The 144179-nt window shown below is 39.9% G+C and overlaps 4 protein-coding genes and 1 pseudogene across 10 annotated transcripts; 2 read left to right on the forward strand and 3 right to left on the reverse strand.

Moving 5' to 3' along the window:
* Positions 1 to 11370: 11370 nt before the first annotated feature.
* On the reverse strand, positions 11371 to 23569 carry tspy (testis specific protein Y-linked). Its single transcript, XM_060932051.1, has 7 exons — positions 22451 to 23569; positions 15500 to 15577; positions 15267 to 15378; positions 15017 to 15171; positions 14594 to 14670; positions 14226 to 14398; positions 11371 to 14015 (listed from the first exon to the last, which is right to left on the reverse strand). The coding sequence occupies exons 1-7, from the start codon at positions 23240 to 23242 to the stop codon at positions 13837 to 13839; spliced, it is 1566 nt and encodes a 521-aa protein (XP_060788034.1). The 5' UTR covers positions 23243 to 23569; the 3' UTR covers positions 11371 to 13836.
* A 183-nt stretch (positions 23570 to 23752) lies between these two features.
* On the reverse strand, positions 23753 to 45145 carry foxp3a (forkhead box P3a). Of its 3 annotated transcripts, XM_060932054.1 has the most exons (12): positions 45094 to 45145; positions 33314 to 33486; positions 32667 to 32757; positions 32390 to 32558; positions 27625 to 27720; positions 27342 to 27429; positions 27209 to 27259; positions 26927 to 27074; positions 25326 to 25402; positions 25116 to 25217; positions 24718 to 24839; positions 23753 to 24538 (listed from the first exon to the last, which is right to left on the reverse strand). In XM_060932054.1, the coding sequence occupies exons 2-12, from the start codon at positions 33482 to 33484 to the stop codon at positions 24490 to 24492; spliced, it is 1164 nt and encodes a 387-aa protein (XP_060788037.1). In that variant the 5' UTR covers positions 33485 to 33486; positions 45094 to 45145; the 3' UTR covers positions 23753 to 24489. The 3 variants fall into 3 exon arrangements, with proteins under 3 accessions (XP_060788037.1, XP_060788035.1, XP_060788036.1); XM_060932052.1 differs by lacking the exon at positions 23753 to 24538 and having other exon boundaries at positions 24570 to 24839; XM_060932053.1 differs by lacking the exons at positions 23753 to 24538; positions 45094 to 45145 and adding an exon at positions 44961 to 45062 and having other exon boundaries at positions 24570 to 24839.
* A 5916-nt stretch (positions 45146 to 51061) lies between these two features.
* si:ch211-167b20.8 (protein phosphatase 1 regulatory subunit 3A) lies at positions 51062 to 103605 on the forward strand. Of its 4 annotated transcripts, none has more exons than XR_009655532.1 (6): positions 51062 to 52208; positions 72118 to 72158; positions 72708 to 72749; positions 74044 to 74132; positions 89832 to 90585; positions 92711 to 93187. XR_009655532.1 is itself a non-coding variant. In XM_060932059.1 (6 exons), exons 1-5 carry the CDS (start codon positions 51364 to 51366, stop codon positions 92735 to 92737), a joined length of 1044 nt encoding a protein of 347 aa, XP_060788042.1. In that variant the 5' UTR covers positions 51063 to 51363; the 3' UTR covers positions 97686 to 97764. The 4 variants fall into 4 exon arrangements, 3 of the variants coding, with proteins under 3 accessions (XP_060788042.1, XP_060788040.1, XP_060788041.1); XM_060932059.1 differs by lacking the exon at positions 89832 to 90585 and adding an exon at positions 97686 to 97764 and having other exon boundaries at positions 51063 to 52208; positions 92711 to 92737; XM_060932057.1 differs by lacking the exons at positions 89832 to 90585; positions 92711 to 93187 and adding an exon at positions 97686 to 103605 and having other exon boundaries at positions 51064 to 52208.
* An 8870-nt stretch (positions 103606 to 112475) lies between these two features.
* suv39h1b (SUV39H1 histone lysine methyltransferase b) lies at positions 112476 to 127946 on the reverse strand. 2 transcript variants are annotated; one of them, XM_060932055.1, is made up of 7 exons: positions 127878 to 127946; positions 121651 to 121826; positions 119824 to 120477; positions 118272 to 118418; positions 117589 to 117718; positions 117118 to 117150; positions 112476 to 114312 (listed from the first exon to the last, which is right to left on the reverse strand). In XM_060932055.1, exons 1-7 carry the CDS (start codon positions 127894 to 127896, stop codon positions 114179 to 114181), a joined length of 1293 nt encoding a protein of 430 aa, XP_060788038.1. In that variant the 5' UTR covers positions 127897 to 127946; the 3' UTR covers positions 112476 to 114178. The 2 variants fall into 2 exon arrangements, with proteins under 2 accessions (XP_060788038.1, XP_060788039.1); XM_060932056.1 differs by lacking the exon at positions 117118 to 117150.
* A 2540-nt stretch (positions 127947 to 130486) lies between these two features.
* LOC132893540 (2-amino-3-carboxymuconate-6-semialdehyde decarboxylase-like) lies at positions 130487 to 135898 on the forward strand (annotated as a pseudogene).
* The last annotated feature ends 8281 nt before the right edge of the window (positions 135899 to 144179 follow it).

Genomic DNA, 144179 nt, shown 5'->3' on the forward strand with positions numbered 1-144179 from the left:
AATATGTTATTTCAGTGGTGTCTTTTATGTTTATCACTTGTCATTTGGATCATCTTGGCTAATTACTGTAACATAATTGTTCATTTGACTTTAACATACATTAACATGTTTCTCCTTAAAATGACATCTTATAAACAGTTTGGCTGCTCTTGAAAGAGCTCTTGTTTGACTGACAAATGTCTGACACCCATCACATTTCAAACAAAAGGCCCCTGTAGAGGAAACAGTTTGAAAAGGGCACCAAAGGGCAATAAAGTGTTAGAAAATTCCCCAGATTCTTCACATGGCATTTGTGCGGCTAACGACAACGGAGACAAAAAAAATCACCGGGGGGAAAGGGGTGCTGTTGAAAAGACATTTCTCCCGCACGGAAATTTGTCTCGGTGAAGTCATGTAGGCCTCAAAGAGTGCTTTAGTGTGTGTGTATGTGTGTGTGTGTGTTCACTTCAAGAATGGCTGAGACAGACCAGTGTATTAACATCTCCACTGTGTCAAAGTCAAAAGAACACAGAACAAAAACCACAGCGTTTTTCTTAAGTTATGTTCATACAGTACTACATATCAAAATAGTATGCCATGCATACACAGACTACTATTTAGTGCAGCAGTTTGTGAAGTTGGATGTAGCTTAGCCTTGTCGGTCCATGTGAATATAATCATAGGTAGTGTACAGCTTTGAGAAAACTTACTATTTAAGAAGGTAGTATGTAATTATGGCCACAGCCCTGTTGTGACTTATATGAAGGCCACGGGATAGTTTAGGTGTTAATTCACCACTTGAGAATTAGGTCTACTTCATCTTTATATCCTTCAAACAGTGTATTTTACTTGTTCATTTGATAGCAACCTTCATCATTTGTTCAGCTGACTATTTTCGTTTGCTTTCTTTTCTTCGTTTTGTCCTTAAAGCTGACCTTCAATGACTGTTTGAACAGTGAAGTCTTCTTTTCCACCGCCTGCTTTGAGGTGTGCCTCTTAACTGTCTTCTTTCTTTCTTTCTTTCTTCCCTTTGTAGTGCAGTGCGGATGTGGAGGTGGTTTCTTGTCTTTCTCTCTCCTTGTGGGAGGCATCCTTTATTTCCCTCTCTGAGGAAGTGACTAAAATGTGAGCTTTATGTTGTTTCCGTGCCCCATTCACCCACAGCGGCCCTGAGCTCCAGGACTGAGCTCCTCTCCCATTCACTCCCTACAGCATTCAGCTTATGTCAAAGGCCAAACACTATGATTGATCCATCATGTGGTCTATGAACAAAAAAGTAGAGGGTTTATGTGTTCATACATGGTCAGGCCTTATTATAAAGGACTGAATTTTGTCTCTGAAATGACATGTGGCCCGACACAAAAGCAAATGATTTTATTATAACCACAGTTGTTGAATTGTGATTCCTGGAAATGTGCAGACATCAAATCTAAGACACTGTCTAGACCAGGGACTATAGTGACAAATATTTGTGTTTTCTCACTTCCAACACATCATGTTCAACTTTTCATGGTGTTGGGAATTATTAATTCATTCTTGTTCATTAACCACTTTATCCTGTTTGGGTCATGGTGGATCTAGAGCCAGATCCAGAGTGGATCTCTGGAAAATGAGTTGGGAATACACCCTGAATAGGACGCCAGTCCACTCAAAGGAACAATGAACACACACTCAGCCATACCTAGGGATAATTTTGGGTAGCCATTCTACTACTAGCACATTTTTAGTAGGCAGGAGGAAACCAGAGAACAAGGATGAAACCCACCCAGACACCGAGAGAACATACAAACCAGATACCAGACAGTACCCAAGCTCATGATGGAACTGAGGGCAGTGGAGCTGTTTTGCTGTGCTGCCCTGCTGGGAATTATCTGGTGGTAAATAATGTAGCAGCTGGCCTAGTAGTTAGCATGTCTGCCTTTCGACCGGGAGAGCACGAGTTCTACTTGCGGTTGGGTCATACCAAAGACGCTCCAATACAGATGGAAGTCAACCTCCCGTGGTTACCAGAGGACTGACACCCCCACACACACCCACACCCACACACACACACACTAACCCGAGTTATATAACAGGCAAGAGGCCAAGGGCTATAGAAACGGAGATCGGTGCTACCCAGTGTGCCTTAAGGGCCTGGTTTGTACTGGGACGGGAGACTGCCTGGAAAGACCAGGTCCTGGCATGGGAGGGACTTTAAAATAATGTAGTGCTGTGCTGTGGTCCTTTTTAATGAACACTCCTTCGGTTAAATGGTAAATTGCTCACAGTGTACTCAAGGGAATAGGTTTACACATTATACTTGTATCTGGATTCAATCTTGCTTGGTTGGAGAAAGTCCTGGATTATCATTGTGTGAGGTGTCTCAGGGGTAGTAGCTCAATGGTTAAGGTTTTGAGCTTGTAAGATTGTGAGTTCAGGATTGACAAAGAACCACTGTTAGGCCCTTACACAACACTCCTAACCTTCAAATGCTCAAGTATGTGTGTGGATTTTTATCCTCTCTCTTATAAGCATTGGTGGGAAAGGTACAAAACACACTGACTTGAGTAAATGTACCGCTACTGTAGTAGTAATTCACTTGAGTAAAAATTGTGATCAGAAATTACTTGAGAGTAAATGCCATCTAATGAAAAGCTACTTGAGTAATTACTTCATATACAGTATGTGTACATTTGACTCAACTAACCTGAAAATGTTCCATATCTGAGGAACACTGTTTTTTTTGTTGTTGTTGTTTTTTTTGCTCACTAACCAAGTGAGCTATGCTAAAATGAACACCGCCTCGATTATCAACAGTATATAAAGAAAGGTAACATTAGTTAAATTACCCAAACACTGTTGAGGTTTCAACAGATAACTCATGTTAATTCATACATGTTTCTGGCTAGTTAGACATCTAAGATGCCCCTTTAAAGTGCACATTATCCTGAGCATTATCAATAAGTTCTAGAAGAACTGAGATAGGGCGGCACGGTGGTGTAGTGGTTAGCACTGTCGCCTCACAGCAAGAAAGTCCTGGGTTCGAGCCCCGGGGCCGGCGAGGGCCTTTCTGTGTGGAGTTTGCATGTTCTCCCCGTGTCCGCGTGGGTTTCCTCCGGGTGCTCCGGTTTCCCCACAGTCCAAAGACATGCAGGTTAGGTTAACTGGTGACTCTAAATTGACCGTAGGTGTGAATGTGAGTGTGAATGGTTGTCTGTGTCTATGTGTCAGCCCTGTGATGACCTGGCGACTTGTCCAGGGTGTCAGCTGGGATAGGCTCCAGCTTGCCTGCGACCCTGTAGAAGGATAAAGCGGCTAGAGATAATGAGATGAGAACTGAGATATGCAGTATTACCATAATAAGTAACTGATACTGAACATTGAAGTGACATCTTAAGTTTAATACCGAGCTTTTGTGTTGTAAAACATAAAAAAAAAAAAAATCTGGCTAGCTAGTCTAGCTCACTTGAACTAGCTGATGGCATAGCTGTACAAGTTTTTGCAGGTTTGGATGCCTGAAGTATGCACTTTTGTCGGAAACTTTTACTGTGGTAAAATACAGTCTTATTTATTACCTCTGTCAGCTTTGTTGGAGGAGGTTATGTCTTCGTCTCCGTTTGTTTGACTGCCTGTTCCCGATGTAACTCAAAAAGTAGTGAACGGATTTTGATGAAATTTCGAAGAAAGGTGAGCCATGGGCCAAGGAACAGTTGATTAAATTTTGTGATACAAATCCAGATATGTATGTGGATCCAGGATTTTTTTTGTCTATTCCCGACGTAACTCAAAAAGTAGTGAATGGATTTTGATTAAATTTGGTGTACAGCTTTAGTATTACCCTAGGTTCAAGTGATTTGATTTTGATGTTGATAATATGTGGCTTGGTGGAGGTATGCACTCTTCTGTATGCCCGTCTAGTTTACTTTGTAATGATGATCAAAATCAGTGTAATTACATTCAATATTTTTTCATACTATTTTTAGTACAGTGCTTTAATTATACTCAAATATAGTACTATAGTTTGATTATAAAAAAAAGTACAGTTACAGTTAACCATGAACGTCAGTATTGTAACAAGTACATCTAGTTTACTTTCCACAGTGTTTGTAAGTTCCATTGGATAAAAGCATCCACCAGAATGTAAATGTAAACACGTAAAATTTCAAAACCACTTGCTGCAAAAGCGTACACTTATCTCTACAGTATTTGTTCAAGTAGCTGCTCTGTAAAGTGCATAGGTGTGTTGGTTTCCTCAAGGGATTAAGAACGTCAGATATAGGCATACATCCAAGTCAAAAGATCTTTTGAAATGTGTTGTGAACATACAGTTGTCATTGGAAATGACAGTGCAGACCCTAAAGATGAAGACTATACCATACCTCAAGCTTGATAAAAGATCAAAGGAACAAGAGGCATGAAAACACACTCCTGTCACATGACTTCGATGTGCGCAGTCAAGGCATTGTATAGATCTGCACAAGAATGTGTGTGTCTTCATGCATGTAAGAGCGCGTGCTTGTGTGTCCTGGCTCACCTTAAAGCAGTACACACAGTGTAACCACATTCTTTCCTCATGGTCCTTCAGTCTCATCAGTTTTGATCAACAATAAGCAATAAGGCAACTGCTTTTTAACTTATATGCTAACTTGGAAAAATCAGAACAAAAGTGAAGGGTCGACGTGAGTGGGAAAATGCTTGGCGTGTGGGAGCATCCTGTACGTTTGTCTGCGGGGATGGATAAATCTGTCAGCACGATAGAATTAGGCTAGAGGGGGCCAGAATGGAGTAGTGTGATAATGTCCTGTCTCATTAAAGATGGATGCACTGCTGGGTGATTTGAGGCTGTAAAAAGTTCCACTGAGGTGTATGTGTGTGTGCTGTTCTGTTTAGCATGATTTAAAGAGTCTGTTTTGTCTTTTCAGCTGTGTGATGTTTTCTCTCTTCAGGAGGCCCAGTGGAAATGGAACACACTAATATGCTTGTTTTACTCCTCTTGCCTCTTATAAGGACCTTCCAGCGACATTATTATTAATGCATCTAATTAGTGCCCTGGCTGCAACTATATCCCACAGTAACCAACACAACTCTCTCTCTCTCTCTCTCTCTCTCTCTCTCTCTCTCTGTTATTCTTAAATGACACATTAAAGTATGCTCAGATGATTGTGTTAACGATTAACACTGAAGTACCGAGCTCCATTCTTTAAAGTCCTTCCTGTTTTTGTACACTCACTGAACAGTACAGAAAAATGGAAGAAGAGAGGAAGCCCCTGAGTAACTGTGTATTCTTTTCATCTGTGATCACAATCATTTATCTGTTCAACAATACATTCCCATACAGGGAGGCCCAGCTAATAAGTTTCACTTTTAATCTCACCTGCTCTTTTATCACTGTTCTTTCACCCCTACTCTTGCTATCATATTTCATTCTTTGTTTCCTTTCTCTTTACCCATGTGTTTTCACTTTCTACTCTACTGAAGAAAAAAAAAAAAACCCCGAACTTTAGTAATATTTGAAATCACTTCTTGGGCTCTTGTATATACAGTATGATTGACCGAGCATTCATTTCTAATGATCCTTAGATACAAATCCCCTAAAGGAACACATAAGTATAGTAATAATTAATATTACTAATATAGTACAATTCAGCACAGTCCACCTTTGAAACAGCATTTCAGCATGCACGTCAATGCTTTTACTTTCTGTTGTACAAAATATGAAGCAAAAAAAGCTTCTTAATAAATCTAAGCTCCAAGGGCTCTGTCATCTTTATATTACGTACAATTAATAAAATTAATAACCTTTATGATTAATGTGTACTCTCTGGGAAAACAAATTTTACTACTGATGGCCCTTACAAAAAATAAGTTTATTCGAGTGTGCTTCTAGTATACTTATTTTAAACTAAAAATAAGAGAGTATGCTTTCAGTTTACATTTTATTTACTTATCAGAGAGATACTTAGGGTGGCACGGTGGTGTAGTGGTTAGCGCTGTCGCCTCACAGCAAGAAGGTCCTGGGTTCGAGTCCCGGGGCCGGCGAGGGCCTTTCTGTGTGGAGTTTGCATGTTCTCCCCGTGTCCGCGTGGGTTTCCTCCGGGTGCTCCGGTTTCCCCCACAGTCCAAAGACATGCAGGTTAGGTTAACTGGTGGCTCTAAATTGACCGTAGGTGTGAATGTGAGTGTGAATGGTTGTCTGTGTCTATGTGTCAGCCCTGTGATGACCTGGTGACTTGTCCAGGGTGTACCCCGCCTTTCACCTGTAGTCAGCTGGGATAGGCTCCAGCTTGCCTGCAACCCTGTAGAAGGATAAAGCGGCTAGAGATAATGAGATGAGATGAGAGATACTTAATAAAGGTATACATAAGTATACTTGGCTTATACCGAAAAGTATATAGAAAAGTCTAAGTATATTAAGCTTATACTTACACTTTTGATCAAGATATACTTAACAAAAAGTGTAATAAAGTATTAAAATATTTGTGCCTTATGTTTAAGTGTACTTGCCCTGTAGTTGTGCTTCAGCATTGTTGACTCTTAGGTATGTCTGAGATTTCATAAGGTTTTTGTTTGTTTGTTTGTTTGTTTGTTTGTTTTATTTCTCCTGAGTGGGATAATTAATTTTTATTTATTTATTTATTTATTTATTTTTCTTTAGAGCTTGGATGTCAATTTCAGTTGTCACTGCCATGGTTTTATACTTTGGCATTTAATACAACGTTGCTTCAATTTTTAATTTTTAAAGAAAATGAATCTGTTCTTAATCCTGAGTATCTGTTGTTATTTTGTGAATTCTTACCTTTATAACTTCATTGTAACTTAAGGTACAAAACACTTAAGTTATCTACTGGTAGTGTGCATGAGGTAAGGGTTAGGGCTAGAAAACTAATAGTATACCTAGAAGGGTAATTGCAGTATACTTCAAAACTAAAAAGTGGACTAGATGTATATAACCAGTAACTAATAGTATATTTCCAATATGCTATAAAGTATACTTTTATAAACTAAAAAGTGGACTAGAAGTATAAAACAAGTAAACCAATAGCATATTTCCAGTATACTATGAAGTATGCTTTTGTAAACTAAAGAGTGGACTACAAGTATAGAACTAGTAAACTATTAGTATATAAGTTTACTTGTGGTATACTTGCAGTACAAAATAAAAAATACTAGTCATATATTCAAAGTTTACTTCTCTTAGACTTTTATAAACTAAAAGTGGGCCAATTTAGTCCCAAGAAGTATTAGATTAGTTTACTTACAAGTATAATGTAAGTACATTGATATCAGTATACTTGGTACACAAAAGTATACTTAAGGAAATATACTTTAACTATACTTAAGTATACTTAATAAAATGAACTTGAAGTATACTTCTTTTTGATAAGGGGGTGCAAATATGCAAAGTAAATATAAAAGGATTTATGTTTATAAGAGAATTAATTGAAAGCCTGACTTCAATCTGCTACATTAAAATCTAAGGAGCTAAGAACAAAAATAAACATACGATGAATGAAAAAGCATGGACCATGAACAGCACAAACAGATTTAGTCCCCAAGTTGGAGAATGATATCACAAGTTAGCTACTCAAAAGGATTGCGTATTTGCTAGTGGTGATAGCAAGAGACAATCTTGTGTGCTTAACATCCATGTCCTATAATAACAGGAAGGCCTGATTCTTAGCTGCAGGCCTGACTGCATCCTTTTTTTTTTTTTTAAATCTGGGCAGGTCTTTGCTGGTGGAATATTTATAGTATTGCATTAAGAAAGGAATCAACTGTGGTTAAGTGTTCCATTGCAACATTGACTCTTCTCTGTTGAGGCCTGCTCAGAAATATCTGGCTCAAGGCAGTTTGTAAAGTCGCAATGTCGAGACTGTGTACTTAATAGTAATTTTATAGCAACCTCGTTTGTTTCAGTACTAGAGTTGGAGGTTCTTCTTCTTCTGATTGAAGTAACAAGCTTACAAGAACTGTATATGTTGGAAATTTGTAAAACTTTGTAAAAGAAAGGGTTTATTTGTATTTGTGCACAGAAAGTGACAGATTTTGTAATAGTCTGTTATTATTATTATTATTATTATTATTATTATTATTTTACAGTGGTATGTATGCAGAAGGTCAAACTACCGTACATGTAATATTTGGTACTACAAGCTGATTCAGTGACTGAATGTCATTTGTATGACTCACTTGTATGAATGAATGAATTAATTAATTTATTTATTTTTTATTTCGAACAATAAAAAAATTAATTCATTCATTCATTCACTTGTGTTACATGAAAGAAATTACACACATTCCCACACCTATCAATGTTTTAGAGCAGGGGTTCTCAATATTTTCTATAGCCAGGTGATGCGTTTAACTGTCAAATAAATCCCTTGGATCCCTTCTGAACAAAATCCATCTATTGTACACTTTGATTCATTATTTAAATCTGTGCAATCATCTGTCTATTTCTTAGAGCAGAAGCTTTCTGTTGCTGAACTTTTTCTTAGACAGAACAAATTAGGCCTAATTTGACATTCTGTATGGGCTTATTTTTGAGGTATTGAGGTTTGGATTGCATCCATTAAGTTAAAGTGAACAGTCAAACACTTTACGCTTTATAGATCCCTGGACTCCATTTTGAGAACCACTGTTATAGAAGCTGCAGTAGAATAAAGGTAGAGCATTGTGGACATTCATTTTCTATCCTGCTTATCCATTGCAGGGGCGGCGCTGGTGTAGTGGTTAGCACTGTTGCCTCACAGCAAGAATAATAATAATAATAACCTACAAATCCAGTACTGAAACAATTGAGGTTACTATAAAATTACTATTAAATACACAATCTCGACATTGCGACTTTACAAACAGCCTTGAGCCAAATATTTCTGGGCAGGCCTCAACAGAGAAGGTTCTCGGTTCGAGCCCAGTGGCCGATGGGGGTCTTTCCGTGTCTGCATGGGTTTCCTCCGGGTGCTCCAGTTTCCTCCACAGTCCAAAGGCATGCGGTTAGGTTAACTGGCTACTCTAAATTGTCCACAGGTGTGAATGGTTGTTTGCCAAGCCCAGAAATGGGAGGGTTGTGGCAGGAAGGACATCCAGCATAAAACTATGCTCCAGATAATATGACATGTGGATCAATAGGGTCCACATGGACCCCGGCCTAGCAACAGTGCTAGACAAGGGAGAAAACAAAGATGATGTCGTCCGCTTATCCATTGCGGATCACGGGTGAAATAGTGGGGAGAGGCAGCAATCTATCACAGGGCTTATACAGACAGCTATTCACACTCACATTCATATCTATGGACAATTTGGAGTAGCCAGTTGACCTAATCTGCATGTCTTTGGACTGTGGGAGGAAATCGGAGTACCTAGGCCAAGTTTACATTAGACCGTATCTGTCTCGTTTTCTTCACGGATGCACTGTCCGTTTACATTAAACCACCTGGAAACGCCGGGAAACGGGAATCCGCCAGGGATTAGATCGTGTCTGATCTGGTGCTGTGTAAACATTGAGATATGCGGATACGCTGTGCTGAGCTCTAGCTGGCGTCGTCATTGGACAACGTCACTGTGACATCCACCTTCCTGATTCGCTGGCGTTGGTCATGTGACGCGACCGCTGAAAAACGGCGCGGACTTCTGCCTTGTATCACCTTTCATTAAAGAGTATAAAAGTATGAAAATACTGCAAATACTGATGCAAATACTCCCCATTGTGTAGTTATGATTGTCTTTAGGCTTGCCATCCTTCCACTTGCAAGTGGTAAGTGATGTGCACTGGGATCACACACACAGCGGCTCAGTCCCGAATCACAGCTTGTGCACTTCACTCGCGCGCTGTGTGAGCTGCGCAGGGCCGGAGTGCGCACCCTCCAGAGGGCACTCGCTGTTCAGGGCGGAGTGATTTGGAGCACAGGATGCCTGCGGAGCCGAGCGTATCCGTGTATTGGTGTTGCTGTGTGCACGCAAATCGTGTATTGGTGTTGCTGTGTGCACACTAATCGTTTTAAAAACGTTAATCTGATGATCCGCTGATACGGTCTAATGTAAACATGGGCCTAGAGGAAACCCGAGCAGGCATGGGGAGAACATGCTAACTCCACACATAACAGAAAGGGCCCCGATTGACCGGCAGGTTCAAACCCAGAACCTGCTGAGGTGAGGTGACAGTTCCACTGCACCACCATACTACCTGTTCTGGGCATATAAAGAATTTATTTTAAAGTAACTGTGTTTTGGGGAAACAAGCAACCATCTAAACAGATCTAAAGGGATTTCTGAGAGGAAAATTAGCTTTACAATGTTTGGATATCTAACTGTTCTGCTATATTTGTCAAAGCACACTCAGACCTACAGCTCACAGCCAGAAAACTACTCCTTGCAAATTCCCAAATATCATTTTGGCTATACTGCCCCCTAACGGAAACAAAGAACAAATTCAAGCCTGTAAAAGACAGACTTGAGGCACTCTGGGGGTGTTGGGTTAATAAAATATATGAAATTCTAGTCTCTGTGGTTGGACCCTTATCTTTTATACCCTTTAATAGGTATTTTGTGCTTATGGTGTACCTTTAAAAAACATTTAAGGTATAAAATTTGACCGTAATTACCTTTAAAGACAGACACATTATATGTACATTTCCAGGGAAAAGATGGGAACTAAACTCCAAGCGGTGTACACTTAAAAGGAGCTACCACTCCAGCTAAGACATGGTGCAGTTTAGCATCTTTTTTTTTCCTGAAACTGTGGGACTACCTTTAATTGTCACTTGTAACATGGTGTTGTTCACGTGCTCTCTACATTTCCTCCAGTGGCCCAGTTTCACACTTTACAATTCAAGTTAAGTTCATTGCATAAGTCAATACCTCAGGATCACAACTTGCTAAAATGGCATAGCATATTTACTAAACTTTTTCAAATCAGTAAAAAAATGAAAATATATTAACAATTCAAAGTTATACCAGTTAATCCATTCCAAATGATTGTTACAAGAGTATTGCCAGTGAGATCTTCTTATCTGTACGACAGCCTGCAATAACACTTTCTGGAAGCTTCTTATCGATAAGCTGTGGCTTGTGTGAAAAAGGTGATAAGCACTCTGAAGTAATGTTGTTGAGGGAATGTTGAAAACAATAAGAAAACGGGTAGAATTTGCGCTTGTGTGCCTGTGTACATATTGTACCATCTACTCAAATTACAATAGAAACCATTGTGAGGAAAAACTGCAAACATTGTCATTTCTCAAAAATAAATATGACTTTTTTTTGTTGAGCAAAAAATAATGGCAACAGCTATTAGCAATAGCAGTAACAGCAAGCTAGGTGCTCTACTGAGCAAAAAAGCTTTTGTATAGTATACTGACTACACAAAATACACAAAACCTTTTATTGCAAAAAAGAACATTTATTTAAAGACAAATCATACCATATATGTGAATCTTTTAAGCTATAAACTTTAGCACACAAAAATAGCTCTCTCTTCTGGTGCTTTAGGTCGAATACACTTTAAAGTTACAAAACTAACAAATTATAAACCCTTCATTAAGGGTTAGAAATTACACTTACAATAAACATCTTGGATGTTAAACTTAGTATTCTAGGATTTCAATCAAAAATTAAGCTGTATGTGTGGATAAGGCATGATCATTTCAAGTGGCAGTAGATTCATTACAGGTCCCAATAAATAATAATTAAAAACAAAATATGAGGGCTACAGCAGAAAACAGCGCTGCCTCCGAGGACAATACAGGAAAAAAAATTACAAATGCCCTACACACGCATATAAATGCATAATTAATGTTTTATAAATGTATCATAAGAGTCTACAGATGACGCTAGAGATCACACCATCGGGTCTAATGAGTTCCTTATTTTCATGGCAAAAAATTGGATATGATTCATTATAGCTCGTGACTGCTTATAGCATGCATGTGTATCAACAGTCATCTATTTGAATGCCATTATTATAAACAGAGCTGCCAGATCATCATACAAACTAGTGATTAAGTTTCCTTCCATACACAGAAAAAAGTAGTTCCTTGTGGCAGAAGGGTTTCTATCTGCTTATTCTTACAAAAAAAATCAATCTGATTAACAAATTTACTTAAAAGTTTCACACCAAAAGTAATAAATCTTATTATACCCAATAAAAACACATCAAACAAACAAATCCACTGTAATAAACATCCCTGAGTGGTCCAGTTTTGGTTCAGAACTAGGTGCATCTATTTCAAATTGATTGAGAACACACCCTTGAAGCATGATTACCACAGTCTTAAAAAATATCAAACTCAACCAACAAATCTGGTTAAAGGGTTTTGATTTTGTTGTACTGGTTATAAAAATCCTTATGCATAGAAGAAAATTAAAAAGTGGCTATCCAGACTTCTGACTCTGCTGCAGAAGCACATTATGGAGAAAACAAACAAACAAGCAATGCTGTAGGCCAACAAGAACATTTTAACTGGGCTCCATCACTGAGTTACAGTAGTTGCCCATCTAGCTGAAACTAGACCATGCCATATATACAGGGTGTTTCAAAAAATTTGATATCATTTCACAGTCTAATAACTTTGCCAATTCTCATTCAACTGACCTCAAATTTTAACAGCATGTGTGGAAACAAGTCAAAATTTTATGTTTTTTGTTTTTATCTTTTTAGCTATAGAAATGCCATTCACTGGAAAAGAAAAGGCGTTTTGAGTGTTAGAGTACGCTCGAATACAGTCGAATAAGACTGTGCAGTGTGCATTTATGAGAGGGTTCTCTAAAAACGCACCAACTGCAATGCAGATTTGGACACGGCACAAAAAGTTCAAAGATGAAGGCTGTCTGTGTCTCAGGCAGCGCACATATTGAAAATTCGTGAAATCGCTCATGGAACCCACATACCTTTGAATTTCTCATTCAGATTTTGAGGAATGACTCTTACATTGCTCAACATTAAGCCTGTTCAATTTCATTTGCCAAGACTATGTAGCTTCTGGGATATTTACATCTCAAATAATATCAAATTTTTTTAAACACCCTGTGGATGTGTGTATAAATAGTTATTCCATGAAATCGAGTCATGCATGAGCCGATAGTCGACGAGGCGCGTATCCCTGAGTTGGCTATAAGCCACGTATGACGAGATTGAGTGGAATAACCGTTTTATTCTATCCACATTCACTGGATTTTGAGAAACAGAGCATTTTCATCTTTAGCAAATTCAATAAATAAAAACTTTATACAAAATGTCCAACAAAACCATTTCTGCTTAGAATGTAAACTGGTGAAATGATTGTAGCAATTTGTGGAAAATGCGATAATAATTCTTGAAAAATTAAAGTTCTTACCATCAAATACTTTTATTCCATATTTTGTTTGTATTTTATTTTCAAGTAGAGCTTTTATTCCGTCCTCAGTTGGTTCAGCAACACGCGCCACCATTTTGTTATTCTCTACTATATGAGCCTAGCAGTAGTCAGAGCATGTGAATGCTCATATCCAATGAACGTGGATAGAATAATTAGTGTATGTGAGTTCTATACACACACACTTTTTTTTTTTTTAACATTAACCACCATAAATTTGCTTGGAAAAAATTGTGAAAGTCTGGATTAGGAATGGGAACAACACAAAGACTGTACATATGAATTACACCACCATGTAACAGCTCATATTAAACCTTTCCAGTTTTTTTAATGTACATCCTGTATTTTGTAGCAAAATATTAATGACGTCATCTTGCATTAGCTTGTATTACAACCAGCAATTTTTTGCAGTTTCTTTAAAAGCTGACACGATGCTATACTTAGACATGATACAGATATTTGCAATAACAATGCCCTAAAGAGTCCAAAATTTGCTTGAAGAATAACCATCTTTAACTGCATACTTTTGCTAGTTTTCCTCTTCCTCCTTATTAACGTCATTATCTTCGTCTTCCTCCTCCTGGCCCAGCTCTCTGACCTCACTGCTGGCTGAGTGATGCACCTCATCTACTTCCTCTATATCTACTTCCTCTTCCTGCCTCTCCTCGGTGAAAGATTCCACACCTTCTTGGTCACTGTCACCAGCACCTGAAACAAATGTGTAATGAACAGAATAATGTAGATTACTTTACTGTACACCTGTCTTTTATTCGCGATTAAAAGGCCAAAAAAAAAAAAAGTTATATAATTACTTTGAAGCATATTGTACCATTTAGTTTATACATTCTATAAACTAAAAGGGACGTTTTAGAGTATAGCTTGTGCATTCTTGCCTGTTATATCGTGCAAGTTCATTACCTGGGACTCGACCTTCATCTTCATTGTCCTCATCATCCTGATCTTCCTGTTCTTGTTGTCGATTTTCGCTGACCAGTTCCTGATCATCATCATCATCATCATCATCGTCGTCATCTGAATCTGAGATGATCACACATTCATCTCTATTACTGTTTTGGGGTCCTTTGGATGTGCTAGAAAAAATATTAAGACAGCAGGTTTAATGGTGAAGAGAGAACTGTCCTACTTCCCTCAACTTCTTAATAAGTCACAGTAATACAAGGCATATACAATTGCAATTAAAAAAAAAAAAAACACACACGAGGCAAAAGACTGCGAGATAAAATCCTGAAGAGCCAAGTAAAGTTTCGAATTCTTGATTTTATTACCTGCCATTTTCCCGTGGCTCCCACAGTGGTGTCAGGTAGTACCTAAGAGGGTCTTTGTACAGGTCATCCTTCAGGATCTGCATCAGAAGCACAGAACGGCCTCATTACTGAACCTTAACCTACATGATCAACCAACCAAAGCGAAAAACAAACTGCGTGGATGCACTTACATTACTTTGTTTGTGCATATATTGTAGGTCAATTTCATAGCACACTGTCAGTCATATACTCAAGCAATATGATTCTTAATAATTCAAACAGTGTTTCTTTGTCTGTGTTGGAATATAGTACGTTTTTTCCTTCTCTGGTTATTGCCTACTGAGACCACTTGCTTGCCAGACAAATACGAATAAAACACTAATTGATCTGGATGCCCTGACTACTGATTTGTCCACCTCTGTTCACTATCCAGTTATAATGTACCTGTGCTATTTCATCCATCCCAGGACTACTATGGTCATCAAACCAGTGGAAGAAACTCTCGTAAACTCCTCGTGAATTCCGCCTTGGTTCTCCATTTCTTGTCAAGGACTGTCCAGGATGCCAAACAATTGGGTTTGAGAAAGAAACTGGCGACCCTGAGGAGAAACCAAAACAATGACCAATCTTAAATAAAAGATATGCAAGACGAAACCAACACTTAAAAAAATGACCCACAGCTCAGTGATCTTACCTCCCAATCCAAGATGAAGCTCTTTTACTATGACTTTATTCTGAAAGAATGGGTTCCGACGGAAATGAAAGCAAATCCGGTAGCCAAGTTTGTTGTTTTTGAAAGTCTCGATCTGTGCAGAACGCAGTATGGGAAAGAGGTTTTAATGAAATTCGTATTTCATTAACAGGGTAGACCTAATCATGTTTGTTGAAAGGTCATTAGACACAAATAGACAGGACTAGCTACTTCACCTCCAAATTGATCATGTAGCTGAGAGCATCTTCATCATTTTCATCAATCTGTGCTGACAGGTGAGGGTGGTTGAGAAGCTGAAATACTCTTGGTTAAGTGTAAAGTGGGTTCAAATCAATAAAAATTATGGTGTGGAACAAAAATGTTATTAGTCAAGTCCCACTTCTGCTTCGTTATGTCAAGAATTGCATTTTGGTGTGCATGGGAGATAAAATAGGACATGACTGTTGTGTTGAGTTTTAAAATTTAGAGTTTCAGTCAGCTGTAGTGTTATAGTGAATCTGGACACCTCACAACATTAGTAAGCCAAGTGAGCAGAAAAGGGGCGCATAATTAGAGATGCAGTGTATTGGACACAGTAGTTACGCTACAATGACCTGCATAGCGCTTGTATTGTTTCTGCCTACCGCTAGCAGCCTGCAGTGGCTACTCATGCGTCACGTTTTGGTCTTTGCTTTCTACGTTATTGATTTCCGTGCGGATTTCCCCAGTAGACAAATACTAATGATGTAGTCAGTATTCTCAGTAACCTGGTGGTTCTTGAATTTTCGCGATGTGACAACAGGAAGTGGAAAAAAATTATGAAGTAGACCCTCATCTTCTGACTTCTGCTACCATCAACAGTGAATAGGCTGTATTTTCTAAACATATAGAAGTGATAGCTTAAGTATTTTTCTTGATTACTGCCAAGTTTCGTTGTAAATCAAAAGACTAGCACATAGTTTTCTAACGTTAGCAAAACCAACGTGTCCAAGTGCTGCCGGCGGACGGACAAAAATTAAGCAAGTTATGGTCATTTACGGGCGGCACGTTGGTGTAGTGGTTAGCGCTGTCGCCTCACAGCAAGAAGGTCCAGGTTCGAGCCCTGTGGCCGGCGAGGGCCTTTCCGTGCGGCGTTTGCATGTTCTCCCCGTGTCCGCGTGGGTTTCCTCCGGGTGCTCCGGTTTCCCCCACAGTCCAAAGACATGCAGGTTAGGTTAACTGGTGACTCTAAATTGACCGTAGGTGTGAATGTGAGCGTGAATGGTTGTCTGTGTCTATGTGTCAGCCCTGTGATGACCTGGCGACTTGTCCAGGGTGTACCCCGCCTTTCGCCCGTAGTCAGCTGGGATAGGCTCCAGCTCGCCTGCGACCCTGTAGAACAGGATAAAGTGGCTAGAGATAATGAGATGAGAGATGGTCATTTACAGGTGGAAGTTGTTATCGGTCACAGTTCTTCTACTGTTTTAGTGCGTAAGGGCTGAAAATCCCCTTGATTTTTCGAAATAAAAAAAAAATTCATAACTTTCTTAATATTTGTCATAGTTAGTTGGTTCATGCATCATTTTAAAAGGTCTTTTCTAGTGTAGTAGAAATATTCTTAATTTAATAACTTTGTCACATGCTTTCATGTGACTTTAACAGGACCTTTTGTGAATGGGGTTTGTGAAACCTCTTTTTCTAGGTTTTTTTTTTTTTAAACTTTCCATAGATTATATGCTCAGATTTCTTAAAACAAACAGAGATGTCCAACCTTATCCGTGAAGGGCCACTAGGACTGCAGGCTTTCATTCCAACCAAACACCTGAACGTTATTTAAAGTCCAAGACCATCTGATTATACAGATGAAATCTGGTGAAGCTCCTGCTTGGTTGGAAACCTGTAGCCCTTTGTAGATTGGATGGGACACATGCGTGTCTTAGAGAGTAGTACCTGTATAATGAAAAGTTAAAACAGGAAGTGTTCTATACATGAAAAATGATGCATCAGTGCAGAAAATAAAAAAGGTTTTCTCAAGGCAATGAATTTCAAGCCTAAGTGGGATGAGTTAGGACAGACACACACACACACACACACACACACACACACACACACACACACCTTTTCTTTCCCCCAACCAGTTTCCTTAATCCCATGCTTTTCCATACACACATCCTCATGAACCCAGCAAGAGAAGAGGATAACATTATAAAGATGATGTCAGGACCATGCTGCTCACAATGACCCGACATCACTGATAGTCGTAGAACAACGCGGGGAATTGGCACATCTCTGCTGAGGCACAAGACAGAGGACAATCTACAGAAGGACAACAAAAGAACCATCTATGGACTCTTTAAAGATCTAAACTCTTTTTGATGTGCAGGTATCTTGTACATATACGGATGTGTGTATAAAAGGCGTATACTTTTGTGTCTTGTCCGACTCGTGTGTGCATTTCTGCAACCCCAATTCCAAAAAAGTTGGGACGCTGTGTAAACTGTAAATAAAAACAGAATGCAATGATTTGCAAAATCATGGAAACCCTACATTTCGTTGAAAATAGTACAAAGACAACATATCAAATGTTGAAACAGAATTTTAAAAAAAAAATATATGCTCATTTTGAATTTGCCGTCAGCAAGACATTTCAAAAGAGTTGGGACAGAGGCATGTTTACCACTGTGTTGCATCACCTCTACTATTTTTCAGCCTTGTCTCTTGCATACAGAGATTTCTCCAGATTCTCTCAATCATTTAATGATATTATGTACCATAGATGATGTGATCCCCAAATTCTTTGCAATTTTACAATGTTATTCTTAAACTGTTGTACCGTTTGCCCACGCAGTCTTTCACAGATGATGATAATAATGATAATAAAAGTTCAATTTATATAACGCCTTTCTCAAAACCCAAGGTCACTTTACAATTCTGGGGGGGGGGGAGGGCCACCAAATAGAGGTCAAGCTGTCACTCCAACAGTGTAGCAACCACAGTCCCACCAAAAGGCGCACAAAAACAAGTCCCAACACTGCCAGCACAGCCGCGGCAACACCGTCAGGCAACATTACTCAGAACACCATGCCATGGATCCACAAAGCAAGCACAGACGCACTGCCATGCAGAGCGCTGGTATGTCCCAAACCGCCTGCACAGCTGCCACGACGCCACCAAGCAACATCGCTCGGAACATCATGCCAAGCACTAAAGCGCTGCTGCAAAGAGCGCTGGACAACCACGATGTTAAAATGAGCAACAAGCTCACTGCAGTCCATAGCGAGGAGCACAGGCATCACCCACAGCAAACCAAGGCCTGGAGGGAACCGACACCCAAAACTGGGTCCGGAGCTACACCACAACCAGCAGACAAAAACACTCAAACAAAACATCAAATTACACAAACACAAGAAAAAAAAAAAGGAGAAAATAAAATAAAACGCTCCGGTGAGAAGCGGCAGCCAGAATACACACGACGTACTCTCAACCAGAAACGGAAATGGAATGGGCTGTCTATAGACCCTTTTCACATGACGTCACGACAAACGCGGCTGCCATTTTGGACATGTACTACCAGTAGTTTACCACAGCCAGCATTGAGGAACGTCAGCAAAGAAAGTGTTTATTTTCAGCAAGACTTCCATCATGCCACTATATTGTTGTGCACCTGGATGTAGTAACCATCAACAAACAAGGCAAGGGTTATCATTTTATCGGATCACGGTAGATGCTGACCGATGGAGAAGATGGATAGCGTCCATAAACAGGAAAGATTGGCAGCCCTCGGCATACCAGCGCTTGTGCAGTGACCACTTTGTTGGAGGTAAGACGAATAAAATTAGCCAGAAAAGGCATTACATTGCTGTTAACATTCTGTGGCGGCAAGTGTGTAACCAAATAGGCTAAAATAACCCATTGTAACCTCTTTGTTCTTCTGTAGTAGCTATTAGCTAACGACATTAGCTAGCGTTGTGTTCCTTTGCTGTTGGTAGACTGTAGGACAGATCAGAGGCAGTGTCCTACAAACAGTGCTTAATTTGAGGGGGAGCAAGCCGGAGCGCGCTCCGGAACCTCGGGCGTTGGCTCCGGCAGCTATTTACACTGGATCCGGTGATCCGACACCTCTTTTGACTATGTAACCAAAAAAAACAACAAATAATTAAATACAAAAATGCAAGTTTATTTAGTGTTAATGTCTGATTTTGATATCTGTCTTGTTGGTGATTTCTCTCATGAAACGACATCCACAAAATATCTCCAGATGAACTTAATTTGCAGTGTTATTACAAAACATGCCCAGAAGCACAGCGCCGCGTCCCCCTCCCCCCCTCTTTTTTTTCCCACACCGGAGCTGCTCATCCTCTGCGCTCCAGGACCTCCCACTTTACAAATTAAGCACTGCCTACAAATAAAAAAGTGTTCAAAACAAGAGGAACATGTATTTGTCTCTTAAATCCAGGCCGTTCCCTGTAATCTCTAACAACGGTTGGAGAAAGTAATGGCAAATAGTGAGTGCACAAACCATAGAAGGTAAACTGTACACAGCGCCAGGGCAGTGTGATGGTATGTCTACTTTTAGATTGTGTTAGCTTATCAATGAACACACTCGTCACTCGACGAGTTTCACGTCTTTACGACGGATACTTAAATGTGTGTTAGGTATTATTGTTGCAGTCTAAGCAGTCATTGTAGCAGCTAGATGAGCAAAAACCGAAAGGGTCTGTGCAAAAACCGTTATTTCTGTACGTCTGTAAACAATCCAGGCGGAAGCAGATAAACGTCGCTCTCTAAGCCTGCTAACCTCAATTTTTGAAAATACCTCTCCCTCTGCTCGCCCTGTAAATGCCCTACGTCGCTGGATAGCGAAGGTGTTTTCTGCATCTCGCTCCTTTTTCTTGTATGTTCTCCGTTTGTCGCCTACCTCGCATTCAAACCAATTCGAGCCGAAGTCCGCTACATGTCCAAAATGGTGGTCGCGTTTACGAAGGTCACGTGACTGAAAAGGGTCTATAGATGCTAGAAGAAGCGCGGCATGCTGAACCCCTCCCCATCTTTACTTCTGAGAGACTCAGCCTCTCTGGGATGCTCTTTTTATACCCAATCATGTTACTGACCTGTTGCCAATTAACCGAATAATTTTTGTTTTTCTTAGCATTACACCACTTTTTCAATCTTTTGTTGCCCCCGTCCCAACTATTCTGAAACGTGTTGCTGACATCAAATTCAAAATGAGCATAGATTTTTCAAAAAGCAATAAAAAGTCTCCGTTTCAACATCTGATACGTTGCGTTTGTACTATTTTCAATGAAATACATGGTTTCCGGCAGCACGGTGGTGTCGTGGTTAGCACTGTCGCCTCACGGCAAGAAGGTCCTGGGTTCGAGCCCAGCAGCCGACAAGTGCCTTTGCATGTAGAGTTTGCATGTTCTCGCCATGTCTGCGTGGGTTTCCTCCAGGTGCTCCAGTTTCCCCTACAGTCCAAAGGCATGCAGGTTAGGCTAACTGGTGGCTCGAAATTGACCGTAGGTGTGAATGTGAGTGCAATGGTGTACCCCGCCTCTCGCCCATAGTCAGCTGGGATAAGCTCCAGCTTGCAGGATAAGCAGCTACAGAGAATGGATGTAGGGTTTTACACAGTGTCCTAACTTTTTTGGAGTTGTCATACATGTCAACCTATATGGATTGTCCGGAAATTATACGGATTTTAGCTCATTTCAAGGGCGTACGGGCGTATAAACAAAGTCTTACGGATTTTCAGTATTTTCTGACCTAAATTTATTTTGTGCATCTTACTTGAACATCGTCAGCTGATCGTCGCAAAAACGTACAAAAGCTTGATTTATAGACAAAGAACAGCGTGTATGCAGGGGCAGATAACCCAGACTATGTGAAACCGGATGTTTATTCCTCAAACCTTGTGCAGTATCGCGACTGCGAGACTTCGCTCGTTCCGGTCATGCGCAGATTTGCGGACAGGAGAGATTTCCAAACCTGAGAAAAACTATGGAGGCATTGCTGTGTCTACCTCGCAGAGGGTATTCTCACAGGTCAGGAAAAACCACACTGACTGCAGAAAAAACCTGGGCACAGACACCCTTACTGCACTACTGCAATGCAAACTAAACACAGTCTTCTGTTGTGACATCACTCCCACAGAAAGGCAGTTCCAGCTTGCAAAGAAGGCTGCCAGTGATTATAATCAAGATCATATGTAAACATGGCTGACTGTGGACAAAAATGGTGAAGTTTGAGTGCTTTCTCTGGCTATATGAAAAGTTGACTGTAGACAAAAACGGTCTCTGTGAAAAGTATCCCATTGAAATGGGAGCAGCCTACACTTTGACTGACAGTGCACAGACAGTGGAGTTTGAGTGTTTTCCCTGAGTCTGTAAAAAGTATTTTCCTTTGGAGTGGGAGCAGCCTACCCTATGAACAATAGGATAGCAGTAAATGTATATTGTACAAATGTACATCAAAATAAAAGTTTGGTGCGATTCGAAGGCTATAAGGCAGGGGTCTTCAATCCTATCCGCAAAGGGCCGGTGTAGCTGCAGGCTTTCATTACAGCCAAATTGGAGGCTCACTTGATTGTTGATTGGAGACGAGGGTGAAATGACTAAACAAGTGAAATCAGGTGTAGCTCCTGCTTGGTTGGAATGAAAGCCTGCAGCCACACTGGCCCTTTGTGGATAGGATTGAAGACCCCTGCTATAAGGATTTTATGGATTTCTTCCTCAGATACTACAGGTGGACGCCCAAAGGGGTTGACATGTATGAGTTGTATGCGGGGCGGCACGGTGGTGTAGTGGTTAGTGCTGTCGCCTCACAGCAAGAAGGTCCGGGTTCGAGCCCCGTGGCCGGTAAGGGCCTTTCTGTGCGGAGTTTGCATGTTCTCCCCGTGTCCGTTTCCTCCGGGTGCTCCGGTTTCCCCCACAGTCCAAAGACATGCAGGTTAGGTTAACTGGTGACTCTAAATTGACCGTAGGTGCGAATGTGAGTGTGAATGGTTGTCTGTGTCTATGTGTCAGCCCTGTGATGACCTGGCGACTTGTCCAGGGTGTACCCCGCCTTTCGCCCGTAGTCAGCTGGGATAGGCTCCAGCTCGCCTGCGACCCTGTTGAACAGGATAAAGCGGCTACAGATAATGAGATGAGTTGTATGCGATCGATGTAAAAGGAAAGCCCTGGTGGTGGGCTCTGGAGAAAGGATACGGCGGTGAGCCAGAAGCCCGGGATGCTCTGCGCGATGGCGGCGCGCTGCTCGAGGTGAGGACGCCGCTGACGGACCAGTCTGAGCTCGAGCCGCCGGTGGAGGCGCGCGCCCTTCTTCTCCAGGGCATCCAGCCGGGTCTGCACGTGCGCCAAGAGCGCGACGGAGCGCCGCAGCTCGGGGGCCATCTGCACCGATATGATGGCGCACTCCTCGCGCTCCTGATCATCCTCCTCCTCGTCATCATCAGACGAGCTGGCTGTCAAGGAGGACCCGGGGAGAGAGTCATCCTCCTCCTCCTCCTCATCTGAGCAGCGCGCGCGCCCCCGCGTCTCTCCACCGACACTTCTCAGCACGGATACCGAGCAGCTGTCCTCCGCGCGCGCACTCCGCTCCAGCTCGCCGCGGCTCGGTTTACTGGCCGGCTTTTCACCGAGGGCTTGTCTGGATGAACATGGCGTTTCAGTACCGCGGTCCATGCCACCCGTGAGGCTCGCGAGCGCTTCAGCCGCGATTATCGCCGTGTACCGATCTGAGCGCTGCACCTTCTGGCCTTCAAACGCATCTCCAGCCTTCTCTTCAGACCCGCTGGCGTTTCCTGTCCCGTTTGCGTTTTGCACCGTCTTTTCAGAGCGCTCAGAAGCATTACTACTTTCAGATGCGCCATTTTTGTGCTTTACCCGAACCGCGTCTAAATCGCTCTCTCCGTCCACTCTGGCTTGTTTGGACAGCAGGGGCTCCTGTAGCCGCGGGCTCGCACTTCTCTTTCTGCTACATTCGGACGGCTTATTCATGTTATATTGATCAGCAAGCACTTGTTTCTGTGTTTAAAATTATTGCTTGGTAACTTACTGATCTGATTTTCCCCTGATTAGCTAGGTAGCTAGCTAACCCGTTTGCATAGCACTTCTCTGTCGAGATGCCTCGAGTTTAGAGGCCTAGCTCGGCTGTATGCTAACTATTAAAATTGTTTACTTCCCTGGCCTAGCAATACTGCTGTCCTCGTCCGTAATAAAGGATAAAATTCTCTTACTTATATTTGTAACAAGGCCTCCTGTTTTCCAGTTCCGCGTACTTGTTTATAATTTGTCCTTCTCCGAACGAGAAAAACAATGCTCTGATTGGCTGAGCCGCGTCGCGCAAAAATCGTGTCAGCCAATAGTAAAGCAGATCAGCTGGACATCACTGCGTCAACGGAACTGCGTCCTTTTCACTCTTGTTTTCAAGCCATGATTAATGATGGAGCTGATTTGGGGAATTTTACCTTTCAAAAATGACATGCAGAAGGACTCTGGTTACTCTCCGTTATTTTTATTTTGTAACACTGGACAGTTAAGACCATTTTAAATACAATGAAACATCACAAGAATGTATGTATGTATGCACGCATTTTAGTATTTTAGGCATCAGCCTCTGTAGAACATTTCTTTCTGCAGCTAAGAAAAAAAAAGCTATTAAGTTAAAAATCATCCCATCAGTATAGGGATCCACTAAATCCCTAAAGTTTTTTTTTTTAATCTTCTACGCACAAGCTTAAGAAAAAAAAATCACTTTTCAGGACTTTAGGGGCTCCTTACATCAGAAATGTCATACAAAATGAAAAAAAAAACTGTCACACCTGAATTTATCAATTTTAATTTGCATTTTTCCATCTGAAATTGAATTCGGAACTCAACTTGAACTTCATGGTTTGCAAAATCTGGAACTGAATTTCATACTTAAAAGTGTGACTGAACTTTTTGACATTTTAAATTAATTATTCACATAAAAAAACTGCTTTAAAAATAACTTGCAGGTAAAAGTAGGTGAATACCAAACCTGGCAATTCTGAGTGTGTGTGTGTTTAAATTCAAAAGTCTAATGAAATAAATCAAACTCCATAAACGCTCACAGACAGTTTAGCCATATTGGCGAGTCAAAGAGAATAAAGCTGAATGAAAATCAGAAATTACTCCGAGATCTACTAAAAGAGACACTTTGAGGTATTGATGACATTCCATAGAATGTCTGCAGATGTGACTTAACACTGAAGAATGTCATTTCAAGAATAAAACATGGAATAGTGTGCCAGCCAGCTCATGTCTTGGTCCCTGGAGAAAATAAGGGGAAAATTGGTCATTAATAGTTCAAGAGAATCTATATTGCAATTCATATGAATCACTTCCAGACACCCCATCCAGTAACTAATGTTAAAGAGCTGCATTTTGTATTTATTTATGTACTTATGACCTGAATGTTCAGTGGACTTAACCGTTTTGGGATAGTGCACCTGTGTAATTTCTGCCCTCTCCTTCTCAGAAATTCTGCCTCATCCACTGTCCAAACAGAGCCTTTCCCTCCATCAGCTCGTACAAAGCACTTATGGAGGCTTAGGTTGTGCCGGACTGCATTCTGCATGTGTGGGATTTAAAAAATAAAATAAAATAGTGAGATATATGATAATCTGTTTACTTTAACAGGTTTCTGCATAGGACACTCCTTTAGCGCACTGAAGTAAACAACTTCAAGAAGCTACAAAAAATGACAACTGTCACAGTGTGTTACTGTCAGCAATTCTCATGTTTAAATATGTTAGGTTAGATAACTGTGATAGCTGTGGTTTAAAACTTCTGCTTGTGACCACAGAGTCACAGAGCAAAAAAACGTACAAAGCATGTTTTACGGTACCTTCCATGTGGCTGTGTTATGACGGAAGTAGAAGAACTTGCTTGTGAACCAGTGATAGATTTCATTCAGTGTTAGCTGTTTTTCAGGAGATTCAAGAATTGCCTAAAGAGCAAGATACAAAGTAAATGTAATTGATTAATCCTAGAAAATTCAAGAGGAATGTCTTTGTTTGTAGGTTTGTTCATAAAAACATTAACAGTGCTCACCCACCCATCTTATCATGGAGGCATAAGTAAATGGTGGCCTCATGTTCATGTATTTGTAGCACTCGATACTGGGGACGATTCCTGCACAATAATTGTCACATATTTAACAAAAAAAAAAATCCAATTAAAGACAGTCACATTGCATGCTGATGTACTTTCTAGTATAATAAAATGTTGGACATAATCACAGATCTAAGTCCAAATAACACAGAATCCAAATGTCTGAGTCCCCTATATGTTTTTACTATCCACTGGTTGCAGTGGGTCTGGAGCCAGTCCCAGGAACACTGGGCACAAGGGAGATAAAAATATCAAATTGCATCATATGATCACACTTTACATATGGTGTCATGTCATACTACCCCTACTGAAAATGCCTCTGCATAATACTGTATTGCTGATACTGATATTGACACAATTGGTATAATCCTTACATCACCACTGCTTTTAGTGAAATGTAAGCCTTGACCTTTGAGTCAAAGTTAGCAGTTTTACTTAACTGCTCAATTGAAACATTTCTTGGCAGCAGGCTTTTGTACATGGCATTTGATGTGATTATATTACACTAAAATAAAATACTTTTTATTCACATATCCAAGCTTGTCAGAACACAGGGTCAGCCATGACACATGATACAGCAGCCTTGGAGCTGATAAGGTTGAGGGCCTCACTCAAGGAACTCCTGACCATCTGATCATCAACACTGAGTCTTAACCACAGACCCAGCACTGCCCTAATACAGGAAAAGTAATTTTTCCGTTCACGTTCACTGAATATGAGAAATCACACACTCTGATTGGCTACTCTACTACTAGGCTATCAGCTCATATACCGTGAGTAGAGAAAAACAAAATGGCGGAGCGTGTTGCTGAACCAACCGAGGATGAAACAAAAACTCTACTCGAAAACAAAACCCCAAAAAGTACAAAAAAGGCAACAAAATATGGAATAAAAGTATTTGATGGGAAGAACATATGTTTTTTATTTTTCAAGAATTATTACTATAGCATTTTTCACAAATTGCTACTGTCATTTCACCAGTTTGTTTACGTTCTAAGTGGAAATGATTTTGTCGGATGTTTTGTACAAAGTTTTTATTTATCAAATTTGCAAAAAATAAAAATGCTCTGTTTCTGAAAATCCAGTGAATGTGGATAGAATAAAACGGTCATTCCACTCAATCTCATCGTACATGGCTGATAGCCAACTCGGCGCTACGCACCTCGTTGGCTATCAGCTCATGTACGACTCGATTTTGTGGAAAAACTGTTAAATATTAAGGCCACAAGTTAGGCATCTATTTCATGGCCAAAAAATACTAAATTGTCATGTTTTAAAATGAATCAGACTGTTGTGGCCACAGGAACCCAAGCACTGAGACTGATAATATTACACTTCAAACTTTGAATGATGCAAAAAGACATACTGGTTTCAGTGGTGTTGCAACATTAGTGAATGCCATTAGTGTGGGTTCAGGTTACAAAATTTGTGACCTCAGTATATTAATTCCTGGCTCCACTTTATTAAATAATAACCACCATGTCACCTCAGAGATGCTGTACTTTTTTGCTTTTATTGTGTGTGTGTGTGTGTGTGTGTTCTAACCTGGTATGAATGGCGTTGCTGGCATCTGCCAATATCCTGGAGGTAGCATGTCAGATGTGGTTGTGTTTTGTGCATGTAAAATGCTCAAATTCTGACAGGACTGCAGGCTTCCTGAAGGAGTACTAGACTGCTTCGGTCTTGGGTTAGCCTGGAGTAGAAGAATATGTTGGTCAATTATTGTTTGGGGACAGCAGACAATGTATGAAGACTGCTTATCCATTTTAAAAATGTTTCAGCATGAATACTGCATTATGTAAGTGTTACTTCAGCAAAAGTGCTTACATCAAACAGATGCAGGTGCATGGACTGTAGCCTCTGTCTTTCCACAGCCAACTGCAATAAGTACACAGGTTATCTACGTCATCAGTGACAAAGCTTGAAATCAATATGCTTTATGAATGTGTTGTGTGTGTACCTGACGCTCCATGCTTTCGACCATATTTTTCTGCATTCTCCATTGGTTAATGGTTTTGTCCCCAGGGACATGCTCCGAATAGAGATGTCTTTATAGTATACAATAAATAAGAAGATTCTTTGCATTAATTCAAGAAGCCAGCATGCTAGAAAGTTGCAACACAAGTTGTTGGCAATAAACATTTTAGCCATGGCAGATAAAGATGAAAATAATGTAAGGAAATAATGTAAGAAATTGGTAGCATCAGGTCCATCACAAAATAAATGTTAATGTCATGACTTACTTCAGGAAGTGATTATAGTCCTTGAACACTTCCTTGCAGCCTGGCCAGGTGCACACCCCATTGTTAAATAAAAGGTTTTCAGAGATCTCTGGAGGACTTCAAAAAAGAAAATAGTTTTAGAAGAGAAAAATAAAAGAAAATATGGACTGGGGTCTAATTGTTTACTTGCTGTAGTACTGAAGAATGATCCTGGATAGAAAAATGTTTTATAGGTATTGTTTGATGGAACTTCTCAGAGGAATACTGAAAAAAAAACCTGTAAAATTCCAGTTGTGGGTCTTGACATGCTTGATGTTGCGCTTAGTATAAAAAAGGAATTTTAAGAACAGAGCAGTATGATTGTCAAATGCGTGATTGCCAGTATGGCAAGTGGTTGAAAAGTTCTAAGCAGTCAATATTGTGACACTCATTGTTGGCGAAATGTCATGGTCAAGTGAAAGTACCACACCAACCTGCCAAGTTTGGTGTCTGTATACCCAAGTGTTACTAACATACAGGCAACCAACAAATTGAAGTTAAAAGAACAAAACAAGCAATCAAGCTCCTTCAGATTATTTTGGACCACACCAAACTGCTAGAACAGCTTCAATACACATTGGCACTGATTCTAGAACTGGAGGGATGAACACAGTTCTTCCAAAGGGTATTCCCTCGGTTGGTGTTTAGGTGATGGTGTTCGAGTGCACTGTCTAACATATCAGTCCAAAACCTATTGGTGCTTAAATGGGTTGGAATCGGGGATGGCACGGTGGTGTAGTGGTGGTTAGCACTGTTGCCTCACAGCAGGAAGGTTCTGGGTTCAAGCCCAGTGGCCGACAGGGGCCTTTCTGTGTGGAGCTTGCACGTTCTCCCTGTGTCTGCCTGGGTTTAATCCAGGTGCTCCGGTTTCCCCCACAGTCCAAAGACATGCAGGTTAGGCTAATTGGTGGGTGTTAAATTGACCGTGAGTGTGAATGGTTGTTTGTCTCGTTGTTTGTACACCCTGCGATAACCTGGCAACTTGTCCAGGGTGTACCCCGCCTCTCACCCATAGTCAGCTGAGATAGGCTCCAGCTTGCCTGCAACCCTGTAGAACGGGATAAGCGGCTACAGATAATGGATGGATGGAATCAGGAGGGTGTGAAGGCCAGAGAATATGATTAACAACATTTCATACTCATAGTTATCCTGGAAAAGACTACTCCCATCAGAATAGAAGTGTTTCATAATAAGATTAAGGTGATCAGTCAGAACTTTGTATCAATCTGAAGTGACCTTCCCTCGAAGTGGATAAGTGGACCCAAACCTCATCTCATCTCATCTCATTATCTCTAGCCACTTTATCCTGTTCTACAGGGTCGCAGCCAAGCTGGAGCCTATCCCAGCTGACTACGGGCAAAAGGCGGGGTACACCCTGGCCAAGTCGCCAGGACCCAAACCTTGCTAGCAAAATGCTTCCTGTAGCATAAAAGAGCAACCATTATCCCCTTTAATTTGTCATCTATTGTATACACTTGCTCCCTGTTTTGTATCTTGGATTTGTTATAGCATCACAGGCAAATCAATTTGATAACTTTCATCTGGCTATCATATGAATTAACTACAGACTGGACAAACTCAGTAGTAGCAGTACTGAAAAGACGGTTTCACATAGTATGCAAATAAGCATATGTTTAACTGGAGGAGTTAAATAGTACAAACAGTACTGAGGTTATGAAATGATTTTGAATGTGCGTCTTGTTTTCAAGAGAAACTGTGTATTTGTTTCTGAATGAGAAAGCACAGATAGTGCTCAGTTCACGTAAGCTTTAAGATTGGCCAATGATAAGCTTTTTAAGTGCTGATTCTTTGTCAAGCTATCAAGTCATCATTAAACCACATCTACAGACTGATAAAGATATTTAGTTCTAAACTTTGAGAAACGATTATTGTCGTGATCAAATACATTTAAAAAGCGATCTATAAATCAAAGCAGGATACAACAAATTTCTAAATATGGCAATGACTAACTATCATCCCAGTCTAAGAAATGATTGGTAAAAACTTGCAGGCAGAGTATCAAAAGCCAGCTCGATATGTTATGCATATTGTATTATTTAAAATCTAAATCAGCAGGGGGTGAATGGTAAAAAAAATTAACTCTGCAAGTCTTCCAAAATAAGGAAAAAGGAAAAAAAATAGAAAAGAACGGGTTTTAAATTATAATAATAATAATTATTATTATTATTTAAATAGAAATGATCATGGGGTGGCACGGTGGTGTAGTGGTTTGCGCTGTCGCCTCACAGCAAGAAGGTCCGGGTTCAAGCCCCGTGGCCAACGAGGGCCTTTCTGTACGGAGTTTGCATGTTCTCCCCGTGTCCGCATGGGTTTCCTCCGGGTGCTCCGGTTTCCCCCACAGTCCAAAGACATGCAGGTTAGGTTAACTGGCGACTCTAAATTGACCGTAGGTGTGAATGTGAGTGTGAATGGTTGTCTGTGTCTATGTGTCAGCCCTGTGATGACCTGGCAACTTGTCCAGGGTGTACCCCGCCTTTCACCCGTAGTCAGCTGGGATAGGCTCCAGCTTGCCTGCGACCCTGTAGAAGGATAAAGCGGCTAGAGATAATGTGATGTGATGTGATGTGATAATAATTATTATTATTTAAATAGAAATGATCATGGGGTGGCACGGTGGTGTAGTGGTTTGCGCTGTCGCCTCACAGCAAGAAGGTCCGGGTTCAAGCCCCGTGGCCAACGAGGGCCTTTCTGTACGGAGTTTGCATGTTCTCCCCGTGTCCGCATGGGTTTCCTCCGGGTGCTCCGGTTTCCCCCACAGTCCAAAGACATGCAGGTTAGGTTAACTGGCGACTCTAAATTGACCGTAGGTGTGAATGTGAGTGTGAATGGTTGTCTGTGTCTATGTGTCAGCCCTGTGATGGCCTGGCAACTTGTCCAGGGTGTACCCCGCCTTTCACCCGTAGTCAGCTGGGATAGGCTCCAGCTTGCCTGCGATCCTGTAGAACAGGATAAAGCGGCTAGAGATAATGAAATGAGAATGAGATGAGAAATTATCATTCTAGGAATTTGGGCAAGCTGGAGCAGCTGACTATGGGCGAGAGGTGGGGTACATCCTGGACAACTCACCAGATCATTACAGAGCTGACACATAGAGATAAACAACCATTCACACTCACATTCACACCTACAGTCAATTTAGAGCCACCAATTAGCCTAACCTGCATGTCTTTGGACTGTGGGGGAAACCGGAGCACCCAGAGGAAACCCACGTAGACACAACTCCCCACAGAAAGGCCCCTGTTGGCTGCTGGGCTCAAACCCAGGACCTTCTTGCTGTGAGATGACAGTACTAACCACTACACCACTGTGCCGCCTTTGTACTGTATATTGATTACACAATATATTGCTACATTACACTATATGGCCAAAAGTATGTGGATACCTGACCATCACACTCATATATGGGCCTTCCCCAAACTTGGAAACACAAAATTGTCTAGAGTGTCTTAGTATGCTGGAGCATTATGATTTCCAGCATGACAATGCCCCTTTTCACAAAGTGAGATCTATAAAAGACATGGTTTGCCAATATTGGTGTGGAAGAAATACGTGACCTGCACAGAGCCTTGACCTCAGCCCCACTGACCACCTTTCAGGTGAATTGGAATGCTGAACTGTCCAACATTAGTGCCCAAACTCATTAATGTACTTATGGCTGAATGGGCACAAGATACATTCCAAAACCCAGTGTAAAACCTTCCCAGACCAACTCCATATTAATGCCAATGGCGTTGGAAAGGGATATTCAGCAAGCATATCTGGCTGTGATGGTCAGGTGTCACCAAACTTTTGACCATGTAGTGTATGCTCACTGACCACTTTAATAGGAACTTGTTCTTGATTCTAAGGTTCCTGTTCTTGGCTGGCAGGAGCGGAACCCAATGTGGTCTTCTGCTGTTGCATGCTGAGATGCTTTTCTGCTCACCACAGTTGTAAAGAGTTGCTATGAGTTGTTATATCCTTCCTGGCAGCTCGAAACAATCTGGCCATTTTCCTCTGACCTCTCTTATCAACAAGACGTTTCCACCGACAGAGCTGTCACTCATTCAGTGTTTTTTTGTACCATTCTGTGTAAACTCTAGAGACTGCTGTGTGTGAAAACCCCAGAAGATCTGCAGTTTCTGAAATGCTCAACCCAGTCCATCTGGCACCTACAACCATGCCACAGTGAAAATCACAGAAATCACATTTTTTCCCATTCTGATGTTTGAAGTGTACATTAAGTGAAGTTCTTGGTTTGTATCTGCATGATTTTCTGCACTGTGCTGCTGTCAAGGGATTGACTGATTAGAGAACTGCATAAAACAGCAGGTGGATGGGTGTTCCTAAAAAAGTGGCCAGTGAGTGTATATTGTCATTTACAACCAAATTCTTGACACTGTGTATTGACCTTGATGCTGCTTTCATAGTCTGGTATTGCAGAAAAGTCCTGACTTCACTAGATATTAAAGGTAGATGTCCTATTATAATCACTAGGTTAATCATTGATGAGGTTCTACTTCTCGGCTGAAAGCCAAACAGGAATTCATTTTCTTTTGTTCCACAGCAGGGTGTGGAACAAAGCATAAACAACTTGATGTAGATGCTTTCACAAACCTGTTATAAAAGCAAATAACAGCTTAAAAAAAAAGCTAAGATAAAAATTTTGGAACTCATACGAGTTGTAGCCAAAAGCAACAATCCAGACGTCAAGTTGGTGTAAGAATTAGTGAGTTTCTGTACTTACTCTGTATGGTGCTCTGTTGTGCTCTGGACAGGACTTGGTTCAGAAGCACTGACTCTTCTGGGATAGTCTGTTTCATAAGTTAACAAGCTGACTGGCAGTTTATTGTCCATTTCTTCTTTGAATATGAGTTCAGTGGAACAGTCACTCACACCAGTCTGGTTGGACAAAGCTGTGGAATTGTTAGGCTTTCTATTAGAAGCTTTATTTTATTAAAACAGAGTTTATGGAGGTAAAATGTAAAATAATTTTTATTATTTTATTTTTCTGATGAGTGTACCATGTGACAGAGTCTGGTTGCCCTTGCGGAGAACTGATGGTCTCTGTAGGATAGACTGCTGATGTTGCTTGTTGGGTTTTTCGTTGGTGCCCTGCATGGACACAGTAAACAAGTGGTGTGAAGTTCTGCAGGTAATATGTTTAAGGAATAATACACAACAGCATATGCTGTTATACTCAACAATGGTGTGGTGCAATGCCTGAAGTTCATTACATTACATTACAGGCATTTAGCAGGCGCTCTTATCCAGAGCGACATGCAATATACCCAGAGCAGCCTAGGGAGCAGTTGGGTCCCCAACTTAGATGCCTTGCTCAAGGGCACTTCAGCCATTCCTGCTGGTCCAGGGAATCGAACTGGTGACCTTTTGGTCCCAATGCTGTTTCTCTAACCATTAGGCCATGACTTCCCCACATTATTTTTCTATAAACAGCATATTCCAAGTGTTCTATTCCTGTTATACCGCATCAATTTGTTAGAGCTTACAATTCTTATGTATAATATCATGGCTTGACACATCATACTTTTTTATTTGTTTGAGGTTACAGTTAATAGTGCTGTTCCTGTTGTTGTCAATTTTTTTTCACTGCAAAGTATTTTGCGCTGCAACCAAAATGTATAAATGATAATACCTTAAATCGTATTACCTTTGTGATGATGCACTGAGTGACTCTTGAAGATGAATTGCCTGCTGTGGACTTTATCTGTGATCTGGAAAACTCAGGAGGCTCTTCAGCCTGTCGACGAAGTTGCTTCTGGTCTTTTGTACTACTACCGCTCTCTTGTCCTCCACTTGTCCCAACTCCATTATGAAGCATAGCTGGAATTTATATACACTCTTAGTTATTATTTATGCCCATTTTATTACTGGTAAACTTCAAATCTGTAAGAACTGCATAAGGCTATTCATCTTAAAGTGTGTACAGTAATGTATATTTATATTTTATTCTGTCCACATTCACTGGATATGAGCAATCACACACTCTGATTGGCTACTCTACTACTAGGCTATCAGCTCATATACCATGAGTAGAGAAAAACAAAATGGCAGAGCGCATCAAGTCAGATATATCACTTTATCACATATTTAAAAGAAACAGAAATAGCTAAAAGAATATAGTTGTTCCCCCCCCCCAATATCTCCTGTTCCACACAGCAGCCCAGTCAGTGGTGGTAATGCACCTTTAAGTTGGTTTGCCAACCGCCAAAAAACCCTAAAGAAGAAAAACAAAATGGTGGACCGTGTTACTGAACCAACCGAGGACGAAATAAAAACTCTACTCAAAAACAAACCCCCCCAAAATTAAAAAAAAAGCAACAAAATATGGAATGAAAGTATTTCATGGTATCTTTTTTTATTTTTCAAGAATTATTATTATAGCATTTTTCACAAATTGCTACTGTCATTTCGCTGGTTTGTTTACATTCTAAGTGGAAATGATTTTGTTGGACGTTTTGTATAAAGTGTTTATTTATTGAATTTGAAAAACTAAAACTAAAAATACTCTGTTTCTCAAACTCCAGTGACTGTGGATAGAATAAAACAGTTATTCCAATCAATCTCGTCGTACATGGCTTATAGCCAACTCGGTGTGCCGTGCCTAGTTGGCTATCAGCTCAGGTATGACTGGATTTCATGGAATAACTCTAAAATATTTAGAAGCTAACATGAATTATTCAGTAACTACAGTTAAACTAATAAGAAAGTTATGTGGCTACTGATAGACTGTGGGGGTTTAGGGGTTTTGTGGATTAATTTATTATTATTATTATTATTATTATTAAAACATCTGGTGACCTAAAATATAAACAGGCTCATGCAAATACAATACCTCTGATATCAAATACATTTCATATATCTGGGCTTCTGTTATTGACCGGACATGGAAAATATAATTTTAAAACTGAATATTAAGAAGAGCAGTGTTTTTTATTATTAGCTTAATTTTTAATAAGATCTCATAGATTATATAAGTTTACAGATTATATTATACATGTATATGTGCTCTATGCTTATAGAATTAGGAAACCTACATGAATGATTGTCTTGGTGTTTTCATATTGTTCTGAGAAAATATGACTACATGTTTCATGTTACCACTGTAAACCACTGAAAAGGCCTTGAAACGTAAAATATGAAAACCTGTGTGCTAGAGTACTTGTGTAGTCTGTACATTTACACATGGCCTGTTAAAAAGGATGAAATGTAAAAAAAAGAAAGAAAAAACAAACAAATAAACAAACAAAACATAGAAAAAAACCTATTTCTGAGAGATCCAGTGCATAACTGACAAGGTCAATATCAAGTATTTTAATGAATCACACTATTGTGTGTGCATGTAAAGTAATAATCCCAAAACACAAATGTCAACATTGCCATCATAGCATCAACCAAAACTGAATTAGAAATATCCAGTGGTTTGCTGATGTTTGCTTATGATGCTGATGGTTGCCGATACCAAACTGTTTCCAGATGTATCGTGTGTCAGAAAGACAAAACAAAAAAACATGCATACGTTCTCTGCTGTTGTGGTGTTGCACAGGTGTGCGCTGAGCTGAAGATGAGGGAAGCAACCTGTGGACCACAGGAAAGCTTGCAGATGGAAACAATGCGTGCGCGCGCGCACACACACACACACACACACACACACACACACACACACACACACACACACACACGCACGTTTCCGCCTGAGTAGGGCCCCCCATGTTAAGGAAAAGGAACCAAAAGTGACTCTATTCACTTGTAACAACTGTGTTTTTATTGTACCAAATTATTTAAATTAATTTTAATGTGCTGCATTTGATATCAGCACTCAGTAAAAATCTTATTCTCAACAAGTAAATCTATTTTAAGGTATGAAAACTACAAAAATACTAATGTAATTCAGAAACAGTATATATATATATATATATATATATATATATATATATATAACCTCGATTCCAAAAAAGTTGTGACAAAGTACAAATTGTAAATAAAAACAGAATGCAATAATTTACAAATCTCAAAAACTGATATTGTATTCACAATAGAACATAGACAACATATCAAATGTCGAAAGTGAGACATTTTGAAATTTCATGCCAAATATTGGCTCATTTGAAATTTCATGACAGCAACACATCTCAAAAAAGTTGGGACAGGGGCAATAACAGGCTGGAAAAGTTAAAGGTACAAAAAAGGAACAGCTGGAGGACCAAATTGCAACTCATTAGGTCAATTGGCAATAGGTCATTAACATGACTGGGTATAAAAAGAGCATCTTGGAGTGGCAGCGGCTCTCGGAAGTAAAGATGGGAAGAGGATCACCAATCCCCCTAATTCTGCACCGACAAATAGTGGAGCAATATCAGAAAGGAGTTCGACAGTGTAAAATTGCAAAGAGTTTGAACATATCATCATTTACAGTGCATAATATCATCAAAAGATTCAGAGAATCTGGAAGTATCTCTGTGTGTAAAGGTCAAGGCCAGAAAACCATACTGGGTGCCCGTGATCTTCAGGCCCTTAGACGGCACTGCATCACATACAGGCATGCTTCTGTATTGGAAATCACAAACTGGGCTCAGGAATATTTCCAGAGAACATTATCTGTGAACACAATTCACCGTGCCATCTGCCGTTGCCAGGTAAAACTCTGTAGTTCAAAGAAGAAGCCGTATCTAAACATGATCCAGAAGCGCAGACGTCTTCTCTGGGCCAAGGCTCATTTAAAATGGACTGTGGCAAAGTGGAAAACTGTTCTGTGGTCAGACGAATCAAAATTTGAAGTTCCTTATGGAAATCAGGGACGCCGTGTCATTTGGACTAAAGAGGAGAAGGACGACCCAAGTTGTTATCAGCGCTCAGTTCAGAAGCCTGCATCTCTGATGGCATGGGGTTGCATTAGTGTGTGTGGCATGGGCAGCTTACACATCTGGAAAGACACCATCAATGTTGAAAGGTATATCCAGGTTCTAGAGCAACATATGCTCCCATCCAGACGACGTCTCTTTCAGGGAAGACCTTGCATTTTCCAACATGACAATGCCAAACCACATACTGCATCAATTACAGCATCATGGCTGTGTAGAAGAAGGGTCCGGGTACTGAACTGGCCAGCCTGCAGTCCAGATCTTTCACCCATAGAAAACATTTGGCGCATCATAAAACGGAAGATACGACAAAAAAGACCTAAGACAGTTGAGCAACTAGAATCCTACATTAGACAAGAATGGGTTAACATTCCTATCCCTAAACTTGAGCAACTTGTCTCCTCAGTCCCCAGATGTTTACAGACTGTTGTAAAGAGAAAAGGGGATGTCTCACAGTGGTAAACATGGCCTTGTCCCAACTTTTCTGAGATGTGTTGTAATCATGAAATTTAAAATCACCTAATTTTTCTCTTTAAATGATACATTTTCTCAGTTTAAACATTTGATATGTCATCTATGTTCCATTCTGAATAAAATATGGAATTTTGAAACTTCCACATCATTGCATTCCGTTTTTATTTACAATTTGTACTTTGTCCCAACTTTTTTGGAATCGGGGTTGTATTACAGTGGGGCAAAAAAGTATTTAGTCAGTCACCAACTATGTCCTCAACTATGAGAGACAAAATGAGAAAAAAAAAATCCAGAAACTCACATTGTCTGATTTTTAAAGAATTTATTTGCTAATTATGGTGGAAAATAAGTATTTGGTCAATAACAAAAGTTCATCTCAATACTTTGTTATATACCCTTTGTTGGCAATGACAGAGGTCAAACATTTCTGTAAGTCTTCACAAGGTTTTCACACACTGTTGCTGGTATTTTGGCCCATTCCTCCATGCAGATCTCCTCTAGAGCAGTGATGTTTTGGGGCTGTCGCTGGGCAACACGGACTTTCAACTCCCTCCAAAGATTTTCTATGGGGTTGAGATCTGGAGACTGGCTAGGCCACTCCAGGACCTTGAAATGCTTCTTACGAAGCCACTCCTTCATTGCCCGGGCAGTGTGTTTGGGATCATTGTCATGCTGAAAGACCCAGCCACGTTTCATCTTCAATGCCCTTGCTGATGGAAGGAGGTTTTCACTCAAAATCTCATGATACATGGCCCCATTCATTCTTTCCTTTACACAGATCAGTCGTCCTGGTCCCTTTGCAGAAAAACAGCCCCAAAGCATGATATTTCCACCCCCATGCTTCACAGTAGGTATGGTGTTCTTTGGATGCAACTCAGCATTCTTTCTCCTCCAAACACAAGAAGTTGAGTTTTTACCAAAAAGTTCTATTTTGGTTTCATCTGACCATATGACATTCTCCCAATCCTCTTCTGGATCATCCAAATGCTCTCTAGCAAACTTCAGACGGGCCTGGACATGTACTGGCTTAAGCAGGGGGGCACGTCTGGCACTGCAGGATTTGAGTCCCTGGTGGCGTAGTGTGTTACTGATGGTAGCCTTTGTTACTTTGGTCCCAGCTCTCTGCAGGTCATTCACTAGGCCCCCCTCCCCCCGTGTGGTTCTGGGATTTTTGCTCACCGTTCTTGTGATCATTTTGACCCCACGGGGTGAGATCTTGCGTGGAGCCCCAGATCGAGGGAGATTATCAGTGGTCTTGTATGTCTTTCATTTTCTAATAATTGCTCCCACAGTTGATTTCTTCACACCAAGCTGCTTACCTATTGCAGATTCAGTCTTCCCAGCCTGGTGCAGGTCTACAATTTTGTTTCTGGTGTCCTTTGACAGCTCTTTGGTCTTGGCCATAGTGGAGTTTGGAGTGTGACTGTTTGAGGTTGTGGACAGGTGTCTTTTATACTGATAACGAGTTCAAACAGGTGCCATTAATACAGGTAACGAGTGGAGGACAGAGGAGCCTCTTAAAGAAGAAGTTACAGGTCTGTGAGAGCCAGAAATCTTGCTTGTTTGTAGGTGACCAAATACTTATTTTACTGAGGAATTTACCAATTAATTCATTAAAAATCCTACAATGTGATTTCCTGGATTCTTTCCTCCCATTCTGTCTCTCATAGTTGAGGTATACCTATGATGAAAATTACAGACCTCTCTCATCTTTTTAAGTGGGAGAACTTGCACAATTGGTGGCTGACTAAATACTTTTTTGCCCCACTGTAAAACACCTCTGCAGTTTAAACTGCAGTTTATTTATATTCCTTCAAAATAGGTGTTCAAAAGGTTAATTTCCATTGTGTAACATTTTGCACAAATACCTGTAGTTTTGAACAAATCATTAAAAAAAAATTCAACAAAGAACATGAAAAGTACTTTCACCTTTGGATTTTTGAATGCTGTTACGTTTGTGGTTTATATCATGTTTAGTCCCGAACTGCATATGTCTGCTTTCCATAACAGGTGACATTTACAGGCATGTAACCACATAAATGTCAATTTTTTTTTTCACCTTGGGGGTTTTTCTCAAAAGTCAAAACTTTGCCAGAATCAGAGAATAATCAGAGGAAGTAATTTGTTTTGCAGGGGTTTTGAGGTGAATGGGTTCACAAACACATTTTTTTTATATCTTTTATATATTTTCCAAATTAATAATGTTAGTGCACTTGTAAATGTAGAGACAGAAAATATAATGGTGTTGCTCACACTACAACAACTACACAAAATTTATATATATAAAAGGACACTTTGTGACATGCTCTTAGAGGAAAATAATCAACAACAGAGCAATGTTACCACCCTGAAGTCCTGAATGTTTTGAAATGTTTGTGATACAGGTTAGTTCCTGTTATCACTTACATTATAAACAGACATTCCCTCACCAGACTCTCTTTTTCTCTTGAAACTTAGACAAAAAAAACAATGTAGTTTGTCATCTTACCAAGAAACCAGAACGTGAAAAAAAAAACGTATGTCCCCGACAACCTTATTAACTGTTACAAAGTGATGAAACTGGAGAGTCCTTACATAAAGGTTTAATAAAGTCTCTTTACAAAATGTTTCATCATATCAACAATTACACGCGTTGCTTTATTAAATAACAAAATAACAAACACGTTCTAAAAGCTGTTTATTATAAATCATATATTATGTGGCGTGTCTGCCCTTAAAGTCCCTGTGAATCAGTTGTGACTAGAAATGATGAGAGAAACAGTGCATTAATATAAACCTGTGATTTGAATTATAGTTGACCCTAATATCAAAGCTACTCACACTTTCTGACCAATCATATTAGAGAATTTATGCACAGTGGTATAAAAAAAAAGACAATTTACGAGTAAGAAAAATTATATTTATTCGTCCTTATGCTTATGCTATCCTCATGCAGCCTTCCAATGGATAATGTTTATGTCAAAAATTGTTTTGACTTTTAGAACCAATAAAGTCAGATACAAAGGTAAACCATGGAATTTCTAGTCCTTTCCCATAATTCCTCTGAAAATTTACAGTAGTAAGACTTAAAATGGCCCACAAATGAACAGAAATGGATCTGATGACCTTAGCTACCAGTTTTCCAGATTTCACAACTAAAAAGACAATGTGAAAAAATGTCATTCATAGCTATGCAGCAAAGCAGAAACCACTGCTTGCTAAAAACAGCATGAATGTTTAGTATTTCAGGGTTGCCACAAAGCACCTGCATGATCCTCAAAATAGTTGACATGTTTGAAACAGAGACAGGAAAGTGAAACTTTATGACAGATAGGACTATGTTATGGCTAATCATTCTGCAAGACCATGAATGAAATGAGCAGACTGTGCTCAAGAATCCAGTCATTTACGTTTACTCATTTGGCTAAAGTTTTTATCCAGTTTTTACAAGTGAAACAGGATACAACCGATCAATTGTGGGTTACGAGACTTGTTCAAGAACCCAACCATTTAATATAACATAATGTAGAAATGTATGAAATGTATAGTATAGTGTATCAATATATGATTGGTACACTCACCAACCACTTTACTAGGAACATGTACACCTGCACGTAGTGGTTAGCGCTGTCGCCTCACAACAAGAAGGTCCTGCCTGGTTCGAGCCCAGTGGCCGACGAGGGCCTTTCTGTGCGGAGTTTGCATGTTCTCCCCGTGTCCGCATGGGTTTCCTCCGGGTGCTCCGGTTTCCCCCACAGTCCAAAGACATGCAGGTTAGGTTAACTGGTGACTCTAAATTGACCGTAGGTGTGAATGTGAGTGTGAATGGTTGTCTGTGTCTATGTGTCAGCCCTGCAATGACCTGGCAACTTGTCCAGGGTGTACCCCACCTCTCGCCCATAGTCAGCTGGGATAGGATCCAGCTTGCCCGCGACCCTGTAGAACAGGATAAGCGGCTGCAGATAATGGATGGATGGATGGACACCTGCACATTCATGCTGTTAGGGATAGTGGTGGCTCAATGGTTAAGGCTCTGGGTTACTGATGAGGAGGTTGGGGGTTGAGCAAGACCTTTAACCCTCTCTGCTCAAAAAGCATCATATCATAACCATATATAATGTATATGTGACAAATAAAGGCTTCTTCTTCTTCTAATCAGCTAATCATGTGGCAGCAGTGCAATGCAAAAAGTTGCATCATGCAGATGCAAGTCAAGAGTTTCAGTTAATGCTCACATCAAACATTAGAGAACATTGTAGGGGAAAAAAACGTGATCTCTGTGACTTTTACTGTGGCATAGTTGTTGGTGCCAGATGGACTGGTTTGAGTATTTCAGAAACTGCTGACCTCCTGGGGTTTTCACACAAAATAGTCTCTCGAGTTTACACAGAATGGTGCGAGAAACAAAAAACATCCTGTAAGCAGAGGGTCTGCAGGCTGAAACACCTTGTTGATGATAGAGCTCAGAGGAGAATAGCCAGACTGGTTTAAGCTGACAGGAAGTCTGTAATAACTCAAATAAACACTCTTTACAACCGTGTTTGTATTTGTCCACTAATTGTTCAATTTCAATGAGTCTGTGCCCATGATAGCTTCAGATTCTTGTTCTTGGCTGACAGAAGTGGAATCTGTTGTGATTTTCTGCTGTTGTAGCCCATCCAACTCAAGGTTTGATGTGTTGTGCATTCAGAGATGCTTTTCTGGTCACCACGCTTGTAAAAAAGTGATTATTTGACTTACTATATCCTTCGTGGTAACTATATCTTCCTGAACCAATCTGGCCTCTGACCTCTCTTATCAACAAGGCGTTTCCACTCACAGAACTGTTGCTCATTCAATGTTTTTTTTTTTTTTGCACCATTCTGTGTAAACTCTAGAGACTGTTGTGTGTGAAAATCACAGAAGATCAGCAGTTTACGAAATGCTCAAACCTGCCCTTCTGGTACCAACAACCACGCCATGATCAAAATCACAGAGATCACAATTTCCCCCATTTTCTAATGTTTGATGTGAACATTAAAGATTAACAAAACCCCAAAATAAACTCCTTTATACTCACCCATACAAGACATGTTTGAGTGTTCACTTGTTCATATTTGTATCGGTGTACTGTGTACAAATTTTATTTTAAAAGAGAAACAATGTCCCTGGGCACTGCCATCTTACTCTCTCTGAGGTTCAAATATCACGCTTGGAGTACAAATCATGACGTCACCTACATGCTACATGACTTACCAAGGCTAGTGGAGCTCGTGGATACGTCGCTTCTAAATTGTTGTAAAGAGCCCTAAAGCTGGCCGAGTGTCAAGTGTTTGGTTGTAAAAATAAGCCTGATCATTGATAATTTTATGTGACATGTTTTGTTTGTTTTTATTCACCAAGGAAAGGAATATTTTTAGACAGCAAGAATCGCATTGCTATGGCAATGGGATTGTTTACTAGTATCTCTATCGGTACTGCGTATGCGTTATCTAGCCGAGTGAGATTTAAACTTCATAAAAGTGAAGTCGGCCAATTCGTCGATTTTGTTGCCAGTAAAAATTGTATGGTTACAGAAAACTTCTGATTAGATTTTTAGAATTAGAAGTCTTTATTCGTCACATGTACATTACAGCACAGTGAAGTTCTTTCTCTGTGTTCAACCCATCTGAAGTAGTGAAAGTGTACGCACACACACTCACAGAGAGAGAGAGAGAGAGAGAGAGAGAGCAGTGGCGCCTGGCGATTTTTTTTTAGAATTAAAAGACTTTATTTGATTGCTCTGTGTAATGAAGGTAAACAGTGTACTAGTGTGCCATAATGTCACAGGCAGATATCTGGTTTCAGTACAAATGGTTGTGTCCAGGTAAGCCTATTTTTAGCAATATCATAACTTTTAAAATGGATAAATTATTGTCGTAAAGTTTTATTTTTAATTTAAACATGCTCAGGGTACTAGGCATATCAGGGTACTTGCCATGATCTGTAAACGGCATTTATTTTTGGGTTTAGTTTGATTTTAACTGAAATTCTTGACCTGGATCTGGATGATTTGCATTTGCATTGTGCTGCTGCCACATGATTGGCCGATTAGATAACAGAATGAGTGTACAGGTGTACAGGTGTTCCTAATAAACTGGATGGTGAGTATATATTGTGATGTTACCCCAGCATATGCCACATTTCAGATTGAAAGACTTTATATTCCAGCACTGATATAGTTGCTTTTTGTCATAATCATCTACTTAGCAGCAAAATATTTCTATTTTACATTCATACCTAATCACACTAATATGAACTGTACTCTAGATTCACCTTCCACTGAATACATGTAAAGCTAGAGTTTAATACAATTTTCTCAGTCTGAATACATCTCTTTCTCAGTCCATTCATTATGTTACCCCATCTGAAACTAAAGACAGGTTGTTTAAAATATTCTAAGATTTAAATCATATAAAGAACAAACTTTCAAGAAGCAGAACTAAAGAAAGCAAATAGCGCATGGAAATGGAATCAAATATTCTATCAGCCTCAGTAGACGTCAGTAGTTGAGAAATTTTTGGCTCAACAATTAAGTTTATTTGGGCCGCCAGCAAATCTGTTATATATTTACTTATTGCATGTACAAAAGACATTGCACTATGCACAGGCATGAGGCAAAGTTTAAGCCTCCAAAACTCCAAAACTTTCCATCAAATGGCCACAAATAAGTACTAGATAATTGTTGGAAGAACAAAGAGCTAAACAGCTACTCATACTCTGAATGATAAAACGTTCAAGTCATGGAAGACTTGATATAAGTCAAGCAAGATTACACTGAAACACCTTTTGTCTAGATGGCTTTAGATCCAGACATTGGGCAGTGTACCACATCTGGTGATTTGGCTGATAATTTTGATACCTATATGAAAACGTTTTACAATGTTCTTGTCAGTGATTAGTGTGTGAATGTTTCAGGATGAATAAGTCAGTGTATTAGTAGTGTCCATAAGTCTGATTATGCACTTATATGTTATGCCTGCATTGTGTAATTATAAAGCAACCAAATTGGAAAATAAGCATCATTAGCACTGTCGGGTAATTTCACTATTACGCTCATCATATCTATAAATAGAAGGCTAATATTACAGATATTGTTCTATTGTTCTGTTCATGACTACATAACCCATGTATGGAGCTTTTTATATATCACTAGAGATACATTCTGACTCAACAGTCTAGCTTACAGTATTTATTTTTCCATCTTTTTTTTAACCCCCCCCCTTCACCTGCATACTACAATGGATGTAGCAAATACTAATGCAGACTGAATTTGATAGCAGTGAGTCATTTGGAATATAACAATGTACACTTGTAGATCACCAGTGTGATGCAGGTGGTTCTTCTTGGTAAATGCATAGTTTATGAAGTTGACAAATTTCGCTCGAAGCAGCAGGGCACGGCACAGCTAGCCCTAGACTGGATTTTATATTTCCTGTTAACGCAAGATTTTTTCTTTTTACTATGTTTTTTTCAACTTCATGACCAGCTATTATTCTGTACAACTGTATAAATTTCCATCTACAAAGCTCATCGTTTCAGAGGCTCATTTTGTGCTTTAGTCACTGGAATATGCACACGTCTGAAACTTAAGCAGGAGTTCATTTGTACTGTCAAATAGTCCATGACTACATTGTGCGAGTATGTTTCTATGCGAAAGCAAGTCTGTTTGTTATACCACAACACTTCCCGTGACAAAGGTACACACCTTTATAATGAACTGTACTAGATACTAACACACATTGAGGGTGCAACGTACCTAATAAGTCATTTCACCAGTCACATATAACTAACAATAAGAATAGCAAATGTTGTCCATCTTAAATAGAATATATAAACAACATATAAGCTATATATCACTGTTTACTCCATGGTTTTTTGGTTGAGAATTCAAAGAACAACTGTTACATACATCATATAAATTTTCAGGTGATGTTTCTTTCATTTTCAGAATTTGTAACTTACCCTGTCATGTCAAGTGATCTTCCGGCACTAAAGAAAACTCATTTAAAATCTACCGTTCATGGTGATGGAAATATTTTATACTCTTCACTACTATTATTCTGTAGAACTGCAAGAAGTGTCAGTGTTACTGTACCTCTCACTGGCTTTGTCTCTCTGGCTTTCCCACTCAGTTATGATTTCACTGCTGTGCAGGAAAAAAAAAAAACCATACACTGAGTTCTCTAGTAAGTGGAGAAAAAAAAGTACTATTCTCCATTGTGGCATCCTTTGTGACTGTAATTGAGGAAATGAGCAATTTCTTAACCTCTTTTAGTAGGTTTTTCATAGCATGATCTAATACCAGGTCCACAGCAATTCTATAATGCAAGTTATACATGAATGTATTCATAAAATGTTTACTTTAGTCAAGCTGTGTTAACCTTGCCTCCAAGATAATTTTTCCCCTTAGCTCTAATATCATACTGTTGATTGATCTACATTCCTTTAAGCAATCCAAGAAGTTGTTGTTGTAACAAAAGACACATATTTTTTTTAAAAAAGTTGATATGATTATGTTTCTCAAGAAATTAACCTGCATTTATGTTTTTAGTAACAGAACTTCAAACTAGAGGCCTTGACAGATTTTTTTTTTTTTACATTTACAAGTGCCCATTACAAAAAGCTTTTATAGTGGTATCAGATTAAGGTTTCAGAGCTGCCCTATCAATCCTTCTACATGTTGCATATAGATCTGTTGTCAGGAAATATGAATTGTAAATGGAAAGCAAGAAGTGTAAACCACTTAACAAATAGTATGAATGCTATAAAAAGAGTCTTTGATGGAAGACTTACCGTTATCTGCAGATAAACCTGTAGTTGAAAAAGTACTGGTCGATGGTCGGGTCATCCCTTTTATAGGTTCCTCTCTTAGTATCACTCTGTGTGTGTGTGTGTGTGTGTGTGTGTGTGTGTGTGTGTGTGTGTGTGTGTGTGTGTGTGTGTGTGTGCGCGCTTTAATATTTTGTGTAGGTGTGTACAAAATAAGCACATACTTTTGACAATTTTTTTACACTTTTTGCTTCCTTATGAAACTTCAATTTCAGATAAATTTCAATCTAACAAAACTGCATTCACATAAAACCAGCTTATATGTACAAAGTGAATTCTAGCACATTTGGAGTGACATTTGGATGAATTCAAAAGTGTGACTAAACAACACACTGAATCTGTATTCATTTTTATTGACACTTTATTAACCCACTGTTTTTATGGATATCTTATAATGCAAATGGTGTTGGATGCTGATGAATTTCAAATTTGTGATGAAAATGTCTTGTAGCTTTACTAATCTTTAATAGGTCTTTGTTAACCTGCTATTTTCCAAGTATATTCTGTGTATTTTAAGTAATGACAACTAAATATAACCCTTTAATGGAAAAGAACATGGGGAAGGCCATTCCGGAAGACAAAAATGCGCAAAAAAACAACCTGTTACGTATTTGGAAAGTCCATTTACGGGGTATGGCGTACATGACGTGACATTAATTGGGGGGGGGGGACGACACCTATGTTCACATGTATGCACCATGTCAGATTAGTCTTTAATGGGGGGGGGGGGGGGGGGACAAGTTCATCCTGTTGTTGGTTTTTGAACAATTTGTTCTCAAGCTTCGTGTTTACTAATGAAGTTCTCAAGCTCAGACAACAAAATATGCCAAACCTCTCTCTCCACTGAAGTAAACACTGTTCATTATTATTATTATTATTATTATTATTATTATTATTATTATTAATAATAATAATAATAATAATAATAAATAGGACTATTAGCAATCAGAAGTCTACTGTACAAACAAAATTAAATAATTTAGAGTGATTAAATAAATAAATAAATAAATAAATAAAGCCCACACTGATTTTGACAAACAGTTTAAAAGAAAAAGTACAGTGTATATGTACAGTATATATCATAGTCAAGTATACCCAAATTTGTCACATCATAAAAGTGTACAAATGCTGAGAAAATAAACAATTCACTACTAAACACTAGGTTCTTAACCTGTATCAGGTATATGCGCACATCTCAAACAGATCTACTTATTTTAAGCTCAGTACAACATGCAAGCTAACAGACAGGGATCAGTATATAATGTCAGTAAAAGCAAACATCCGAAAAATCCTCTTTAGTCAAAAATAAGCAGTTGGGGTGGTACCGATGATGCTTATTTTTTCTTCTTATTCTTAATCAAACCTGCATATGGACATGGCTTTTTCTTCCCAATGCAACAATTCCTTTTTAAAAGAGTATTAATATTTTTAATAATGGTGCCCACAGGATGTGGTGACACTTTCTTTTGCGATTGTTTCCACTTAAAGCTTTTGTGAGACAACATATCAAAATAAGTTTCATGTACTGTAATGTACGGTATGTCATTTAAAAAAAAAAGCTCAAAATTTAAAAAAGTCAATGTACTACTGAACTAGTTTTTCAACTGGGAATTTTAACTAGCTGTTTCAAAGAATTTAGGTTGTTGATACTGAAAACAGTCATCAAAATGGTAAAAATGCAAAAGTCAATCAGTAGTATTTTTACAATCCGACTCAAGCAGTTTCTGAAAGAATTTTACTTGTACTAAAGTAAACTTACACTAACTTTGTTATCCTGCTTTTCTCACCATGTAGCCTTCTATGTTTAGGCTTTTTACGTATGGAATGATTACTGTCTGTATGTCGATGTTTCTTATATAACGACCTGTTGATTACACAAGTCACATTTTCCCTAACATCCAACACTCTCAGAAAATAAAGCACATTATTGTCCCTTTAGGGGTACAATGGCTTATGGGGTAGTGCCCTCTAAGGTATTTTTGTACTCTTTATGTACTGCTTGGGGACATATATGTACATTTTTGGCCGTAAAAAGGTACACATAGTTACCTTGAGGTCCAATAATGAGCCCTAGGAGGTACATTAGTGTAGACTGTACCTTGGGGGCCAGAAATGAACTACTGTACCCCTATTTCTGACAGCAAATGTAAACCATCAAAGCTGCATTTGTCTAATGGTACTAGCAGAAAGATTAAAGAAAACATTAATCTCTTTTCCTCCAAATTAAGAATATGCAATTAATTTAAATAAAACCTAAATGAACTAGTTGTAAATCTTGTTCTCTATCAGATTGTATAAAATTAATGTTAAAATAATGTCCAGTAAATGATACCCAACGTAAATCATAATTATCAAATCCATAACTACTCTGTGCTAATTAAGTGTGCAGCCTTCGCACTTAGTTTAGACAGCATCTGTTTATTACAGTTCCTGGATTATTCATTTGACTGTCTGCTTGAGATCGAATTCACAACTAAAAACTTCAAGTCTCCGTGTTTATTTTTTAGTTATTTATTCAAGAGTATTTTGTGAGATGCTTATCGTTACCTGAATGAGAATGTAAGGGTCTACCTAATATTAGCCACAATAACATGTGACATGACAGTAATTCTGAAGTATCTTTGACAGGAAACTGGTAATAGTCGTAAGTAAGTAAGTAAGTAAGTAAGTAAGTAAGTAAGTAAGTAAGTAAGTAAGTAAGTAAATAGCTATGTATATCTACCAGTGATTTAAATCAATGATATTTTGGGAAATGTTTACTTCTGAAAAAAAAAATCAAATATAATTATGGCCAAAAAGGTTATATTCCATTGTCTTACACAGGACATAAACGGCATCAAATGTTAGATTCAAACTGGTTTCCGAATATAAGCATAGAAATAATCTATTGAAATTACATCTGCTGATTATTGAGTGAATGCTGAATAATGCATTCTTGCTAAACTAGAGTAAGGTTTATGATTTGCTTGATTACCCTAACTCCAGCTTAATATCTAGTGTATCTTTAGTTACCTGCATTTCCGGGTAGTTCCAGAGGACTGGATTCGAAAGTGTGTTGTACATGTCCAGAGCTTTACTAAAGATATGTGATGCACTTCCTGGAAATAAGAATTTGAGCAGCGCTTCATTGTGCGCTTTGATATTCTACTTACAGGCCTAAACAAAGTACCTTCAAGAATTTAACTCAAGCTTATCTTACCTGGAGCTCCATTTCAACAAATGGGAGTGACTGATATCTGTAAGGGACAAGGTTCCCCTGTTATTTTCTATATGGACAAAACAAAAAGACTGAATAGAACTAATCACTACTAACACATGATCCCAAAGGCAATAATGTGAAAATTGTTTTGTTTATATCTCTTCATAAAAGCATAACTCAACCTCTTTAAAACATCTTAAGATAACTCTTAGAACAATCTTTGACTTTTTTTCTTTTCTTTTTTGTTTTTGCATGTCAGCTATTCTGGATAAAATGAAGCAGTTAGACTTGTTAGCTGGATAGTCACTCAAGTTTTAACTTAACATTTTCCAACAACAAGTTTTCATTTAAAAAAATCATAAATAAGTTACTTGGTCACCATTTTAATGTTGTGCCATAACCCAAAGACATATCTAATAGCCTAATAACTAATAAACTTAATCATCAACAGAGATTATTTTGGAGTTGCACACTAACAAGATTATACAGGAAAGTGTAGATGAAATATCACATCACACGATTTTAAAATTAGTATAGGCATATTTAATGTTTTATTCTGAATCACAAAATATTACCAAGTAAATTTAATCATTTTTCCACGAGCTAGACTTGTTTGATTCTGTACATATTTATGTTCTCCGATAACAATATAAAGACTGTTTTTCTGTCATAAGGAACACAAAACTAATGAACACAACGAATTTTCAAACTGTTTTACAACCAGAAAAGATCAATAAAGTTATCAAACTTTCCAAAATCTCTCCAAAATACAGTACTGTGCAAGCCTTTGACACTTTTTTTAGTGCAAACTTTGTTATAGATTTTTTATTTTATGACTTCTACATTATCGAGTCAGTACAAAAACATTTCAGTTAGTTTTCCAGCACAAAACTGTTACAAGACTGTCAAAGTGTCCAGAAGAACTGTGGCTGGTTCTGTAAGATGCTCAGTAAAACCTACAGCTCATTTCCTTATCAAACTGCACTCACTGTACCTCAGACTATGATTGTTATTATTCTCGTATTATTTACTGTTCTTTGTAGTATTTTTTGAAACGTAGGAACATTTAATTTCCTAACTTTTTGAGGGCATCTTTGCTCTGCAGCATTTCTTTGTATGTGCCTCAGACTTTTGTACTGTACGTCTCTGGAACAAGAATGTTGTTTGTTGTTATTATTAATATTAATATAATGTGTGTGTGTGTGTGTGTGTGTGTGAGAGAGAGAGAGAGAGAGAGAGAGAGAGCTATTATTTATTGTCGTTTGTAGTATTTTTTGAAACGTAGGAACATTTAATTTCATAACTTTTTGAGGGCATCTTTGCTCTGCAGCATTTCTCTGTATGTGCCTCAGACTTTTGCACTGTCTCTGGAACAAGAATGTTGTTTATTGTTATTATTAATATAGTGTGTGTGTGTGTGAGAGAGAGAGAGAGAGAGAGAGAGAGAGAGAGAGAGAGAGCTATTATTTATTGTTGTTTGTAGTATTTTTTGAAACGTAGGAACATTTAATTTCATAACTTTTTGAGGGCATCTTTGCTCTGCAACATTTCTCTGTATGTGCCTCAGACTTTTGCACTGTCTCTGGAACAAGAATGTTGTTTATTGTTATTATTATTATTATTAATATAGTGTGTGTGTGTGTGTGTGTGTGAGAGAGAGAGAGAGAGAGAGAGAGAGCTATTATTTATTGTTGTTTGTAGTATTTTTTGAAACGTAGGAACATTTTATCTCAACTTTTTGAGGGCATCTTTGCTCTGCAACATTTCTCTGTATGTGCCTCAGACTTTTGCACTGTCTCTGGAACAAGAATGTTGTTTGTTGTTATTATTATTATTATTATTAAGAATATAGTGTGTGTGTGGTTAAAAATAGAGTTAATAGAGAGTGTGATTCCTGACCAAATAGACTAACTGGAGATTATCCAGAAAATTATCCAGCCACCTGTTAAAAAGAATTGGAATATGGATAGCGAAGATACCACCACCAAACACCACCACCACATTATTTTATTTCTCCTACTCGGATAAAAGCTCTGAACACTGTTAGCTTGGCAGCTAATGGCTCAGGGGGCGTGTAGGCTGCGCTGCCCTGTGGCAAAACTACAAACACTTAATCTGTGTTTTGACCCCTGGAAACCGACGGACGCGCCACTTCCTTCTAAATTTAGCCGCATTCTGGTCGATTCTCAGTCGGGCTCATGTGACCAGAATAAGCCGCTGGTCCCTTGAGGCTGGCTGAAGCCCCGCCGCTCTCCATTGCAGCTTGACGGTTCGGCACGTCCTGGCGGCGCGCGACACACAACGCCATCCTCATCCGGGTGAAAGCCCGCAGCAGCCATGGCGCAGGGCAACCATTTTCTCACCATCCCCAAACAGGAGGGTCTTTTCACGACCATTAAGAGCGGCCGAGCCGGGGAGACCCGCGATGATTCGGCTGATGAGGATGAGGAAGAAACCGAGGAAGACGTGCGGTTCATACCGCGGTGCTCTCCTGTACCGAGAAAGCGCGGCCCGTCCATTGCAGACGAGACGGCCGAGTACATGCGGATTCGCTTCGCGTTGCCGCAGAGAAGGGTGTCTTTCGCGGACGCCTCTGGAGGAGAGCTGGTGGACACGCGAGAGTTCGCAGCGTTCGACTCGGACGACGAAGACAACGACGCCAACTGGGAGGAAGAAGAGGCGAGGTGTCGCCGAGCTTACCTGCAGCCCGCGTACCGCGTGTGGCCCGAGTTCCAGACTCGTGCGGGAAACGAACTGAGCCTCGCGGTGCGCGCGAATAAAGTCGAGGTGGAGAAAGTGAGCGCTGTGCAGGACGAGCCGCTCGCCTTCGACGCGCTGATCTGCGTGCTTAACGTTTCTTATCACAAACGCGTCGATGTCCGGTCCACCATGGACGGCTGGATCACCTACTCTGACTCCGCCGCCGAGTACGTGCAGGGCTCTAACGACGGCGACATGGACCGGTTTTCGGTCAGGCTGTCCTTCGCCGAGCCCTACCTCTTCAACGGAGCGCGGATCGACTTTGTCGTGCGTTATGAAGTGTCCGATCGAGAGTTCTGGGCAAACAATTCTGGCAGGAATTATTCAGTGGTCCTTGTCGTGTCCTATGAGGAAGACACGGGTCCGGTTTCTAAGGTAGACGATCGAGAAATTAAAGGCATCCTGAAGCCTCCAAGACCCAGGTAAATGCCCTGCAACGCGTGCGTTATAAATAGGCGTCTAACAGTCGTCGCTTAGCAACGCTTTTGTTTGGGGCTGCAGCAATCCCTGATCCACTGCACATCTGTTTAGACAGTGTCATTTTAATTTGCTGCATCTGTGTATGTTGATTGTTCAGGAGTTTAAAGCAGATACGCAGAACCTTTATTTTTAAATACATTTCTGAGTGGATAGTATTTCCATCCTTGACTCTTGTATGCTGCATAATTGGGGAAAAATATATATTTTTGCAGCGGTAATGGTTGGCACTGTCGCCTCACAGCAAGAAGGTCCTGGGTTCGAACCCGGCTGCCGGCAAGGGCCTTTCTGTGCGGAGTTTACATGTTCTCCCCGTGTCTGCCTGGGTTTCCTCCGGGTGCTCTGGTTTCCCCCACAGTCCAAAGACATGCAGGTTAGGTTAACTGGTGACTCTAAATTGACCGTAGGTGTGAATGTGAGTGTGAATGGTTGTCTGTGTCTATGTGTCAGGCCTGCGATGACCTGGTGACTTGTCCAGGGTGTACCCCCCCTTTCGCCCGTAGTCAGCTGGGATAGGCTCCAGCTTGCCTGCGACCCTGTAGGACAGGATAAGCGGCTACAGATAATGGATGGATGGAGATGTATATATTATTTTGGGGTGCAGCATGGTGGTGTAGCGGTTGGCACTGTCACCTCACAGCAAGAAAGTCCTGGGTTCAAGCCCAGCAGCCGGCGAGGGCCTTTCTGTGTGGAGTTTGCACGTTCTCCCCGTGTCTGCATGGGTTTCCTTCGGGTGCTCCGGTTTCCCCCACGGTCCAAAGACATGCAGGTTAGGGCTAATTGGTGACTCTAAATTGACCGTAGGTGTGAATGTGAGTGTGAATGGTTGTCTGTGTCTATGTGTCGGCCCTGCGATGACCTGGCAACTTGTCCAGGGTGTACCCCGCTTCTCACCCATAGTCAGCTGGGATAGGCTCCAACTTGCCTGCGACCCTGTAGAACAGGATAAGCGGCTACAGATAATGGATGGATGGATATATATTTTTGAGAGTTAAAATCAACCGCAAAGTTGGCATTCAAGCTGCGCCGCTGAGCCAGCCAGCCCTGAGTCCGTGACGTCACAGCGGGACCCGGTGCTATAGACTAAAGCCAGACTCAGCAGGCGAGAGTGGTTGCAATGGCCTCTTCATTTGGATTTATTGGAGATTCTTCAGATTCCTCAGATAGTAATACACCTGACTGTGATCGTCCTGAAATTGGAGTGTGTGTACATGCTAGAACCTTATCAGTTCGAACCATCGGAAAGTGAATCCGATAGTAACATGTCGGCCACGGAGGCCCCCATCTTACGAAACGAAGCCGTCTAGAGAATTGGATGGAATTGAACTGACAGTCTCATGTGACTCTGATTAAAACAGGCTAGGTGTTATAACTTATGCAACATACATGTACATGTATGCATTTTCACTGATAAAACATAAAAGGCTAATTAAATAATCAGATGAACTGAGACAATCACATGCTGAAGCAAATTAAATAATCTTATACCGGTAACTTAAACGCACAATACAAGTTACATGTCTTAATCTAAATGCAGGTAAACAACGAGTGTTGTTGTTTTTGTTGTGATGTAACCAAATGAGAGTCGCATCTTACCCGTCTGTGTTCTCGCTTCTTGAAAGCCGATCTTGTGGCCGATTGTTTTGAAATAATCTGACTTTCAGTTCTTCGTTCGTTCGCTTCTTCCATGTAAGGGCGAGATATTGCTCCTGAGGCAAGCATATCCAGCGGGGGGGAAAAGCATATCCAGCGGAGAAATCTGACGACTGGTCCACTCATTCTCCATTTTCTCCATACTGAGTACTCCGCCATTACTGCTCAGCTCACACTGCGGGAGAACTGGTGCAACTGAACTTTCTTTCCTTTTCTTGTAGTTTTCTTTTTCTTTAATTGTTGGTACTGCACCCTCTTTCAATACGGACTTATAGCCAACACTCCTCAACAGATCAGAGGTTTCGTACGAGTCATCAGTAAAATGTGCAGAGGAGAGACCACTTCGTAGGTGCCCAATCCGTGAATTTCTCACAAAACACGTCCAAATTTTTGCAGTTTGAACATTCTTGGGCCATGAATACAACATAAATCCACCTTCTGTCGTGTTGCTGCATCCACCAGCAACACATCTACGTGGCATGGCGATAAATTAGCTCAAAATAGAGGATCGAAGTTGCAGTCAGCTCTGTATTTTAGTATAGCAGAAATGGCGATGAGATCGATAGCCTTCCCGCTGTGACATCACAGATGTCAAGGTCATTCACTCAGACCGCTACCTATATAAATCACTTTTATCGTAAAAATTACTGTATTAGATTTATTGTTAACGCTTAAAACTATTCCTGTGCCATTCTTGAGGTCTCAAGGCATTTATAAACAAAAAGTGAGGCCATGGTTCTGCGTATCTGCTTTAAACTCACATACACTCACTGGTCACATTAATAAGAACACATTCACCTTAAGACATCCACTGTAACCTCAGATTCCTGTTCTGTACTGACAGGAGTGCAGCCTGAAACACTCTTTTGCTCCTGTAGTCCATCCACCTCGAAGTTTGACATATAATGCATTTCTGTTGTTTACCATCTACTAAAGTTCTGCTATGGCATATGATTGCCTCCCTTGTTTGTATGAACTCAACATCATGCATGGGATACATTTTGAGAGTAGCAGCATGTGCATGCACACATGCACGCACACACGCAGCTATCCTAGAGGGCAGGAGGGACATGAAAATAGGACAAGGGAGGATTCACTTTCAGGATTGGTACTTGCAAACCTTCCACTTGACCTTTTCCTAGAGGCTGCTGGATAGAAATATGACAGACTGCATTTGAACAGAGGGTGCACGCTAAATGTTTTACACCTGCAACCTCCCGTATCTCTTTTGATGTTAGGAAAAATGCATTCATATAAAATCACGGAGTGTAGCAGTATTACATTCCGTACTCCAGCAACTTTCGACCTTTAACCCAAATGTCAAATGGCACTGCTCCCCACAAGCTGCTGAAAAAGCTAAAGGTCATCCTCTGTTTTCTCAGAGGAGCAACTTTCATTCCAGAACAGCTACTTAAGTGGAAAACGATTGTACTGCTTCTGCTGGGATATTATTGCACATCCAGTTGCAGCTGAACATGAACACTATTTAAGGGCAAGTTACAAACAATACTCAGTGCTTGGCACAACCACTGATCGGCAGACCACAGAGCATAAACAAGCACTTGTATAATATATTATATCCTTCATCAAAAAAATTCCCTTGCAGGGACTGGCCAAGGATGGGTCACATGACATTAAAAATAGTTCCACCATTGATTAAGCAATATATCTTGTGACACCAAAAAAAAAAAAATAGGATATGGTGTGAGTAAGTAAGTCATGGTATATCCTGGATTTATTCTATCTACATTCACTGGATAGGAGCAGTCGCGTGCTCTGATTGGCTACTCTACTACTATCAGCTCATATACGATGAGTAGAGAAAAACAAAATGGCGGAACATGTTGTTGAACCAACCGAGGACGAAATAAAAATTCTACTCGAAAACAAAACCCCAAAAATTACAAAAAAAGCACAACAAAATATGGAATAAAAGTATTTGATGGTAGGAACGTATCTTTATTTTTCAAGAATTATTATGATGTCATTTTTCACAAATTGCTACTGTCATTTCGCTGGTTTGTTTACATTTTAAGCAGAAATTATTTTGTCAGATGTTTTTGTCTAAAGTTTTTATTTATCGAATTTCCCCAAAATGAAAATGCTCTGTTTCTCAAAATCCAGTGAATGTGGATAGAATAAAAGTTATTCCACTCAGTCTTGTCGTACATGGGTTATAGTCAGCTGTCAGCTCATGTATGACTCGATTTTGTGAAATAACTGTTAAATACCATGAACTGACCTCACGATTCCAAGCTATACAGCCGACTCGAGTCACAGCTGTGAGTTAGACCTCTTATTTTTTTCAGGTTTATTTCTAATTCTTTGTAGTTAACGCTTTTAGTTTGGACTTTTTTGATTAGGGATATAAATCAAATATACCATGCACTGAGAGGCACCGGTAATTATGGATTCTCTTTGGTGACTAGCATAGTACTATTTTCTTCGAGGCTGCGCCCCTCACAAAATAGTACTATACCAGTCACCTCAGAGAATCCATCATTTCAACCGGAGCCTCTCAGTGCATGGTATATTTGATTACTAGTCAAAAGTTTGGACACACCTTCTAATTCAGTGGTTTATTTTTATTAATTAAGACACTTCATGTCTTAAAGTAATGATGGATGTCGTTTCTCTTTACTTAGTTGAGCGGCTCTTGACATAATATGGATTACTATAGTTGTGGAATAGGACTATTTATTTATTATTATAGGACTATTTATTATTATTACAGTGCTCAGCGTAAATGAGTACACCCCCTTTGAAAAGTAACATTTTAAATAATATCTCAGTGAACACAAACAATTTCCAAAATGTTGACAAGACAAAGTTTAATATAACATCTGTTTAACTTATAACATGAAAGTCTTCTTCTTTTGGCTGCTCCCAATTAGGGGTCGCCACAGCGGACCTTTCATCTCCATTGCTTACTGTCTTCAGCATCCTTCTCTACCACACCTGCCACTTTCATGTCCTCCATCACCACATCCATGTATCTCCTCTTTGGCCTTCCTCGTTTTCGTTTGCCTGGCAGCTCCATCCTCAACATTCTCCTTCCCACATGCTCTGCATCTCCTCTCAGGATGTGCCCATATCATCTCAGTCTCCTCTCTCTTAGCTTAATTCCCAAGCTCTCCACATGCGCTGTCCCTCTGATGTGCTCATTCCTTATCCTGCCCAACCTTGTCACTCCCATCGCAAACCTTAACATCCGCAACTCCGCCACCTCCAACTTTGCCTCCTGCCTCTTCGTTAAGGGTACGGTCTCCAATCCGTACATCACAGCTGGTCTCATTACTGTCTTATACAGCTTACCTTTCACTTTTGCTGGGACTTTCCTATCACAAATGATTCCTGAAATCCTTCTCCAACTGCTCCACCCTGCCTGCGCTCTCTTTCTCACCTCACTATCGCAGCCCCCATTTTCCTGCACAGTTGACCCCAGGTACTTGAATTCACCAACTTTCTTTACGTCTACTCCTTGCATCTTCACTACACTCTCATCTCCATTCTCATTGATGCGCATGTATTCTGTTTTGCTCCTGCTCACCTTCATTCCTCTTTGTTCCAATGCATACTGCCATCTCTCCAAACTCAACTCAACCAAAGTAAGGTTAATAATATAATTTGATTACACATTTTTCAGTTTTACTTAAATTAGCGTGGTGCAAAAATGAGTACACCCCACAACAAAAACTACTGCATCTAGTACTTTGTATGGCCTGCATGATTTTTAATGACAGCACCAAGTCTTCTAGGCATGGAATGAACAAGTTGGCGATATTTTGCAACATCAATCTTTTTCCATTCTTCAACAATGACCTCTTTTAGTGACTGGATGCTGGATGGAGAGTGATGCTCAACTTGTCTCTTCAGAATTCCCCATAGGTGTTTGATTGGGTTCAGATCAGGAGACATACTTGGCCACTGAATCACTTTCACCCTGTTCTTCAGAAATCCAACAGTGGCCTTAGATGTGTGTTTAGGATCATTATCATGTTGGGAAAAGTGCACGATGACCAAGGGCACGGAGTGATGGTAGCATCTTCTCTTTCAGTATAGAGCAATACATCTGTGAATTCATGATGCCATCAATGAAATGCAGCTCCCCGACACCAGCAGCACTCATGCAGCCCCACATAAGGACACTGCCACCACCATGTTTCACTGTAGGCACCATGCATTTTTCTTTGTATTCCTCACCTTTGCGACACCATACAGTTTTGAAGCCATCAGTTCCAAAAACATTTATCTTGGTCTCATCACTCTAGAGTATAGAGTCCCAGTAGTCTTCATCTTTGTCAGCATGGGCCCTGGCAAACTCTAGGCGGGCTTTTTTGTGCCTGGGCTTTAGGAGAGGCTTCTTTCATGGACGGCATCCATGCATGCCATTCCTCTGCAGTGTACGCCGTATTATGTCACAGGAAATAGCCAGCCCAGTTTGGCTTTCTACTTCTTTAGATAACTGCAGTGAACTCGCATGCCGATTTTCTTCAACCCTTCTCATCAGAAGACGCTCCTGTCGAGGTGTTAACTTCCGTGGACGACCTGGACGTCTCTGTGAGATGGTTGCAGTTCCATCTTTCTTAAATATTTGTACCACTTTTGCTACAGTATTCTGACTGATAAATAAAGCTTTGCTGATTTTGTAGCCTTCACCTTTGTGGTGGAAAGAAATTATTTTCTTTCTCAGGTCTTGTGTCATTTCTCTTTCATGTGGTGCCATTGCTGACAGCATGAAATGGGAAGGGGTTTTCTTTAAGTAACACCCTTCTATAGTCAACTGTCTGCTGGACACCTGTGTAATGACTAATTAGACTCGCCTGTGATTGTATTCTTGTTAAATTAGACATTTGTAGTCTACAATTTAGCTTTGCTCCAGAGACTTTCAGTGGGCGTGTACTCATTTTTGCACCACCCTAATTTGAGTAAAACTGAAAAATGTGTAATCTAAGTTTATATTATTAACCTTACTTTCACGTTATAAGTTAAACAGATGTTATATTAAACTTTGTCTTGTCAACATTTTGGAAATTGTTTGTGTTCATTGAGATATTGTTTAAAATGTTACTTTTCAAAGGGGGTGCACTCATTTACGCCGAGCACTGTATTTACTGTTTGATTTCAAACGCATTAAGAAGGCAAGAAATTGCACTAATTAACTTTTGATGAGACACCTGTTAATTGAAAAGCATTCCAGGTGACTACCTCATGAAGCTGGTTAAGAGAATGCTAATAGTGTACAAAGTGTCATCAAATTGGCTACTTTGAAGAATCTAAATTCTGAAACTTTTTTTTGGTTGTTTACCACACAATTCTATGTAATGTTTCATTATTTCATAGTTTTGATGTCTTCAGTATTGTTCTACAATGTAGAAAAGTCAAAATACAGAAAACTTAGGAATGAGTAGGTGTGTCTAAATTTTTGACTATGTTTTGTGAGAGCAAGAATAAATAAATTATAATGTATAGTGGTGCTTGAAAGTTTGTGAACCCTTTAGAATTTTCTACATTTCTGCATAAATATGACCTAAAACAACATCAGATTTTCACACAAGTCCTAAAAGTAGATAAAGAGAACCCAGTTAAACAAATGAGACAAAAATATTATACTTGGTCATTTATTTATTGAGGAAAATGATCCAATATTACATATCTGTGAGTGGCAAAAGTATGTGAACCTCTAGGATTAGCAGTTAATTTGAAGGTGAAATTAGAGTCAGGTGTTTTCAATCAATGGGATGACAATCAGGTGTGAGTGGGCACCCTGTTTTATTTAAAGAACAGGGATCTATCAATGTCTGATCTTCACAACTCATGTTTGTGGAAGTGTATCATGGCACGAACAAAGGAGATTTCTGAGGACCTCAGAAAAAGTGTTGCTGATGCTCATCAGACTGGAAAAGGTTACAAAACCATCTCTAAAGAGTTTGGACTCCACCAATCCACAGTCAGACAGATTGTGTAGAAATGGAGGAAATTCAAGACCATTGTTACCCTCCCCAGGAGCGGTCGACCAACAAAGATCACTCCAAGAGCAAGGCGTGTAATGGTTGGCGAGGTCACAAAGGACCCCAGGGTAACTTCTAAGCAACTGAAGGCCTCTCTCACATTGGCTAATGTTAATGTTCATGAGTCCACCATCAGGAGAACACTGAACAACAATGGTGTGCATGGCAGGGTTGCAAGGAGAAAGCCACTGCTCTCCAAAAAGAACATTGTTGCTCATCTGCAGTTTGCTAAAGATCATGTGGACAAGCCAGAAGGCTATTGGAAAAATGTTTTGTGGACGGATGAGACCAAACTAGAACTTTGTGGTTTAAATGAGAAGCGTTATGTTTGGAGAAAGGAAAACACTGCATTCCAGCATAAGAACCTTATCCCATCTGTGAAACATGGTGGTGGTAGTATCATGGTTTGGGCCTGTTTTGCTGCATCTGGGCCAGGACGGCTTGCCATCATTGATGGAACAATGAATTTTGAATTATACCAGCAAATTCTAAAGGAAAATGTCAGGACATCTGTCCATGAACTGAATCTCAAGAGAAGGTGGGTTATGCAGCAACACGACCCTAAGCACACAAGTCGTTCTACCAAAGAATGGTTAAAGAAGAATAAAGTTAATGTTTTAGAATGGCCAAGTCAAAGTCCTGACCTTAATCCAATTGAAATGTTGTGGAAGGACCTGAAGCGAGCAGTTCATGTGAGGAAACCCACCAACATCCCAGAGTTGAAGCTGTTCTGTACAGAGGAACGGGCTAAAATTCCTCCAAGCCGGTGTGCAGGACTGATCAACAGTTACCAGAAACGTTTAGTTGCAGTTATTGCTGCACAAGGGGGTCACACCAGATACTGAAAGCAAAGGTTCACATACTTTTGCCACTCACAGGTATGTAATATTGGATCATTTTCCTTAATAAATAAATTACCAAGTATAATATTTTTGTCTCATTTGTTTAACTGGGTTCTCTTTATCTACTTTTAGGACTTGTGTGAAAATCTGATGTTTTAGGTCATATTTATGCAGAAATATAGAAAATTCTAAAGGGTTCACAAACTTTCAAGCACCACTGTATATGCAGTGTCACAACATTTATTACCATCCAGAGCTGCAGTTATCATTATTTTTGCAGTCTTGATGACGGGATAGTTGAACCACTCTAACTTCTCCAGCACATCCCAAAGACTTTCAGTGGGGTTAAGGTCAAGTCTCTGTGTTGGCCAATTCATGTGCTAAAGTGATTCCTCATGCTCCCTGAACCACTCTTTCTCTATTTGAGCCCCGATTTTATGTCTGTGCCATCAGGGAAGAAAAAGTCTATTAATGTGATACCTGGTCATTTAGTACATTCAAGGAGTCAGTTGACTTCCTTTTATTGCTAAATAATGTTGCTGAGCCTTGACCTGACCAGTTGAAGCAGCTACAAGTCATAACACTGTCTCCAGAGGCTTATACAGTGGCCACTACGCATGATGGGTGCATCATGACATGAGTTTTCCTTCTTACCCTGACATGCCCATCGCTCTGGAATAGGGTGAATCTCATTAGACTACGTGACCTTTTTCCATTGCTCCAGAGTCCAAGCTTCACGCTCCCAAAAAATTTGAACACTTTTTTCCGATTATCATGACTAACAAGTGGCTTTCTTATGGCCACACAGCCGTTTAGTCCCAATCCTGTGAGTTCTCATTGCATAGTCTATGGAAATGTTCTTACTTTCACTATTAAACATAGCCGAGTTCTTTGGTCTTTGTTTATTTATTTATTTTTAATGATTTGACTTCACCAAGTGTTTGTGATCTCCACTCACGATCTGTCAAGTTTTTTTTCCGACCACATTTCTTCTGTGAAGTTGATGGTTCACCACTATCCTTGTAGGTTTGAATAATGCGCAGTTCTTAACCCAATTCCAGTAACTTCAACAGTCTCCTTATTTATGTTCTTTGCTTGATGCAGGCCAATAATTTGACCTTTCTAGAACACAATAACATCTTTTCTATGACCACAGGATACATCTTCTGACATGGTTCTTAAAGAAATGAGAAGCTACTCACTGCATCAGTTAGGGATAGAAGAACTGTTGCCAGCTGAAATGTATTTATGCAGTAATTATCCAAACCTTAAGTATTTGCTTATTTAAATCCAAATGGTGACTCATATAATATATATTGTGTATGTATACACATATATACAGGGTGTCCCAGAAGTTAGGGGGCAACTGTGTATGGTCTATTGAGGTATTTCACCTGACGTCACAGGGTCACGTGACGCCCCAGTGTCCGCCATTTTGAACGTCAAGCTACATACTAACGCTGCAGACAGAGAGGGAGAACCAGCTTGAAAAAAAACGTGTTACAGACACCTAGAATAGATTAATTTGTCAGTAAGCACTCTATAAATAACCATGGTGTTTGCTTGTTGTGCTGTGGGCTGCCACAACAGACAGGGACAGCGTGCAGGACGCTCCTTTTACTGGTTTCTAGTGATGGGAATTTCGGCTCTTTTTCGGGAGCCGGCTCTTTTGGCTCTTCTTACTATAAGGAGTATAACTCTTTTGGCTCCCAAATGGCTCCTGAGATTTTATTTTTGATTTAATTGCTGCAATTAACTAGTTAATTAATTACATTATTATTTATATTTTATCAATAGGATGTTTTCCATTTTATTTTTTAGTTTTTGTAGCCATTGTAAAGCTTTGTAAAGTATAGCAGTGTAACAATGTTCTAGCTATAGAAATAAAACTTACTTACCAATTAATAAATTATTTTCTCACAAACATAATGCAAAACTGTGTTATATTACCAATATAAAATACACAGCTGATTTTCCCCTCCTCAGGTGCCTCACAGACTCCTCTCCCCTGCGCTCCACAGCTTTAAGCATTACACCAATTTTCGTATTTTCGCAGCTGTGAATGACATCAACCCCCCAACCAAAAAAAGTAGGCGTACACTATGCTACTTTTTTTCCTTTGAATGGTAATAGACAACACAAAGACGCAATCGGACAGCAACTTTTTTTGTGAAAGTCTCTCTCTCTGAGGCACCTAAGGACAAAAAACTAATTCGGCTCCCCAACTCAGCTCCCACCGAAGAGCCGGCTCCCGTCGTTCACTTCAAAGAGCCGGCTCTTTGAACCGGATCGTTCGCGACTGACACATCACTACCGGTTTCCTACTGAGCCAGACAAGAGGGATTGCAGCTGTGAAGAGACAGGATTGGGAGCCAACAGAGTACTCCAGACTTTGCAGTGATCATTTCATTTCAGGTTAGTTTATCAGTTAACGCAATTTTGATAAAATATATAGCAAAAAGTAAATGGGTCAGTGTTTGTTAACCCATCTGAGCAGTGAAACAAGGCAGTATTAATTTGTCTAGGGTTGCATGTAGCAGACATCAGACATAAAACGCAATAACAGAGGCTAGAAAGAAACGGGACACAGAAATAAATAAACAGGGCTCCATACCAAGGCTGGGTACAGTGTTTGTGATAAAAGACAGATCCAATTTAACACGAATCACAGCTTACTTTCTTGTTAAAATGTGCAAAAGTCTCCACCATCTCATACCGCCTTGCACTGAAGGACTTAAGCGTGCCGTCCAAAATGGCTGCGTCACGTGACTTGGTCACGTGGGTGAAATACCTCAATTGATCCTCATTTTGCCCCTCATTTTGCCCCCTAACTTCTGGGATATTGTGTGTTTGTGTGTGTATATATGGTCTGTCTCAGAAACTGGGTACTGTGGGGGTACCCCATGAAATATACTCACAGTCAATAAACTATACGGTTTTGAATGGTGATGTTGGTTTTAATTTGAAATAAAATGATGAAAGAAATAATACAGATAAAACTAAATCTTTGATGTGAATACTCTATTTAGAATTTGGCAAAAATTCTGCAAATTTGTGGAAAAATGGCGGCTTGAACTTGGACATGATAAATGGTTGACTACATCGCATTCCCTTAAAAAGGTTGTAGTCCACTGAAAAGTCTACAGTTATCACTAATTGTATTTTAAGTTGTAACTTTATACACCTAAGGATTGGTGTGCTCACAGAATAATCATAACCATAATGAAACATCATGCAAAATATTTGATCACCATTGTAACTCCATTTTCCGCATACCCAAAACCAATACGATCAAAGCCTCAGGGTCAAGGTCACTACCTCACCAAAAGTAGAAACTTAAAATCACTACGCCATATAAAAATTTAGTTATAAATCTGCGATTTTGTTTTTTAAAACGAAAGCTGAAAGTTAGGTATAGTATATGTTTCTTACAGAATATGTCACAATGGTAGCTGGTCTTGTATGAATTTCTGAGCTACAGTGGTGCTTGAAAGTTTGTGAACCCTTTAGAATTTTCTATATTTCTGCATAAATATGACCTAAAACATCAGATTTTCACACAAGTCCTAAAAGTAGATAAAGAGAACCCAGTTAAACAAATGAGACAAAAATATTATACTTGGTCATTTATTTATTAAGGAAAATGATCCAATATTACATATCTGTGAGTGGCAAAAGTATGTGAACCTCTAGGATTAGCAGTTAATTTGAAGGTGAAATTCGAGTCAGGTGTTTTCAATCAAAGGGATGACAATCAGGTGTGAGTGGGCACCCTGTTTTATTTAAAGAACAGGGATCTATCAAAGTCTGACCTTCACAACACACGTTTGTGGAAGTGAATCATGGCACGAACAAAGGAGATTTCTGAGGACCTCGGAAAAAGCGTTGTTGATGCTCATCAGACTGGAAAAGGTTACAAAACCATCTCTAAAGAGTTTGGACTCCACCAATCCACAGTCAGACAGATTGTGTAGAAATGGAGGAAATTCAAGACCATTGTTACCCTCCCCAGGAGTGGTCGACCAACAAAGATCACTCCAAGAGCAAGGCGTGTAATAGTCAGCGAGGTCACAAAAGACCCCAGCATAAATTGTAAGCAACTGAAGGCCTCTCTCACACTGGCTAATGTTAATGTTCATGAGTCCATCATCAGGAGAACACTGAACAACAATGGTGTGCATGGCAGGGTTGTAAGGAGAAAGCCACTGCTCTCCAAAAAGAACATTGCTGCTCATCTGCAGTTTGCTAAAGATCACGTGGACAAGCCAGAAGGCTATTGGAAAAAGGTTTTGTGGACGATGAGACCAAAATAGAATTTTTTTGTTTAAATAAAAAGCATTATGTTTGGAGAAAGGAAAACACTGCATTCCAGCATAAGAACCTTATCCCATCTGCGAAACATGGTGGCAGTAGTATCATGGTTTGGGCCTGTTTTGCTGCATCTGGGCCAGGACGGCTTGCCATCATTGATGGAACAATGAATTCTGAATTATACTAGCAAATTCTAAAGGAAAATGTCAGGACATCTGTCCATGAACTGAATCTCAAGAGAAGGTGGGTCATGCAGCAAGACAACGACCCTAAGCACACAAATCGTTCTACCAAAGAATGGTTAAAGAAGAATAAAGTTAATGTTTTAGAATGGCCAAGTCAAAGTCCTGACCTTAATCCAATTGAAATGTTGTGGAAGGACCTGAAGCGAGCAGTTCATGTGATAAAACCCACCAACATCCCAGAGTTGAAGCTGTTCTGTACGGAGGAATGGACTCAGGACTGATCAACAGTTACCGGAAACGTTTAGTTGCAGATATTTCTGCACAAGGGGGTCACACCAGATACTGAAAGCAAAGGTTCACATACTTTTGCCACTCACGGATATGTAATATTGGATCATTTTCCTCAATAAATAAATGACCAAGTACAATATTTTTGTCTCATTTGTTTAACTGGGTTCTCTTGATCTACTTTTAGGCCTTGTGTGAAAATCTAAAGATGCTTTAGGTCATATTTATGCAGAAATCTAGAAAATTCTAAAGGGTTCACAAACTTTCAAGCACCACTGTATAAAATGAGTTGTGGTCTATTTTTTACCGTAGCGTGTTATTTGTGTGTGGGGAAGGACACACATTAACAATTTGCATGTGTAGAATGGAATTTTCCACTCCAACAGTTAGAAGTTGATCGTGCTTCCATTTGCGGTCTTTCTGTTACGCGGGTGATCTGTTCGGACGTTATCACTGAAAAGGTGAGTTTTGACAGTTTTATTTTGTTTTAGTCTTGCAGTATAAGGCAATAGAATGTTTGTTTCTTTTTCATCTTACTTTCATATTTTGTAGTGTTTGCGTATTTTTGGCCAATATTTTGCAACCATGGTCAATTTAGATCGAACTTTTGGTAGAATTTATGGCCAGTCATTTTGCCCCGCCCCCGCCTCGCGCTCCGTCCAGTGCGGTAGTGATGTCCCGTTGCTCGCGCGCCGCAGCAGAGACCCACACGACCTTCAGCCAGTACAGTCGCTGTTCTTTTACCACCGCCGTTATTCTCATCTTTCCGGTGTGTTCTTGATTTTTCCATTGTGCCCTATTTCGCCATATCGAATACCCAAAATGTATCATATTATTCATATTTAAGTGAATAATCAATTCAGTCATCATAAGTTGGCATTTTTAACCCAAGCAATCAAAAAGAGGAAATTTATTCAATATTTTCACTCATCTGTGAAGGAGAGGCTTTAATTCTTCATGATGTAGTTATTTTATATGTAAATCAATTTTACAAAAGCATTTGAATTGTAATCAAAAAGAATTTCCACAGTGGAGGCCAGATAAAGCAAGATACTATCTTTATTTTTATTAAACATGACAAAAGAAACATTGAGTGTTAGGTAAATGCAAAAAAAAATAGTAAAATTAGAAAATTTATTTTTTGACCATAATGTCCCAAATGAGAGACCAGTTTCTGAGACAGACCCATATATATATATTAGTGCTGTCAAGCGATTAAAATATTTAATCGCGATTAATGTCGCGACTGTCATAGTTAACTCGCAATTAATCGCAATTTAATCGCACATTTTTGTCACATGAAAAACTATTGTAATTCTCTTATCAGCATAAAAAAGTGAATGGGCTTGCTTTGTACCAATGTTTTTTGTTTTTTTTTATTGCAGAACATAACACGTCTTGTCACAGCCACTGACATCCATAACTTCCATATTAGATGAGAAAACCAAGGGATGAAAAATAAAGTGCATATCACTGTGAAAATAAAAAAAGTTTTATTTTACTCTTCATTAGTTTCTTTTGAAGAGAAGTATTTGCCATAAAAGAAGAAAAAAACAGATAACAAAAATAAAAATTATTCATCATACGTTCAAAAACGTTCATCATAGTGTGGCACTGTATTATCTAATGCTCACTGCTTATAACTATACACCTACCCGGTGGAGATGAGCTGGGAAACTGAAGACTGAAGGAAAAGTATTGAAAAGTATTTTTCCAGTCTCACTTGTGAAAGGTAATCCCATGTGATCTCGTTTGGACGGTAAACCTGTTGGTACAGTTAAACGCACCGCGCGACAAGCCTCAGCAGGAACTACGGGTGACTCGCAGGGCCAAATTAGAATTTGCATTAACGGCACTATTTTTTTAATCGCGTTAAACACGGATGTGAAATCTCCGCGTTTCCGCGGAAATCCGCGTTTTTCAAATTGCCTTTCCGCGTAAAAAATCGTTTTCCGCGTTTTCTAAAATTTAAAAAAAAAAATAAAAAAATATTCGGTAAAGTCTGGCGTGAAACTTTTCCGGATTTTACTAAGCGGAAGTGACGAAAGCTCCTTACAGCGATCTGATCATTATCGCTGTGTGGAGAGGAGTCGCTATTGTACATGCACTGCTACGGCCGAATCCCATTTCACCCCTTGGCCCTTCCCCTCCATTTTGCACGTTCACGTGAAGGGGTAGGGGTATCCCAATCCCAGTTAACGCGGAGGGGTAGGGGAAGGGGTAGGGCTTCTGTACCCCTCCAAACGGAGATTTTCCTGGAGCTGACTCCGAACGAAGGGGTTTGAGTGATTTCCCACAATGCCATGCGGATTTCAGAAAGATGGCGGTTCCCGCGGCGAAAGATTTTGTCATAAATGTATTTTCTCCATTATTTACGTGTTTTAAGTTGTTATCCAGAGGAAACACGCCGCTTGATTCGCTTTCGAGCTGAGAATGAGCAGCGATTTCTGAAATCCAAGCTGCTGCTAAAAAGCTTTGGGAGTGAGTATTGTTTTCGGTTGCTTGACTGCGTACGTTTTGTTCTGTTATTCTCGCTTTTATTGTTTACATGAGTGTTCTGACACCTCATTCTGTCGGATGTGGTGCACGAAGCGCCAAAGATATCCCATTCAGTGGTGTTAGTTAACAAATCACACCCTGCCAGCAGAGATTTCTGGTTCTGCCTCTGGCTCTGACTGTAGCGGCTGGTCGCAGCCAATGACGCATTTGGTCGCGTTTTGCTAACGTAAACGCTGACGGAGGTACGCGATGACGTATGCGATCGTTGAAGGGCTATCCCAATACGTAGGGGTTGAATTTCAAGCCCTATCCCTTGTAGCTCAGTTTCGAGGGGAAGGGGTAGAAATTAGAATTGGGATTGGGCCTAAGTACATGTACTATGAACTGGTGGCAGGGTTTAAATTTTATTGCTAGTTATGTAAGGCCACATAAAATTATATTCTTGTTCCTCATAATCATTACAGCCCGAACCAAAAAAAAAATTGACCCACCATAAACTTTTTTTTTTTTACACTGGTAATTTAGCGTCATGCCTCTGAAACCAGAGTCTGCTCCAACCATTCCAATTTTTCGTGTTTTATCCCCCACATAGCAGAAAAATAAAACAAAATAAAATAAAAATAAAATAAGCCCGTCCTACCCATTTTGAGGAAAAATAGTGATGAGAAACAAGAAATTATTTTCATATGGCCTAACATGACATTTGTAGTGGTGGTAGTTTGGTATCAATGGTAACATTTTTCAGACTTAAGGCCAGACACGGCACCCCAAACCTGAAACATGACACTTTTTTCTAATTTTCAAAATTTTTTTGTAAAGTTCTGAAACATGTATCACTAAAGCACCATGAAATTTGACCAAAACATTTTTTAAACTGAAATGTGCTAATTTAGAAATTTTACATTTTATGTGCTTAAAATGTCACCATTTTAAGTCCTTTTTACAAAAATTTTCGTGGGGGAGACCCCCCAGACCCCCACCAATGGGAGGGCGCACCCTCCCATACCCTCCCCACGACAACTTCGGGGTCGTCTGTTGAGCCTAAAAATTTTCCTCTTTTTTTTTAAATTTGTCACTCACATCCCTGGTTAAATTGAGATCGCGTTAACGCGTTATTATCGCGTTAACTTTGACAGCACTAATATATATATATATATATATATATATATATATATATATATATACACACACACACACACGAGGGTAAGTCAAAAAGTTCTAAGACAGATGTTATAATTTCAAAAGGTGTGAAAGACATCCCCCAGAATTCTACAAAGAAGGAATTCTCCGATGGAAACACCGCTTGCAGAAGTGCTTAGACTTAAATGGAGGATATGTAGAGAAATAGCTTTGTTATTTTCATAAATAAAGACTTTTTTCAATTTGTCTTAGAACTTTTTGGCTTACCATCATGTATATAATGTGTGTGTGTGTGTGTGTGTGTGATGAAAGTAAACAAAATGTATTTCTGAAACCTCTTTAGGGTAATATGACAGAATTAAAGGGTGGAGAATAGATGCAGGTTAGGAATGTGCATTTTGGCTAGTTTTAATTTTCAAATATCTGTAAGTTAATAAGGGGATATTCAGTTAGTCACAAGTTGAAGGAAAATGGTGTAGGGTTATCAAGTGGTATTTTTAAAGAACACTGTACATAATGTTTGTGTATGTCAAGTTCTGTTGGCCTCAACAGTCTCATTGAATTAATGAATTTAGTGAGTCACAATGTGTGTCTGACAGTCAATAGAGATACTATTGTTTTTACTAAACCAGTGAATGATGACACAAAAATGATACACGCACTGTCTGCAACCTGACATGCATGCAGCATCACTTCTTGTGTAAAATTATCTTATTATATATGTATATAGGAATCATTGTATGTAAAATCACTTCATTTTGCTTTTACTTAAGTTATTGAACTTATTTAAATTTATTTTATTTTTATTTGTTCTTTTTTAAGGACTATTTTCTCTTCTATTTTTAGACATATTTACTTCTTCCTTGATTCAGGAGCTTGGTTGCAATTTTGAATTTCCCTCCGGGGATTAATAAAGTAATTCTGATTCTGATTTATCTGTGAATTGAGTACCTAATGCCCCCCCCCCCCCCCCCCCCCCCCCCCCCCCGCAAAAAAAAGCTACTTTGAACATAAAGATATATCTGTTTCCTGCCAAATATTCCCAGACATGTTTTTTTTTGTTTGTTTGTTGTTGTTTTTTTTAATGTTTCCATTTCATGTTCATATGTGGATGCAGGGCATAATGAATAGCAGACGTAACAATATATCGTGTGACAATAAATCACAATACCAATGCGATTATGCTAACTCAAATTGATGAAATATTTTTAAAAAAGAATCACGAATATTAAGTAACTGCATTAAGTAAGTATGTGCAAGTAACTTCACCCTAGGTGGAAGTAACACAGCTCTAATGTCACAAAAGCACATCTAAAATGGGAACGCACTCTTGTGCGATTGAATGTACAAATAGATTCAACAAGAAATCAGAGCTGTTTTTACGGACTGCTGAAACTAAAGAAAAGAGAAGCAGATGTTCATAAAAGTTTATTAAGAAAAGCTGTGTTTGTTCTGAACTTTCTTCATTTTTAATAAAATGAATATTTGAGTTAATAGGCTATTATATTTTACTCTAATCTCTCCAAATGTGGGTTTTATTGTTGGTTATTAAGAAAATATTCCTTTTTTTGACAAAAGGAATTTCTAAGTTGATAGATAAATGTTGCATTTTTCTTGGTGGGGGGGCATTAATGTTCATTTTTGTTTTTCAGAAATATGTTAAAATCAAATTGTGAATTGGGCAAATCATTACATGCCTAACACACAGTCATTTCTGTATTCAAATACTGGCACCTCAAAAGATGAACAGCGTATTCTATTACCTGCATCCACTCCTAATAGAAGTAACAACCTAAAGCTTGCTTTATTTTCTGCTTCTTCTGTAAGGCACCAGTTTGAACTGATGTCTGCCACACTACATGCAAAGAATGACCAGATCATGTTTTAGTCTAAATATGGAGGTGATTATAGGAAATCGCGTGCTGATTGGTCAAGAGAATCGGACTACAGGGTGTTTAAAAAAAATTGTTATTTCACAATCTAATAACTTTGCCAATTCTTGGTCAGTTGACCTCAAATTTTAACAGCATGTGTGGAAACAGGTCGAAATTTTATGTTTAATGTTTTTTGTTTTTATCTTTTTAGGTATAGAAATGGCATTCACTGGAAAAGAAAAGGCGTTTTGTGTGTTAGAGTGCCGTGTCTCAGGCAGCGCACATATTGAAAATTTGTGAAATCATTCATGGAATCCAAATGCCTTTTGAATTTCTCATTCAAATTTTGAGGAATAAATCTTATATTGCTCAACATTAAGCCTGTTCAGTTTCATTTGCCTAGACTATATAGCTTCTGGGATATTTACATCTCAAATAATATCAAATTTTTTGAAACACCCTGTATTTCTCAATCGCCTTGAGTGACTCAGCAAAATGGCAGCCAATTGCTTCATCACTGTAAGTGAGGAAGAATTAGAAATTATGAAAGACAATGCTGTTCCTAAAAGCACTAAAGATGCTACGAAGTTTGGTGTAAAACTATTCAAAGGTAAGGAGGAAATTGTGATTTTATTTTATTGATTTCAAAACAGTATTTTATGTGACTTGGCATAGATAAGTGACAAGTCTGTGCTGCACTTTTATCACATTTGCTTTTGAAGTTTGAAATAAATTATTTCTTTTACTATGATTTTTAATCACCTGTATATTTATACTAAAACAATTATCTGCCTCCAGCTCAGTGAATATCGGTGAATAATAACCTCAAATTTGTCTCGGTTATTATTCACCAATGTTCACTTCGCCTTCAGCGAATAATTGTTAAATATGCTGTCAGTATATACATCTACAAACTGAATTCTGTGTTTTTAGAACAATCATTTGAACCCTCTACTTTTTCAGATTTCATTAACATGCTATGATGTGCTCAAGTAGCTAAATTTTACACGTGGACTTTGAACAGCATAATTCTCTTTTGATTCCATTCCAGAGCAGAGGATGACTCCGACTTCTATCTGGACACAGAAGACGGTATGGAATTATAAAGAAACAATTTTTTTTGGACCATATAAAGAACAACACATGATTCCTTAAAAAGAAAATGTAAAATACATACATGTCAACCTATACGGAATGTCCGTATTTTATACGGATTTGATTCAATAAACGTAGTATACGGGCGTATAAATAAAGTTATACGGATTCTTTAAAAAAACTTCAATATTTATTTAGAGCTATAATCAATTCCCACGATGATAAAAGGGCACATAACATTTACAAACGTACTGTACACCACAGACAGCCAGTAAAGAGTCTTATGAAATTGCGCGTTATCTTGTGGTAGCGAGACTTCGTTCCACTTTTGATCATGCGCACACCGCATTGCGAGAATCCCGCCAACCGGGAAGTCATAGACATATAAACATAGACACCGCCTTCTGCGTAGAATCATACATCATCCTCGCCGCCATATTGGATGTGGCAAAGTGGAGATTCTTCAGCCGTCTCTGGTATAGCGTCTAGACAGTAGCCGAGAATAAAGATGCCTCATTCATGTGCTGCGTTTAACTGTACCAACAGGTTTACCGTCCAAACGAGATCACATGGGATTACCTTTCACAGGTGAGACTGGAAAAATACTTTTCATTGTATTTGGTCATTATAACGTAATTTTATGAACAGATTTTCCTGACTTTGTGGCTAATATGAAGTCTCGCGCATAATAGCCGCTCGGTGAAACCTGTCTCCAAACAACGAAGTATTTCCTTCGTAACTACGCTGATAACACTTTGTGTTTTTGTCAAACATTGGAGCTTTGTATTCATTCTGAAGGTTTATTGTTATTAATATTGAATAAAAAGTAACTGGGATATGTTAATTATCATTCAAATTTTAGGTAAATTATTTTAATTTGCATCTTATACGGATTTTATAAGGGAAATACGGATTTTGGAGGTTGGTTATACAGGTTTGATTGACCAAAGGTTGACATGTATGAAAATATTCACTAGAAAAAGATTTGTCTACAGTGTTTAATATCAATCAGTAATAATATATAGATTTAGGCACTGCCTAAAAGCGGAGCTCCCATCTGTTTCTGGGTTGTAGAATTTTCTTACATCATAGCCAGTCTCTTTTGTTTTAGCTTTTGATTTTGGACCCGGAAGTCAATTTTCTTTACAAGTGACGTCACACTTAACAGCTCTCATACCTGTAGAATCATCTACCAGGTAGTTGTCAAAATAATTTTCTCACTTTGTGATTGGTCGATAGTCTTTCTTTTTCACTTTCCCATCTTCTAAGCTTTTCTTCTTCTGCTAAAATTTGTTTTCTTTCTTGGCTTACATTTTGCCTTCTTTCTTTTTCACTTTCCCGTCTTCTAAGTTTTTCTTCTTCTGTTAAAATTCATTTTCTCTTTCCTTTGTTCTCCTCTGCCATCATTTCCAGATGTATAATTCCATATACTTTTAAATTGGAAGTTGTTATTATTTATTTCGGCCCGCACGAGCGGAGCACCATACCTAAGAAAAAATGGTAAACCCATCGAGTCAACTAACTGGCCACTTGCTCCCGGCTGTTCGAAATTTACAAACGCTGACAAAGTTGGTTGTTTTTTGCAGACACTTTGCAATGATTTACTAGCTTTGAATTCCCTGGTCTTAACTTGGACCAACACAGAATGACTATTCTCATTCTCATTCCTTTTCATTTGCAAACTTTTTGAAAGCAAAACTGGGCTTCCTGTGGTCGTACACGTACAAACCACAAAAAATTGACTCGATGGGTTTACCATTTTTTCTTAGGTATGGTGCTCCGCTGGGAGCTCCGCTATTAATAAGCTGTTTTGTACCATGTTGCGTAGTTCACTGATCATCTTTTGAACCATCAGGTTTGGTCATGCATTATTTCATTTTAGGGAATGAGGATGATGCAGAGAGAGAGGCAGCTGCTGAAATTCCCTCACCTGTGTGTCCACTCGTTATTGAGCCAGAGCTTGACATTGAGGTCAGTAGTGTCTGTCTTAACCACCGTTAACACAAAACGGTGACTTTTTTAAAAAATATATATATAAATAACCACTTACTCTCAGTGCTACAAAGCTTGCATGTTGGGTTTTAAAATACATGGATTTTAATATGCGTAGTAACTAACTTGTGTGAAAATGTATCAGAACTTCAGTTCTTACAAATAATAACCAGTGCAAATTGAAAAGGTAAGTATGTCATAAATCAAACCAAAACAATACCAAAATACAAAAAAAGGTGCATGGCAGTACCTGTTGAATTTCAACATATTTAGAGATCATCAATGACTATGTATAATGCTGCTAGAAAGTTTGTGAATCCTTTACAATTTTATTTTGCAGTCAGGTGTTTAGCAGGCCCTTTCATGTTTCAAGAACATAAACTTGTGTTTTCACTGTCAAAGTCTGGTCTTCACACAGGTTTATAGAAATGCACCATATTTTGATCAAAGGTGATTCTTGAGGACCACAGAAAGTGTTATCTATGCTCACCAGGTTGGAAAATGTTACAAAACTATTTTTAAAGAGTTAGGCAGATAATGGACAAATGGAGGAAATTCAGCGTTCCTCTCCCAAGGAGTAGTTGCCCTGCAAAAATCACTCCAAGGGCACACTCCATGAAGAAGCACTCCATGGGTTGTTTTTATCTTGTCACACTGGGTTTTATTATGCCTACTACTTACCTGCAAGGTTGGCAGGGCGGTTTATGAAGGTGGACCAGGATACCCTCAAAGAAGAGAAGTGCTGCTGCAACTTAGTTCTGTGAGTTTAGCTAGAGGCACAGACGTAACGCTACAGCTACCAGACTTTATCTGGAGAGACTCCTATGAAACCTGTCACTCAGTACGGGTGAAGAAAAAGAGGAAGCGAGGCAAACGCAGAGGTGTCAGACAACGCATCAGTAAACAGCAGCTGACCCGGATCCTTCTGCCTTCAGTGATCATGGGGAACAGCCAATCCCTGAGGAACAAAGTAGACGAACTCCAGGGGAACGTCTGGTTCCAGAAGACTTTTAAGGATTGCTGTGTCTTGGCCTTCACGGAGACATGGCTCACTGACCTAGACCAGGACAGCGACTTGTTCATTGATTGCTTTGGAGCCCCTTTCTGTCTAGACTGAGAAGCTAGAACAACAGGGAACACTCAACTCAAGTTGGTGGGGTATGTGTATATTTTAACAAACCATGCCATAGCTCTGTGACTGTCAGAGAATGCATCTGCGTGACTGTCAGAGAATGCATCTGCATGCCTGATGACGAACTTTTATCTGTATTGTTACGTCATTTCTACCTGCCCTGTGATTGATGTTTGGAAGTTTAGCACCATTTGATTTACACAACATGCCTACCACTTTTAAAGGTGAAAATTGTTTTTTATTGTGACACAAACAATAATTAAGATAAAAACAGAAATCTAGAGTGTGCATAGGTATTCACCCCCTTTTATATGAAACCCCTAAATAAGAGCTGGTCCAACCAATTCACTTCATAAGTCACATAATTAGTTGATTAAGATCCACCGGGGGGCGGCACGGTGGTGTAGTGGTTAGCGCTGTCGCCTCACAGCAAGAAGGTCCGGGTTCGAGCCCCGTGGCCAGCGAGGGCCTTTCTGTGCGGAGTTTGCATGTTCTCCCCGTGTCCGCGTGGGTTTCCTCCGGGTGCTCCGGTTTCCCCCACAGTCCAAAGACATGCAGGTTAGGTTAACTGGTGACTCTAAATTGACCGTAGGTGTGAATGTGAGTGTGAATGGTTGTCTGTGTCTATGTGTCAGCCCTGTGATGACCTGACGACTTGTCCAGGGTGTACCCCGCCTTTCGCCCGTAGTCAGCTGGGATAGGCTCCAGCTTGCCTGCGACCCTGTAGAAGAGGATAAAGCGGCTAGAGATAATGAGATGAGATGAGATGAGATCCACCTGTGTGCAATCAAAGTGTCACATGATCGGTCACATGATGTCTGTATAAACACTGCAAAAAATTGAAAACTGAATTTGAGGAGGAAATTGCTTAATACTAGTGGAATTATCTTTCTGCATGGACAGATATTTTTACTTGGTAAGACATCTTGGAATAAGTTGGTTGCAAGCTAGAACTAGGTTTAATAATCTCGGAATTGGTGTCTCCTATTCTTCTAATAGGAAATGCTAGATCATTTCAACTATATTCAAGATATTTTCACTTGCTAAGACATAATTTTTTGCAGTGAATCAACCTGTTCTGGAAGGACCCTGACTCTGCAACACTACTAAGCAAGCAACATGAAAACCAAGGAGCCTCCAAACAGGTCAGAGACAAAGTTGTGAGGAAGTATGGATCAGGGTTGGGTTATAAAAAATATATCCCACACTTTGAATATCTCAGGGAGCACCATTAAATCCATTATAGCAAAACGGAAAGAATATGGGACCACTACAAACCTGACAAGAGAAGGCTGCCCACCAAAACTCACAGACCAGGCAAGGAGGGCATTAATCAGAGATGCAACAAAGACACCAAAGAGACCACTGAAGGAGCTGCAAAGATCCACAGCGAAGATGAGAGTATCTGTCCATAGGACCACTTTAAGCCGTACACTCCACAGAGTGGGGCTTTATGGAAGAGTGGCCAGAAAAAAGCCATTGCTTAAGAAAACACGTTTGGAGTTTGCCCAATAGCATGTGGCAGCCTCCCCAAATACATGGAAGAAGTCCATGTAGTCTTATTTCTCTGGTCAAATAAGACTAAAATTGAACTTTTTGGCCACTCAAGTACTATGGGAAGTGTCGTGTGACGCAAACCCAACACTTCCCATCACCCTGAGATCACCATTCCTACAGTGAAGCATGGTGGTGGCAGCATCATGCTGTGGGGATGTTTTTCATCTGCAGGGACAGGAAAGCTGGTCAAGACTGAAGGAAAGATGGATGGCACTAAATACAGAGCAATTCTGGAGGAAAACCTGTTTCAGTCGAGGTTTGAGGCTGGGACGAAGGTTCCTGTTCCAGCAGGACAATGACCCTAAACATACTGCTAAAGTTACACTGGAGTGGTTTAAAGGGAAACATTTAAATGTCTTGGAATGGCCTAGTCAAAGCCCAGACCTCAAGCCAACTGAGAATTTGTGGCATAACTTGAAGATTGCTGTACACCAATGCAACCCATCTTAATTATTGTTTGTGTCACAATAAAACAACAATTTGCACCTTTAAAGTTGCTATAATGGATTTAATGGTGCTCCCTGGGATATTCAAAGTTTGGGATATATTTTTTATAACCCAACCCTGATCCATACTTCTTCACAACTTTGTCTCTGACCTGTTTGGAGTGCTCCTTGGTTTTCATGTTGCTTGCTTAGGATTTGGAACAGTTTTGCCTTGAGGAATGGACAAAAATCCCAGTGGCTAGATCTCATCTCATCTCATTATCTCTAGCCGCTTTATCCTGTTCTACAGGGTCGCAGGCAAGCTGGAGCCTATCCCAGCTGACTACGGGTGAAAGGCGGGGTACACCCTGGACAAGTCGCCAGGTCATCACAGGGCTGACACATAGACACAGACAACCATTCACACTCACATTCACACCTACGGTCAATTTAGAGTCACCAGTTAACCTAACCTGCATGTCTTTGGACTGTGGGGGAAACCGGAGCACCCGGAGGAAACCCACGCGGACACGGGGAGAACATGCAAACTCCGCACAGAAAGGCCCTCGCCGGCCACGGGGCTCGAACCCGGACCTTCTTGCTGTGAGGCGACAGCGCTAACCACTACACCACCGTGCCGCCCTCCAGTGGCTAGATGTGCTAAGCTAATAGAGACATACCCGAAGAGACTTGCAGCTCTAATTGCAGCAAAAGGTGGCTCGACAAAGTATTGACTCTGGGGGTGATTACCTATGCACACTCCAGATTTGTTTTTTCGTCTTAATTATTGTTTGTGTCACAGCAAAACAACAATTTGCACCTTTAAAGTTGTAGGCATGCTGTCTAAATCAAATAGTGCTAACCCCTCAAACATCCATTTTAATTCCAGCTTGTAATGCAACAAAACAGGACAAACACCAAGGAGGATGAATACTTTTGCAAGACACTGTAAATTCTGTGCAAAAGAGCCAAGTCCTGCATTCCACTATATCTCTTTAATAAGTCCTTGCAGACACAGCATGTATCAAAAGTCTGGAAGGATGCTGTGGTGGTCCCAGTCCCCAAATCTAGTGGCCCTAAAACTCTTAATGATTTTAGACCTGTTGCTCTGACATTGGTTTTAATGACTTTGAAAGATTGGTATGGTTAGAAATCTTAAAAACTGAGCATGCACTTGACCCCATACAGTTTGCTGTCAGGCCACACAGAGGGGTAGAAGATGCCATGGTCACTTTGCTTCACTTGCTTTTTAAACACATGGAGGGAAGTGGGTCTCATGCTTGACGACGTTCTGCTTACTTCTCCGCTGCTTTTACCACAGTTCAACCCCACATTCTAGCCAGTCCGCTTTTATAACAATTTGATATTAATATGAATTTTGCAGGTTGGATTCTGGACTTTTTAACAAACAGGACTCTGAGAGTAAGGGTGACTGGAGTTTTGTCTGACCAACTTTGCTCCTCAACTGGATCCCCACAAGGATGTGTGCGTTCACCCTTATTATTCATCCCCTATACAAACATGTCGGAGGAAATATGAAAACAGGACCATTATAAAGCATGAGGATGACCCTGTTATTGTAAGCCTGCTCCAGGATAATGAAAACATCCATGGCCTGATCATTGAAGACTTTGTGAAGTGGTGTGAGGAGTCACATCTTCAGTTAAACATATCAAAAACAAAAGATCTGTTAATTGATTTTAGAAAACATGCCCACACACATCGTCACAACCATCTATAGACCACTTGTATGTGACGTCACAGCCGATCCAGATTGTAAACAGACGCCATCTTGTCGGTCAAAAGCCATATTTCCGCCTTCTACTTCTACTTCTACCTTTTCTTCTGGAAAACCCTACTATATACAATTCTACTACAACGTCAACTCCACTGAAAATCAATAAAACATAAGACGAGTGGAATCCTGTATCCGAATCCTTCCCTTTCAAGTGTGGGAAACCCATGATGCTCACATACACTTGACAGTAGGCTGCCACGGGACCCTGACAGGTGTGCAAAATGGATTGCTGCTATCAGGTATACCATATATACAGTAATAGTGATAGACTACTGATACTTGATCTAACTGATAATATAAAATATTCAACCATAATAGTGGATATGGCGGTGCATGATGGGGATGCTGCGGCTATAAGCTCTCCCTACCTGTGCACGTTTTTTATGTTTTTTGTGTGTATTTTTGCGTATTGTTCGTCTGTACCGGACTTCAATATCCACTACAACCGTATGGACTTACTGGACATTGGTTTCCAGCAGAAAATGACGGTTTGTAGTGATTTCCATCGCATGCACAACATTCCGGACGAGATAGTGAGACCAGCGGGGTCTCCGTGGATTGTTATCGGGTCTGGCAGGCGAAGGAGGCGGCGTCGGGAGAGGAAGCAAAAGCGAGGCTGCAGAGCCGGCCTGTTGACTAACCTCAGAAAACAGCCACTCAAACCTCCACTGCCAAGCCTCTACCTCTCCAACGCCAGATCCATGGTAAACAAGACGGACGATTTGGAATTACAGCTGGAATTACCTTATTCTATTCTATAATCGGCTGGTCAGTGCTATACTAGATACAACTGATATATCTAGTATCAGTACTAGTACTCAATACTTAAGTGACTTACCTGTCCAATGAGGATTGTTATTTTCTTGTTTACAAGATGGCACATCTGAGGGGGGCTGACAAAACCTGAATTTCTGTAAAGATAACTGTCCAGAGATTTATAAGCACGCAGCGCTTCACCACTGAACAGCGAGGGAAAGTTAATGAGGTAATTATACACATCTGGGTATTCCACCTCTGGCAGTTCAATATCCACTGACACGGTCGTGAAAACTACGTCCGGTAATCAATAAGGGTCACTAATCTGTAGGTTGTTTATTTTAGACATATATCTAGTTATCTGTTCATTAGAAAAATGAGCCGTGTAGTCCGTCGGTTATATTCAGCTGTGTTGTTGACCGACAAGATGGCGGCTGTTTACATTCCAGCCGGGATTCGGTCACGTGACTGCAAGAGGTCTATGGAATGTGTGAAATCTTACATATACCTTGGGACAATTATTGACTCAAAACTGAACTTTGAAGAAAATTGTGAAGCTGTGTGTAAAAAGGGACACCAACGACTACACCGTCTGAGGGAACTGTTCTACTTTCACATAGGTAAAACCATGATGACCTTATTTTATCCTGCTTTTATAGAATCAGTTTTATCATTTTTATCCCCCGCTGGCTGAACGGCCCGAAGGGGCATTATGTCGTGGCAATGTCCATCTGTCCTGGGAAGGGTACTCGCCTTCTGAAATCAACTCCTCTCACAATTTTTGGAGGAATTTCATGAAACTTGGCAGGATTCTTTGTTATATGTCCATAATATCCATATTGCAATTTTGTTAAATTTGGTCACATTTTACTAATTACAGCCCTTGATTAACAAAATTATAATTTGACAATTTCAGGAGTGTGTTTTCCTTCTGAAATCAACTCCTTTCACAATTTTTGGAGGAATTTCACCAAACTTGGCAAAAGGCACTGTTATATGTCGGTAGTACGCATATTGTTATTTTGTTCAATTTGGTTGCATTTTACCAGTGTTGTGGCCCTTGATTAACAACCTTGTACTTTCACAATTTCATGAAGGTGTGCTCGCCTTCTGACATCAACTTCCCTCACAATTTTTATGCCCCGCTGTCCGAAAGGCCCGAAGGGGGATTATGTCGTGGCGGTGTCTGTCCGTCCATCCCAGGAAGGGTACTCACTTTCTGAAATCAGTTCCTCTTACAAATTTTGGAGGAATTTCACAAAGCTTGACAAGATTCTTTGTTATATGTCAGTAATACGCATATTGCAATTTCGTTCAATTCAATCACATTTTACCAGAGTTATGGCAGAGTTGCCAGTGGGGGAAATTGTGCTCTCAGAGCACTCTTGTCTTTGGTGTCATGGTTTGGAAGGCTCTCTGTAAAGAATAAGAACTCTCCAATTAAGTTGTGAAATGGTCAAGTAAGCTAGTTGGTGAGTCCCAGCTGACCCCGGCGTCCCTGTATACTGGACAATTACAGCAGCTAGCCAATACCATAAATGACAATCTGCTCCCTTTGCACAATGAGTTTTAGCTTCTCCCCTCTAGATGGCGGTTTTTAGTCCCAAGGTGTAAAACCAAGTGGTCTAAAAACAGCTTTGTTCCAGCTGCCATCTCACTGGTAAACAAGCTGTAGAACATTGCACAAGATCACTTTGGACCATGTACGTTCTGAAAACTCATCTCATCTCATCTCATTATCTCTAGCCGCTTTATCCTGTTCTACAGGGTCGCAGGCAAGCTGGAGCCTATCCCAGCTGACTACGGGCGAAAGGCAGGGTACACCCTGGACAAGTTGGTTGTGTATTTTAGTGTTTTTATTGTGTATTTAATATTTTGATTAGCAGTGGAGCACTTTCAATGTTTGTGTTCTTATCTTTTATCCTTTTGTCATGTTTTTATCTTGTTTGATCTGTTGTCTGTGGTGTCTAAATGTCAATTGATGCCTTTTATTCTCAACTGCAAACCAAATCTACCTGTGGGTACAAATAAAGTAACCTGCAGTGAATAATTTTACAGGAAGTCACAAAGAACGCCAGAGTAACATCTAAGGACCTACGGGCCAATCTTGTATTGAGTAATGCTAAAGTTCATGAGTCCACCATCAGGCAAACACTGAACAAGAATAGTATGCATGGCAGGATAGCAAGGAGGAAGCCACGACTCACCGAAAAGAATACTGCTGCCCATATGGGGCGGCACGGTGGTGCAGTGGTTAGCACTGTCGCCTCACAGCTAGTAGGTTCTGGGTTCGAGCCCAGTGGCCAATGGCGGCCTTTCTGTGTGGAGTTTGCATGTTCTCCCCATGTCTGCGTGGGTTTCCTCTGGGTGCTCTGGTTTCCCCCACAGTCCAAAGACATGCAGTTAGGTTCACTGGCTACTCTAAATTGCTCGTTTGAGTGAGTGAGTGAGCGAGCGAGCAAGTGAGCGAACAAGCAGAAAGGAACCAACCACCCTACTGCTGCAGTTCTGGCCAAGTCAACCAAACATGGGTTGCCTCAAGCTCGGATTGGTTCAGCAGTAATGATGACCCTGTCCATATGAAGTTTTCTAAAGACCATGTGAATAAGCCAAAAGCCTATTGGAAGAACGTTCTGTGGTCAGATAAACCCAGAATAGAAACTTTTGGCCTAAATGTTAAGCATTATTAGCTCATCCGGCCGACAGGCGATGAGCTTATGCCATCATGTGTTGTGTCTGGCATCGTCCACATTTCAAGAAAATCGCTTCTTCTCTCTCAATTCTTCACCAATTTTGATTCTTTTTGTCAGGAAGGTAGGTCTGCCTGGGGTGCATATAGCTTCTATGTAAATTTGCATAATTGCAATTAATAATGAAGAAATGGGGTAACTAAGCCCTAACGAGCAGTTTCTACACAAATTGCTTCTTCAATTCATGACCAATTTTGATTCTTTCTGGCATGGAAGTAGGGGTACCTAGGGTGCATATAACTTTTATTTTTATCTAGATTTGCTTAATTATAAATATTAATGAAGTTATGGACTAATTAAGCCTTCATGAGCAATTCAACAAAAATTGCTGCTTCTCTGTCAATTCCTCGCCATTTTGGATTCTTTCTGGCAAATATTTGAACTGGAGTGATTGAGAGTAGAACTGCACAAGGTGGCCCACTTTTAGATAATTCCTTCTGGACTAGACGGGGTTGGAGTGAGCTACACCATCACTGACGGTCTCGTTTTTGATGAAACCCAAATACTGCATTCCAGCATAGGAACCTCTTCCCAACCATGAAGCATGGGAGTGGCAGTGTCTTGGTTTGGTGCTGTTTTGTTGCCTCAGGTCATGGACAGCTTGGGATTATTGATAGGTTTATGAATTCTGCATTGTACCAGCAAATTCTACAGGAGAATATCAAGGTATCTGTCCGTGAACCGAAGCTTAATCGTAATCGGGTCATGCACCAAGACAATGACCCTAAGCACACAGGTAAGTCTCCAAAAATGGTTAAAGCAGAAGAAATGTAGCAGTTTGGAACGACCATGTCAAAGTCAAGACTAACCCAATAGAAATGTTGTTGAAGGATCTAAAAAGAGCAGTTCATATAAGGAAGCCCACCAACAGTACTCAGTTGAAGCAGTTTTGTAAGGAGGAATGGGCCAAAATTTCTCCAACCCATTGTGCAGGGTTGATCATTAGTTATCAGAAATGTTTGGCTGATGTTATTGCTGCTCAAACCCCAGTTACTGAAAACAAAGGTTTGCATACTTTTTCTGACAAAAATATTTAATTTTGGAGAATTTTGCTGAATAAACAAATGTAAAAACTATATATTTTTTGTGTCATTTGTTTACTTGGGTTTTCATCTAGTTTTAGGACTTGGATCTAATCACATTTCAGGTCAAATACAGAAAATTGTGAAGAGTTCATAACTGTTGCACTGCATGTTGAATAATTGTGTTGAATAAATATGTAATGTTGGGCATTATTTCACATTATTTGCCACCTGTATTTGCCTACTCTCAGACATCAGTCTACACCTTTCCATGTAGATATGCAAGTATTTTATATACTGAAGTACAGTTGTGTTCAAAATAATAGCAGTGTGTTTAAAAACGTGAGTAAAGCTCAAAATCCTTATAATAGTTTTTACTTCCATGCATTGGGAACAATGCACATTATATTCTACATCAAAACATGAAGAAAAATGTATCAATATTTTAATTACTTTACAGAAAATGAAGAAAAATGAACATTGGGCTGTTCAAAAAAATAGCAGTGTCTGCATTTTTCATTACAAACTCCAAATATTTACTGTATAAACTGAAAAAATCTTAAGGATTTAGTATTCCTGTGAATCACTAAACTAATATTTAGTTGTATAACCACGGTTTCTGAGAACTTCTGGCATCTGTGAACAGGTATTCCAGCCCAGGATGATTTGACAACATTCCACAATTCCTCTGCATTTCTTGGTTTTGCCTCAGAAACAGCATTTTTGATGTCACCCCACAAGTTTTCTATCGGATTAAGGTCCGGGGATTGGGCTGGCCACTCCATAACTTTCATTTTGTTGGTCTTGAACCCTGATGCTGCTCGCTTACTGGTGTGTTTGGGGTCGTTGTCTTGTTGAAACACCCATTTCAAGGGCATTTCCTCTTCAGCATAAGGCAACATGACCTCCAAGTATTTTGATATATGCAAACTGATCCATGATCCCTGGTATGCGATAAATGGGCCCAACATCATAGTAAGAGAAACATCCCCATATCATGATGCTTGCACCACCATGCTTCACTGTCTTCAGAGTGTACTGTGGCTTGAATTCAGTGTTTGGGGGTCGTCTGAAAAACTGTCTGCGGCCCTTGGACCCAAAAAGAACAATTTTACTTTCATCAGTCCACAAAATGTTTTTCCATTTCTCTTTAGGCCAGTTGTGTGTTCTTTGGCAAATTGTGTCCTCTTCAGCACGTCTTTTTTTTAACAGTGGAACTTTGCGGGAGCTTCTTGCCGATAGATTAGCTTCACACAGGCATATTCTAATTGTCACAGTACTCACAGGTAACTTCAGACCGACTTTGATCACCCTGGAGCTGATCATTGGCTGGCAAAGACTCATGCTGGCTATTCTTCGATCCATTCGAATGGTAGTCTTCTGTTTTCTTCCACATCTCTCTGGCTTTGCTGTCCATTTTAAAGCACTGGAGATCATTTTTGCTGAGCAGCCCATCATTTTCTGCACTTCTTTACAGTATACGTTTTACCTCTCCAATCAGCGTTTTAATCAAAGCACGCTGTTCTTCTGAACAATGTCTGGAACGACCCATGTTTCTCAGGTTTTCAGAGAGAAATGGATGTACAACATGTGCTGGCTTCATCCTTAAATTAGGGCCACCTGACTGACATCTGTTTTTTCACAGAATGAATGATCTCACTAATTAAACTCCACACTGCTATTATTTTGAACACGTCCCTTTCACTTAATTATTCGATTACACAGACTCAGGAGCATGCATATCATGAATGTTGGGTCTGTTGGTTTTCTATGACTCTACTACACCTACTGGCCCATGTAGTAATATAATTTCCACCAAAAACAGTGATTGATCTGGTTAGTCGTGTTGGACTGCTATTATTTTGAACACAAGTGTATTTAGGACATAATAATAGCATTTATTTTGTATTAATGATTTTTAGCATTAATTACCTTACACTTACTTACGCAGTCAACCTCTAAGGACTATTATTTCCTATTAAAGATTCTGACTGCAAAGTTGAATTCTGCGCAAAATGTTCTATTTCTGTTGCTGTTGGAGTTTCGAGATGTTTCAAGATGTTTCACTGCTGCATACACCGTGTATCCTATGTGGAAATGTTTTGCCGAGATAAAATGTGTCCCGCATTTTATGATTCCGGAGATTGCTGAAGCAAGTGAGCAACAATATCACATGACCACCATGGGGCGTGTTTGACTCACTTTTAACCAAAACAAGTCAGCATGGGCAAACATGGCAGACTCCGCTCTACCATGGACTAAAAGCCAGCAGAAAAGAAAAGGAAAGCTTGCCTAATGAGTGCAACTTTAAGATAGAGCAAGGTTAGATGATGTCATTTTTCTGGATACATAACTAAATCATTCTAGCTAGCGCTTAGCTATCTTAGCCTTAGAATGCATGGGCTCGACTCCACGCTAGCAAGTATGGAGTTATACATCTAATGTTTTGATCTTACAAAGAAATGATAACACAAAAGCAGTAACGGAGAAAAGATATATTTGTCTTTTGTGTCACGGATCTATTCGCAAATGTCAACCATAAATTACATCCCTGCAACTCAAAACTCTCCGAGTTCGATGCAGAGTCACGATGTTTTCTGCACATCACCATCTTGGTGTGACGCAGTTCCATAGTTACACCAATTAGTTAAAGCTCCTCACGTTTGGCTGTTTATGTAGGGCCATACTGTTTACTGCAAAAGGTAGGGAAACGGTCCCAAAACAGAGAAAAGCGACCCTCAGCACATCAAAATGATCACATCTCGTCCGCATGATATTGTTCTTGCGAGATATAGGAAAATGCCATGCACAATAAAACCATTTGAAAATTTCAGATGACTTTGCAGTCAGGCGGCACGGTGGTGTAGTGGTTAGCACTGTCGCCTCACAGCAAGAAGGTCCGGGTTCGAGCCCCATGGCCGGCGAGGGCCTTTCTGTGCGGAGTTTGCATGTTCTCCCCGTGTCCGCGTGGGTTTCCTCCGGGTGCTCCGGTTTCCCCCACAGTCCAAAGACATGCAGGTTAGGTTAACTGGTGACTCTAAATTGACCGTAGGTGTGAATGTGAGCGTGAATGGTTGTCTGTGTCTATGTGTCAGCCCTGTGATGACCTGGCGACTTGTCCAGGGTGTACCCCGCCTTTCGCCCGTAGTCAGCTGGGATAGGCTCCAGCTTGCCTGCGACCCTGTAGAACAGGATAAAGCGGCTAGAGATAATGAGATGAGATGAGATGAGACTTTGCAGTCAGCACCTTTAAATGATCACATTATGGTACCAAATACTGCTATAGAGGTAAATCCAATATATTAAAATGATTAATTTACTTGTAATTACCACATGCTTTGTATATCAGGTACTTGTATTGAAAAAAGTATAAATATTAGCCTGTAGGAATTCTCTCTCTCTCTCTGTCTCTTCTGTTGAATAACAGGAGCTTCAGTGTATTGCAAAGTATTGTTCTAAAAATGTTTGCAACAAAAGACATATAGGAAATATAAACAAATTTACAGCTCCTGTTGCATGGGTTTTCAGCTTTGGTTTATCCATTTGAGTCTTATTACTTCTCTTTGTAGTGTTAATGAATGCACTAGAACTTTCAGTGTCCTTTCCTGCAGTGTGGTTATATTCACTGGTCTTTTAGTATCCCTGTCAAACTCTCTGCAGTGCATTATATAAGGCAGTGTAGTGGACTGTGCTATGATCTCATCGTGCGCATGTTTATGGGGTCCATTTCTGTGAATATAACAAATGAAAATGGGGTGAGTATTCTGACTACTAGGTGTAGATCAATCAGGGCAACATTCTGATTTTCTGAACTTCACTGCACTGATTATGCACTTGTACTCTTAGAAAAGAGACTATATCTAGGATCTTTGAAATTTTTATGGTTATCTCTCTGAAGGGAAATCTTAAAGGTTCTGTGTAGAATCCTACAAGAAAGTGTCTCCCATTCAAAAAAAAAAGTTTCAAGGAGAACTTCTGAAAGCTAGCTCATTTAACCAATTAATGAACACTTTGAAGAATTTTTTTCTTTCTGAGTGTAGTACTTAATACCAATAAATCATACTCTTGGCCTATTTGACCACATAACCTTCATTCAAAATATAATTTACTTACTGGTGCAGCTAACTGTTTTGCGCTATAAATATTAATTGCAGTTACCAATAAAATTGATAGTGTGTATGGTTTTTGTTTCCTAAGTTCTTGTATATCTTGTTTACTGGCTCACGTTTTTGGCAATCAGCATAGCAAAAATCCCTAAATCCATCTTCAAAGCAGATCATTACATTAATATTGATGGAACAGGTGTGAAGTGGGCAAAAAATGTGAGGTGAGTGCATAAGTTTAGTTGTTAAAATCGGAGTTCTAGCAGAATTTTAGCTCAACTTTAAATGGGCTGGGGGATATGTGTAGCACGTGATCATTATTTATTTTTTTATTTTGCAAATGCACAACCACTCACTCCCAAGGTGCCTACAGTCCTAAGTACCCCTTCATACTCATACTTTCCCCGGTGTCAGCATTTTCCCATATTTTCCAATATTTCTCATTTTCTTAGGCTGTCCTGTGAACACGAATGGGATGGCAATCCATCTGAGAATAAATATACAGCAATTTACAAACTACATTATTTCTATTTCCAATCTGCCAGGATTTTCTTTTGGAGCTAGTGGAGATTTTCCATGTGCTTGTTTCGTTATTATATCCAAACACAAAAGTTGTCACCTTGTTGACGTATTACTATTCTTACCACAGTTGACTGTGTCATTAGAACAGACGTGGTCTATTTTTTCAGTATTTAGAACTGTGGGCACTATTGACTCTAATTCCTTTACTTTTATAAATTCATAACCTGTTACAAATTGAACATTCCCAACCACTTGTATTTCATGGTAGGACGGCAAGATGCTTGTTCTACTGTATAGGTGCAATTCTGCTGTTTGTTCTCCCCTGATGGAGTTGGATGATTGACAGGATAAATATTCAGAGCATCTTCGACCAGCATTTATAGAGCCTTGTGCTATCTGCAGCATAGAGCTCATAGTGACTGGTGACATATGCCTTGTAAGCTATGGAAACACTGCTGACTATTTATTGTCCTCCATTGATGTTGCATTGTTGGAGGAGGGAGTGAAACAAATGGCAGGCATGGCTGCGGAGCCTTTGATGAAGAAAATTGTAAATTCTTTTGCTGCAGTGCTGCCAAAGGAACAGAAAAGGGTAGAGATCATGGCTGCTTAGTCCCCTGTATTGGGAAAAGTGAGCAAAGAACAAAGCAGCTCAATGCAAAAGTTGACAAAGGTTGATAAAGCTCTCCGCATAAATGTGTGTGTGTGTGTGTGTGTGTGTGTGTGTGTGTGTGTGTGGTCTATAGTCTGAATATACATTCAGATACAGTGAAGATACGGTGGCTTGCAAAATGTATTATTCTTGCAAGCGCGAGTTGTACATGGTGGCACGGTTGCCCTTGGTGGCCACCATGGGAGACGCAGTGGGCATAGCGATCTCCAAGCAATGGCAGTAATATCAGCAGGATGTAATAAATCACTGGAGTTACTCAGGCAAAAGAGAAAGCAAGTTTGACTGTCCCAAATATGCCATTGATGGAGCTTTACAGTACCAGCCTGTGCCACCTGCCAGTGGTGTTGCACAGGCTCTGGAGGCACTAGATGATTTCTTAATTCTGTCTAAATCACTAAGTAACAGTTAAGCTGCCCTGAAGTATTTCCTTTCAAGTTGGGTTTCAAAAACCACAACTGCAAATGGGTGAGTTACGAAGGATACAGTGTAGGCCAAGTTTGTGCCAACACAATCGCTGGAATAAATATCTTCATGCCAGATCAGGGCTGGACCAAACTTAATGCAACATTTCACAGGAAGTGGAAGAGTATAATTTCTGAAACTATGCAGTTGGGCTGGATTTTCTCCTCTGCAACTGGAACATTGGTATCTGATACCATCAGATCAGTGGCTGCTGAGCACAGTGTCCATAGGGTTTTGTTTGCAGATTAACCATTGACCACTGCCAAACACAGGGATCTGCCACATAGAGGTGTGAGTCCCAAGCCAAATGGCCATCCTATAGACTGCACAAGTATAGTAACTACTAGGGGAAAAAATTTTAGCGGACATGGTATGCAGGCCAGAGCGCCTGGTCAGGTTCTTTGAATAAAAAGTAATTACAAGAGTTCTTTGACTCAAACTGTTCATTGGCATGAACTTTGATTCTTGTGCCTTGCAGGCTTATTTGACTGAAGACAGAACCTACTCTGTCATGGAAATTTCAACTAATCATATCCGCATGTATGCAGACTTTCTACAGCTGGCTGGGACATTGATGGTAGCAAGTTCAGTAGTAAAACTAGGAGTGCTGCTGTATAGGCCATTTTACTTTTTGCAAACCGACAACTTGGTGTCCTATGGTTGAGGGTACAGACGGATGCTTCAGGCCATCATGTGTTGGTGTGTGGTTGGCCAATTCTATAGTTGTATGCGTACCATATAGTTATTCATGACTGTCACTGCAGGTTAACTGCAAGTTTGAACACTATTCAATATGCTGTTTGTTTTTTTTATTTTTCTGGATGCAGTTTTGTGAAAATGTATCTCAATTTAAGGCCCTGGTCAGTGCATCATGTACCATCTTTCTCACTGCTAAAATGTCATTGTTCAGTGTTTTTTATGCAGTGTCATAAATATGTAAACAGTTCAGTGCTGTAAGGTGAAGGGTTTTTTCGCTATGCTTCTACAAAGTGAGATGATTCTTGCCACAGCTCATAAATCAGTTTGTCTTGCAGCAAATGGGGTAAAATTTGGGTGTGATTAAACTGTAATTGTAGATGTTGCATGTAATGACCAAAGCGTGACCTCTTGGTTTCTTCATAGGAAAATGGTGTTTTAGACAGTGAAAAGCTATTTTAATGCTCAGCAGCATGCAGTCAACTAACTGTGTGGTACAGTAAAGGAGACTGGAAATGTACCTAATTAAAAATGCTGTAAGTTAACTGTTCATCCACACACACTGCACATGTGGATACAGGCTTAATTTTTTGTGGCAAATAAGCCATTTTTTGTGCATGTGAATACTGAATATTATTTGAATAATGCCTTGAAAATTTCAAATAGTAAATTGGACCGAAATGCCCATCTCTAAAACGGATCAAAATTACTTTTGTAAATCACCTGCCAAATCTGCCAATTTTTAAGCCTGCACAGACATAACACACTCTTAATTTGGAAATTATTTTCCATTACTATGCTTGAATTTCAGGGGCAATTTTGGGATCAGGTTAGAGATGGGATTGAGGTTTATTTATTTATTTTATTTCTTATGCCAATTGCAAAACTGTGGACAGTAAAGCTACTTAAACCTTCATGGCTGCCACTTTTATTATGGAGCCAAGTGGCTTCTCATATTGTACAACCCCAATTCCAAAAAAGTTGGGACAAAGTACAAATTGTAAATAAAAACGGAATACAATGATGTGGAAGTTTCAAAAGTCCATATTTTATTCAGAATAGAACATAGATGACATATCAAATGTTTAAACTGAAAAAAATGCATCATTTAAAGAGAAAAATTAGGTGATTTTTTTTAATTTCATGACAACACCACATCTCAAAAAAGTTGGGACAAGGCCATGTTTACCACTGTGAGACATCCCCTTTTCTCTTTACAACAGTCTGTAAACGTCTGGGGACTGAGGAGATAAGTTGCTCAAGTTTAGGGATAGGAATGTTAACCCATTCTTGTCTAATGTAGGATTCTAGTTGCTCAACTGTCTTAGGTCTTTTTTGTCGTATCTTCTGTTTTATGATGCGCCAAATGTTTTCTATGGGTGAAAGATCTGGACTGCAGGCTGGTCAGTTCAGTACCCGGACCCTTCTTCTACGCAGCCATGATGCTGTAATTGATGCAGTATGTGGTTTGGCATCGTCATGTTGGAAAATGCAAGGTCTTACCTGAAAGAGACGTCGTCTGGATGGGAGCATATGTTGCTCTAGAACCTGGATATACCTTTCAGCATTGATGGTGTCTTTCCAGATGTGTAAGCTGCCCATGCCACACGCACTAATGCAACCCCATACCATCAGAGATGCAGGCTTCTGAACTGAGCGCTGATAACAACTTGGGTGGTCCTTCTCCTCTTTAGTCCGAATGACATGGCGTCCCTGATTTCCATAAAGAACTTCAAATTTTGATTCATCTGACCACAGAATAGTTTTCCACTTTGCCACAGTCCATTTTAAATGAGCCTTGGCCCAGAGAAGACGTCTGCGCTTCTGGATCATGTTTAGATACGGCTTCTTCTTTGAACTATAGAGTTTTAGCTGGCAACAGCGGATGGCACGGTGAATTGTGTTCACAGATAATGTTCTCTGGAAATATTCCTGAGCCCATTTTGTGATTTCCAATACAGAAGCATGCCTGTATGTGATGCAGTGCCGTCTAAGGGCCTGAAGATCACAGGCACCCAGTATGGTTTTCCGGCCTTGACCCTTACGCACAGAGATTCTTCCAGATTCTCTGAATCTTTTGATGATATTATGCACTGTAGATGATGACATGTTCAAACTCTTTGCACTTTTACACTGTCGAACTCCTTTCTGATATTGCTCCACTATTTGTTGGTGCAGAATTAGGGGGATTGGTGATCCTCTTCCCATCTTTACTTCTGAGAGCCGCTGCCACTCCAAGATGCTCTTTTTATACCCAGTCATGTTAATGACCTATTGCCAATTGACCTAATGAGTTGCAATTTGGTCCTCCAGCTGTTCCTTTTTTGTACCTTTAACTTTTCCAGCCTCTTATTGCCCCTGTCCCAACTTTTTTGAGATGTGTTGCTGTCATGAAATTTCAAATGAGCCAATATTTGGCATGAAATTTCAAAATGTCTCACTTTCGACATTTGATATGTTGTCTATGTTCTATTGTGAATACAATATCAGTTTTTGAGATTTGTAAATTATTGCATTCTGTTTTTATTTACAATTTGTACTTTGTCCCAACTTTTTTGGAATCGGGGTTGTAGTTCTCTTGACCTTTTGAACCCAGTCATGTTTTATTTTATTCAGTAATGTTATCTATAGTAATTGTGTTCTGCTCTTCCACCTGGACAGCTCATTGAAGCTTCAGCAAGAACTTAGGTAATGGGCACGCTGCACGCTAACCACTTATCTTGCTACTATTCTCATTTCCTCCATGGCACATGGAAAACAAGAACATTTTGTACAGAGCACTGATACATAGTTCTCTTGTTTTTGGTAAAGTCTTGTCTTTGTGAAAGAAGTATTTTTGTTTAACATTTGCTTTATTACTTCATTGCATTCCTATTCATTGTTGACAGCGTTGCATGTTTGTGTTAGTTCAATAGACATTGTATATCCGTGTTTTAATAATGGGGAAGCCATGGCCTAATGGTTAGAGAAGCAGCTTTGGGACCAAAAGGTTGCTGGTTTGATTCCCTGGACCAGCAGGAATGGCTGAAGTGCCCTTGAGCAAGGCACCTATTTCCCAGGCTGCTCTGGGCATGTTGTACATCGCTCTGGATAAGAGCGTCTGTTAAATGTCATTAATGTAATGTAATGAACTATGTTTATGACCTACAAAGATTTGAATCTGTAATGCTTTAAATAAACCACAAAAATTAGACACCCAAAAGAATTTTTCCTCTCTTCCTTATAATTCAGTTTTATTATTTCGCATTTAAATGTCGTTGAGTACTATATGAATTTTCTTGCAGTCATCAAATAAAAAAATTAAAAAATCACCATTTGGTCTTTAATAAACACTTTATTCATCTATAAATATAAACTCAGTGTTGATGTATTCGTAGGGTATTAGGCAGAAAAAGAAATTTACCAGTCAAAAATAATATTTTATATAATCCTGATAAGCGCCGCAGGTGCGAAGACGAGCGCCGCAGGCGCGAAGTCCCTCTAGGGGGGTCTGGGGGCATGCCCCCCCAGAAAATTTTTGAAATTTAGACTTCATTTCCTGCATTCTAGGACATTTTCAGGGTGAAATGGCGTGTAATTTTTGATCAGAAATATTGCATATTTTTACTTTGTATTTTTTTCAGTTTCACTCCTGAATGTATCAGATGTATGTATGGTGTTTGATTTGGTAACAAAAGTGAAAAGAAAATAAACAACAATGAATTGTATATAATCTTTTGATCTAGTTACAGTATTTAATAAAAAAAAAAAACCAACAGTATTCTATTTTACCATACCCCAATGAAACCCCCTTGTTAATCAATGTATCACACATACCTTTTCTGTCTTTTTGTGGAAAAACGAATCAGTTTTTGTCACATTCAATTTGGGGCGTTTGTTGGGATTCATCTTGATCCAGAAGAGTGAGTCAGCAAAAAAAAATGCGGTTCTCCCGCCAAGAAAGAGGAAACTACAACGCAGGGTGTTTGGCAATTTTCGACCAATCAGAATTCGCGATTTATTCAGTCCGCATGTTACAAGATTCAGTGCGGGCCAAAATGGCGGAAACGATGAAATATTCTGATTTTTCATTTCAAGTTTTCAGTATTTTTCGTATTAAACTGTGTTTCTTACGATTTGTAAATGATGGCGGAACCACACACGGACTGGCCATCGGGAGTAGCGGGAGTTTTCCCGGTGGGCCGGTGGTTCAGTGTGGGCCGGCGGAGAAAAAAAAAAAAAAAAACAGTTGCGCGCTGGCCTTTAATATGATAAGCAATGTTAACAGTTTCTTTAACAAACTGTTAACATTGCTTATCATATTAAAGGCCAGCGCGCAACTGTAATAAGCAATGTTAACAGTTTGTTAAAGAAACTGTTAACATTGCTTATCATATTAAAGGCCAGCGCGCAACTGTTTTTTTTTTTTCTCCGCCGGCCCACGCTGAACCACCAGCCCACCGGGAAAACTCCCGCTACTCCCGATGGCCAGTCCGTGTGTGGGCGGAACATAACTGGATTTATCGGATGACATGTGGGAGTATTCATGTGCGAAAATTTTCGGCATTATCGTCCGTTTCAGTATCCGTCTGTGTGTATACTTGCCCGTTGAAATCGGCAATTGCCCGTCAAATTTACGGGTGGACGGGTCTCTGCCTAATACCTTATGTATTCGTCACTAATAGTTCTAACAATAGTTTTTACAATAGTTCTTAATAGACTATAGTGCTAATATGTACTCATACATGTTATGAATGCCATAACATATAATACAAATATAATTATAGATGCACAGCTAATACCAAATAAATATCTGGACTGAGAAAACAGCATGGACAATATAATGATACTAATATCTTTGGTTCATTCATGCTTGTGATATATGTATACACACACGCGCGCACAGTTGTGGTCAGAAGTTTACAGTTGCATCATGTCATCATGGGCATGAATGTCATGGCAATATTGGGCTTTCAGTGATTTCTTTGAACTGTTCTTTTTCCATAGCAGAACAATTATACAACATATGTTTAATAAAAAAAGAATTTGGTTCACAAGATTTAATTTATTTTGGGTTTGCTGAAATCAACCCATTGTCCAAATTATACATACAGCACACCTAATATTTGTTTAAATGTCCAGTAGCAAGTTTCATCTTGACCAGACACTTTTGGTAGCCATCCACAAACTTTGGGCAGAATTCTGGTTGGATATTTGACCACTCTTCTTGGCAGAATTTGTAGAATTCAAATAAATTTGTTTGTTTTCTGACACAGACCCAACTTTTAAGCACGGTCCACATGTTTTCCATAGGGTTGAGCTCAGGACTAGTTTTAAGCTTAATGTTAGCCTGCTTTATCCATTCCATAACCAGCTTTGATGTGTATTTCGGATCATTGTCCTGTTCAAGGGGTGGCACGGTGGTGTAGTGGTTAGCACTGTCACCACACGGCAAGAAGGTTCTGGGTTTGAGCCCAGTAGCCGATGGGGGCCTTTCTGTGTGGAGTTTGCATGTTCTCCCTGTTTCTGCGTGGGTTTCCTCTGGGTGCTCCAGTTTCCCCCACAGTCCAAAGACATGCAGGTGAGGCTAATTGGTGGCTCTAAATTGACCATAGGTGTGGATGTGAGTGTGAATGGTTGTTTGTCTCTTTGTGTCAGCCCTGCGATAATTTGGCGACTTGTCCAAGGTGTACCCCGCCTTTCGCCCGTAGTCCGCTGGGATGGGCTCCAGCTTGCCCACGACCCTGTACAGGATAAGCGGTTACGGATAATGGATGGATGTCCTGTTCAAATACCTGGTTGTGTCCAAGTTTCTGATTGTTTGGGGTTATGCTGAAGAATTCTGGGGTAGTCGTCCTCCTTCATTATTCCATACACTTTGTGCAATGCACCAGTTCCACTGGCAGCAAGACAGCCCTAGAGCATAATGCTGAAAGCACCATGCTTAACAGCTGTTACCGTGTTCCTTTGTATCTCTAATCTCATCTCATCTCATTATCTCTAGCCGCTTTATCCTGTTCTACAGGGTCGCAGGCAAGCTGGAGCCTATCCCAGCTGACTACGGGCGAAAGGTAGCCTGGGAAATCCCATGCTGCTTTGCACAATCGTTCCGATCTGAAAAGACAGCATGGAAACTATGGTCTAAAGGCTCGCCTGAGTTAGGGAGCCAATCAGAGAGTGGGGAGGGGTGGAAAGACGGTGACGCGTACTACTAGACAAACGGAAGCTTGTAGTTTATTTGGGACTGTTTACGGATCACATTTAACATGGCGGCGAGCGATACGAACCAAACTTTCGATCAAGCTTTAGACACTGTTCTGAATTAGTCTGGTTAACACCAGACCATATCACAAGTGAAAAAAGTTCGGTGCCATTGTTTTCCTATTTTTGTTTTGCCCTCTCTTTCTCTTTCCTTCTCTTCTTCGCCTCTTCGTCGCTCTAACTACGTCACCGGGTACAACTGCCATGATTGGCCATGGGCTACGTATATGCCAAATGATAGACATTCGCAACGTCCAATAAACGGCCGTTGACAATCGTAAACCACACCTCCCCTACGAGAAATTCAGTAGGCGGATTCCAGACCATATTTCACTTGTGATATGGTCTGGTGTTAACCAGACTAGGCGAAAGGCGGGGTACACCCTGGACAAGTTGCCAGGTCATCACAGGGCTTGTATCTCTAATCATTGTGGCCAAATACTCAATGACCAGAGGTACAGATCACTCCTCAATCTTTGTCTCATCTGACCATAAAACTTTCCACCAGAAGGATTCACTTTTGGCCATGTGATCAGCTGCAAACTTTAGTCGAGCTTGATTGTGTCAATTTCGGAGCAGGGGCTTCTTTCTTGGACGGCAGCCTCTTAGTCCATGGCATTGTAAACCTCGCTTGACTGTAGACAGTGTCCCTGCAGCTTCCTGTGCTTTTGTGGTTCCTGGGTTGTTCCTGACTATTCGAACCAAATTCCTCTCAGCTGAGGGTAACAGTTTGGGTCTTCTTTCAGCAAAGTGGCTACACATTCCTATAACTTGTACTTATACACAGTTGTTTGAACTGATGATCTGGGAATCTGCAGTTATTTATTAATGGCTCCAAGAGACATTTATAAGAATCTGTGGTCCTCTTTCTCAGATCTGCACTGAGCTCCTTGGACTTTCCCATTGTACTGTGTGTTGGTCAATACAATGAGTGCTGTCAAACAAATCCTTTTATGTTGGCACATAGAAGCCACCAGCTGTAGTCAATCATGATCACTAATAGAAAGTTAAGAGGCCATGGTTTTGGCAAGTTAAGACATTTTGGAACATTTACCACCACTGAGTTAATAATCTAAGTGGACGCATGTACATTTTTGAGCCTGCATGTATAATTTTGACCATGTCTTAATTTCAGAAAACCCAAAATAAATTAACTTGTGCACTAAGTTCTTATTTCTCCCCAATTAAAGATCTATGTTATATAATCATTCTACCACAGAAAAAGAACAGTTTAAAGAAATTGACATTCCAATATTGCCATGACTGCAACTATAGGTTATGGAAGATTTCCATGTCTCAAAGTCCCATTCCATCTTTTCACCCAATAAATGTTTGTACAGTTATGACACAACGCAGTGTTTTCAGGGTCAATTAATGTTTGTCCTCTTGGTTGCAGATTCCTGAAGCTTTGATTTCTCCTTCTAAAACTGGAGAAGACCCTACAATAGCAAAATGTCCTTTTCTAAGTGGCAACAGACCAGATGAACGTCCTCTACAGGATTTACCTGAAAATCCACCACAAACAGACCGTCTAGAAAAAGACCAAGGCACAGAATTACTAATACCCACTGAGAATATCGTTTACATTAAGAATAAAGCCCCAGATAATGACCTAACATCTAACTCTGACACACATTTTGTGCATTCTGCCAAGTCCAGCCAACTCTTTTGCCCAAATCAAGATAACACCCAGACAGACACTGCAGTCCAAGCACCTTTTGACTTAAACATAACTTTACCAGCCATGTTTCCAAGCACCCAATATATGGGGGAAGATGACTCCGAAGAATTTAAAAACCATAGAGAGAATGATGAAATACGGTCTGGAGAGAGGAGAGTGGCACAATTGCAAGACCAGACCAGTGTGACAATGGAAGTTGACAACACTGAATCTTCATTACACGAGCTGCAAGAATTTACACAGCAGTGTTCCTTAAATGAGTTGATTACTGCCAGTGCAAGTGAAAACAAAGGAGATTTTAGTCATAGCACAGGACATGACATCCTGTTTGAAGAATCACATGAGTCCTTACTGGAGAAGCCTGAAATGCACATGATAAAACATGACACTGTGGTCAAAAGGGAGACCAGTGGAAAGGAACAAGCAAGTCTAAGGGGAGGGGAAGTACCAGACATGATTGCATCCTATATGCGCCAACCATTTGAACCCACCAACCTGGGGCAGATCGGAGAGGATGATGTGATCCAAAATGTTCCCAGCCCTCCAAAAACACCTGACCCAGAGATAACAGAATATCAACAACAAGGCCAGGGGCTAGAGCCTGAACTGGAGGTACCTGAAGTTCTTTCTGTGAATGTAAACACTACATCTGGCTCTGAGAGTGCAGCACTGAAAGAGGAGAGCCCATTGCTAACATCTCTTTACAGTGCAACAGCTACATCCCAAAGTTTAACCACTACTGTGCAAGCAGTGGCACCTGAAGGTGGGGATGGTGAACCTTCCATGACGCAGGAAGAACCGTTATCTTATGAAAAGTTTGAATTGTACTACAATAACCCTGCTTCATTTCAGAAACAAGAGGGATTAGAAAGCCAGCCTGCACTGCCCTGGAAGAACTTAGAGGCTTCTAATGCAGAGGTTGATGTAATTTTAAGCAAGACTCTGATTCCATCATTTGCCTTCCTAAGTGCTGCGGTCTGCTTGATAGTTGGGTTCCATGAACCCAACATCTTCCTCATCATGGTACTCTTCCTAGTTTCCCTCTGTTTTTAAGTGTTGTTTCTTTTTAAAACTCGCCTTCCCAAGTGCCTTTTTCTGAACTTTAAAAATACTACAATACATAGTTTCTTATTAGTGTTTGCGGTGGTTACATAGCATATATATATATATTATACGGTGGCGTGAAGATATGAAGTTTATCTTTGAGTGGTGAACATATGAGTGAGTGTAGCAAATGAGTGATATATATTTTTAACAAGAAAAGATATCGTGCCACTGTGTAATATTCTTTATATTCTAAGGACACCTACACAGACACACACACAAAAAAAACCTCAAGTTAATGAAAATAATTTTAATTGTGAACTGGTTTGCCATTTTGACAACACACGTCAAGTCGGGGGAGAAAACACTGGGAGTGACGTCATCGGAGTGAAATATCGGGAAATATGTCATTCAGATCCGCAATGTATTTCGTATGAAAAATGTTTTTTTCAACACAAGAAGATAAACTTCCTATCTTCAGACACATTCACAAACAAAAAGTACCCAAATTCATCAAAACAATTCATTGATATCCTCACAAGTGGCATATTGAAAAATGTCACTCAATGTTCCAGGTGTAGTTTGTATGAAAAATCTGAGTGGTGTATTTCCCAATAAAACACTCGTGTCCATATAATAATATATAACACAACCATTATTTATTCAGAGAGTTATTTTTTATGCACTGCCTCTGATTTATATATCACTGTGATTTTAGTACTAATAGCAAATTACTAGGTTAATTCTGACTCATTTCCCATATACAAATAAATGGTGTAAAAAAATCGCATAGCCTGTTACACAGTGTTTAGTACAAAGTACAGAATATACAAGCAAGGTGCCTATATTACACTGAAATTAAATAATTATATAAATAGTAAATAGAAAAAAAACCACAGCAACTACCGCTTAATCCCTCCATCTCTGAGCTAATTAGCCTCTGAATGTAGTATTGTGGGATGTTCTCTCATTTTCTGTGAAATACACTAAAAAATTCCTCAAAGTTTCTTAGCTTCCTAAAGCTGTTCTACCTAAAACCCTCTGTGAAAGTGAAACCTTTATAAGGTGCCCAGATGGACAAACTGAAGAACGCTCAGGGATATAACCTTTAATTCTCATAGTGCAATTGCTGGGTATATTGATCATTCGTGCATCTCAAACAATTAGAATATCACAAATTTTTTCGTAATTTAATTCAAAAAGGTAAAGTTGCATATATTCTTTATTCATTACATATGAAGTGAAATATTTCAAGCCTTTTTTGTTTTAAATTTGATTATTATGGCTTATGGCTCATGAAAATCTGAAATCCAGTATCTTGGATTATTAGAACATTTCCTAAGATCAATCAAAAATGGATTTACAATAGAGAAACGTCCAACTTCTGAAAACTATATTCGTTTATACACTAAATACTTGGTTGGGGCTCCTTTACCATGAATTACTGTATCAACCTGTGGCACTGCTGAGGTGTTATTGAAGCCCATATTGCTTTGATAGTGGTCTGTATTTTTGGGTCGGGTGTTTCTCATCTTCCTCTTGACAATACCCCATAGATTCTCTATGGGATTCAGGTCAGGCGAGTTGGCTGGTCAGTCAAGCACAGTAATATCATGGTCAGCAAACCATTTGGTAGTAGTTTTGGCACTGTGGGCAGGTGCTAAGTCCTGCTGGAAAAGGAAATTGGCATCTCCATAAAGCTTGTCAGCAGATGGAAGTATGAAGTGCTCTAAAATCTCCTGGTAGATGGCTGTGTTGACTTTGGATTTGATAAAACACAGTGGACCCACACCAGCAGATTACATTACATTACGTGGCATTTAACAGATGCTCTTATCCAGAGCGACGTACAACGAGTGCAAAAGTCAGGTACACGAAGTGCTGAACTTGTAGACAAGAAGGTTCTAGTGCTAACTGAACAAGTGACAACAATACCTAGTGTAATATTCTGTTGAAGTACCAATACTCAAACAGCCAAGGAAGCAAAACAACCATAAAAAGTACAACTAAAGAGAGAACTCAAAGAGCTAAACCCAGGCTAGACAGTACGCAGCCTGGATTGGTCAAGACGGAAGCGCAGTTACACAGTGGGCAGGGAAGCAGGGGAGAGGTACAACCTGAAGAGGTGAATCTTCAGTCTGTGCTTGAAGGTGGTCAGGGAGTTGGCAGTTCTGACCTCAATGGGAAGGTCATTCTACCAGCAGGGAACCAGGAAAGACAGCAGTCTTGAGTGGGCTGGGTAGGAGCAGAGAGGAGGAGGGGCCAGGTGACCAGTAGTAGCGGACCGTAAGGATCCAGCTGGCATGTAGGGGCGGATCAGACTGTGGAAGTATGCTGGCCCTAACCCCTTGAGAGCCTAGTAAGCTAGCACCAATGTCTTAAATTTGGTGCAAGCTGCAATAGGTAGCCAGTACAGGTTGGCAAGCAGAAGGGTGACATGGGAAGAACGAGGGAGGTTGTAAATCAGGTGAGCTGCAGGGGTCTGGATTAGCTGCAGGGGTCTGATGGCAGAAGCTGGAAGGCCAGCAAGGAGAGAATTGCAGTAGTCCAAGCAGGAGAGAATCAGTGCTTGGACTAGGAGCTGAGTAGAGTAGGTGATGAGAAAAGGGTGGATCCTTTGGATGTCGTAGAGGAGGAATCTACACGTCCAGATCACTACAGCGATGTTCACTGAGAAGGAGAGTTTGTCATCTACATGGCACCCCAAATCATCACAGACTGTGGAAACTTCACACTGGACTTCAAACACCTTGGATTCGGTGCCTCTCCACTCTTCCTCCAGACTCTAGGACCTTGATTTCCGAATGAAATGCAAAATTCACTTTCATCTGAAAAGAGGATTTTGGACCACTGAGCAACAGTCCAGTTCTTTCTTTCCTTAGCCCAGGTAAGATGCTTCTGATGTTGTCTCTGGTTCAGGAGTGGCTTGATATTAGTAACGTGACAGTTGTAACCCCTTTCCTGAAGACATCTGTGCGTGGTGGCTCTTGATGCACTGACACCAGCCTCAGTCCACTCCTTGTGAAGCTCTCCAAAGTTCTTGAATCTACTTTTCTTGACAATCCTCTCAAGGCTGCGGTCATTGCTGTTGCTTGTCCACCTTTTCCAGTCATCCTTTTCAGCAGTGACCTTCTGTGGCTTACCCTCCTTGTGGAGGGTGTCAATGATCATCTTCTGGGCAACTGTCAAGTCAGCAGTCTTCCCCATGATTGTGGTTGTGTGTACTGAACTAGACAACACAGTATTTCTACTGTTTTACTCAAACTTGAAATGAAATATCCTAATATTTTGAGACTTTATTTTTTGCACTGTAGGTCATAATTATCAAAATTAAAGTAGGAAAAAGCTTGAAACATTTTAGTTTACATGTAATGAATCTAGAATATATTACATTTTCACTTTCGTAAATAACTGATGGAAAATATTGAGCTTTTTCACGATATTCAAATTGTTTGAGATGTGCTAGTATATTGTCTATGACTAGTTCTTGGATGGTAATCTGTCCTTCCACTAGGAAATCTTGTTCTGTAGTCCTGGCACTCCATTGGCACTTACTTTTCCTTCTTGTGACATTTGAGACCTGATAGAATATAAAGAGAACTGACCAAGTGTGGTAATTATTTTTGCAGACACTTAAGTTTTGAATGAATGACTTTATGAATGTGACATTGTTTGTTTCTTCTTGGCCATTGTTTTTACCCCTCATCCACATAGAGTCCTGGCCATGTAAGAAAGATGTGAGAAGTAATTAACAGAATATTGCTAATGAAAGTAATATAATGCTGAAGAAAGTGTGTGAAGTTTTAGGCAGAATTTGATGAAAACTGACCGAGAGTGGCATTCAGGTACAAGATAATCAACCTGTCTGCTTTCTTTAATGATGTATCATGATGCAGAAACTGTTTGTATGGGTTCAGGCTTTAATTAAAGTCGTTACATATCAGGAGCATATTCACAAAAAAGAGGAAAGGCAGAGTTGGCCCCTTTGTTACAAATGATGGCCTACTTAACAAATGAATATCAACAGTGATTGGCTAATGTAGTAGCAGTAAAATGACCTCAATGTATAATTTCATAAAAATAAAATGAAGATTAAAGTGTTGCTGACTTCTTAAGTGGGAACAATCATGTGAAAGTTCATTAATGACAGGATGTTTACTTTTGATGAACCTACATTTACATTTAGAATCCGTTGGATCAATTTATACACTCCTTATACAACTTCATATGAAACTCTACTACAATAATTAATTTTTTTTTATTGTTACATGACATGTTGTGGTTTTCATGTACGTGTTTACCATGAAGACCTCTATATCAGCGAATCACTGTTCATATTCAAAAATGAGAATTGTTATGGAATTGTTAATAGCAATATGGAGAGGGCATTTATTGTTTGGTGTAAAACATAATGAGTTGTGTAAACTTTGATCACTGGCGGAACTGTATTACTTACTAGGTGACATGATTGATTTTTAAGCTTGTTCTCATTAAACATATCAAATGCATGAAGTTGACTGCATTGTTAAATTGCAGATTCTTTGTGACTTGATGTAGGCTACAACCAATCAAAGAGCACTCACAAATAAACACTGGCAGACATCTAAGCATCGTTTCTGTGCGTATCATATACATTATAATGTTAATGTTTGGGAGAACAAAAAAATTACACCAGAATCTCATCTCATCTCATTATCTCTCTAGCCACTTTATCCTTCTACAGGGTCGCAGGCAAGCTGGAGCCTATCCCAGCTGACTACGGGCGAAAGGTGGGGTACACCCTGGACAAGTCGCCAGGTCATCACAGGGCTGACACATAGACACAGACAACCATTCACACTCACATTCACACCTACGGTCAATTTAGAGTCACCATTTAACCTAACCTGCATGTCTTTGGACTGTGGGGGAAACCGGAGCACCCGGACACGGGGAGAACATGCAAACTCCACACAGAAAGGCCCTCGCCGGCCCCGGGGCTCGAACCCAGGACCTTCTTGCTGTGAGGCGACAGCGCTAACCACTACACCACCGTGCCACCCTACAACAGAATCTACTAAGCAGAATAATTACATCAGTCAACAGATAAAGACCAAGTCATTTTTTCTCCCTTTTTCTTGGTCCCATTAGTCCTTGAGCTTTTCTTTTCCATAGCACTTTTAATTTGCTTAGGCTGTTTTATAGTATAAGTTAATGTCCACATTGGTGAAACCAAAATACAACCCCAATTCCACAAAAGTTGGGACACTGGTAAACTGTAAATAAAAACAGAATGCTATAATTTGCAAATCATGGAAACCCTATTTCATTGAAAATAGTCCAAAGGCAACATATCAAATGTTGAAACTGAGAAATCTTATTGTTTTTTGAAAAATATATGCTCATTTTGAATTTGATGTCAGCAACACATTTCAAAAAAGTTGGGACAGGGGCAACAAAAGACTGAAAAAGTTGTGTAATGGTAAAAAAAAAAACTAATTTGGTTAATTAGCAACAGGTCAGTAACATGATTGGGTATAAAAAGAGCATCCCAGAGAGGCTGAGTCTCTCAGAAGTAAAGATAGGGAGGGGTTCACCACTCTGTGAAAGATTGCGTGGGCAAACAGTACAACAATTTAATAATAACATTCCTCAATGTAAAATTGCTAAGAATTTGGGAATCAAATCATCCGTGGTACATAATATCATTCAAAGATTCAGAGAATCTGGAGAAATCTCTGTATGCAAGAGACAAGGCTGAAAACTGACATTGGATGCGTGTGATCTTCAGGCCCTCAGGCAACACTGCATTAAAAGCAGACACATGTCTGTTGTGGAAATCACTGTATGGGCTCAGGAACACTTCAGAAAATCATCGTCTGTGAAAACAGTTCTTTACTGCATCCACAAATGCAAGTTAAAACCAGATATAAACAATATCCAGAAACACTGCCACCTTCTCTGGGCCCAAGCTATTTTACAATGGACTGAGGTGAAGTGGAAAATTGTCCCAAGGTCTGACAAATCAGAAGCAGAACTCCTTTTCAAAAATCATGGACACCATGTCCTCCAGGCTAAAGAGCAGAGGGACCATCCGGCTCATCAGTGCACAGTTCAAAAGTCATGATGGTATGAGGGTGCATTAGTGCACATGACATGGGTAGCTTGTACATCTGGGAAAGCATCATTAATGCTAAATGATATATACACATTTCAGAGCAATATGCTACCATCCAGACAAAATCTTTTTCAGGGAAGGTCTTCCTTCTTTCAGCAAGACAATGCCAAACTGCTTTCTGCACATATTAAAACTGCATGGCTCCATAGTAAAAGAGTCCAGGTGTTAAACTGCCTGCCTGCATTCTAGACCTATCTCCCATTTAAAACATTTGGTGCATTATGAAGTGCAAACCATGACAAAGGAGACCCCGAACTGTTGAGCAATTGAAATTGTATATCAGGCAAGAATGGGACAACATTTCTCTTTCAAAACTACAGCAATTGGTCTCCTCAGTTCCCAAATGTTTACAGAGTGTTGTTTAAAGTAGAGGTGATACAACACCGTGGTAAACATGCCCCTGTCCCAACTTTTTTGAAATCTGTTGCTGACATCAAATTCAAAATGAGCATATATTTTCCAAAAAACAATAAAATTTCTCAGTTTCAACATCTGATATGGTGTCTTTGTACTATTTTTAATGAAATGTAGAGTTTCCATGATTTGCAAATTATTGCATTCTGTTTTTACAATTTACACAGCGTCCCAACTTTTTTGGAATTGAGGTTGTATTTGATCAAACATATGTTGAAAAGGGATGCCCTTGTGTTTTTGTCTGTGACATAAAAAGTTGAGTTAAAGATTGGATGTTGGCTGTCTGGTTTAAATACAACCCCGATTCCAAAAATTTGTACTTTGGGACAAAGTACAAATTGTAAATAAAAACGGAATGCAATGACGTGGAAGTTTCAAAATTCCACTTTTTATTCAGAATAGAACATAGATGACATATCAAATGTTTAAACTGAGGAAATGTATCATTTAAAGAGAAAAATTAGGTGATTTTAAATTTCATGACAACACCACATCTCAAAAAAGTTGGGACAAGGCCATGTTTACCACTGTGAGACATCCCCTTTTCTCTTTACAACAGTCTGTAAATGTCTGGGGACTGAGGAGACAAGTTGCTCAAGTTTAGGGATAGGAATGTTAACCCATTCTTGTCTAATGTAGGATTCTAGTTGCTCAACTGTCTTAGGTCTTTTTTGTCGTATCTTCCGTTTTATGATGTGCCAAATGTTTTCTATGGGTGAAAGATCTGGACTGCAGGCTGGCCAGTTCAGTACCCGGACCCTTCTTCTATGCAGCCATGATGCTGTAATTGATGCAGTATGTGGTTTGGCATTGTCACGTTGGAAAATGCAAGGTCTTCCCTGAAAAAGACGTCATCTGGATGGGAGCATATGTTGCTCTAGAACCTGGATATACCTTTCAGCATTGATGGTGTCTTTCCAGATGTGTAAGCTGCCCATGCCACACGCACTAATGCAACCCCATACCATCAGAGATGCAGGCTTCTGAACTGAGCGCTGATAACAACTTGGGTCGTTCTTCTCCTCTTTAGTCCGAATGACACGGCGTCCCTGATTTCCATAAAGAACTTCAAATTTTGATTCATCTGACCACAGAACAGTTTTCCACTTTGTCACAGTCCATTTTAAATGAGCCTTGGCCCAGAGAAGACGTCTGCGCTTCTGGATCATGTTTAGATACGGCTTCTTCTTTGAACTATAGAGTTTTAGCTGGCAATGGCGGATGGCACGGTAAATTGTGTTCACAGATAATGTTCTCTGGAAATATTCCTGATTTCCAATACAGAAGCATGCCTGTATGTGATGCAGTGCCATCTAAGGGCCCGAAGATCACAGGCACCCGGTATGGTTTTCCAGCCTTGACCCTTACGCACAGAGATTCTTCCAGATTCTCTGAATCTTTTGATGATATTATGCACTGTAGATGATATGTTCAAACTCTTTGCACTTTTACACTGTCGAACTCCTTTCTGATATTGCTCCACTATTTGTCAGTGCAGAATTAGGGGGATTGGTGATCCTCTTCCCATCTTTACTTCTGAGAGCCGCTGCCACTCCAAGATGCTCTTTTTATACCCAGTCATGTTAATGACCTATTGCCAATTGACCTAATGAGTTGCAATTTGGTCCTCCAGCTGTTCCTTTTTTGTACCTTTAACTTTTCCAGCCTCTTATTGCCCCTGTCCCAACTTTTTTGAGATGTGTTGCTGTCATGAAATTTCAAATGAGCCAATATTTGGCATGAAATTTCAAAATGTCTCACTTTCGACATTTGATATGTTGTCTGTGTTCTATTGTGAATACAATATCAGTTTTTGAGATTCGTAATTTATTGCATTCCGTTTTTATTTACAATTTGTACTTTGTCCCAACTTTTTTGGAATTGGGGTTGTAGTATCACAGAACCTGTACCGGGAACAGTAAGGGATGCTCTGTAGGTTCACCTTCATGTGTAATGTTGCAAGATCAAAAATTCACAAAACTGGGTGATATGAACTCGGTCAACAATTCTTGAATTCAACCAAAAGGTTATATCAGACGGCGGCATGGTGGTGTAGTGGTTAGCACTGTCGCCTAACAGCAAGAAGGTCGTGGGTTCGAGCCCAGCAGCCGACGAGGGCCCTTCTGCGTGGAGTTTGCATGTCCTCCCCGTATCTGTGTGGGTTTCCTCCGGGTGTTACCAGGGTGTTGCAACCACATTCAAAAGCCATAGGTGAAATTAAAGGGATAGTTCGGGATTTTTGACATGAATCTATATGGTATCCCCGTCAGCAGTGTCGTGCATCCACACTGACTTACCCCCGACAGTGTTCTGTGAGCCTAGATATTGTCCAGTGTTGGTCAGCACAAGTAGTTCCGGCAGGTTTCCTGGGGTCTGCAAAGTAACACGTTTTTCTTCTCAAAACAGCTCGTGTTCGAATGAGTGATTTATTAGCATAACAAAACCCTTGTAGTCCAAAAAGTCACACCTTGTAATTGCTTGGGGCTACTTTCTCTCAATAGCGATCAGTGCGCGCTGTCACTGTTAACAGTTGTGTGCGAGCTAGCCAACAACTTTCATTAGTTGTTCGACAGTGTTTAGCAGCGAGCTCAGACCAGACGCAAACGCAAACAAGGTGATGCTCAGGATAAAAGCTTTGCTTCAAACATGAAATTGCAACATAAATGACTTGGGGATACACAATAATAATAATAATAATAATAATAAAGATATGCATCACCAATAAAATGTTATGGTATGTATATGATTATCATTAGATTCATTCAATGATTCGTGTTTTGACTGTAGGTTGCAGTAACCTACTGCAGGGCTCAGACTAATAAAATATTACGCCATACAATATAATTGAGCACTTGTACAGTAGGGTAATAACACTCACTCTGCAGACAACTGGCCATCGGGTCCAGCTGGTCTGGGGCGCTTCTTCCAGTTGATTTTCGGGATGTGGAAAAATGTCTCCAGGACACCCGCAGTCAGGAGCGCAGGTAAATCCTTATTGTTGGTGATGCAGACAGATGCTGACGCGTCGGCCTCCTCGTCAATCGAAATGTCTTGCATCCGTGGCATAACGAGGTCCCATTCTTGGCAACAGTAGCATTCAACCTCGGTCTGCATTACTTCGCACTTGAAACAAGTACACCACCAATTGTCCGTCACTCGAGGTCTCGCGGCTGCGGCTTCACCTTCCACCTCTCTGCTCACCATCTCTCTCTCTCTCTCTCTCTCTGCCCGTTCTACTTCCATCTGTTGAATTTCAGCATCCGTATATTCGGGTTCATAAAGATACCCCCTTGGCTGTGTGCTGAAATCAATGTCTTCGTCGTTGCTGCTGTAGTCAGACATGATGCAGTCAACTTCCCAAGCACTAAACTAAGTGAATGAAACAGATAGCCTAGCTACCTGTCAACTAGCGACTGTAGCGCGCACTGATCGCTATTGAGAGAAAGTAGCCCCAAGCAATTACAAGGTGTGACTTTTTGGACTACAAGGGTTTTGTTATGCTAATAAATCACTCATTCGAACACGAGCTGTTTTGAGAAGAAAAACGTGTTACTTTGCAGACCCCAGGAAACCTGCCGGAACTACTTGTGCACTGACCAACACTGTACAATATCTAGGCTCACAGAACACTGTCGGGGGTAAGTCAGTGTGGATGCACGACACTGCTGACGGGGATACCATATAGATTCATGTCAAAAATCCCGAACTATCCCTTTAAGATCTTGCCAGTCATCTCGGGGTTACATACAAGACATTGTACCCACTGTTTCTGAATTCTGGGCAATGTGGGAAGAATCAGTGGTCAAGGAGGAAAAGCACATCGTAGATGGTGAGGTGAGTTGGCAGGCAGTGCACCCTGTTCCAGCAGGCCATGTTGTCCAGCCCCTGCAGATAAGTTGCTTTCAGCAATGCTAACTGTGGATAGGCCCAATTGAGCAGATTTTGTGCAAGGCAAGAGCTGCTCAGCCTCATGTTGCCCTGATGGTTGATGTAGTTTATCATTGCAGTGTTGTCCGAGTTAGCTAACACATGGCAGTATCTCAGAAATATTTAAAAAGAACTTGGGGGCAGCTGGAGCTGGTTGTATTTTGATCATATACTAGGGGGTTGAATCCCCCTGTGCACCTGTGGCACCACATTACTCCCCAGTCCATAAGGATCTGGATTACTCTCTCTCTGATGTTGCACTATGTCCAGTTGGAGGTAGTTTTCAGAGACCCGCTTTTGTTCCCTGACTTCTGAATTAAGAATGAGCAGCAAGCATAGTTTTACTCCTGAGAAGCTTGATGCTCTAGCAAATTGAAGTACAGCTGTTGCTGCATTCATGATTTATAATATCCTGTACAGAAGCTGGCACATACACATGGCAGTCTGACACTAGCTTACTGCTAAGAATAGCGTCTGCCATACGTTGGGGTAACAGGGTGGGGCTGCCATTCTCAGTGAATCTAGGTTTCTGGAATATTAATAATTGGGTGGCATGGTAGTGTAGTGATTAGCACTGTCACCTCACAGCAAGCATGTTCTGGGTTTAAACCTGCTAGTTGACTAGGGCCTTATTGTGTTTAGTTAGCATGTTCTCCCCATACCTGCATGGGTTTCCTCCCGCAGTCAAAAGATACACAAATTAGGTCAAGTAGGTACTCTAAACTGGCCCTAGTTGTGAATGTGAATGACTACCTCTTTGTGTTAGCCCCATGAAAGATTGGTGACCTGTCCACAGTGTACCCTGCTTCTAACATGATGGCAGCTGGGATTGGCTCCAGCCCACTCGCAACCTGCAATGGATAAGTGGTATAGAAAAGGAATGCATGAATATTAATATTTTTTATAATAAAACATTGTAGGCCAGACATGTACTTGTTAATTTTGTGGTTATATATAGTAATCTCACACACGCAGCTGCTTGCTTATAAATCCAAACCATTATGCAGATTGCTATTCTATCAGTTCAGCTAACACACATGATAATTTATGCTCTTACTAAGTTTTTTTGTGGAATAATTGTTTTTTCTCTCCAGCTGCTATTATTGTAAGAAACATGAGCCCCATTTCCTTTAAAGATTGACAACCACTGCTAATTTAGAGCCTGTTAGCGGCAACTTTGAGCTAGGAGGGATTGACCCGTCGCTATTTTCAGATGTTGCTGAGGCTGGAATTGAATATGGCTAGGACTTTTGAAGGACATGAGCTTCTGGGTTGTGCAATCTCAGCTCCAGTATTAGTGATTTTGGCTAAGCCACATCTGCCAAGTTACCAATTGGCCTAGAAAGCACCTTAGACTGCTTATCATCAATCAGTCAGTGGCAGACAAGGGTTTTTTGCATAGGTTATGTCTGAACCAGACACTTGCATCCTTTACATGGCTGAAGCAGTGAACACATAACCGGTACTTGTCTTGGGCTTCCAAAGGACTCGGATACCAGTTGCAAGAATGTGTCTTGCAGCATGGCTCTTGAAATGAATTACTCTCTGTATAGGGGAAATTCACCCCAAAGTTAAGAGAATGAGGGATCTGTTGGATGGAAGGAAACCAATTACAACTCTAAATGAGTAATAATTCAGCTAACATAATTCACGTGTGTGGTATCTCAAAAGAAAAACACTTAAGAATGGTAGTGGCACATAGCAACAGACCTGGTAGTCAGTGGAATATATGAAATACTTCAAGGAAAGAACATTGAACTTACAACCTGTGAGACACAATGTTTTTCACTGCATAGATTCTTAAGTATTTGATGAAAATGCCCTTACTAATACACTCCCCACGGCAGATAAGACAATGGGAGTCAACCCCCAGCTATAGAAAACACAAAACTGGTGGTTTCAGCCATCATAAGCTGTCGGGCAGATAGCTCCATAGCAGTGGTAGGTTTGTAAAATAGGGCAAGCACAACTGTCAGCAGACAAGGCCAGCAGGTTACAGCACTACCAGTCAACCAAATTCTTTATACCAAGAGACCTGAAAAGACCTGTTTTTGTTCCCTGACTTCTGAATCAAGAATGAGCAGCAAGCATGTAAGCATACTTGCACAGTGAAGAAGAAACTATACAACATGCAAAACACACAGTTTACAAGCAACAGCAGCAAGTAACACTACCTAGGCCAATAATTAATTCCGTTTCTTATTCTTAGTACTAGAATTTAACTTTTAGCTGGCTTGAACAGTTCCTGATTGAGACTTTGTTTAATCTAGCGTTGTTCTAAAGTTTCTTATTAAAACTTTTATTTGAGATGATATGGACATTAGGACTGACAGTATTGCTTGGGAATGATTTTCCAGCTTTTAAATCACAAACCTCACTTAAATAACTGTATAAAAAGTGTGATGCACTCACTTGTGCTGTGTATGAATCCAGAGTATCTGTAATTCTGAATGAATGGGAATGTTGAATATAAAATAAACGCATAGTAATTATGCATTTTACAGGTCACATTTCACCACGAAACCTGTACATTTCTACAACACAAAAAGAAAGTCCTTGTGCTAGTTGGATTCTCTTCCCCCACCCTTCAGACATGCAGTTAAATTTACTGCTATATCTTTATGAAGGCGAATAAGACAAGCAAACACTTCTTGTAGGGAGACTTTTAAACATGACCCAAGCCTCTGGTATCAGTGCAAAAGGTCACACATTGCTCTGGAGTCATCGCATCACGTTACAGAACAACTTGCCCCTCTCATTAACAAAGATCCAACTTTGTCTGGTTGCGCTTTCTGAAAGGAAATCTCTACCCTTCAGACAACCTCTATTTCACCTTAGTTGTCACTACGAAAGGTCAACAATTAAATAAATTCCATCAATTTGTACTACTCTGTAAACAAGGCAAAATTCTGGAAGCTGTTCTATAAAATGTTAGCATTGTTCTAATGATCAGTGGAAGTAAATTTTAAGTTGGGGGTTTTTTTTATTTCACATTTTTTCTGTTGTACAACCTTCCAAAGAGCAAAAGACATTTCATTCTGATAATACTTAACAGCGAAAACAAATGTATGGTTAAAGGCCTGATCAGAAATCACAATAACAGGGCAGGTATCATTTCAAGATTACATTTTTTGAGCTGTGGAAAATCATTTCTTGTTGAAACAGGCTGTCAGAGCATACATGGGTGAAATAAAAGGCCAAAACAAAGAAAATGCACAATCTTAAATTTGTATAGTTTTCATACGTTTATAAAATTACTAATTTAATATTTCTCATACAAATACAATATGTGCACCAGCTAATGTCAGTTGGTAGCTCCCCCCCCAATGTCAACGGCAATAATTAGTTTTATCACAACAGTACATTTATATTAACAGTATGTGGAGATAAAAGTCTGCCAGATACAGACAGGTGACCAGAAAAAAAACAAAAAACCCAGTAGCCTTTATGCTATAAAGGGCATTGTAATAACAGTTTGAGTTTGGAGTTTGATAAGTATCAAAAATTATGTGAAAACATACACCTTGGCCTTTACATTCACCAGATCTTGTTAAACAGCATCAATGTCAAAACACCACCTGAAGGAGTATTTTTTAGTAAGAAGTTCCTGATAGCCTAACAAATTGTTCTTTCTTTTAAAGGGTTTTCCTTTAATACGCCACCCCTCTGTACATCACAGGTTATTGCAACAACATAGAAAATAATAAACACAGAGATATTTAGAAAATACCAAAGGCTCATATAAACAGTACAGTCAGAATATCACTAAAGCAGTCATCTGCACTCTGCTATAAAATTCAAATGAAGATTAAATAAATGTAGAACTCATGAGTGTGGGGGGGAAAAATTTCCAATACAAAATTCATAAAAAAAAAGCACATCTGCCCTCCCCCCCCCATCTCTGGCATTATCAATACAGTTTTGCCCCCTGCTGGCAGGTTAATGAAATCAAAGCTGCACACAAGTAGTTTTCCAGACACAGATGACACAGATGACACCAAATTAAGACTCAACATAAACCTCAATGGGTTTAACCAACATTCATATAAAACCATCCTTTATATTTTATTACTAATGTACTTACCTGCAACATCACCGTTTCATAAAAAAGAAGCCTTCTCATAAAAATAACTAAACTATTAAATTTCAATTTAAAAAAAGAAAAGGATAAACACAATCCCCTGCCAAACTGACAATGATCGATATCTTTGACTTAATGGGAAAAAAAATGCATTTACAAAGACCTGTATATTATGCAATGTAGTGAAATGTGACCTGATGGCAACATGCCAAATGTCAAGGAAGAAAACTGCTAAAATCAATGAATTTTGGAAGACCATTAAAGTATAAACCAGGAGTTTCACATTCCAGTCCTACAGATGTGTTCATCCTCTTCAGCCCATGAAAGTGTTGGGAATGAGTTAGAGATTAGAATCAGAGGTGTGAACAGAGGACAGAAATCCCTGATCTCACCAGACCTTTTACAATATGAAATTCATTAAATTAAAATAGTGCTACAATATAGCAGGACACACTTTGAGAGTAATCATGGATAATGATTTGTACAAGTTTGTTAAAATGTTATGAGATTTTGCTATTATCCTTTACAGCCACTATTATTTTTGGAACAATGTGACATGACGTGCTCTTCCAGTCTCTGGGTCAGCTAAAATAGATACTTTCGACATGTTGGCACACCACATTTACACTCTATACGCATGCGTTTCTTAGGAGAACCTGGGAGTCCCGTCAAACTGAAATTCGAGTCCATCTTTGTGCTTTCTGCATCTACTGGATCAACTGGAAAGGAAAAAAAAATACTATATAAGGGTCACTGACAAAATATTCTACCCCTCTCTCCCACACATGCACACATTTAAATACCAGCATGTATCGTACCAGTCAAAAGTTTGTACACCCCTACACATTCATAGGTTTTTCTGTATTTTGAATATTTTCTACATTGTAGAACTATTCTGATGACATCAAAACACACATGGAACATGTATGGAATTATGTGGCAAAGTGTTAAACAAAATACGTTTCATATTTTAGATTCTTCAAAGTAGCCAGTGTTTACCTTGATGACACTTTACACACTATTGGCATTATCATAACCAGCTTCATGAGGAAGTCACCTGGAATGCTTTTCAATTAACAGGTGCCTCGTCAAAAGGTAATTAGTGAAATTTCTTGCCTTCTTAATGTGTTTGAGATCAAACAGTAAATAATAATAAATCATACAGTAAATAGCCCTATTTCACAACTGTAGTAATCCATGTCGGGCGGCACGGTGGTGTAGTGGTTAGCGCTGTCGCCTCACAGCAAGAAGGTCCGGGTTCGAGCCCCGTGGCCGGCGAGGGCCTTTCTGTGCGGAGTTTGCATGTTCTCCCCGTGTCCACGTGGGTTTCCTCCGGGTGCTCCGGTTTCCCCCCACAGTCCAAAGACATGCAGGTTAGGTTAACTGGTGACTCTAAATTGACCGTAGGTGTGAATGTGAGTGTGAATGGTTGTCTGTGTCTATGTGTCAGCCTTGTGATGACCTGGCGACTTGTCCAGGGTGTACCCCGCCTTTCGCCCGTAGTCAGCTGGGATAGGCTCCAGCTTGCCTGCGACCCTGGAGAACAGGATAAAGCGGCTAGAGATAATGAGATGAGATGAGTAATCCATGTCAAGAACCGCTCAACTAAGTAAAGAGAAACAACATCCATCATTACTTTAAGACATGAAGTGTCAATTAATAAAAATAAAGAAAAATAATTGAATTAGGAGGTGTCCAAACTTTTGACTTGTACTGTATTTACAGTATATAAACTTGCTTGCTTATTTGTACATACACATAACTTGACTGAAATGCTTACAGTTTGGTCCAACTGGTAAACAAAAAGATTTTGTAGCCTCTGTACCTTAGCATTTGGAAACCATCTTTATCAGACCATCCCCCCCCCACTCATTCCTTTTGCATAACAGCTTTTTGCTCAATTTAAAGCTATAAATACCCAGCAAAAACAAAACTGCACCCTGTAACACTATCTGGGGTCTTGGGTGAGAATTGTCAAGAGGAATGGTGGGGGGTTTGGGAGACAGTCAGTCAATAAATAACATTTATCAATAAATCAATATGAAAATCACTTAATTTCCCCGAAGGTAAGAATAAAAAAAATAATAATTTCAGAACTGTAGCAAGGTGCTCATTCTTATACACTGAAGTGAATATAAGCTTGAGCACCTCGCTGCACTTTGTCTCTTGCACTCATGTTCTGTTCACTGTATAAGAATGAGCACCTTGCTGCAGTTCTGAAATTATTTTTTTTTTTTACTCTTACCTTCATGGAAAGGAAGCGAGCATACCATGGGGTTTTTGACCTCTCCGTTTGACACCAAGTCCCGCTTAATGTTTGCAAGCCATTTTTCAATTCTACATTTAGAAATCTCTCTAATTCTCCCTCCCCCCCATGATGAATTACTTTTGGTAAATTAAAAAAATCTGATGTCTTTGTTTCGCTCAGAATGATTTGCACACCTAAAAAGTAGCAAAACCTTCCCATACTGATGACAACTAGCCTGCAATATGCAGAATGTGTATCATTCAAAAGAGACAGTATAAAAATACTGCAAACCATTTTACTACTCATTCCCACGGTATCTATTAATTCCCTCAATTGTTAAAACTTAGCCGCGAGATAGATAGATAGATAGATAGATAGATAGATAGATAGATAGATAGATAGATAGATATACACTTTTTGTATCATGAGTGGGGCTCTGTACAAACAAACCCCAAAAAATAAATGGCGTTTGCCTATCACGGCAAGTACTGTGATATATATGTATGTGTGTGTGGTGTTTCCCTACATTCAATCACGTCTTGACTGCTTCGTTTCAGTTCCATTGTGGTGGTGTACAGCGACAAATTCACTAAAATTGTGTCACTACACAGACCTGACTGTGTATGACAAATACCAACTCAGTTAAATTTAACATGTCCAACATCACAAGAAGTCTGACTAAACAGTGATAAAACCAGTAAAAGCAGGAGTCTTCAATCTCATCCTCAAAAGACCGGTGTGGCTGCAGACTTTCATTACAGCCAAAATGGAGGCACCTGGTTGGAGACTAAACCCCCTTTTTCAGAACCTGTTCAAGGCAGGACCTCTTGTGCCTTTATTCTGCCTCGTGCTCTGTGTAAAATATCTGAATGCAGGACTGGGGGTCTGTGTTGTTCCTCCTCTGAGCCAGAATGACTGATAGTAACAGAGGCAGCATCCGCATTATGAAAGAGGGGTATGATATTTTTGACACTCTTCTTTCCAAGACCAGCACGAATTCAAACGTCTCTGTCTACAGCATCTAATGTCTACGTGCCTTTCTGCCTCAAATCACTTCCTACTTCTCTTCAATTTCTCCAACATATTTTTGATCACACAGCAACTTTGCTGGCACATAAAGAGCGGTATAAACGTGCACAGCTAACAAAAGCACCTCAACACTCATTTCACCTGGTGTTATTATTTTGAAAGCAACGTTGGTATGCTTAGGGTATTCGTATTTCCAATGCGTAGTACGTTATACATCACACTAGATGCCGAGTCTCTGTTGCATCACCTGTCACATCTTTGGTTCTGGAACACTGGCACACTGCGTAAAAACAAGATGGAAAAAGATTAAACAACTGGAATCAGGTGTGACTCCTGCATGGTTGGCATGAAAGCCTGCAGCCACACTGCGCCTCTGCAGATAAGACTGAAGACTCCTGAGTAAGAGTGGGAGTGTGTAAACAAACCAAACATGAGAAAGAATGCGAGAATCAGGGTAATCCTAGAATAAGGGAAATTATTCAGAAATTTACTTTTTCTTCTTTCTGAACAGGCAAGACATGTGTGTGTTCTCCAGTATGGTGGGAAGCACAACCTACATTAGGAAATATTCTTCCAAAAGAATCTCAGTAGCATTTTCTATTAGAGAGGGCGAAATTCCCAACTCTTACATTCTGTATCTTTAAACATCGAGCCAGTTTTGGTTAGATAACTCCAGGCTTGAAAACTAAACACAAAAAACCTTAAAGGGAACACTTACTCTGCATTTTGTAGTCAAAGGTGAGCTCCTCCCCTGGTTTAATGGCACGAGTGGCAAAGAAAGCTATCCGTGGCAGTCTCTCATCCAAGTTTTCTATAAAGACATTATACACCTGAAGATTCGGATCACACTGTAGAAAAGGGGGGGGGGGAGGTTAGTCTTCATACTGTTGTCGTTTCTTCCTTTGGCTTAATGAAAATGAAGTGATAATAATAATAAAAGTATATCAGCATGCTTTATTGCTTACCATATAAAATACCTGAACACTTAAACTAAACCTTAAACTCAGAACTGAATAACTGTATGTTCCCGAACTCTGACTAAGACGAAGGCATTTGATTCTAAAACCCAAGAACAGTGGAGACTCTTTCCTGTCTCTCTTTATACATATAAAAAAAACCACACATGATTTTCATTAAGGCTAAAAGTAGTTAATGAATTTGCTGATTACTAAACATGAAACAAAGCAGAATTAGTCATCTTCAAACCCAATATTTCCAAATTATTGCCATTTGAGCCATAATAATCTTGTCACAGATCCAAAATCTCTGCAGATGCAGCAATAGCTAAACTGGAACAGTAACCTACACATGTTTTTTGTTACACTGATATAACCAAGTTGTGAATGAGGAACAAATACCTCAGCTGTTCCACAGTGTGGGGGAAAAACAACACACACTTACACTGTGATTGACGAAGTGAGAAATGTTGCCATAGTGAGCAGCATCTACTGTATATTCATCATCCACATAATCCAGGTCAAACAGGTAGGTGGCTCCTTCTTTATCATAGACATGACCTCGCCTTTCTGCTTCTTCTGTAGTGATGATCTGAGTTATGAAATTACATAATTAGGCTCTTGGAGAAGCACATTTACTGGAACAACCTGACAGAACTTGGTTAATAGCAATGCAGTGACACTAGCAGGCGAATATCCTTACAACTCAACCCTGTTGCTTGTCTCTTGTTGGTGTGCATCGTCCCGCCCGATACGAGATGGTAGTTCCCAAAAAAGTATACCATCTACTGCAAAATTCATCCACATGACTGTGTTACCTTGTGATTGAACTTGGAAAATTACGAGACTGTGGGTTTTCATCCACTTTTGAAAGCCAAATGCAGTTAATTGAGGACTAAATGAAGGTAGGAACTGTAATTGTGTTGTGAACAGGAAATTGGAACATGCGTGCCATAGCATTGGTCTAAAAAATCATTCAAGCCATTTTTTTTTGCATTTGTAACGTTACTGAATCATACCCAATTTGCAAAGAATTAGGCAGGTAATTATTCACTCAATTCACAATTGGATTCAATTCATGATATTGGGTTCACGATTTGATTTTCCATAATATTTTAAAAAATAATAATAATTGAAGAAAAATTTAAAAAAGCAACATTTATTTTCCTATTCTTTAACATCATGTTCCTTCCATTAAGTAAACATTTTTGCTTCATTTTCTTAATAACCAACAATAACTATTTACCCACGTGTAAAGGCTGAAGTAAAATATAATAGCCTATTAACTATAATATTCCTTTTATTAAAAATGAAAAACTAAGAACAGACAATTTATTAATATACATTTCTGAACATTTGAGATGGTGGTAGTCAGCTTAAACAGAAAATCAACTACCTCGTTTTCTTCAGCTTTCAGCAGTCTGTTAAAAAAAAAAAAAGTGCTTCTATTGCTTGTTAAATCCATTTCCACAGTCAATCGCACAATGGCTTTTTCCCATTTTAAACCTTTTTTTGTGGTTTCAAGGCATTTGAGCTGTATTACTTCCACCTAGGGTGAAGTCACTTGTATTCCTGCTATTTTACATTACTCCACCCTCTGCTGACTAAACAATAATTACAGCTAGGCAAAACCAAGATTATGCAGCCTTGATGATAATCACGATTCATTTTTTTATTTAATCGATTCAAATGCGCATAAATTTGTATCACAATTTATCATTGCATGATATTGTTACATGCCTACAAAAATTGAGAAAGTCTCAATTCAGAGGTTGCGCCATCACTGTCATTTGCTGCTGTTGCTGAAGTCACGACTCGTGTTGCATGCGTCTATAGAAAACGTATGGTCTTCTGTAGCTTTGTCAGTTGCCAGTGTGAACTTAGGGCCAATGTTTAACAACACTGGGTTAAGTATATGACAAAATAAGCACAGTTCATATTTAAGCATAGCCAAGTTTAATTAATTAAAGAAAATACATACAAGTGGAGCCCATTACCTCTCCTACATACTCCATGACGAAGGTGTTCTTGCGAATGCGCTCCATGGTCCGTACCCCCCAGCCCCTGCCGTTGTCTGTCCTAAAGATGCACAGTGAATACTGAATGCCCCTCTGCACTACCCTGTTGGGACAGTCGGGCCCACAGCGACATCGCTTGTTGCATTCGTAGATGGGTAGTCCAGGTCGAATGCGCACTTGTCCTGAGTCGTTATAGGCAAATTTGTGCTGTGAAGCTCCAGCACAGCAGCCCTCCAGAGGACTGTTCAGACAGTCTGTACATTCACAGCCAACAGCCACCTCGTTAAGAGAGATACCGTCACCCACCTTGTAATCGTTAATGTAGGTGAAGTTCTTAGGAGGACCCTCCATGTCTACCAGGTTTTCCACGTAGATGCGACCTTTGTCTGAGCCCAGGCTGTTCAGGTGATTCTCCCAGAGTTTGAGGGTTTGTCTAAGCTTTGCTCGCTGGACAAGATGGGAAACAATGGAAGCGTCTAGTTTCTTTGGGACGCTGCGTTTCTTTAACCGCACCATCTCACATGTCAAATCCTCCCAGAACTGTTTAAGCAGATCAGTGCACTTTAGGTTCTTCCGTGGCTCCCACGAGTTCATTGACTCCGGATAGCCTTTCCATTTTACCAAGTACAGCTCCTGAATGTAAGAGAAAATCCTGTCAGACACACTTTTACACAGAAATTCAACAGTTATTAATTAGGAAGGCAATGAATCATAGTTAAAGTCCGGGGAAGACTATCGTTCCTAGATCGACTGTGCTGGGATCTAATACAAAACCCAGGAAACTTCAAAAAAGGTGACAAAAGAAAAACTGGTGACTCTTGGATGCTGTATTCACTTATCTACTTAGAGAGAAGTGTCACTGCACATCAATACAAAGTTTTTCTGACTCCTCACCTTTATCTGAAGATAAAACTTTTCTATCCTGGTGGGAGTGCCTTCTTCCATGTCCCAATCCACAAGGCATAAAGGCTCACGGAATCATTTTCATGCTATTGAAACCAAAGACATGTGCTCTGACCTTCACAGTCACCAACCACGAGCTGGTCCAGTGGTTAGCGTGTCCGCCTCTCAACCGGGAGGTCGTGAGTTCTACTCGCGGTCGGGTCATACCAAAGGCCATCATAAAAATGGTACCTACTACCCTCTAGCAAGGCACACTGCAATACAGATGCAAGTGGGGAAGTCAAACTCTCGTGGTTACCAGAGAACTAGCCCCCCACTTTAACCCTAGCTAGGCGAGAGGCTGAGGGCTATCGAAACGGAGATCGGCACTGCACCCATACGCCTTAAAGAATTGGTTAGTACTGGGACAGGAGACTGCCTGGGAAGACCAGATTCTGGCGTGAGAGGGACTTTGACTTGACTTCAGTCACCACCCAGTTGCAGACCCATGCAACATTTTTGCAAAGGATGTGTTAGACAGAACTCTTCTTCACCAACATAAAAGAACCTCTTGGAAGGTGCAGTGGCGTGTGGTGGACCAATGCCTTACTAAAACCTTTTATGTTGTCTTTTTCTCTGCGATTTGTCACCCATGTATCGCATTTCATTGCATGTTGAGGTTTGGATACCACAAAGGCAGAACATCACCAGTAAAGCTGATAACATTCTTAGTTTTGAATATAGGATACTAAGAGAATGTTAAAATAATACTGTTAAAATTACTTAGCAAAGTAGCATTAGTGAAAAGTAGCCAACTCGAATTTCACTTATGGCTGAGTTGGGTAACAGCTTATAAATCATTATAAGTTACTGCTCGTCTACAGAATAAAGAGAAACCAGTAACCCACTGTCTGTTACTCTTACCCGTGTTTCCGGTGTTTTCCCATCAGTGATCACTTTTCTTTGGTAGTTACACAGGTATTCCACTTCATATTCACACAGGTTGTTCTTGTTGACCCCCAGGTCTTCGCATTTGACCCCTTCCTCTCGACAAACCACTTCCAGTTGGTCCAAAGTAGCAAGACATGCTGCTTTGCATTCTTAAAATAAGAGAGAATTTAATGTACACTCGCAGACAACTTGAATGCAAAATGCATATACACCTACTCATTCATGCTATGATTAAATCAGCTAATCATGCAGATACAGATCAAGAGCTTAAAGGAACAGTCCACCGTACTTCCATAATGAAATATGCTCTTATCTGAATTGAGACGAGCTGCTCCGTACCTCTCCGAGCTTTGCGCGACCTCCCAGTCAGTCAGACGCAGTCAGACGTGCTGTCACTCCTGTTAGCAATGTAGCTAGGCTCAGTATGGCCAATGGTATTTTTTGGGGCTGTAGTTAGATGCGACCAAACTCTTCCGCGTTTTTCCTGTTTACATAGGTTTATATGACCAGTGATATGAAACAAGTTCAGTTACACAAATTGAAACGTAGCGATTTTCTATGCTATGGAAAGTCCGCACTATAATGACAGGCGTACTAACACCTTCTGCGCGCTTCGGCAGCGCATTGATATCTAAGCTCCGTATCAATGCGCTGCCGAAGCGCGCAGAAGGTGTTAGTACGCCTGTCATTATAGTGCGGACTTTCCATAGCATAGAAAATCGCCACGTTTCAATTTGTGTAACTGAACTTGTTTCATATCACTGGTCATATAAACCTATGTAAACAGGAAAAACGCGGAAGAGTTTGGTCGCATCTAACTACAGCCCCAAAAAATACCATTGGCCATACTGAGCCTAGCTACATTGCTAACAGGAGTGACAGCGCGTCTGACTGACTGGGAGGTTGCGCAAAGCTCGGACAGGTACGGAGCAGCTCATCTCAATTCAGATAAGAGCATATTTCATTATGGAAGTACGGTGGACTGTTCCTTTAAGCTAATGTTCACATTAAACATAAGAATGGGGGAAATTTTTAATCTTTGAATCTGACATGACTGTTGGTGCCAGGCTGGTTTGAGTATTTAAAAACTGCTTATCCTTTGGTATTTTCCACACACTACAGTCTCTAAAGTCCACTCAATGCAGCCCCGTCCCAAAATAAATAAATAAACAAACAGATAAATAAACAACAACCGCCCACAACACACCTCCACTGATGGCAGTAGCAGACAGTTCTGCAGGGGGAAAGGTTAGAGGAGAATGTCCAGACTGGTTCTAGATGGTAGGATGGCTATAGAGGCCTTTCACATGATGTTATTGTAACTGCGGATTTGTTTATGCGGCCATGTTGCCGGGCGGGCTTTGTGTTTGACAACGTTCAGCACAAGTGTATGAGAGTGATTGTCAGCCCAATTCAGTAAACATCTACAGATAAACTTGTAGAAGTTACATCTAAAAAGAACAATGCCAGAGACCTGTAATGCTTTTAGATGTAATAACAGACATGGAGATAAGCCTGGTTTAACTTTTCACTGCTTCCCGGCGAACCCAAAAAGACGAGAAAAATGGCGAGCTGCAGTTAAACAGGAAGCCTGGATAACAACAAAGCATTCCCGTGTGTGTGTGTGTAGAACATTTTATATCAGGTTAGTGTGAACATTCTGTGCACCTGTTATTTCTCCTAACACTTTTTCTAGCTCAAGGCCATTCAGTTATAAAAATCCCAAAGATCTAGATCTAGTCTCGGCGTACTCAAGTTAACCTTCAACAAGTCCGTAAGTTGGCATAACATGGACAGAACTTTGGTCAAGATAGTAAAGTTTTTTACAGGCTGCATGGTCTGGCACTACTCAGTACAGTATACTGGTACATACACAAGCATGTCATACTTAGCAGCTCTATTGCACTACAAAAAAAAAAAAAAACCATGCCAAATGGCAAATGTGTGAACGTTAAAATGTATATCTGGATGCTGGCTTTGAACTGCAGTTGTCTCGACTTTCATTATTAACTGTTGCAGCTGTTTCTTTGTTCACCCAGCAATATGGCGGATGCTATGTGAAAAACAACTTTCTGTGGCATCAGTGAAAGGCCCCACTGTAACTCAATGTTCAACATCTAAAGATCATCAGAAACCCCTTTAAAGACCTGGATCTTAGTTAAACAAGATGGAGAAGTGATCACAGCGCATTGTAACTGTACGGCTGGGGAAGAATTTTGTCGCGACCTTCATGCGTATGGACTTTTTGAGGAGTAAACAAAGAAACAGCTGGGGACTAGCGCTTTGTGACTAAAGTACCGTAAAATAACGACACATAGCAAGAAAAGTACTTGGAAAACATTAACAACATAGCTGAGAGGGATATACAAACCTTTCACGAAGCGATCACTGCAAACTCGAGCATGTTTCGACTCGGCTCCCTTCGATTTCAGTGAGAGGTTCAAAAGCCACCTTTCTCGACGTCTTTTTGTGAAATCCTGTGTTCGTTCACCCTTTTTGTTTAATTAGTTCACAGGGAACCCTGAAGAAACTTTTATCAGTTTCACGGTTTGATCTATTCAAACAACCTAAAACATCGCAAGCATAAGGCATTTTTCATGCAAGCAATGCACCTTGTCCGTACAAACGCTTTGTCAACTGAACTTTGGTAGACCACCAGCTAAAGTTCTGAATAATTAATGAGGCGGATGTGACGTCACATGAAACCCAGCAATAGCAGGGTGAAGAGTAGCATGCAGTACACAGTGTATATTGGGCCAGTATGCAATGTCGTACATTTATAGAGAGTTTCAGACACAGCCCAGAATGAAGGCTGCTGGATTTTGCTGCAAAAATAAGAAGCATGTGCAACAGTCAAAGTTTCCAGAAGAACTGTGATTGGTTCTGCAAGATGCTTACCAGCTAATCTCCTCGGTTTATGAGAGACTTGGGTTTTTTTTTAATAAATGTTTCTACATTTAAAAAAAAACTATAAAAAGCAGAAAACGGTAATAAATTAAGCAAAAAGTCAACATCTGATGCAAAGACCTTTTGCTTAAAGGAAAAAAAGTAGTCTCAGGTACAATTAGTTCAAGTTTATAAGGAAATTATCTGATAAGTTTTACTGATCTTCCTGCAGAACCAGCCAGAGTTCATCTGGAGACTTTGTCACACTTGCTTCTTATTTTTGCATGCACGCATTTAATTTTGTGCTGGAAAACTAATGTTTGGAAATGTAAAATGTTTCTGTATTGACTTGATAATGCAGAGGTCATAAAATAAATATCTATAACAAAGTTTGTACTAAAAAAAAAAAAGGAGCGTGCTGAAGACTTTTGCAAAGTGCTGTACATTTAAAAAAAAATAAAATACATGAAGATGTGTATATGACATACACACACTATATGGCCAAATGTATGTGGACTCCTGACCATCATGTGTATACATCAGCTTGTTGGACATCCCATTACAAAACCATGGGCATTAACATGGAGCTCTGGAGTAAGTGGTGCAACTGAGGATAGGTGATTTTTGTGCACTACATGCTTCCGTACTCAGCAGCCTCGCCCTGCATGCTTGCAGAGCCGAGCTGTTGCTACTCCTAGATGCCTCCATTGCACAATTTGCAGTTGATGGGGGCAGATCTAACAGGGCCGGAATTTCAGGAACTAACTGGTTGCAAAAGTGGCATCCTATGACAGTGCCAAGGTACTGAGTCCTTCAATACAAGCCAGTATGTGTCTATGGAGATCACATGGCTATGTGCCTGATTTTATGGATCTGTTAGCAATGGGTGTGACTGAAAGGCCTGAACTCAATAATTAGAAGGGGTATTGACATACATTTGACCATATAAATGTACATCATAGGACTCTATTGAAATATATAAATACGTTACAACAAGGGTATCCAATCTTATCCACAAACAGGCCTGTTCTGGATGAGATCAGACACCCTGTGGTATAAGAATTCTGATATAGAGTAGTAGATGTGTAAAAATAACTAATAAGTATATGCAGTGGTAAATATGTGGGCAAGTAAAATATAGCGTGCAGTCAGTATATTTTTCTTTTCCGTTTTACTCATTTGGTTAATCCAAAGTGACTTACATTTCAAGCCACAACACAACCGAGCATGTTACCACAGCACTATTCACTACAGTACATGACACAACATGCAGTGTATATTTAATGTCTGACTAGTGCTATTCTATGGGAGAGCTAACACTAGTTCATCCTCTGTGTACTGCAAGAGGGTGAATTCAGGTTTACTGGGGCACCACAACTTGAAAGCATTTCTCTTCTGGCTTGATAAATGAAAGTCAAACCATATAAGCCTTGCAGTGTAAGTGCTTGATATAAATCGTATATCTTGGTTCATGCAACACGATATAAATGGGTGTGGTAAGTATTAAACAGGAAGCTGACCTCAAACAGTTTAAGGCAGGAGAAAAAAAAAAAAAGCAATGTTGGCCAGTGTTTTTTTTTAATTGTTCTAAAATTGTTATGATGCGCATATATATATATATAAAATATAAAACACTAACATTTGTCCTCTTATAACCCCAACCTTAACAATAACATTTTTATTGCTAAATAAAAGCGGGACCAAAGGAGAGAGGAGGAAGTAAGAGAGAGAGAAGTTTTATGCAGATATTTTTTACTAGTCTACTGTATTTAAATAATTTCATGTAATTAATGTTTGTTTCAATTAAAGTGCTGCTTCAAGAAATAAGATGTTTTACCTTTTAGTGACATTTTACTATGATTTATACTTAAGCTGTTCATACTGAATATTTTCTAAACCTTGCTTTTATATACTTATATATATATATATATATATATAAATATATATACATACACACACACACCACATTTATAATAGTGACCTCAAACCTCAAAAAAATACACAATATATATGTAGTGTGTGTATAATTTATACATATTTATTACACACAATATATGTAGTGTGTATGTGTATAATTTATACATATTTATTACACACACATATTGATTCACAGGATTTTCTGTATTTTAACTATTTTCTACATTAACAATACTAAAGACATCAAAACTATGGAATTGTGGTAAATTTAAAAAAAAAAACACCACACGTTTGATATTTTAGATTCTTCAAAGTATCCAGTGTTTGCCTTGATGATGCTTTACACACTATTAGCATTCTCTTAACCAGCTTCATTTGGGAGTCGCCTGGAATGCTTTTCAATTAACAGGTGCCTCGTCAAAAGTTAATTAGTACAATTTCTTGCCTTCTTAATGCGTTTGAAATCAAACAGTAAACAATAATACTACAGTAAATAGCCCTATTCCACAACTATAGTAATCCATATTATGTCAAGAACCGTTCAACTAAGTAAAGAGAAACATTCATTATTACTTTAAGACATGAAGTGTCATTTAATTAGTAAAAATAAAGAAAACACATCGAATTAGAAGGTGTCCAAACTTTTGACTAGCACTGTAGTATCATCTTTACTTATGTGCCAGTTTTGTGCAAACATCAGCTACTATGTACAATATTTTTTCAGTCTCTCAGTTGTGACAGAATAGTAATTAATGCTTCTTAAGAATGTGATGAGCTTTACTTTTATAAATATACAGTCAACACGTTGAGGATTTCTGGAATGTATCCTGTGTTTGGAGGCTTTCATTTTATTAAATGGAAACAAGATTTAATGGGGGGGAGACATGGAACGACACCTCACACGGTTGTTGCTTGAGGTTTGTGAAACCAGAGGCACAGATGGGGAAATTATTTTGCTCGATATCTCCGAAAACACAAACATGTGCCAGCTAACTAGCTAACAAACAAGAACTTGGGGGATGTTAGAGAGAGCTGCCCTTCTCACTGAGCTCTCTCTCTCTCTCTCTCTCACACACACACACACACACACACACAGTCTGGCCTTGTATAAAGCGTTTCAGTTAATCTGCTTGGACTAGTTTAAACTTTAAACTGAAGTGTGTGGCTCTGGGACTCGAACACGGTTACCGATAACACTGCAGCACGAAAACCGTGTTATACCGCGGTGTGTAAAAGCAACATTACACATTCATCGCTTTACTAAACAATCCTGTCACGATGTCGGTCTTAAATCATATTGTACCGTGAGACGACAAGTATTTTATCGCCACCATTTCTGCTTAGTTAAAAAAACCCACATATATGCCTAACTATAGTTTCAGGAAACTAATTCTTACCTTTCAAATTTTCCGCCATCTTCGTACTACCGCCAAAATTGTAAAGTTAAAATTCACGCGGCCATTGGCTCGGAGCGCCTGTGACCGACAGCTTCAGCAACCAATAGAATTTGAGTTTACAAACACGTCATATGTGACGCAAAGCAGGAAGTCCTTCGACAGTCTCGTCAACTGACCACATTTTAAAACTTCCTACACTCATTCTCCAATGTAACCTTTACAAACACAAATGTAGCATGTGATTTTAATAATTTCTGTATATATTCTTTATTAAGGTATCACAGACTGACTGTAGTAGTGTTTAACACTCCGATATAATTCTGCATAAATCCAGTGAAGTGTAACTGAAAACAGTTAAAAATCAGCGAAAAACTAAAATGTAATTCATAAATATCATAACAGTAAGGCCAGGCCAAACAGTATAATGTCCTACTTTTAAATCAGAAGCTTATTTTATTTTTAAGAATAGATATTAAAGTACTCATTTATTTTGAAGCTTAACATAACGAGTGCTGTTCATTTTGTTAGTTGTAACAGCTAGAACGGAATCAGTGTCACGTGGTTTATTGCGGTAAAGACGGTTTCACCTTCAAATATTCGGATTAACCTTTATATTAGTGTTGGCAGAATGAAACTTTACTCCAAACACAATGCACTCTGGTGGTCAAAATGATGAATTACAGACTGTAGCCTGTGAGGGCTGCAGCGAGTTTTGGGGTTCCGGTTAACAAATGTGTGACATCCCATGATTCGAAAATCATTGGAATGTTATTTTATAAACATGCTTGATTAATCAATCAACGTGGTGGCACGGTGGTGTAGTGGTTAGTACTGTCGCCTCACAGCAAGAAGGTTCTGGGTTTGAGCCCAGTGGCCAATGGGGGCCTTTCTGTGTGGCGTTTGCATGTTCTCCCTGTATGGGTTTCCTCCGGATTCCCCCACAGTCCAAAGGCATGTGGTTAGGGTGACTTGGGGCAGCCATGGCCTGAAGGTTGGGCTGTGCCTTGAGCAAGGCACCTAACCCTCCAACTGCTCCCCGGGAGCTAGAGCACAGCTGCTCATTGCTCACGTGTGTGCATGTGTGTGTTCACTACTTCAGATGGGTTAAATGCAGAGGAGAAATTTCATGAGTGTACATGTGATAAATAAAGGCTTCTTCTCTTCATTTAATTATGCTTGTTGATTTTGACGGTAGGCGGCACGGTGGTGTAGTGGTTAGCACTGTCACCTCACAGCAAGAAGGTTCTGGATTCAAGCCCAGTGGCCGACAGGGGCCTTTCTGTGTGGAGTTTGCATGTTCTCCGACAGGGGCCTGTCTGTGTGGGTTTCCTCCGGGTGCTCCGGTTTCCCCCACAGTCCAAAGACATGCAGGTTAGGTTAATTGGTGGCTCTAAATTGACTGTAGATGTGAATGTGAGTGTGAATGGTTGTCTGTGTCTATGTGTCAGCCCTGTGATGACCTGGCGACTTGTCCAGGGTGTACCCCGCCTTTCGCCCGTAGTCAACTGGGATAGGCTCCAGCTTGCCTGCGACCCTGTAGAACAGGATAAAGCTGCTAGAGATAATGAGATGAGATGAGATTACAGAGCTCCTTTGTTTCTTTGCTGGTTCCATGGCTACAAAATATCTCTATCACCAATTCACTCATACAGCAAATTCCTTAAACAACACTCCAAGTGTGTATCAGACTCTGCTAAGTGTTTATTTGGGAAAATACTACTACTAATAATAATAATAATAATGTGGGTGGCACGGTGGTGTAGTGGTTAGCACTGTCGCCTCACAGCAAGAAGATCCTGGGTTTGAGCCCCGTGGCCAACGAGGGCCTTTCTGTGCGGAATTTGCATGTTCTCCCCATGTCCGCGTGGGTTTCCTCCAGGTGCTCCGGTTTCCCCCACAGTCCAAAGACATGCAGGTTAGGTCAACTGGTGACTCTAAATTGACCATAGGTGTGAGTGTGAATGGTTGTCTATGTGTCAGCCCTGTGATGACCTGGCGACTCGTCCAGGGTGTACCCCGCCTTTTGCCCATAGTCAGCTGGGATAAGCTCCAGCTTGCCTGCGACCCTGTAGAACAGGATAAAGCGTCTAGAGATAATGAGATGGATTCCAAATAATGACATTTAGTTAAAATGTTGGAAAGGTAATCTGCCCCTCAGTATTCACTAATCACTCACTCATGAATATGTTCACCACTCGAAGATAAACTATTCACATACAGTTAAAGTGTTTGGTATTTAAACTGAACAATTTGGTATGTTCACACAAACACTTTCAAACTAAAAAATTCAAAGAAAACACATGGGCCCCAGTTTGCTGAATTTAAACAAAGCTTATGTTTTGATTCAGAGTCAGGGTGCCAGATTGGATCGGTTTAATGAGTGTCATCTTTTGTTTGTGTTATTGTCCATCTACTGAGGTTGAAGTTGGCGGATTTCTCACACATGGAGCTGTGAAGCAGGAAATACTCTTGACCTTTTATGCCACTTTGCTACTCTGGATATTTCTGTATATTGTAAAGGTTTAATAGAAAAGAATGAACAAATGGTAATTAGCTGATGAGTTAGCTCAGGCATGTTAGAATTAGAGAGTATATACTGCACTAAGTGAATGGCTGTAAGTCTAAAGGAAGCCTGTTCAAGTGATAGGACTGTATATCAGATATTACTATATCCACATTCACTGGATATGAGCAATCGTGCACTCTGATTGGCTACTCTACTACTAGGCTATCAGCGAGTACAGTGAGTAGAGAAAAACAAAATGGTGGAGCATGTTGCTGAACCAACGGAGGACAAAATAAAAACTCTACTCAAAAATAAAACCCCAAAAAATACAAAAAAGCAACAAACTACGGAATAAAAATATTTGATAGTACGAATGTATGTTTTTTATTTTTCAAGAATTATTATTATTGCATTTTTCACAAATTGCTACTGTCATTTTGCAAGTTTGCTTACATTCTAAGTGGGTAAAGTTTTTATTTATTGAATTTGCAAAAAATTAAAATAAAAATGCTCTGTTTCTCAAAATTCAGTGAATGTGGATATAACAGTTATTCCACTCAATCTCGTTATAGACGGCTTACGTGCCTCATTGGCTATCAGCTCTGTACGACAAGATTTTGTGGAATAACTGTTAATTATAATAAGGATAAGGATCATTAGTGATTGTTGATGGTAAAATATACATATGGATCAATGTATAGTGTTTCTGAACCTCTCAGGCTGCTGAGGACCTAAACTGTCCATTATTTGTGCATCCATGGGATATGCAGGTGGATTGATGAATGGCCAAGTACTGGCTGCCTTGGCTAGTTGGTGACTATGAATTAATTCTGGCAGACAATATTTTAAATCAAATTCTATTGGGTTATTTCAATTAGATTTTTTCCTCAGATTACAGTAGATAGAGCACCGTGATGCTAGATTCAAATGATTAGTGACCATTTCATAAACATTTTTCCTCAGTAAAAGACTTGTTTTTTCAGGCTTAGTTAAAAATGATTCTTAAATGGTAAATTGTGAAGTATTACTGTATTAACATGATAATAGTTCAAGGTCATCAGAATATGGTCACTTCCTGATAGGTATGCCTTCAGAAACTACGTATAATGGCTATTTGCTACATGATCTTGGGGAGTATTTCTGAGAGATTCCCAAAGCTCAAGGTCTGCTTTGCTCACGGAGGTTGGTTATGAAACACTGAAATGTTCAGCTCTGAAGGTGAGAACTGGCATCGTGTTGTCTGATTAATGCTACGGTACATCATCTCTTCAAGGTGGTGCTTTTTCATATACGATTGGATGAATCGAGCATGGATTCAATGTCCAGTCAGACCTGTGTGCGACAGACAGTATAAGATCAATCCATGTAAATACTTAGGATCATTTTACAGACTCTCTGGTCCATAACCCATTTGCTCTTCGGTTCCTCATTGATGTCATCTGAAAGGTAGGATTTCTATTTCATCTCAGGAAATACTGCATGTCTGAAATCTAGTACTACATACTATCAAATTATTTGAAGTAATCTGTTGGGTTTCTTAATACAGCATTCAAGTGTGTGTATGGAAGTTTTTCGAAAAGCCAAGTCACAGCCTACAACTTCGAAATGTTGCACTTTTAGATGCACAACGATTGAAAATATAAATTCAAGTCCTGTGGATAATTTCCACATTATGGATGTGACCTTTGAGCTCATATCAGATGAAATTTCAAAGATCTCAATGCATCATTCAGTATCAGTGAGAGGTGCTGTCAGGGGCAGAGCTAAAGGGGGGCGGGCGGGGCCATTGCCCCTGGGCCTTTGGCCCTCCCCCTAGCCGTACAGGGCCCCACCCTTTGACATTTAGGCCCTCCCAATAAATGTGTCTTACGCGATTTCATTGGAAATTCCTTGAAACCTACAAGTTTTCACATGATTACAGACTAGTTGACCTATATATCTCATTTTTGCTACACATTCTTATCATGGTTAAAACAAATAAAATTTAAAAAAACCCTGTGAAGTCCCTAAACAAACTTAAAATATAATAAATCGTAATGTTTTCAAGCTAAACTAAGCTGTTCCTTTTGTATTTAATTGTTTTTCATTTGAGGAATTTGCAAAAAAAACTGCAATGCATGATGGGTAGGATCTAAAGGCTGCCTAACATCCTCATCTGTCTGACGACATACAACAAGAGTCTGGCAACTTATTGAGCCCAGAGAGCAGGGACATAACCTTGAAACGCCTCTGCCCAACCCGCTGGTCCTCCCGCTACGATGCGCTTGTTGCGTTAAAGTACAGATATGGAGACGTCATTAAAGCTCTCACTTACAAGCGATAAAACGAATGAACAAGATGAGGCAGATGCACTTAAAAAGGCCATTACTAAATTTCAGTTCATATTTTTAATCAGCCTTCAGACAAAGATTTTGGAGTGCACTAATGCCATCTCAAGGTTACTGCAGGAGACAACCATTGATCTCCTCAAAGCGTCTGCATTATTGCAGAATGCTGTACAAACTCTACAGGAATACAGGGAGCAGTTTGATGAGGCAAAGGCTTCCACTATGGCATTGGCTGTGAAATGGGGCAGTCAAACGCAATTTGTAGCCACCAGGTTGAAAAAAGTGAAGCGCCACTTTGATCACCTTAGCGAAGACAGTTGGCTTTCCGATGCAGAACATTATTTTCGGGTGAATGTGTTCTATGCATACCTTGATGTAATCATTCAGCAGCTGTCACAAAGGTTTGTCAGTTTAAATCGGACTGCTCATTTGTTTGAGGCTATTCATCCAAATACGCTCCAGCATGCCAAGGATGAGGAGCTATATGAAGTGGCCCATCGACTGTGTGATCACTATGGTCGGGATATTGACTCCAGCTTTCCTGGTCAACTAGTCAAGTTTATTTGTATAGTGCTTTTAACAATAAACATTGTCGCAAAGCAGCTTTACACAATTTGAACGACTTAAAACATGAGATAATTTTATCCCTAATCTATCCCCAATGAGCAAGCCTGTGGCGACGGTGGCAAGGAAAAACTCACTCAGACGACATGAGGAAGAAACCTCGAGAGGAACCAGACTCAAAAGGGAACCCATCCTCATTTGGGCAACAACAGATAGCATGACTATAACATTAACAGTTTTAACAAGAAGTCAGTTTTGTTGATGTTATAAACTCTTCATTGATGGAAACTTGAGTGCAAAACTGTTCATGACAACTGCAGTCCTAAAGTTAGCAAGTCAACTGTAGTCCTCAGCCATAAAAGCATTACTGTAAGTGTCCAGAGCGTCTTCCAAGTGTGACTTTCAACTGTCCTCATGAGGTCGTCCTCCACAGGAGTGATGCGATGAGACTGCAACCAGACACAGGGCACCAGGATGGATCAGGCAGGTCCGAGGAGCAGAAGAGGTTCAGCATCTCGATCCCAGGACCAACATGTAACTCAGAGGGACAGATTTGGGGGGGGGGGGGACACAGGTTGTTAGGTATGCCCAATGTCACCTGAATAAGTAGGAACAGTATACATATTGCACCGAGTACAAGCAGGGACTCCAGCAACTAACTATGACAGCATAACTAAAAGGGGAGAGTCAGAAGGTAACACAGGCATGAAGAAGCCCCAGGACATAAAGCAGCAGCCACTACACTGTCAACAAACGTGAGTGAGCAAGCAAGTGGGGACTGACAGCATCCATACATCCCAGTTTACCAAAACACTCTATGTCTGAGGACCCTCCAGATCTACACCTTTACCTCATAAACACCATTAACAAAAAGCTTGACTAAACAGATATGTTTTCAGCACGGCCTTCTTGCTTTTTCTCACTCTCCCCATCTCAGTTGCGACAGCAGAGCGCTCTTTCTCCAAATTAAAATTGATAAAAATTTATCTCAGGAGTGCAATGGGTCAAGAGAGACTGTAGATTGGCCATTTTATCAATTGAGAATGAGCGAGCAAGAGCGCTTCACATCCCTCAAATAGTCGACGACATTGCGGAGTGCAAGGCGCGTCGAAGGCCTTTTTAATGACGAACGCAGCTTTCCGTGTTGGCTTTGTAGTTGAAGATGTGCTTACACAATGAGGGTGTATCATTCATGATTGCTGGATTTTTTTTTTTGTTGTTGTTGTTGTTGTTGTTTAGTGTCTATTTGGAACATCATAAAAAATGAATGGAAAATACAGGCTATGTAGGCCCATAAAAAATTAAAAATAAAATAATAATAAAAAACTTGGGCGGCACGGTGGTGTAGTGGTTAGCGCTGTCGCCTCACAGCAAGAAGGTCCTGGGTTCGAGCCCCGTGGCCAGCGAGGGCCTTTCTGTGCGGAGTTTGCATGTTCTCCCCGTGTCCGCGTGGGTTTCCTCCGGGTGCTCCGGTTTCCCCCACAGTCCAAAGACATGCAGGTTAGGTTAACTGGTGACTCTAAATTGACCGTAGGTGTGAATGTGAGTGTGAATGGTTGTCTGTGTCTATGTGTCAGCCCTGTGATGATCTGGCGACTTGTCCAGGGTGTACCCCGCCTTTCGCCCATAGTCAGCTGGGATAGGCTCCAGCTTGCCTGCGACCCTGTAGAAGGATAAAGCGGCTAGAGATAATGAGATGAGATGAATAAAAAACTTTGAGCAAGTTCTGTTCTAATATAGCCTGATTATATGCCGCAGGCCTTCTGTTTGCAATTTCACCATGGCTAGGTCCAAAGGCTATGTTCTTAAAAACTGCTTTTTGTTAGATATAGCCTGAGTAGGCCTATATGCCGCAAGCCTTCTAATTTGTTTGTTTGCAATTTCACCATGTGGTGGGAGGTGCTGATTGGTGTTTTGCCCTGGGGCCTTGTGTGCAGTTGTTCCGCCACTGGGTGCTGTATATCTGGTCATGTGACCATTCAGAAGGCATGCAAGCAAACATTTAAAAGTAAGATATTCATGTACATATTAAAGACTATGAAAGGTAAAATATTTTAACATTAATATAAAAGAGGATCTACTGTATATAACAGAGATCCAAATCAGCACACTATTTAAGACTAAGATTGAAGGTGATGTTTTTGTGTTACAGACATAACCTGTCTGAATAAGTCTGTCTTTATAAGCACTGTGCACTCTTCTGTTCCAGGATAAGGTGACGTTAGGAACAGATTCCCCATTTCTTCTTGGAGAGCTTGTGCCAGGAATATTGATCGAATCAATGCGTGAATTTGACGGCACACTAAAGGTACCAGGTCCCAAATGCTGATTTGATATAAATCCTCCCACAACACTCTGATAGTTCACTGATTAGAATATTTGTGCAGATTTACTCAAATTTCAGATTTGACTGTTTCGATTTGATCATGCTTTGCCAACACTCAGCTGGAGTTGTATTGTTTTTCTTTTTCTTACTTATTTGCAGGATAAACTCCTGGCAGGAAATGCTCTCAAATTGTTGGGTCTTGACAGGAAACAGATTGAGTGACGTGCTAAGAATTCAGTTGCCTGCCTCATTGGTGCCAGAACATAAAAACGAAGGTGCAGTGGATTGTTTCAAGATTTCTGGAAAGATGAGAGACATTGTCCTAGAAACAATAAAATATCTTTTCTTTGCAGTTTCAGTGGTGTGATTTGATCAGTCACTCATCATCAATTTCTCATCACTGGAGAATGCATGTCAGGAATAAAACATGACAGGGCATGTTCTTATAGCAAAATGGTCAACAGCAAAATATTCCCGTGTCAAAAAGCCTACAAGTTAGCATAATAAACATTCATGGAGTTCCAGCTTTAGGTTTGTGGCTCACTAAACATGTCTACTTTCAGATAAAACAAGTAGTCGAGCCAGGAATAGATGATCAGGAAAAGATTCGGCTCTCATGCTCTGTACAGCCTGACTTAAAGGCCTGAATTGTGAAAACTGATGTTTCAGTTCATTCATTTTTAGACTATAGAAACAAAGTAGAATCAGAAAGCAGAGTATTTAAACAGTGTTATAAACACGGCTAGAAATAAATGTGACAATAATATTTCACAGCGTCCGTATCTGTGCGTGCTGATTGCGCTCAAATCAGTATCAGGGGTTTCCCATAACGACTGGGTCCCAAGCGCGCACAACACGCTCCAAGAGCATGCGCAGCCACTCGAGTTGCACCAGCCTCAAGTGCGCAAAAGCATGACAGTCAAGCGTTCACCTGCTGTGTGACTACAACTTTTAGCTCATGTGTATATCGCCATACATTGCCACCAAAATGCCTCATTTTCATCGATAACCCATAGAAAAGCATTACGAGCTGTAGTGTGACCATAGCTTAATGAGGCAGATGTAACGTGGGATGCAGCCCAGCAATTGTACCCACGAGTAAAAATTGGCTTCGACTTGGGGGGGGAGCATTGCAGCCACTGGCGCCATCTGCGGGGGGGCACAGACCTTTTTGACCCCCCCAAAGATAAAGTTGGGGGGGCAAAAACACCCCAATAATGAAACGTGAAAAAGTAGTAAACAGTACAGATGAATTCATGTTAACTGACGATTGAAACCAACTAAACAAATAATAGCCTAGCTTTGAATGCAAAATAAGTAATCTATAGAAACGTCACCTAAAATGTTATGATCGGACATGACCCGCCCCCTTTTCCGCTTGCAATATTCCAATGGTTGGCAGTGAGTGATTGACAGGTTGCACTCCGCAAAATTTACACTGCGTAGCACTAGGCCTACGCGGCCCAGGCAAAAAAAAAAAAAAACATAAATAAAATGGTTCGTTGCGTAGCAACCAAGGCAGCACTACTGAGGCGAAGAGTTCTGTGTGGCCTCCCACAGCCGTTTTCACTGAACAGTGAACATAGAAATGAAGCAAAATGGACAAGTGGATTATCCAAACCAATAGGCCGGCAGCCACCAGCAATGAAGGTGATCATGTTGTGCAGAATTTGGACACTGAAGTCTGTGTTAAAGCCGATGCGGATATATGAGTTTAACGCGCTTAAGCCTTTTTATGGAGTATGGTGCACGTTTTTTTTTTTGCACTATTCTTGTCAGTTGTCTGCCGAATTCATCTCAAAGAAAATTGCATTAAACTAAATTTGTTTATTGAATAAATTGTGTTTCATACAATGTTTAAAGTCGTGAGATTTTTTTAATGCATCATAAGTTATCGTTAAAATGGGCGCTTCCCACTTGCAACGGTGAATAGTAATGAATGAAAATGACTTACAACTGAGTCTTTGATATTCAACTACATACACTGCCGACGTCATGACGTCACGGTGCAAGAACATAATTCTGAAGCAAAATGGACAAGTGGATTATCCGAACCTATAGAGTGCTTCGAGGTCAGCGCGCACCCGGCGGCGGCCATATTGGAAGTCAAAGCGCGCTGTGTCAGTGCATTGTTGTTGTCCAGCAAAGCAAAAAGGGGTGACAATGCCAAATACGTGCGTCATTGTTGGCTGTAGTAACCGAGGGGAAAAGGGTGGCAAAAGCTTCCACAGACTCCCTAAAGTCGTGACTAACTAGGGAATTGCAGCACAGGAGAAAAGCGAGCGGAGGAGATGACAGTGGCTGGCTGCCATTAACCAATCAAATTTAGGACTAGACTGTATCCGGATTTGTTCTGATCACTTTGTGACAGGTAGGTTAATATTGTCTTGAATTTCATAGTTACTAAAATAGTTATTTTAATTTCATAGTTACCGGTAGCATCCAGTATGCCGGCTGTTGTGTGACCGTCGTTCTTTCCCTCAGTCTCGTGGCCGCTTCAACATAAAACAACAGGGAAGCAACATGGGAGCAACATTCCCCAAGTCCAGCAATGCAGTTGCAATGTGCACACAAAATAGCATGTCTCTTGTCAACTATTATCCAGGGGTGTAGACTAGGCTGGGATAGTCTCTGCGAGTGTAACACTTTCCCTCTGATCACTTTTGTCTCTCTGTCTTCAGCAGTAAACACCGACACATCGCGGACCCAACCGGACACAAATCTATCGTATGCTTCCATGCTCTTGTAGTTCTGGAAATCCTTTAGTTCACAAAATGGACTTGGGTGAACCACTAGATAGTTCACAAGATCTATGTATGTTAAATGCGGCAACAAGCTGGGGTCAGCTTTCCATTCCTTCTCACTAACAGTGTATGGATCTACATTCCCAATGAAACGTACCTTCTCAGCATAACGCTCCCGTGCCTGCTTATCCAAACTTTCACAGTAGTGCTCCATCACTTCAGATGTCTAAATTCTTAAAAAATCCAAGCTTCTAAGCCCTCTAACGTGGAAACGAATCGGTGAATGTGTACTCTATGAGCGCTCTGGAGCGAGTGACTTCCAAGATGGCCGCGCACGCGCAGTGTTACTATTTTTAGCATCATCTCGGAGCCCCGGCAGCCACCAGCAATGAAGGTGATCATGTTGTGCAGAATTTGGACACTGAAGTCTGTGTTAAAGCCGATGCGGATATATGAGTTTAACGCGCTTAAGCCTTTTTATGGAGTATGGTGCAAGTTTTTTTTTTTGCACTATTCTTGTCAGTTATCTGCTGAATTCATCTCAAAGAAAATTGCATTAAACTAAATTTGTTTATTGAATAAATTGTGCTTCATACAATGTTTAAAGTCGTGAGATTTTTTTAATGCATCATAATAAGTTATCGTTAAAATGGGCGCTTCCCACTTGCAACGGTGAATAGTAATGAATGAAAATGACTTACAACTGAGTCTTTGATATTCAACTACATACACTGCCGACGTCATGACGTCACGGTGCAAGAACATAATTCTGACCCCCCAATGTTGACATGAAGTTGGCGCCTATGATTGCAGCCCAGTGGTTGAGAAACTCTTCTACAACATGTATTATGTGAATAAATTGTACATGCACCGGAGAGATTTGGAATGAGATTGAGACTGCACACAGGATTGTGGGGACTAAGCTAGCAAATCTGGACATAGTTTGTGCTAACCATTTATGTAAGAGGGCTAACAACATTATCAAGGACTCAACATACCCAGGTCATAAACTATTTGTCCCCCTCCCATCAGGCAAAAAATACAGGACCAGCAGAACACGCACAAGTAGACTGAGGAACAGCTTCTTCCCCAGAGCTGTAGCCTCCATTACACCCCCCACCCGCACTGCTGCTAATGCACTGATCACTTTATATTCAGGACTGTAAACAATTATTACAATCTGTGCAATATCTGCTCACACTGCACTTTATTTTACTGACTTGATCACTTTACACATGGGTACATACAGTAAATACCCCAAGTACAATTGTGCAATATCTGCCTACACTACAATTCCCCCACTTACTTTGTTGTATTTTATTTATATTCTTTTTTTACTGATGCTGTTTTCTCATGAAACAATGAGATTTATGAAAATATTTTTCATTCAAGATTTATGAAATCTTTTCATAAGATTTCATAAATCTTATGAAAATATGAAACAAACAAACAAACAAACAAACAAACAAACAAACAAACAAACAAACAAACAATCTTAAATATTAGAAAACAGCCCAGATTTTAATTTTCATCCTTCGTATGCAACCACGTGACAAAAACAGTGTGACGTATGCACCCACCACCATGATATATATTGGATGATATACAAATCCGGAATGCAAGCACATGTACAATATATACCAGTGGCGGCTGGTAGTCTTTCAAACGGGAGGCTGGTCGGTTACGATATTTCCATATTTTAAAAGAAAAAACATCAATTTTGCCCATACTCTTGCCTCTGATCTGGCTGATTGTTGGCAGCATCACAAACTGTGAAATAACAGGTTCTTTTGGCCCATTAGCCTACTGTCCAATATACATGATGGTGGTGTTGGGGGGGTATATTTTAACATTTTATATTTTAAAATTGTGGCATGTTATTTAAAAATTGATCATTATTGAAAGCAGCTCTTTGTCAGGAACCTCAGCAGTAGAGCTGGGTGCCACACATTTCATTCAATGACACTTTCCCTATATTTTACTTATTTTGACTGAGAAATGTTTTATTGACAATTTTGATAACCCTTCACTTTTAATCCAGGTCTGTAGTGTGAAATGTTCTCGGCTGTGTTTTTGTTTAAAAATGTTTTCCAAATTGTAGCTGTGTTTAATTCATATCCAGAGAAATATATATTCCAATATAATATACTCAGCATAAACATTTTAAATAGATTCTATATTTTTGGTCCATCCATGACATATTACTAAAGTAGCCTATTTACTGTTGTTGATGTGGGTTACTTGCTGTTAGCCAATTCACTTTCTCGTACCAGGAGAGCTGAAAGGAACGAGTATTATTCCCTACCTTTTTCACCAAGTCAGTTTGAGGCGTTGGTCTACCCTGCTCTTTAATTTTAATTTTTTCCTCGAAAGGAAGACTGGCAAATGGCTTTGCCAAAATTAAATCAGCAATGCTTGGCATCCGTGTGCAGCTTTCTTGCTAGCTGACTAGCCCCCTCAAGTTCAAGTTCAGTCACTCAAATAAACGAAATTTCTGGAACTAAGATAGCAAACTTGACAACACTATATTTACACTTTATTTACAATGAAAATATATACAAACTAAAAAAGCTGGTAGAAACCGTATGTAATGAATGAAATTGAAATGTAAGCTGATCTCTTACAATACACCACAGCACTTGCGAATCCGCATGGGACTGAACTGAAACTCACCGCTGCCTGTCTATATTTGAAACGAGCTGTCAATCAGAGAAAATATCCGGCCGCTTTCACCAATCACCAGTCTCCTCGCGGAAACTACCATGTCCCTCCCATGTGAGGCTGGGAGTCCGTAGGCGGGCATTTTCGCAGTGTTTGTCCAATAACCGTCTTGCATTTTGAGATTGAAAAGCGCATAGCTCCCAAATGCCATTGAAGTCCACTGAGGCTGGGAGTCCATGAGATTCCGTGGGCAGGCGTTTTCGCAGTATTTGTCCAATAATCGTCTTGCATTTTGAGACTGAAAAGCGCACAGCTCCCAAATGCCATTGAAGTCCACTGAGGCTGCGCTGCATCGCGCTGTCACGAGGGGGAAAAACTCACGCACACATTAAAGTTATAAGGGAATGATTTCGCATTGTAGTTGGGTTGAGCACATATATTTCTATGATTCTGGATCTGAAATAGCAATGTTATAAGGTCGGCTAACATAAGCCTAGCGCAATTCATCCTACACGATGTTCGTCATTTTTAGAGGAGGCTGAGCCTCCCTCGTTGTCTTGGAGCAATCGCCCGTGGTATATAAGTAGTATATTTTAACGTTTTGATATTCTAATTCTTGTTTTTATATTATTAACCCAACTAACCTTTACATTTCAAACAAAGATTTGACAAAATGAAGTACAGTCTAAAAGCATGCAATAAAAACATCACTAAACAAGCAGTACCATTTTATGCCAATTCTATTTTCTTTTCATAGACAAAGTAAAATAACTAATCAAAAGGAACAAATTGATGGAGATGAATTACAGAAGACAGCATGCTTTGGCAATCTTATTGAGTTAAACCAGCTTTCAATATTATTTTTTTCTTAAGTTCCACCAATTCACAAGTCATATCTCTGTTGCACTGCTCCAGTTGAGATATGGGTTGTTTTACAATCAGGGTACAAAGTTTGTGTCACGGGGTCCAAAATTCAAATTGATTCAAAACTGGTTCTTGTACCAGTTTTTAAGTGAAGGACAAGTTAAAGAACAGATTTTAGGTAATTTTTTGACATATGTGTATGGTAGTTTTGTGTAATCTGCTATAAGATAAAGTAAATTAAGTGTAGCTTTAAGCAGGGCTGGGAGAAACAAATGAAGTGATTCTCGGAGAGGACTTTTTTTTTGACAATTCAGAATCCACTACTTCCATAGTGCTTTTAAATATAAGGCTGCAAGCTTTGTGTTAGTTGTCTCTAATATTTATGTCCCAATATCTTGACCACATTTTAGGATGAAAATAATTTTAGATGTTATTTTATATTGAAAAATTAGCTGTCTCAGAAAGGACTTTTTTTTGACACAATTACATACTAATTTGATCAAAATAGTCTGAAAACTTACTGGCATTCAACATTAAAACTTCACTATGTTTCCAATGATATGGAATCAAATATTTGTTTTATGGTATAAAGAATGATTTAAGTGCATCCCTTTTGGAGCTACCTGTGGTCAAAAAAGCACTTTTTCTAAATGACACGAGTAATTTTGCTAAATATGACATATATTGCCATACATTCACCAAAAATAACATTATCACCAATTTTTTTTTTTTTTTGCATGGTAAATAGAGCTATCACAGGGCTACAATAAACAACCAAGTTTATTTAGTCAAGCCGTTTGATATTGAAGATAATAAGTGTTAAATGTGATTTTTAGCTTGCGTACCCTGATTGTAAAACAACCCATATTTGTAACCCAGTGAATTCCGTCTGGAAACCACTTTTACTGTGGGTCTCTGCTGGGAGGGTTTCAGGCACAATTTCATTTGACTCCGGTACATCTGTAAAACAGAGTGCAGAAGTAAAACGAAGTTACTGAGTTACTGGAAAAGCATCGCTAATATCTCACCTGTCAAAGTTGACCCACAATGTTCTCCTTGTGTATCCAAACTCACTAAAGTTTGCGCTGCTTCTAATCTGGCTTTCTTCACACAGCTTTCATTTATCCTGTTGCTCCTTGATACTGCGAGAGGACTTTTTGTCTTGATCTTATTGTGTCCTCTTGGTGCCCAATCTGGATTTATCGTGTAGGTTTGCTGGTGCTCCTGCAAGGTGAGAAGCAGAGTATTTGTGCTAAAGCTCAAAAGTTCAGTTTAATCAGCAAAAAACAGCTTTAATTAGCACTGAACTCTTACCAGATATAAACTGGTCAGCACGCACACAGGTGTAATTAGCTTTTTCCTCAATTAAGTCCTTATGATGGATGATTCTGGACAAATCTTCATCTGTTTTGTCACCGTTTTTTAATTATCTTGGGAATTCTGAAGAACCGTTTCTATGTCACGAGAAATATTATGACTGCAATTATATCCCGAACATAAAGTAGGCATTGTCTTTCTTCAAAGACAATGGAATAAAAAGAAACTCACAAAGCCCTAGCTCCTGAAAGAAATAAACTTTATAGATCTCTCAGAATGGTTAGTCATCACAATTTCACATTACCTGGTTTATTAGGGAGAGCATCAAGTCAGATGTATTGTTATCAAATTTCTGAAAGATTCAGAATTGGCTAAAACAGGGCTTTTCAAAGTGTGGGGCACACCTCCCCTGGGGGCGCCAGAGTTCTTCAGGGGGGGCGCAACGTGAGGAAACATAAACCAGAATAAGTTACTATTGCGGACATTTAGTGAACTTCAGCTAGCCTTTACCAGAGACAAAATGGATTGACTTTTAGTACGCTACAGCTAATGAGGAGACAGAGTCTGGGCCAAGCAAAAAACCAGACCCTCCAGGATTTCGCGATGTTGCGATTCAACCAATCCCCGCGAATTCAGGGCGGTGTTACAATTATATCCAATCACCGCAACCTTCCCGCAAATTTGACCAATCGTTGGCGTCGTCTTGAGGTGACGTCGACAAACTACCTTCCGCCTTACTTCCGTGTATACGTTCAAGAGAAGCAGCATGCGCACAGTGTTGCCAGATTGGGCGGTTTTAAGTGCATTTTGGCAGGTTTTGAACATATTTTGAACTGGAAAACGTCAGCAGTATCTGGCAACACTGCATGTGCGAGACAATGTTTATATAGGCTTAAATTCTGTTACTGAAAGTGTGTTATGTTTACAGTGAAGGACTGTGCGCACTTTACATTATTTTTTTACTTAATACAAGAAATTAATGGCTGCCAACAT

Source organism: Neoarius graeffei, chromosome 10 (assembly GCF_027579695.1).
Source record: "Neoarius graeffei isolate fNeoGra1 chromosome 10, fNeoGra1.pri, whole genome shotgun sequence".
NCBI classification, from domain to species: Eukaryota; Metazoa; Chordata; class Actinopteri; order Siluriformes; family Ariidae; genus Neoarius; species Neoarius graeffei.

What these genes read in the sequence shown, in the direction of transcription:
- tspy (XM_060932051.1), bottom strand. Translation starts at nt 23,242, where the DNA reads ATGAATAAGCCGTCCGAATGTAGCAGAAAGAGAAGTGCGAGCCCGCGG. An exon ending in GGATGGATGAAATAGCACAG is followed by an intron (nt 14,671 to 15,016) that starts GTACATTATAAC and finishes CTTCTGATGCAG; the next exon opens with ATCCTGAAGGATGACCTGTA. An exon ending in AGATGAAGGTCGAGTCCCAG is followed by an intron (nt 14,016 to 14,225) that starts GTAATGAACTTG and finishes CATTTGTTTCAG; the next exon opens with GTGCTGGTGACAGTGACCAA.
- foxp3a (XM_060932052.1), bottom strand. Translation starts at nt 33,484, where the DNA reads ATGCTTCATAATGGAGTTGGGACAAGTGGAGGACAAGAGAGCGGTAGT. An exon ending in ACAACAGAGCACCATACAGA is followed by an intron (nt 27,721 to 32,389) that starts GTAAGTACAGAA and finishes TCTTTTTTGAAG; the next exon opens with TCCTCCAGAGATCTCTGAAA. An exon ending in ATAACACAGCCACATGGAAG is followed by an intron (nt 24,840 to 25,115) that starts GTACCGTAAAAC and finishes CCACACATGCAG; the next exon opens with AATGCAGTCCGGCACAACCT.
- si:ch211-167b20.8 (XM_060932057.1), top strand. Translation starts at nt 51,364, where the DNA reads ATGGCGCAGGGCAACCATTTTCTCACCATCCCCAAACAGGAGGGTCTT. An exon ending in CTGAAGCCTCCAAGACCCAG is followed by an intron (nt 52,209 to 72,117) that starts GTAAATGCCCTG and finishes ATTCCATTCCAG; the next exon opens with AGCAGAGGATGACTCCGACT. An exon ending in AGCCAGAGCTTGACATTGAG is followed by an intron (nt 74,133 to 97,685) that starts GTCAGTAGTGTC and finishes TCTTGGTTGCAG; the next exon opens with ATTCCTGAAGCTTTGATTTC.
- suv39h1b (XM_060932055.1), bottom strand. An exon ending in CTCACTTCGTCAATCACAGT is followed by an intron (nt 117,719 to 118,271) that starts GTAAGTGTGTGT and finishes CCTTTTCTACAG; the next exon opens with TGTGATCCGAATCTTCAGGT. An exon ending in CTTTGACTACAAAATGCAGA is followed by an intron (nt 117,151 to 117,588) that starts GTAAGTGTTCCC and finishes GTTTTTACGCAG; the next exon opens with TGTGCCAGTGTTCCAGAACC.